The sequence below is a fragment of the Cervus canadensis genome, chromosome 33 (genome assembly GCF_019320065.1).
Source record: "Cervus canadensis isolate Bull #8, Minnesota chromosome 33, ASM1932006v1, whole genome shotgun sequence".
In the NCBI taxonomy this organism is placed as follows: domain Eukaryota; kingdom Metazoa; phylum Chordata; class Mammalia; order Artiodactyla; family Cervidae; genus Cervus; species Cervus canadensis.
The window spans coordinates 17,962,639-18,106,817 of NC_057418.1; the positions used below are offsets into that span (position 1 = coordinate 17,962,639).

General features: G+C 39.7%; 1 protein-coding gene and 1 pseudogene across 1 annotated transcript; both read right to left on the reverse strand.

Moving 5' to 3' along the window:
• Positions 1-5,437: 5,437 nt before the first annotated feature.
• Positions 5,438-112,029, reverse strand: EPM2A (EPM2A glucan phosphatase, laforin). Its single transcript, XM_043457325.1, has 4 exons — positions 111,627-112,029; positions 58,891-59,065; positions 16,635-16,876; positions 5,438-7,838 (listed from the first exon to the last, which is right to left on the reverse strand). The coding sequence occupies exons 1-4, from the start codon at positions 111,925-111,927 to the stop codon at positions 7,561-7,563; spliced, it is 996 nt and encodes a 331-aa protein (XP_043313260.1). The 5' UTR covers positions 111,928-112,029; the 3' UTR covers positions 5,438-7,560.
• On the reverse strand, positions 97,237-105,125 carry LOC122434111 (annotated as a pseudogene).
• Positions 112,030-144,179: the final 32,150 nt, after the last annotated feature.

Sequence of the window (144,179 nt, forward strand, 5' to 3'; positions counted from 1 at the left end):
CAGTAGGAAAATAAGTCAGAATGTTTTAATAATCATATCAGAGAAGACAGTTGGAAGTGGAAACACTTAAGAGATATTTAGGAAGTTGAAAGAAATAATTGAAAGAACTTGTTGAATCATTAGAGGGTTGGTGAATGGGAGGAAAGTGGCAAAAATGACATTGAGTTTCTGACTTGAGCAACTACGAGAAAGATGTGGCCACTGTCTGCCCAAAGGAGAGAATATGGGACACTCAGTAAAAGAAAGAAAACTTCATTTTGTGGCACGTTGAATTTGAAAGCTATCCTGGGAGATGTCCAAATAAAAATGTTCAGAAAAAATTTTTGATATATGGGCCTGGGACTCAAGAAAGAGCTTTAGGATTGAGGTTTGGGTGTCACTGGTATAGACGATGATTGAGAAAATTCTGATTTAACATGGCAAACCTGCTATCCCTCCTGACATCTGAATGGAAATTACAACATAAAATTTGAGGATAGAAATCCACCTGCAGCAATGAATAGAAAAGTAAGAAGGATTACCAGCAGATAAGATCGTTCAGCACTTGTTTCTGGAAGTGCATTGATGGATGATCTAAAGGAATGAAATTGTGGTTCAGAACACCTAACAAGGAGATGTGATACTGCAGGGAGATGGGCAGTAATGTGCTCACTGGACCCTTGAAACTCACTGGGCTTAAAATTCTTAAATATAATGGAAGTTGGGAGAGATAAGAAGAAAATCAGATAGGGTAGTAACTGTTAAGTCTGGCAATGAAGAGTATGTCCTCATCATTTGCTTTGCCCTCCCTAACAACTGAAAAACAGAAATATGAAAAGGAAAAAAAGAAAGTAAAACAATTCATTATTATAACTGTGATAATGTCAATAGGAAGGAGGGATAAAAACCAATGGCTATAGGTCAATGTTAGTGTTCTTTCCTTTAAAGAACAGGAAATAAAGTCAGAACTAAAAGCAAGAAAGGAGAAAATAAGGCATAGAAAAAGCAGAAAATTATTGGGAAATAAAAACGAAACCATAGAAACAAGTCCAAATATATCAGTAATCATAATAAACAGAAATGGCTTAAGCCCCTGAAACATGTAAGATGCTGGGCAGACAAAAGTTTTGTTTGAACATCATTATGTAAGAAATGGGGTATGCTTATCTTGTTCGCCCACAATGGGTACAGAATCTTCACTGCAATTGTCTGGACCATGAATCCATCTTTGGGTTTGTCATTTAGCTTTAAGAAAGCAATAGTAGGGATCTCTATTGAATGAAAAGTACATTCTACTGAACTAAATTTTATTCAGTTTGAGTTTTGGGTTTTCTCTCACTAGGAATTGATGAAAGCCTTGATAAGTGTGACAATGACAATTACCTGTTCTCTGCTGTGCCTGGTTCGGCTCTTTATTCTTTCACTGTCCAGTTTGTTCTGAATTTCTTTTTTGTAATCCATACCAGCTCATTCAATACTAATCATTTATAGTTCAGGTTTTAAATGACAACAATCTTACTCACTGAATGCTTAGTATTTCCTTTAGTAATGTTGCTATAATGTCTGATATGACTACAGTACAGGAATTCATCCTGCCTGTTACTTGAGTGGCCCCACATTTTCTGTCTGCCTCCAAATATTCCTTCAGCTGTCTCTGGATTTTGTTCTGTGGTTTCTGTCCTTGGAGGCAAATGATAACTTCCCAACTGTATTTGAGTTTAAAGCTTTTCCCCATTGGACAGATTCTTAGGTACTCAATCATATCTTCTAGTTATAGGAGCCTAACTGTTTAACAATTCTATGCCTACTATAATGTAAACTAACCACATGTTTTATGTTGACACTAAATTAATGCTAAGAAATCAAAGGAAAAAAAAAGCAAGAAAAACTAACAAGACATCTTTAGAAGATGATAAGAGTTGATATGGTTTTTTTAGTAGTCACGTATGGATGTGAGAATTGGACCATAAAGAAGGCTGAGCACCGAAGGATTGATGATTTTTAACAGTGGTGTTGGAAAAGACTTGAGAGTTTTGGACTGCAAGAAGATCAAACCAGTCAATTCTAAAGAAAATCAATCCTGAATATTCACTGGAAGCACTGATGCTAAAGCTGAAGCTCCAATACTTCGGCCATCTGATGCGAAGAACTGACTCATTAGAAAAGACCCTGGTGCTGGAAAAGACTGTAGGCAGAAGGAGAAGGGGATGACAGAGGACGAGATGGTTGGATGGCCTCACAGACTCAATGGACATGAGTTTGGACAAACTCCAGGAAATGGTGAAGGACCGGGAAGCCTGGCATGCTGCAGTCCATGCGGTCACAGAGTCGGACATGACCGAGCAACAAGAGTTGCTCAGTAGAAGACTAATGATATGAAGTACACAAACACATTTTTACCAAACCATGAATAATCTTACATAATTAAAAACAGCTAAGTGTTCAACCAAAGAAAGTTCTGAATGTGTTTTGTGTTAGGGTTTTGAATAAAATACAAAATGTTTTTGGTGTTAAAAAAAAAAAAAAAAAAAACTTGGTCCAAGGGTCTTCCCTGATGGCTCAGAGTAAAGAATCCTCCTGCCAATGAAGGAGACCCAGGTTCAATTGCTGGGCCAGGAAGATCCCCTGGAAAAGGAAATGGCAACCCACTCCAGTATTCTTGCCTGGGAAATCCCATGGACCGACGAGCCTAGAGGGCTACAGTCCACGGGATTGCAAAGAGTCAGACACGACTTAACAACTGAGCCGGGACACCACCAAACAGGAGTGAAACTGTCCTGCTTGCCTTAGAATAAGTCCACATTTTCTCTGTGACTCTAGATTTCTTATCTGTAAAATGGGGCTAGTAATAATATTTACCTCATAGGATTTGCTGGGAAGATGAAACATGCTCATATATGTAAAGCACTTAGAGACAAATACACGGACCACATATGCTTTTTTTTTTTTTTAATTGTGATGTGCTTTAATTTTTTTTAAAAACAATCTTTTCTTTCCTTTTTTTTTTTATTAGTTGGAGGCTAATTACTTCACAACATTTCAGTGGGTTTTGTCATACATTGATATGAATCAGCCATAGATAGTTACTAGCTACTCTCGGCCTTAACTCATCAAACCACACCAAGCTCCATTACAGGCACTGCAAGTACATCAACAAACAAAACGAATCCAAATTTGGGACTTTATGGTTTTTGCATTTGTAGTAAGAGGATGCAGACAATAAAACAGATAAGCAAATGATGTGATATACCAGCCAGTAGTAAGTTCCATGAAGAAAAATGAAGCAGAGAATGAGGAGGGGGAGGGCTGGGATTGGATGTGGTGATTTTAGCAGGGTGGTGCAGAAAAGCATTGCTGGAGGAGGGATGGGAGTGAGCTCTGTGCATACAAGGAAAAAGACCACTCCGGGCAGAGAGAAGAGTAAGTGCAAGCACCCCGAAGTAGGAGTCTACACGGAATAATCAAGGAGCAAGACGGCCAATGTGGGTAGAGCAGAGTAAGGCAGAAAGCAGTAGGAGGCTAGGTCAGAGACATAACAGGGGACCAGCTTGTGGAGGTCCTTTTATTCTGCGTGACATGGCAAGACACTGGAGGTTGTGAGCACGGTAGTGTTATGATCTGACATACATTTTATAGGATCGCCCTGGCCACGGAGAGGCAAGGTGAGACACGGGGATGGAGATCAGGTAGGAGGCTGTTTCTGAAGTCCAGTCTACAGATCATGATGGCTCTACCTAGGGTTGTTTGAGGGAGAAGGTAAAACATAGTCAGGCTATATAGATATTTCCACAGGAGAGGTGACAGGTTATCCTGATGGATTAAATGTGAGGTTTGAAAGGAAGAATGGGGTGAAAAATGACAATATCACCAAGGTTTCTCAGCAATCAGATCAATAAAAATGGAAACCTGGAATAGGAAAAAAAAAAGAAAACAAAAAACAAGAATGACTTAATTCAACTGAGGTCTGAACCTGAGACTCTGCAAGCTGATTTATATTAACCGGATTAGGGAAGACTTGAGTAATGGTTTGGGGAATGAAGGAACAAAGTTGTCACTGTTGGTTTTCCTCTTCCCTTTATTATTATTGCCATTATTTTTGTTGTAATGAGAGGTAGTTTCACCAGCCCTTCTCTTTTTATTCTTAATCCATCTCCTATCAGATTTTCTCTTTTTTCCCAGCAGGTAATAAGCCACTGTGCATCCCACCCCTCTATTTGGTCAACACACTACAGCAAGCTGATCCTTTTTTTTTTTTCAGGGCTGAGTCTGAAGTTTATTTTTGCATGGCTCCTTTATACCCTTAACAACATCTTTGGGGGAAGTGCATATTGCTTACACACAGGGCATCTCAAAACATTACAGCAACTTTTCCTATGGTCATCTAGTCTCATAGAGAAGTAGATGGATACTTAGCATGACTCTCTATCCAGGGAATATAACCTTGACCCTAGCCACACACACCCCCCCATTTCTACATTCACATCTTCCTTCTCAATCTCCCCAGTACTGTTGTTATAAAAGGAAACACCTGCTTTTTCTTCTTTTGGACATTTTGCTGTTCTTTGCTTTTTCTCATTTTAGCCATTTCTCTTCCACTTACTCCAGGTTCCATTTATCCTCCCACCAATTCTTCCCCACTAATAACAATGTCTGCTTTCACTCCCATGAACTCTCCTACAACCCATCAACACGGCAATAAATCTCCTGACCTATCTCCCTAGCTCATCCCTTTCCACCGGTCCTCAATTAATATTTTTTGCTGCAGGAAGAGTCATTTGAGGTCTCTGAATTCGATCCTCTGTAAAATAAAGGAATTAAACTAGATTATCTCCAAAGATATTTTCAGTTCTAACTTCTGATCAAACTGACTCTGTTTATTCAGTATTTTTTCATGTGTGGCAATTTCTCATTTCCTAGTGAGCTCATCCTCAATTTTTCCCCCTTCATTACTTCCTATAGTTTTCAAAATCCTAACCACATTTTTCTTAAAATGGTCAAACCAAATGGTTTTCACCCATACCTTAATGTTAATCAAAAGAATGTGTTTCTTTTTTTTAATTTTTCCTAACATTAGCACACAAAATAATTAAAGGAAAATGTTTTGAAAATAAACTTATTTGGATATTTCTTTACCCTGGGTGAGATGTTATGATTTTCTTTGAAAAATGTGTGACTGAAAAGTGTTGTTAATGCCAGTGACAAGCAGCTAATGGCACAACATCACTTTGATTTTCTGACACACCCCTGAGCTCTCCATCTTCACATCTTTGTGGTGTCCTCACCTTTGACTTTCTTTTGTCCTGTAACTGCCCATTTTGATCAGCTAATGAGAAAGTGAAAGTGATAAGAAGAAAACAATTTAGCTCAGCCAACTGCCTCTTTTTCAAATAAGGAAACAGTTTGTTCTTCAAGATTTCAGACTAAGTTAGAAACATTTTAAAAATCCTGTACACAGAGGTCATTTTTAATGCTTTTATTTAGCAAAAGTTCCAGGTGATTTTAAAATACATTGGACATCCCATTCATTGAGGAAGGAAAGTTGTTCCAAAACATTTTTTAATAGTCCTAAGCTGATTTTGTCTATCAAAGCAAAAAAGGGAAAAATCTACCCCAAAAAATGTCTTTCTATAGTGGAAGTTACATAGCTGGACTTCCTAGACATTAAAGAAATTCACACACACGCACACACACACACACATTTATATAATTAGAAATATTCCATTTTTAAGATTAAATTTTACCAAACACATTGTGACTATAAATGGGTTACTTGAACACAGTAGTTATTTCTACTTGTTTTTAGCTGGTCTTCACATTATATAATCCTAGCTTATAAATTTTACTCTGAAAATCATAGGATACATTTTTCCTGCTGAGCCTTCTCTGCTCAAATGAAACCATTTCCTCTGAGTCCCAGTTACAGGACACCTCTCCCTCCTCTGAATTCCACTGGAACTCACCTTTCGTCCTTCTTGCCCCCATACTTCCTAAATCAGACTCTCTCACAACTATCAATAAATATTTATAGAAGAAAAGAAGGAGCAGAAAAATAAATAAGCATTGTAGGTTAACAGAAAAAAGTACGGCTCTGAGTCAAACAAACCTTATCATATTTCATCTATTTATTCACCACATGACTGAAGACAGTTGATTTCATCTCTGTGAGTCTTAGTTTCCTCATCTCTATAAAGGATAATAAAAACCTTCCACATGGGGTACCATGAAGATCACATTACATAAGATTGTAAAGCATCCCACACATAAGAGGCACCCAATAAAAGTTATTTCCCCTTTCCCATATCAGCCAATCATTACTAGTTCAACCCTGTAGGGCACCTGATTGAACACAGGGATGCTTCTAGGCTGTGAGCTTTTTGAAGGCAAAATCTTATTAATCTTTGAATTTCTTATAGAGTCCCAGATAGTGAATTGTACTGTTGGGAGGCACAGTAACTGTTTTGCATTAAACTGAGGGTAAACCAGGATCCCCCCTAATCTGTGAAACAATTAACTATGGACTTTGGCACTTGGGGCTCTTCTGGGAACACAGCTCCTCTTGTGAGCAACCTATGGCTCGGGCCACACCCACCTGGAGATGGCCCACTGTGGTTTAAACGAGGATAACTAACTTTCCTGAATTCTATGGTGACTGTTAGAACACTGCTCCATTTCCCACTCTAGAAACTGCTGCGGACAAACTGACCTTCCCCTGGGAGAGGCTGAACTCACCAAAGTGTGCCGGCAACACCACAGGTCAAATAAACCTGGGTGATAAACTCCAGCTCATCCCTGACCAGCCTTGAGACCCGGGCACCTGCTCACAGAGCCTCAGCGAAAACACATAAAGATAGTAACGTTACTGAGGTCATCACACTGCATACAGAAGGAAGGTGAGGCTTTGGAACATGTTTTAACAACTCCGAAGTAGGATGCAACCACAAAGACTAGAAAGTCATTGCTTTGGATCATATGGGGCTCTCCCTTATGGGAGATGCGAGTCCAGGCTCTCATCCACTCTATTCTCTTCTTTGGCCAACTGACCAATTCTTCCTTTATAATCCACTTCAGTTCAGCAGAAAAGCTCTGTGTGTGTGTGTGTGTGTGTGTGTGTGTGTGTGTGTGTGTGTGTGTGTGTGATCACACAGTGACGACATCTAGGTTAACTCCCGAACTCTTCTTCTACCTGCCAAGTCACAAGCCAGAGCAGCGGTGCGTTCACAGGCCAGCAACGCACTGACCGTGCATTAGGGGCCATCTGCCCGCCGGCGCAGACCTGGGCCCGTCCCCTTTCCGTCTGATGCTGGAACCGCACTGCACAGCCCAACGGCTCGTGGATTTTTCTGGGCGTCAGTCACGGCACCCTTTGCAAAATATTTCAAAGAAGATCCAGTTCAACCAAAGCAGAGCCGAAAGTCAGCCCCAGACTAAAGAAGGCGGGTCGGGCTTGGGGGTTGGGGGGAGTGGGGCGGGCAGGACCCGGGTTTCCAGCCGAGGAAGAATCTTGGCTTCTAGGTCAGTAACTAGCATCAGGCCAGGCTTCCTAAGGAAACCCGGAGGGAGGGAGGCGGATCCATCATCACCCTAGACACCGCACACGGAAGACCGAATCTTCCCGAACTTCTGATAAAAGTCCTCCTCTGCGCGGGCCAGGGCTTCTTCGTCGATGTACACCGCCGGCCTCTTGGCCACGAGGAAATACTGCACCTTCCTGCGGCTCCAGCCCAGCACGTACTGAAGCCAGCCGCACACGGCGGCGGTGGAGCGCCCCACGCCGGCGTTGCAGTGCACGTACACCGTGTGTCCCTTCTCGAGCAGCGCGTGCAGGAGACACACCGCCTGCGGCAGCATCTGGACGCGGCCTGCGGGAGAGAGAGCATAGCGCAGCCGGGTGAGACGGGAGCCACCCGGGGCCGCCCCGAACAGTCACTCCTGCGGCGGGAGAGGCGGGCGCGGCGGAGCTAGCCTCCCTCCTTTGTGTAGAAGGAAAAGGTGAGCCGATCGCAGAACCTGCTCATCACCAAGTGGAAAGAGCAGCCGGGAGGCAGTAGGTCAGATCTGAATTGTCCCTGGGTTTTGCTGTTCTTTTGAGTGAGCCTGCATCCCTGCAAACCTCCCTTCAAAGGGAATTTCACTAGCGCCCAGCCTCAGAAGCATGGGTCCTTTCATCTATCAGAGGGGTCTGGGCAGAGGTTTAAAGGATTTCAAAGAGAAGTTCACAGATCCCATCACCTGAATTTCCTTTAATCCAATAGGCTCTTCCAGGTAAACGCAAAACAGAATTAGTCTGTACTGGTTAAAGGAGTCCATCTGCCTCATCTTGGACATAAGCTAATTTTGATTTGTCCAAGGGAATGGCTAACTTGTTAATTGATACAGGTGGGATAGCCACTCATTCATGTATTCCCTCCTGATAACTGTGTGTATTGGGGCTTCCCTGGTAGCTCAGCAGTCAAGAATCCGCCTGCAACACAGGAGACCTGGCTTGGATCCCTGGGTCAGGAAGATCCCTGGGAGAAGGAAATGACAACCCACTCCAGTATTCTTGCCTGAGAATTCCCATGAACAGAGGAGCCTGGTGGGCTACGGTCCATGGGGTTTGGAAGAGTCGGACACGACTTGGTGACTAAAGCACCACCACCATCACAGTCTGTACTAAAACTGACTCAGTTTCCCTTTACTGGGCAATTATGATTACAGGTGTTGCTGCCCTGGGGCTCCTGTCCTGATGATTAGATGTCCAGTGTCTTCCCCTCAGCACACTGAGACAGGATATATAATGCTCTGCTGAGGCCCATTGGACCCATGCCCTCTCTATCATCCCAGGGACAGAGAGCCCCCCTGAAGCCAGCAAACTCTTAGATGCCTGGAGTTTCTTCTGCTCTCAGATTCTCAGAGCAAAATGAATCTGGTGGATTTTTTTTTTTTTTTTGGAAGGTGGAGGATGGTCATTGTAAATTACTTCGAGAATGGGTGGAAGAGGGAAACTATACAGAGACCTGGGTGAAAACTGTGTGCTCTGACCTCACATCCCCCAGCTGCTCTATGTCCTCAACCACACGGAGACACCACAGCCCTGGGGGGGCGGGGGGGCTGGGGAGAGGGGCGTCTTTCGAGGGTCACAGAGAAGGCCTGTCCAGCCTTCACACTGCCATCCCATTGGATGACTGCAGAGGTGGGAAATGCCCCCCTGCAAATAACCTCACACCAGATCTTCACTGAGGCCTGCAATTCTCCCATGAGAGCTGCTCAGGTAAGTTTAAACTTTCCTTAGATGCCCTTTTTTTTTAAATGCAAGTGCCTTGAAGGGGCCAACACAACAGATTGCAGTCAGGCCTCAGCACCTTAGAAGGAGAGAGTTACCAACCCCCCCCCTCCCTGTGGCCTGAAGACCCTCCCAGTGACCACTCTACTGTGTCAGGAGGGGGCTTAGCTTCAGGCCCACCCCGCTATGATATCTATCAGAGCCGGAGATCTCTATGAAGCCAAAAAGGATTTTAGTAGCTCCCGGTGTTCTGTTACTCCCTCTGACTAAGGAATTTAAAGGCCCCACATGGCAGTTGAGAGGTGGTTTTAACAGGAATGATTTAAGCAGAGCACTCTTCACAGTTCTCTCCCCAGTGCCTGTTGCCACACTTTCATGTCCCCTGCCTGGTCCCTGAGGGCATCTGAATTAAAGTCACACCAGCCCCTAGGCCTTGCTAGACTTCTGAGTCCAAACTGTGCCATAAACTTTAACTGATCTATGCCTCTGTGCTTGGTTGCAGGGTGCTCTGAGGACAGAGCTTGGGGGGCCTGCCATACAGTCACTCTCCTAGAGGCAGTGAAGTAACACCTGAGATGTAACAAGGTATAAGACACCATATGTATCAGACAGTGGTCTCGCTGGATGTCTCACGGAGAGAACTGTGTCTTTGGTCCACTATTTAAGTTCAGAAATCAGATGAGGCAAAACCTCCAAGGTCTGTACGAGTGACCATGCTGATAACCGTGAGGCCTGTTCGAATGCAGACTTCTCTTGCTTAGAGGGGGGTATTAGAAGTTTAAGGACTGTTGGCCAGGAAAGGAACTCGCGACGACGGATCCAGGAAGCTTGGGCTCGTCCTGCTCCTGGCTCAGCTGGCATCACTTCTCAAGTTCCCCAGTTTCCATGTTCATTGCCAGGGAATTAACAGAAACATTTTTAATGGGCGTTTTCAGCAAATGCCCAATACACAAGTAGACCACAGCAGCCACTGGCAGGAGGAGCTGCTTGGAGTCAGAGACCCAGAGTTAATGCTCAGCTTCTGTGGCATCAGGACCAGCCTGCCCTGGCCAGGTCTACATGGACCCATCAGAATCCCCTCCCTTTTCCTTCTCTCTGGCCAGAAGTACCCCCAGGGAAGGATCTGCACCAAACAGCCAAAATGATCTAATATTTCCCTCTTTCCTTTTTATCTGTAAAAGATTCTTCAACAGGTATTTTGGAAGTTGAGAAAGGATTTGTGTTAGTTTAAGGTTCAGTGAGCTCAGACACGTAATCCTGGAATGTAAATGTCAGCTGCCACTCGGAAACTCCGGAAGGCTCCCAGTTTAAACACAGGTCTCACCCACCAGAGGTCCTCTCCTAGAATCACTCAGCCATCCCACTTCAGAACTGCTGAACACTTCTTTAAATAACATGAAGAAAGAATAAAAAGGGGCACCAGCCTATCTAGGATGCCATCCATCTCAGCCTGGCCTCAGCTGGAGCCCTCCTTTATTTTGACTCTGCTTTGATCGGTGGCTCAGACGATAAACAATCAGCCTGCAATGCGGGAGACTCAAGCCCAATTCCTGGATTGGGACGATCCCCTGGAGAAGGGAAGGGCTACCCACTCCAGTATTCTTGCCTGGAGAATTTCATGGGCAAAGGAACCTGGTGGGCTACAGTCCATGGGGTCACAAAGAGTTGGACACGACTGAATGACTTTCATTTCACTTCACTTTGATGGACGACAGGGAACATGTACTGGGCTGTTTCCGTCTGCTGACGCTGTTCTAAGCTCTGCATGCGACAGCCTTTGCAGCCACCTCTCAACAAATATGGGGCTGGCACTATTATCACCCTCAATTGCATCAGAAGTTTGTGCAAGGTTATTCCTTAATGGCCACTCCAACCCAGCCGTCCAAATTCTGAAGTCTCTGGCTTTAACCTCTGTACTACCACCTTCCCTAACCTACCTGGTCCATGGTTGGCTTGCTGGCCCCCATGCAGTCAATGCGAAGCCCCAGTGAGTCCCTGCCCCCCACTTCCCGAGTCATGCAGCAGCTGTCACCGCAGTGGGACAGGGGCATCCTCCCTGGGGCTCAGCATCTCTGTCCCTACCCAGACGGCTGTCTGTGTCCTACAAGTGCATGTCTTCTTGCTTGAAAACCCATTCTAGGGAGCCAGAGCAAATGCGTGTCATCTTGAAAAAATCACCACAACCTAAAAGTTGGCAGTTATGTTTTATTTGGTGGGAATTTTTAGGACTTCAAGCCCGGGAGACAGAAACTCAAGTCACCCTGAGAGAACTGCTCCAAGGAGGTGAGCGGATGAGCCAGGGAGGTCAGGGAGTCTGAACATCAAAAGATTATTGTTAAGTAAAGGAAACCAGATGTCCCCAGTTAAGGAATGTATCTTTTCTATGTAGGGGAAGATGCAAGAGTCTGAGCTCACTGGAACCATTCCTTTCATATGCATCTGAGCTTTCATCTGAGCTATCCTGGGGCCAGTATCCTGTGGTCATCACATCCTGAGCTCCCGTGGGCTCACCCATAGGGAGTGACTGCAGTCTGAGGGTTGTGGATTATGGGTATTCTTCTTCCTCAGTGCCCTTTGACCTCACCAGCTCACATCAGAGGGGTGGAATCACTGATGACTTGACATCCTTGTTTACTGATATGGCAGGAAATATTCCACTTCTCATACATAACCCACCAAGGAATCACACAAGGGTCCCCAGGATCAGGGCTCACCCAATAAAGCCAGTGTCAACCAGAGCCCCTAAGGTGAATGTTTCATATGTTTAGCCTCCAGATGGAATTTAATTCAATAAAATGCTAGCATTTTTAAAAACAATAATACCCCCAAGGCAAGAGAGAACCACTGATTTTTTTTTTTAATGTAAAACATTCCAAATTTTAAATGTTGGCAAGTAAGTTGAAAATTTTAAAGCCAGTGCAGGTCCAACAAAACACTCCACCATCTGTGATTTTTACTTTGGAATCTAAAACAGGGCTTGACTCCCCATAGATGCTCAATAAACATTCACTGAATACATGAATTAAAACAAAACCATTAATACTGATTTGATCTGAGACAGTCCAAGACCCTTCTTATCTAATTTCTGGTCCACATCTCCTCCAAGTTAATCCAACTCTGGAATGGCTTTTGGGGGTCCCTGAAGATATCTGAGGTTGACGTAAGGCTGACCCTGAAAGAAATTGTTCCTGGCACAAGTTTCAGCCTTTCCAACACACACACACAGGTCTTTCCTTTCTTAATCCAGAGGCAGATTAATGCTGAATATATTACAATTTTATTTGACCACATCTTCTTTTCTTTAATTTAGATAAGGTCCCTGTTATCTATAACACCCTTTAATAGAAACGGAAGAACTTGGCACTGATAATATGGCCCCAACTTTGGAATTTTCAAAGCTCTTCCATATCAATTATCTTATTCTACTGTTATAATCCTGTAAGGCAGATATTATTACTCCTCGTTTTCCAAGTCTGCCCGTAGCACACAGCTGCTCCACTGTGATGAGGCTCACGCCCAGGTGCCGTGGCTCCAAGGTCAGTGTCTGTGCCTCGTGGCAACACTGCCTTTAGTGTGTTGAGTCAGAGAAAAGACTCAGACCGTGACAACAAAGGGGTGGGCAAGGACTCTGAAGAGCATATGAACCCATTTGGGAGGCAAGGTTAGACCGTCTGTTATAAACGGCGCTGTGCTGACAGAGGTCAAAACACAGTCTGCGTACTTCCTGTGGGAAGGATAACTTATTTTCTAATGAACATTTTTTTATGTGTTCAGGTGAGTGCTACATTTGGGAGCTTTTTGTTTCTCAGGTGAAAGACAAACAAAACAAAACAAAAAAATCTTTTTCTTTTTTTTTTAAAGAAAAGAAAAAAAAAACCTAAACAATCCCAACCCTTCTGCATGACAAAAAGTACAAGAGTGAGAATCGATGGCACAATTGATTATAACAGGTCTGTGACGACCAGTGGTGACAGTCAGGCCTAACAAACTCTCTTCCTTCTCAGACTTTATCTGACAGCATTATGCTGCGGCTCAAAACACTTCCAGATGGATTTTTCTCTGGAGTTCTAAAAATATTCAGCTGAATTAATCTCTGTGTTCATTGTGCTAATGTTGTGAGCCATGGAGATTGATCTATTGGTCAAAAATTCCTCTGCAATTCAGGAGGGGTTGTTAACCCTTTGATTACTCCCCCAGGTTTTGCTGAACCACAGAAACTCTTTACTCTTGGGTTTTGGCTTTTTTCAAGTGGGAGCCTTAATTTTGCTGCCATTTCTCTGGTTTCCAAACTGCTTCAGTGTGAAAGACGGTCCATTGTATGCTCGGGTCCTGGTGATTCCAGGACCCTCACAAGATTTTAATACAATTACAGTGGCTCCTTGAGGATAGCATTTTCCCTCAGGCTTCTGCATATTCCCAAACTATCAAGCAAATTGCCTACCAGTTAGCAGGGTTTTGGGGTAATCAGTGCATGGGGGTAGGGCAGGCCATATTTATCTCAGCTTCTCTGAGCCTAGTCTCACATCCTATTCTGATGGGATAATGAAGCTAGAAGATCACAACCAGACTGAGAATCAAACCCTCCCTGGAAGCTATGGGCACGCGATCCTCACAACCTCCTCAGTTTTGAAGCCAGAGAAGCAAACTGGACGGGGCAAATATGACCCAGGTTCACTGGGCTTTTCTGTGCAAATCATGTTTTGTTTTGTTTTCTAATTCCTTGAAAAAAGACAGAGCTCTCAAAGCTAAATCAAGCTTCTTTGGATCAACATTCATTACCAAGAAGAGTAACCAACCAACCAAACCTTCAGAAAGAAAAATAATACCTCATCCCCAGCGATAGTTCAGTTCAGACGGACCCACTGAGGGGCCCAGCCTGGCCAGCAGGACCATAAATATTCATCAAGAGTCAAGATGGCCAAGGCCCTAAGACCGTCAGAGTCCCCCATCCCCACCTATATCTTGGAGTACTGACTGGGGAGACAAGCTATCTCCCTAAAAACTCATGAAGTGCAAGTGAAGATCGCTCGGTCATGTCCGACTATTTGTGACCCCGTGGACTATAGCCTGCCAGGATCCTCAGTCCATGGAATTCTCCGGGCCAGAATACTGAAGTGGGTAGCTGTTCCCTTCTCCAGGAGATCTTCCCAACCAAAGAATCGAACCCAGGTCTCCCGCATTGGAGGCAGATTCATTACCCTTTGAGCCACCAAGAAAGACCAAGAAACTCATGTCTTTGTCTAAATCCAGCTGATGATGAACATGGCAGGTTGAAAGTGTGGGTGGTGGTCTGTATAAAGTGCATGAAGAGTCCGTATGAGCGTGTAGAGAAGCTTCATTGCACGGTGGCAGGCGCAGTGTTCTGAGTCTGACTGCATGTGTTGAAATCCAGGCTGTGTCTCTGCTATATGACACCAGCCAGGTCACTTAACTTCTGTGTCCCTCATTCTCTTTCTCAGCAAAATGGAGATAACAACACCTGCCTGGACTCTTGTCGGGAGAATTAAATGAGTTAACGTTCAAAAGTGTTCAAAACAGAGTTTGATACATAATGTATTTGGGGGGGAAGACGACTGATGATAGAAACATTTCTTTGCTGGACATCACTATCTTCCTTCTTTCCTCCAGAATAGCAGTTCACCAAATGCCTTCAGAAGGACTGATGCTGAAGCTGAAACTTCAATACTTTGGCCACCTGATACGAAGAACTGACTCATTGGAAAAGACCCTGATGCTGGGAAAGGTTGAAGGCAGGAGGAGAAGGGGACAACAGAGGATGAGATAGTTGGATGGTATCACTGACTCGATGGACATGCATTTGAGCAAGCTCCCGGAGTTGGTGATGGACAGGGAAGCCTGGCCTGCTGCAGTCCATGGGGTCGCAGAGTCGGACAGGACTGAGCCACTGAACAGAACTGAAACGCCCTGATTCTGCGCCAGTCCATAGCTCTCTGCTGCCCTCTGCTGGCATCTGATTGATATTATTCGAGTAGCTTGTTTTCTTGGATTCAGAGATCTCCACTCCTTTCCTTCAAGAACCCTATTCCCCAACCAGGCTGAAATACAGATTATTCCTCTAAAATCCCACGCCTCTGTGCCTTGGTTGTTTCTCCCACCGCCATGCCCTTTCTCCCTCTATGTTGACCTGCCACGCCCACCTCAAATCCCAGGACACTTACATCGCCTCCCCGTCCTTCTCTGCAGAAATTCTCCTCCCACACCATTACCCTCCTAGCGCGCTGACTCATCCTTCTCATCACCTTCTTCTTCGCACTTTAATTAGCTTTGAACTTGCCTTACTGCCTCTTACCGTGAGATCAAACTGTTCATTATTTGTCTCCGATCCTTGGCAGCACCCGTGTCACACCCTAATTCCCTCTTCACGAAGACAGGTTCCGCCAGTGTTTGTGCGGTAAAGGGAAGCATCACAATTGCCGCCCTGCCCCGAGCTGCAGTTCTCTCTCCTTACCTCTCACCTTAGCTGCTGCAGTAACTTCCTAACTGGCCTCCCCAGACCCGCTGTGGGCCCATCCCCGTGTTCTCCACCCTGCAATCAAAGGATGCTTTTGGGGGGTGGCGGGGAGAAAGGTTATCTTGGCATCTCTCAGCCTCCCTCCCTTTCAACTGCTTCTCACTGCATAAGCATAGAGTCTCAAGTTTTCTTTGTGTCCCAAGTCCTGCAGGACTTCGTTCCCTTCTTCCCAGACCTGCAGCCACACTGACCGTCTTTCAGTTCCTACAATACCTGTGCTCTCCTGCAAGGAGGACTCTTTCCACGCTACTCTGTCTGTCTGGAAGCCTCCTGCCCACCTCACTTGTGCCCAACTCCCGCTTCCGATCTCAGTTCAAGCACACCCAAGAAAACCTTCCCTGGCCCTTTTTCCTAGGTCTCATTTGCCTGTGCGTGCTCTCGTTGCAGGATCCGTGTGACTTTCTAATCGGAAAACTGACCAGAGCTTTACATTTCTATTTGCAGTCATTTGATTAATGCTTATCTTCCCTATTGGACTATAGCTTCATGAGGACGGGAGTTGTGCCTGCTTTTCTTCACCTTTGAATTCCCAGCCACCAGCCTAGGGCCCCACACACATAGTAGATACACAATAAGTATGTTTGATGAATAAATAAATTAAAAGAACTAATGTGAAACAGAATCTTAGCCAAGGTGTCAAAAGATATATATATCTTATATATACCATATATGTATATATACATATATATATATATGTATGTATAATATATTACCCCCAAAATCTTATATTTCTTCCATATCTATCATTCGCATACAGGTTTTCAGTTATAGGTAGGTAGGTAGATAGGCAGACAGACAGACAGGCAGAAACCACCCAGGGCTTCTCTGAACCACATTCCACAAGCCCCCTCAGACGCTTACCTTCCGTGCTCATGTCTGGGGTGGGCATCCAGATGTAGGCCAAGCCTTCCTCCTTGTACAGCTTAATCATGGTGTCTGGGGTCATGGGTTCTGGGTAGCGGTTACAGCCTGAGGAATTCTGTACAATATCCCATTCCGTCTGGAAATTCATTACAGCTGTGACCCCGAGTTCATGCTTCAGTTTGATGGTTACGTGTTCCACTTGGCGAGGGCAGCTACCCAGCCAGATATTTGGTAGGATCCTAAGAAGGACACATGGAGTCAACCATAACTATTGGTGTTATAGCAGCTGCATAAAACATGCAGTATTAAAATGCAATTAACCTTTAACACTGGCACAGGAAAAGCTGTATTAAGAACATGACAACCAATATTATTATTAAAAGACAAAAATACTGGCGGTGGTGTTTTGAGGGAAACAAATAATTCAATTAACTAGAAGGTCAGGGTATAAGCATTAGGAAACCAAATCTAGCAATATATTAAAATAAGTCCACCATGTTACACTTATTCCATGAATATTAGGAAATCCATCAACATATTTCAAAATACTAACAAATTAAGGGCAAAATTCCTATGATTATATCATAAATTCTGGAAAATATGTGCTAGAATTCAGCAATCATTCCTGTTTAAAGCTCTGTATAAAAATTTCAAATAGTATGAGATTAAGAGAAACTAATAACAACCTTCTTTTAAATAAAATCAAAGTAAAGATTATTTACATTAGTATTCAACATTATTCTATATGCTTCATCTAAAGCTATAATGTAGAAGAAGAAATCTCTATCAAAAAAAGATTCAACTACAAGAGCTATGAACAATATTAAAAGTATTAAGATTAAATTATCTGGATGAAGGAAAATACACAAAAATCAAATAACCATTTTCTGTACTACTAATAGCCAGGTAGAAATAGATTGGGAGGAGGAGGGGAAGTCTTATTCAAAAATAATGACAAAATTATAAAATATCTAGGAACGTCTTTAACCCAGAAAAAACTATAAAATTTTATTAGAGGACATTATAAAAACAATAACAACAAATAAGTAGACATACTGTGATGCTGTGATTTATTATAAGAAACACATATTTGTTCTTCATCCCCATATCTGACACAGAGTTCCTAAATCCATTGAAATTTCCTAAGTGATGACAGCCATAAAGGTGTCTTTTCTTAATGAGGTAATTTTTAAAATGCAGCTAAGGGTGGGGCTGGTTGCCAGGGTTTCCAACCCTGTGATTAGAGGGTTGGAATTTTCATCCCACCCCCTCATCTCCTGGGAGGGGAGAGGGACTAGAGGTTGAATCAGTCACCTTTGACCAGTAATTCCATTGACCAGGCCTATGAAATGAAGCTCCATAAAAAAACAACAAGGTTTGGGAAGACTCCAGGTTGGTGAATACAGGATAATGGGACAGAGGGTGTGGAAGCTCTGCTCCTTTCCCATGCCTTCCCCTAGGCATCTCTGATATCTGACTGTCCCTGAGTTACGTCCTTTTATAATAAACTGCTGATCTAGTAAGTAAAGTGTTTCTTTGAGTTCTGTGACCTCCTCTAGAAAATTAATCAAATGCAAGTGTAAGGAGGGGCATGGGGAACCCCCAGTGTGTAGCCAGTCAGTCAGAAACACAAGTAACAACCTGGGCTTTCACTGACCTCTGAGGGCAGGTTGGGGGGATGGGGGGTGTCTTATAGGACTGAACCATTAGCCTGTGGAATCTGATGCCATCTGGGGGTAGGAATTTCCTTGTGGATATTGAAGATTATTATGGAAAAAATAAAAGGATAAAATTTTAAACAAAGAGAAACGCTGGAAACCCAGAAAAGACTTACGGTGCCCTGAAGAGGGGAAAAGTGAAAGTGTTAAGTTGCTCAGTCACGTCGAACTCTTTGCAACCCAATGGAGGCCCACTAGCCTCCTCTGTCCATGGAATTCTCCAGGCATTCCTGGAGTGGGTAGCCATTCCCTTCTCCAGTTCAGTTCAGTTCAGTTCAGTTCAGTCACTCAGTCGTGTCTGACTCTTTGCAACCCCATGAATTGCAGCACGCCAGGCCTCCCTGTCCATCACCAACTCCCGGAGTTTACCCAAATTCATGTCCATTGAGTCGGTGATGCCCTCCAGCCATCTCATCCTCTGTTGTCCCTGTCTCCTCCTGTCTTCAATCTTTCCCAACATCAGGTTCTTTTCCAGTGAGTCAGTTCTTGGCATCAGGTGGCCAAAGTATTGGAGTTTCAGCTTCAGCATCAGTCCTTCCAATGAACACCCAGGACTGATCTCCTTTAGGATGGACTGGTTGGATGTCCTTCCAGTCCAAGGGACTCTCAAGAGTCTTCTCCAACACCACAGTTCAAAAGCATCAATTCTTCAGTGCTCAGCTTTCTTTATGGTCCAACTCTCACATCCATACATGACCACTGGAAAAACCGTATCTTTGACTCGACACACCTTTGTCGGCAAAGTAATGTCTCTGTTTTTTAATATGCTGTCTATGTTGGTCATAACTTTCCTTCCAAGGAGTAAGCATCTTTTAATTTCATGGCTGCAATCACCATCTGCAATGATTTTGGAGCCCAAAAAAATAAAGTCAGCCACTGTTTCCACTATTTACCCATCTATTTGCCATGAAGTGATGGGATCAGATGCCATGATCTTAGTTTTCTGAATGTTGAGCTTTAAGCCAACTTTTTCACTCTCCTCTTTCACTTTCATCAAGAGGCTCTTTAGTTCTTCTTCCCTTTCTGCCATAAGGGTGGTGTAATCTGCATATCTGAGGTTATTGATATTTCTCCCGGCAATCTTGATTCCAGTTTGTGCTTCATCCAGCCCAGCCTTTCTCATGATGTACTCTGCATATAAGTTAGATAAGCAGGGTGACAATATACAACCTTGACGTACTCCTTTTCCCATTTGGGACCAGTCTGTTGTTCCACGTCCAGTTCTAACTGTCACTTCCTGACCTGCATACAGGTTTCTCAAGAGGCAGGTCAGGTAGTCTGATATTCCCATCTCTTTCAGAATTTTCCACCGTTTATTGTGATCCACACACTCAAAGGGTTTGGCATAGCCAATAAAGCAGAAATAGATGTTTTTCTAGAACTCTCTTGCTTTTTCGATGATCCAGCGGATGTTGGCAATTTGATCTCTCGTTCCTCTGCCTTTTCTAAAACCAGTTTGAACATCTGAAGTTCACAGTTCACGTATTGCTGAAGCCTGGCTTGGAGAATTTTAAGCATTATTTTACCAGCGTGTGAGATGAGTGCAATTGTGCAATAGTTTAAGCATTCCTTGGCATTGCCTTTCTTACGGACTGGAATAAAAACTGAACTTTTCCAGTCCTGTGACCACTGCTGAGTTTTCCAAATTTGCTGACATATTGAGTGCAGCACTTTCACAGCATCATCTTTCAGGATTTGAAATAGCTCATCTGGAATTCCATCACCTCCACTAGCTTTGTTCGTAGTGATGCTTCCTAAGGCCCACTTGACTTCACATTCCAGGATGTCTGGCTCTAGATAAGTGATCACCATCATGATTATCTGGGTCATGAAGATCTTTTTTGTACAGTTCTTCTGTGTATTCTTTCCACCTCTTCTTAATATGTTCTGCTTCTGTTAGGTCCATACCATTTCTGCCCTTTATTGAGCCCATCTTTGCATGAAATGTTCCCTTGGTATCTCTAATTTTCTTGAAGAGATCTCTAGTCTTTCCCATTCTGTTGTTTTCCTCTATTTCTTTGCATTGATCACTGAGGAAGGCTTTCTTATCTTTCCTTGCTGTTCTTTGGAACTCTGCATTCAAATGGGCATATCTTTCCTTTTCTCCTTTGCTTTTCGCTTCTCTTCTTTTCACAGCTATTTGAAAGGCCTCCTCAGACAGCCATTTTGTTTTTTTGCATTTCTTTTTCTTGGGAATGGTCTTGACTCCTGTCTCCTGAACAATGTCACGAACCTCCGTCCATAGTTCATCAGGCACTCTGGCTATCAGATCTAGTCCCTTAAATCTATTGCTCACTTCCATTGTATAATCATAAGGGATTTGATTTAGGTAATACCTGAGTGGTCTAGTGGTTTTCCCTACTTTCTTCAATTTCAGTCTGAATTTGGCAATAAGGAGTTCATGATCTGAGCCACAGTCAGTTCCAGGTCTTGTTTTTGCTGACTGTATACAGCTTCTCCATCTTTGGCTACAAAGAATATAATCAATCTGATTTCAGTGTTGACCATCTGGTGATGTCCATGTGTAGAGTCTTTTCTTGTGTTGTTAGAAGAAGGTGTTTGCTCTGACCAGTGCATTCTCTTGGCAAAATTATATTAGCCTTTGCCCTGGGGCTTCATTCTGTACTCCAAGGCCAAATTTGCTTGTTACTCCAGGTATTTCTTGACTTCCTACTTTTGTATTCAAGTTCCCTATAATGAAAAGGACATCATTTTTGGGTGTTAGTTCTAAAAGGTCTTGTAGGTCTTCATAGAACCATTCAACTGCAGTTTCTTCAGCGTTACTGGTCAGGGCATAGACTTGGATTACTGTGATATTGAATGGTTTGCCTTGGAAATGAACAGAGATCATTCTGTCATTTTTGAGATTGCACCCAACTACTGCATTTCAGACTCTTTTGTTGACTATGATGGCTACTCCATTTCTTCTAAGGGATTCATGACCACAGCAGTAGATATAATGGTCATCTGAATAAAATTCACCCATTCCAGTCCATCTTAGTTCGCTGATTCCTAGAATGTTGACGTTCACTCTTGCCATCACCTGTTTGACAACTGCCAATTTGCCTTGATTCATGAACCTAACATTCCAGGTTCCTATGCAATATTTCTCTTTGCAGCACTGGACCTTGCTTCTATCACCCTTCTCCAGAGGAACTTCCAATCCCAGGGATTGAACCCAGGACTCCTGCATTGCAGGCAGATTCCTTATAGTCTGAGCCACCAGAGAACCCCATGTGAAGAGGGACATAGGATCCTGAGGTTTTTTACTTTATTACTGACTCCAAAGAATTCTCAGACACTCCACTGGGCCTAATGGGCTGAGAGAAAGGCCACCAGCAGGGACACATTTAAAGCACCCTAGAGCTATGCTTGACCGGGACTCTGTGAGTTGAGTAGTCAAGTCTTTGCCGGAGTAGAAACGTCACACCCATGGGTAAGTGCCTCTTCTCTCTGGCTGTTGTAATGAGAACAGGAACCTTCCTCTATCTGGACATTCCCTCCTTTCTTTCAAGCTACCCCATAAAGACTCCTCCTGCAGCAACCTGCTGGGTGCCAAGCAGGTAAGAGTGTTGGGCCGCCATACCTATACTTTGGAGTTTAACTGAGCATACTTAAGTACACTCAACTGGAAAAGAGGCAAGAGGACTGCTCAGTTATACAGCCTTCTGAACAATCATGTACTTTTACTGGCAAAATCTTGAAGTGAACTGGTTACATATTAAAATGAATATTCAGGACAGCCAAGCTAAATTCCAAATGTTACCTGGAGGTCTCTTAAATACTGTACTCTTTGAGTAGGAGTGTTTAGTATTTGCTAGTAAATAAATGCCAAAATAAAGTGACTAGCATGTGACAATTGCATAAATACCAAAGAGTTCATAAGTGAAAAGGTGAAGTCGCTCAGTCGTGTCCGACTCTTAGCGACCCCATGGACTGCAGCCTACCAGGCTCCTCCATCCATGGGATTTTCCAGACGAGAGTACTGGAGTGGGGTGCCATTGCCTTCTCCATATACAAAGGGTAAATCAGGACATTTGAGCCTATGAAATAAGAAATCAGAGTCCCAAACCAGACTCAATATATAGATCATACTGAGTTGCTTAAAAAGAGAATTATTTTATCATTTCATTCAGTCCTGGTCTTCCAATGTATTTAAACTAACCAGTAACCTTAAGAAACTCAGAATAAATCAAAGATAAAGAGGCCCAAAGTTGGTACCTTCATGTACATATTTCCCACATCAAGTTTCTAATGGAAATTAGCCCTTGAAATACACACTGACAGATACACATGAATCACACCAGCTTCTATATCAGATATTTACAGCTTTCACATAGCATAATTAATTTGTCCTCTAAAAACGCTAGGAATCAGAGTACAGATTTAAGAAATTAATATAAAATAATTCCTGATTTTTTAAAGTAAGATGTCCTGAACCTAGGAGGTGCGTAACTAAAGATAAATTCTGAAAACAAGTAGCGTATTGAAGGAGAGAAAATTGAAGTTGTAAAGTAAATTATATGGAACCATTCTGTGGGATATGGAGACAAAATACTGGGCTTGTTGGAAACACATGGATCCACAGATTATGCTTAATCAGACAGCTAATGTGCCCTTGATAGTCATCTTATTTCAGCTTGTTGTCTCTAATTGTAGGTGATACATCTCTAGTCACATGTGTCCTTTCTAAATAGTAATTAAACTTTTACTTCTCCACTCAAAAGAGAATGATTTGACACCATTAAAAATCAATTTTTACTCATCTCAGTTTTAATCTCCTTTTGGTGTCAATGATACTTTAGATAATAAAATCAGGATTTCTTTTTAAAGGTGAGAAACAATTTGTTGAAATATGGGATTTAGGGAATAAAAAATCTTCTGTAAGGTAGTTTTAACGGCAAGACATACCAGACTTCAAAGACTCAATAACAGAATAAAAATCATAGCTTGCAATTATATTGTAAATCACATCATAAAACTTCCAGAGAACTATTTTATGAATAACTCACTATCAATCATGAATTACATCAGAGATTTCTGGCATCTTCACTGTAGATTATTTGGAAAGGTCAAAGAGAAAGCACTGTGCCAAATGGATATTGACAGTCAACCCAGATTAGAAGTTCCCAGATGTGGCTTTGCATTCAAGTCACATGTGGTGCTTTTATAAAAACTGTCAACAGGATCTATCCCAGAGATACTCACAAAGTGGCTCTAAAGTGAGGTCTCAGATTCTGTGAATTGATTTTTATTTTATTTTTTTAGAAATTAACCATATTATGTGTATAATATATGCAGCTAGATTCCAGAACCATTAGCTAGAAGATCCCAATAAATGTGCAGGAGGAGCTGAGTATATAAATCTCAACACCTTTTGGTAGCAATGAAGATTATGGAGAACCAGAGGACGTGGACTTGCTTAGCTCTACACATGGACTGGTAAAGTGAAGCTCTTACTTTCTCCAACACTAGTTTCAAGACCACAAATGATTCCTAGACAGATGGTGAGGAATTGGGAACTCTCACTTGTGAGAGAGTATGTGGAACGCAGGATCTTTAGTTGCAGCATGTGGAATCTATTTTTTTGTTGTTGGGGCATGCAGGATTTTTAGCTGTGACATGCAAACCTTAGTTGAGGCATGTGGGATCTAGTTCCCTGACCAGGGATTGGACCCAGGCCCCTGGCATTGGGAGGACAGTCTAAGCACCTGGACCACCAAGGGAGTTCCAAGAATGTACCATTATTTAAAAAAAACTACTCACTTCAGTTTTGACTATTGCCACCATGATTCAACAAAGTTGAATTTAAATAAAATCCACCCTAGTAATATCACAACTAGGTTAAAGACCAAGGGAAAGACATGGATGGCTGACATTCTGGAACCTTACTTTCTTGGATTGCAAATCAAAAGCAATTGCATTCATTTGAGTGAATCTGGATTTGTGGTTCCAGGTAATTACATCACAATACTACACCATGCGCTTCACTTGTCAGGCTGGGACCTGTGGTACAACAGCTACTGAAGCTTATGAATCAGAATTCACTTGCCATCTCAGCTGTCAATCAAAGGAGCCCTCACTGGCAATAATGAGTACAATAGGCAAAATGAGCGCCCAAGCACTTTGCACAAAACATCACAGGGTATTGACAGAAGGGGAGGGGGAGTGTGGAAAAGACAAGAGAGATATCAAGAAAGGAGACAGTTGTATAGGCTCCACATCGCAAATTCCATCCTTAATGGCCATAAGAAATGGCAGAATAACCTTTTCCTGAAGGTGAAAATTAGCATTATTTTTTGTCCACGGGAAAGAAAAACTTAGGAAAACTACAGGGATGATGGCACCAATGTAGGAACATAAGCTTTTGTTTATTTCTTATCATACTAAGAGATACAGCTCTTGAATTGTGGCACCCTATTCTTAGCCATACAGACACAGAACCATTTCAAAGACAGAGAAAACAGACTTTGCTGAGGTTCTTCACAAAATCCAGCTTAAGAATTTAGGAGCAAAAAGAAAAATGAACACATTTCCTAAGATGGATAATTGTGATACATTTACCTTATTTAATATTTTGTGGGCAATCTGATGTGAAATTAAAATGTGATCTGGCTTTTAAATAATGGGTGAAGAAAAATGTCTATCAGTCCTATAATTTAGATCTCATTAGTGAGAAAGCAAGAGAAACATTAAAATCAACCTCCAGTAAGCTCCAAGCTTCATTAGCATGTATAGCACCTTCCACTGAAAATTTGTTCTCTGGTGTCAGGTGTTAAGTTATTAATGCCAAATTTCTACCCCAAAAGGGTGCTTGTAACAGATTTCAGTCAAGGCTGAATAACTGCTCAAAGACAAATTCTAATTTAGTGAGTGATGCTAATTAACTTCTTCAATAAAAAATAATTTTATTATTGCCTATGGGTCATAGACTACAGAGTATAGAGAGCATATGTGAATTTCGTGCAGTTAGTCTCTTAGACTTTTTGGATGTGCAGTGTAGTTTTTAGTCACATGAAGCAAATATTTTGACATATGTTCTTTTATCTTCTATATTATAAAAATGCCATATAAGTTAATTAATTGTGAAGGTCTGTTATGGGTTGAATCACATTTCTTCCACATTCCTGTGTTGAAGTCCTTAACCCCCGTGCACCTTAAAGTGTAGTGATATTTGGAGATATGTTATCTACAAGAGGTAATCAAGTGAAAGTGAAGCCACGAGGGAAGGCTAATTCAATAGGAATGTTGACATAAGAAGGGAAAATTTGGTCACAGACATGTATGGAGAGAAGATGATGTGAAGATAAAGAGAATGAGATTTCGATCTTACAGCCCTCCAGAACAAATCAATCTTATAGACACATTGATCCCATACTTTTAGTCTCCAGAACTGTGAGACAATATATGTTTGCTATTTAAGTCCTTTAGTTGGTGGCACTTTGTCATTGGCAGCCACAGGAAATGAATACAAGGTCTAAAATTCAAAGGTAAAATATATACAATTAACCAGACTCTTCAAATATCCATATATCAGGTGCACATAAAGTTAAGCATTTTAATAGATATTCTTCAACTTTCATCCTGATGTTCAGAATTCTACAAATACAACTAATGCTTTACTATGGTGCCAAATTATTCTCTCACACACAACACTGCCCACCCTCCCTCCTTTCTTCGGGCCCTTCAGTCCATCACTTGAGCACCTACAACATGGCAGAAGAGCTCATCAGGCCCCTGACTGTGCTTTTGTCTTTTTTCTTGATATAATGACTCAGTTCTAAAGTCCTGAGGTATTTAGTTTTGATAAATACAGAAGAATCTTGGGACCCTCTGCCTGGCTTTCAGAGAATGAATGACAGTGGGGAATTACCTGAAATGTATCAGAGCACAGTCTTTCAGATTCATAACTTCTTCAGACTCTTAGATCCCAGGGAGTTTGGCCTTCTTATTTTTGCATAGGTGTTGCCCTGGAATGTGGGTTTATATGCCATATTGACAGATCATAGTGGTAAAGAAGACAACTAGCACACTTCACTTTCTTAAAGTCAATCACAAGGTACCACAAACTGAGACAAATAACTAGGCTAGCAGCCTCAATTGGTTACCTTGATACAAATTTCAACCAATGTTCTATTAAACTATCCTCCTGGCATATGTTAATTTTGTTTCCAGTGCTGAGCATTCCTTGAAAGAGTAAAACGTCATGTTTAATATTTCTTCACATAATGAACTTGAGAGGATTTGTTAAAAATTAATCACTTGCATAATGAATTAGGTAACACAGAAGATCAAGGAAGTAATAAAAAAATTAAGCATGTGGATTTTGTATTTATTTTAAAATAATCTTGTCTATTCAACAAAAATGTAATGATGTCTGCTTTTTGCCAGGTACTCAACCATCAGTGGTGAGCAGTCAAGGTATGCCCTTATTTGAGCCTACATTCTTTGAGGAAAACAGGCAATAACCAAATAAATATTCAAAATGTATAAAAATTATAAATTATAAATTTTATAAATTAATTTGGATTGTGCTATTGATGAGTTTTATATTTCTCCCAGCAATCTTGATTCCAGCCTGTGCTTCATCCAGCCTGGTATTTTTCATGATGTACTCTGCATATAGGTTAAATAAGCAGGCTGACAAAATATAACATTGACATACTCATTTCCCAATTTGTAACCAGTCATTGTTCCATGTCTAGTTCTAACTATTGCTTCTTGACCTGCATACAGATTTCTCAGGAGGCAGGTCAGGTGGTCTGGCATTCCCATCTCTTGAAGAATTTTCCACAGTTTATTGTGATCCACACACTCAAAAGCTTTGGCATAGTCAACAAAGCAGAAGTAGATGTTTTTCTGGAATTCTCTTGCTTTTTCAATGATCCAACAGATGTTGGCAATTTGATCTCTGGTTCCTCTGCCTTTTCTAAATCCAGCTTGAACATCTGCAAATTTATGGTTCACGTACTGTTGAAGCCTGCCTTGGAGAATTTTGAGCATTACTTTGCTAGTGTGTGAAATGAGTGCAATTGTGTGAAAGTTTGAACATTCTTTGGCACTGCTTTTCTTTGGGATTGGAATGAAAACTGACCCTTTCTATTCCTGTGGCCAATGCTGAGTTTTCCAAATTTGCTAGCATATTGAGTGCAACACTTTAAGAGTATCATAGACTTGAAATAGCTCAGCTGGTATTCCATCACCTCCACTAGCTTGTTCATAGTGATGCTTCCTAAGGCTCACTTGACTCCAGACTCCAGGATGTCTGGCTTTAGGTGAGTGATCACACTCACACCACACAACCTCACATCACACACCATCACACCACACAACCTCAGATATGCAGATGACATCACCCTTATGGAAGAAAGCAAAAAGGAACTAAAGAGCCTCTTGTTGAAAGCGAAACAGGAGAGTGAAAAAGTTGGCTCAAAACTCAACATTCAAAAAACTAAGATCATGGCATCCAGTCCCATCACTTCATGGCAAATAGATGGGGAAACAAAGCAAACAGTGTCAGACTTTATTTTTCTGGGCTCCAAAATCACTGCAGATGGTGACTGCAGCCATGAAATTAAAAGACACTTGCTCCTTGGAAGAAAAGCGATGACAAACCTAGACAGCATATTAAAAAGCAGAGACATTACTTTGCCAACAAAGGTCCATGTAGTCAAAGCTGTGGGTTTACCAGTAGTCATGTATGGATGTAAGAGTTGGACCATAAAGAAAGCTGAACAATGAAGAACTGATGCTTTTGAACTGTGGTGTTGGAGAAGACTCTTGGATCAAACCATTCAATTCTAAAAGAAATCAGTCCTGAATATTCACTGGAAGGACTGATGCTGAAGCTGAAGCTCCAATACTTTGGCCACCTGATGTGAAGAACTGACTCACTGGAAAACACCTTGATGTTGGGAAAGACTAAAGGCAGGAGGAGAAGGGGACAACTGAGGATGAGATGGTTGGATGGCATCACCGACTCGGCGGACATGAGTTTGAGCAAGCTCCAGGAGTTGGTGATGGACAGGGAAGCCTGGTGATGGACAGGGAAGCCTGTGTGACCATGGGGTCACTAACAGTCAGACATGACTGAGTGACTGAACAGAACTGTGCTATAGAGGACATAAAAAGGGAGCTAAAATAGAGAACCACAGAGGTTCTTAGAATTTACATAAGACAATCAGGAAGGTTATTCCTGAAAAGGTGACATTATTTATTTTTTTTAATTGAAGTATAGTTGATTCACAATATTGTGTAAATTTTTGCTGCACAGTTTGTAACTGTGATTCAGTTATAACATATACATACATTCTTTTTCATATCCTTTTCTGTTATGGTTTATCATAGAATGTCAAGTATAGTTTCCTGTGCTGTACAGTAGGACCTTGTTATTTATCCATTCTAGATATACTAGTTTGCATCTGCTACCTCCAAACTCACTCTCCATCCCTCTGCTACTCCCCTGCCCTCTTGGCAACCACAAGTCTATTCTCTATACCTGTGTCTGTTTCTATTTCATAGATAGGTTCGTTTGTGTCATATTTTAGATTCCACATATAAGTAATATCACATGGTATTTGTCTTTCTCCTTCCGACTTACTTCACTTAGTACGATAACTCTACACGCCCATGATCATGCTCAGTCATTTCAGTCCAATCCTATGGACTATAGCCCTCCAGGCTCTGTCCATGGGATTTCTCAGGCAAGAATAAAGGAGTGAGTTGCTGCTTCCTTCTCCAGGGGATCTTCTCGAAGCAGGGATCAAACCCACAGCTCCTGCACTGCAGGCGAATTCTTTACCTGTGAGCCACGGGGAGCAGCCCATTAACTGGTCCGTCCATACTGCTGCAAATGGCATTATTTCATTCCTTGTTATAGCTGAGTATATTCCAGTGTGTATATGTGCCACATCTGCTTTGTCCATTCATTTGTCAGTGGACATTTACACTGCTTCCATGTCTTGGCTATTGTGAATATGCTGCTATGAACATAGAGGTTCATATATCTTTTTGACTTATGCTTTCGTCTGGATGCATATGGCTCAGTGAGTAAAGAATCCAACTGCAGTGTAGGAGATGCAGGAGACGTGAGTTCAATCTCTGGGTCAGGAAGATCCTCTGAAGGAAAAAATGGCAACCCACTCCAGCCAGTATTCTTACCTGAAAAATCCCATGGACAGAGGAGCCTGGAGGGCTAAGTCCAGAGGGTTGCGAAGAGTCAGACACAACTGAGTGACTAAGTGCACACAAATACATGCCTAGGAGTAGGTTCCTGGATCGTCTGGCAACTATATTTTTAGATTTTTAGGAACCTACATACAGTTTTCCATAGAGGCTATACCAATTTACATTCCTATCAACAATGTACAAGGGTTCCCGTGAGAAGATGACATTAAAACTGAGACATGAAGTAGAAAAACGAGCGAGAGAAACATGCTGTATGGTGAGAAAGAAGGTTTATACTTTCAGTTCAGTTCAGTCGCTCAGTCGTGTCCGACTCTTTGCGACCCCATGAACCACAGCACACCAGGCCTCCCTGTCTATCACCAACTCACGGAGTTTACTCAAACTAATGTCCATCAAGTCGGTGATGCCATCCAGCCATCTCATCCTCTGTCGTCCCCTTCTCCTCCTGCCCCCAATCCCTCCCAGCATCAGGGTCTTTTCCAATGAGTCAACTCTTCCCGTGAAGAGTTGTGGCTATTTCTTGTGGCTAAAGTACTGGAGTTTCAGCTTCAACATCAGTCCTTCCAATGAACACCCAGGACTGATCTCCTTTAGGATGGACTGGTTGGATGTCCTTCCAGTCCAAGGGACTCTCAAAAGTCTTCTCCAACACCACAGTTCAAAAGCATCAATTCTTCAGTGCTCAGCTTTCTTCACAGTCCAACTCTCACATCCATACATGACCACTGGAAAAATCATAGCCTTGACTAGATGGACCTTTGTTGGCAAAGTAATGTCTCTGCTTTTTAATATGCTATCTAGGTTGGTCATAACTTTCCTTCCAAGGAGTAAGCATCTTTTAATTTTATGGTTGCAATCACCATCTGCAATGATTTTGGAGCCCAAAAAAATAAAGTCAGCCACTGTTTCCACTGTTTCCCCATTTATTTGCCATGACGTGATGGGACCAGATGCCATGATCTTAGTTTTCTGAATGTTGAGCTTTAAGCCAACTTTTTCACTCTCCTCTTTCACTTTCATCAGGAGGCTTTTTAGTTCCTATTCACTTTTCACCATAAGGGTGGTGTCATCTGCATATCTGAGGTTATTGATATTTCTCCCGGCAATCTTGATTCCAGCTTGTGCTTCTTCCAGCCCAGCGTTTCTCATGATGTACTCTGCATAGAAGTTAAATAAGCAGGGTGACAATATACAGCCTTGATGTACTCCTTTTCCTATTTGGAACCAGTCTGTTGTTCCATGTCCAGTTCTAACTGTTGCTCCCTGACCTGCATATAGGTTTCTCAAGAGGCAGGTCAGATGGTCTGGTATTCCCATCTCTTTCAGAATTTTCCACAGTTTATTGTGATGCACACAGTCAAAGTCTTTGGCATAGTCAATAAAGTAGAAATAGATGTTTTTCTGGAACTCTCTTGCTTTTTCTATGACCCAGCGGATGTTGGCAATTTGATCTCTGGTTCCTCTGCCTTTTCTAAAACCAGCTTGAACATCTGGAAGTTCATGGTTCATGTATTGCTGAAGCCTGGCTTGGAGAATTTTGAGCATTACTTTAGTAGCATGTGAGATGACTGCAATTGTGTGGTAGTTTGAGCATTCCTTGGCATTGCCTTTCTTTGGACTGGAATGAAAACTGTATATACATATAAAGTATGAAAGTATATATTTTAGGAACCGATAATGGAGTGAAAGGAATAAGGAAGAAGTGTGGCATGAGATAGATGGAAAAGACCATGCCTGGCCTCACTGATCCATTAAAGAATTTGTACAAGAATATAAAAGCAGTGAAACTTCAATGAATGATTTTTAAGTCTAGGAGTTACATGGACTTGTTTTCTAGTTTTTAAAAGGTGACTGTGGCTGCTATGAGAAAGAGGGAAGACCTTTTGAATAATGATGGCTTGGAATAGTTAGCCGCGCAGATAGAGAAGTGGATTAATTCAAGATGTACTTTAGCAGTGGAACCAACAGAACTTGCACATTAATTGGATGAAAGGACTGAGGAAAGGGAGAGATTCTAAAATGCCTCTAAGCTTCCGTGTGTGCATACGTGCTAAGTCACTTCAGTCGTGTCCAGCTCTTTGTGACCCTATGGACTGCAGCCCACCAGGCTCCTCAGTTTAGGGGATTTTCCAGGCAAGAATACTGGAGTGGGTTGCCATTCCCTTCTCCAGGGGATCTTCCAGACCTAAAGATTGAACTCAAGTCTCCTGCATTGCAGGCAGATTCTTTACCATCTGAGCCACCAAGGAAGCCACTGCAGACAAAGTGGTACACAATGAAACTGATTTGATTTATTTAATCAGTTCTCTAAGGAGTTACTTTTCAAAAATTTATTCTTTGCACCTGTAGGTCTTTATTTCGGCTAGAATACAAAATGGCTGGAAAATGAAAAAAAAAAAATCACGATTGTTTTTCTTTCTGATGTTAATTCCTCATGAGTGCCATTAATCATTTGATTGAAATACAAGGAAGTTCTATTGTGAAAAGGATTCTATTAGGTACTTTGAGCCATAGCAGGTGGTTTCTTTATCATTTTCTTCATTCAGGGTATTTGTATGGTTATTATTCATCTAGACCAGCGTTTCTTAAATATTAATGTACAGAGGAATCATCTGGGATCGTGAGATGATGCAGATAGTGATTCGGTAAATCTAGGTTAGAGCCTGAGATTCTGCATTTTCACGAGCTCCCTTCTAATAGCATCAATGCTGCTGACCCTTGCAACACACTTGAGTAGCGAGAAGACCTGAGTCTCCTGCTTTGGCAGGTGGATTCTTTACCGAGACACTCAGGTAGCCCCATACATCACAATTGATCAATACAATTCATAATGTGCAGGAGAAGGGAACAAAATAAGGTCCTCTTGCAAGTAGAAAGGGCTTCCCTGGTGGCTCAGAGGTTAAAGCGTCTGCCAGTAGAAACAGAAAGACAAGCCTTTTATCTCTGTTGTTGATACTAATACTACAGACCTAATCCGTGAGCAGAGAGGCTTGCTATGTTAAAAAATTCTATTAATTACAGAAAAAAAAATTAAATCTCTTTAGCCCTTTCTTGATTTCTCACTGAAGAATCTGTAGAAAGCCAAATGGTTATATTTACATAATAACCTCCCCTGGTTCTAAAACATTCCTATTTTCTTCTTATTTACAATGCTTATTGGCCTCTAGATAGAATGAAAAATTCCCCTTTGTGTTATCTTTTTAAAATGAAACTTCAGTTTTTTTACATGTGGATGCTGAAAACTGGGAATGATACACACAAGACTTGAAATTCGTGGAACACCAGGGAATTTAAATGGTTGAGAGTTCTGATACAATTACCAGTGTTACTGTCAGGGGTGGGCTTCCCTAATAGCTCAGTTAGTAAAGAATCCGCCTGCAATGCAGGAGACCCCAGTTCAATCCCTGGGTCAGGAAGATCCACTGGACAAGGAATAGGCTAGTCACTCCAGTATTCTTGGGCTTCCCTCTGGCTCAGCTGGTAAAGAATCCAGCTACAATACAGGAGACGTGGGTTTGATTCCTGGGTTGGGAAGATCCCCTGGAGAAGGAAAGGCTACCCACTCCAGAATTCTGGCCTAGAGAATTCCAAGGGGGTTGAAAAGAGTCTGACTTTCACTTTTACAGTCAGGGGTATCAGAAGTTAGATAAGGTTGCAGAAATATAAACATTAAATACCTCCTCTCCCACTTGAGATGTAAGTAGTTTGGATGGCAAGTACAGAAGAGAGAAATTTGTAGCTATCAGTTCAGTTCAGTTCATTTCAGTTGCTCAGTCATGTCTAATTCTTTGCGACCCCATGGACTGCAGCACAAGGGACTCTCAAGAGTCTTCTCCAATACCAAATCAACCTTTGAGTTGATTCAAAAGCATCAATTCTTCCACGCTCAGCTTTCTTTATAGTCCAGCTCTCACATCCATACATGACTACTGGAAAAACCATAGCTTTGACTAGACGGACATTTGTTAGCAAAGTAATGTCTCTGCTTTATAGCTATAAATATTGTAATACTGGGACCTAGAAAATCCCTATGAATTTCGCTTCTTTCATTCTGTCTGCATTTGGGGCAAGTATATTTCATGATGTCCAAAACACAGTCATGACAGTCAATTAACCTGCTTAAGGAGGTTGAATCAAAAAGCCTTCTGTTTTCTTTAAAGTTACCCACACATTCTGAGAATCCATAAATATGGGGGGAAAATACACAGATATGCCATGTGGTCCTAAATAAGCAGTCAGACATGTATCCTAATACAATTCACAAAGAGAATTAAATACAAATAATACCCAAACTAAAACTGTCACATTTAAATTGGTGAAATTTCAAACAGCCCTAGTCATCACGAGATTGCATTCAGTTATGTGGTGCTCTTATATGCAGTTAATTCATTCTGGCAAGACCATCTCAATACAGTTTTATTTCAGGTCATCCATTCCACTGAGCATATTTAACTTCCATTCATTTAAGTGCTTCTTTGGGAAAAACTGGCCTTACATTGTTTAAGCTAAAATTGCCTCTTCCATGTTTCACGGCCAAGGACATCAACACCCCCAACTTATTCTGTATTTGCAACTGGGCTTAAGTGTGTGGAGGAATGTTCAGATTTCAAACTTTTGAAACATAACTGGTATCTAAATCTCTGCCTCTTAAATAATACAAATCATCCACAGGCTCCTACTAACAGAAATCAGTCCAGCAACCAGAGACCCAACACCTGTCAAGTCCCATCTGGCACAGTTGACATTTCACAGTTTAATGAACACTTTCTATCTCTGTCCCAAATTACCTCCCTATTACACCTAGCAAATTATCAAATTACATCCTGATTACATTATCCCAAGTTACACATATCCTATTGATCACTTCCATTTTACCACAAATGCCTATAATTCTTGCTTAGGCTCCTGCTTCCTTCATAAACTGTGTCCTCTAGAAGCCTTTTAAGTGCATTTCTCAGCATTTCAGACTCTGGTCTCTCTTTGATTTATATACTCTTATCTCACTAACATATGTTTCCATCTATAACTGCCATCTACATGCTGGTAAATTTCAAATATATTGCCTGCAGCTCTGACCTCAATGCTCTATTGGAATTCTCAACTCATAGTCCCATAAGTATCACCTGAAGTCATCTCCACCATCTTCTACTCTTTGCTCCTGATCCACAAACCTGATCGCCCCAATTGCTTTAGAGACCCATGAATTGTGTCATAAGTCACCCAGCCCCCTAAGCCAGGGAACTTTTCTTCCTTCTTTCCACTTCCACTCCCGACAGCCACTATCTCAGTCATATAAGTCAAGCTCCTGAAGTTGTAGAATCGGTCCTCTGTTCTCCATTCCCATTGCTTTCCTTCAGATCCTCAACACTCTAGAAGTGAATTACACTAAGAGACTCTAAAATAACCTCCCAGTCTGTCTCCTTTCCACACTGTAGCTAAAGTGATCTTTCTAAAACACAAATCTGATCACGTGACTCTACTGCCTAAAATACTAAGGTGACTACCCATCACTTTCATATGAAGTCTCAAGTCTTCAGCCTGACCCTTGGGAATCTGACCCCTGCACATGTCTCTCATCCTGATTGCCCATATGAATGAACCCCACCCTCCAGTTAGGGGAGATACAAGTAATCCTCCTGAGGCACAACACACGCTCCCTTCTCTGCCACTTATCCTGCTGCTCTTCCTCTTGGGGTTCATTTCCACTGCTCATCCATCTGATTAAACCTAGTCAATCTTCCCTGGTCCCTCACAGTCTCACCTAGGTCCTCCTTCTTTGTGTTCCCATAACACACACACGGGCTTTCCCTGGTAGCTCAGCTGGTAACGAATCCACCTGAAATACAGGAGATCCCAGTTCAATTCCTGGGTCAGGAAGATCCCCTGGAGAAGGGATAGGCTACCCACGCCAGTAACCTTGGGCTTCCCTGGTGGCTCAGACGGAAAAGGATCTGTATGCACTGCGGGAGACCTGGGTGGGGAAGACACCCTGGAGGAGGGCATGGCAACCCACACCTGTATGCGGACAGAGGAGCCCGGCAGGCTACAGCCCATGGGGTCGCAAAGAGTCGGACACAACCGAGATAAGCACAGCACAGCACAACATACACACGCCTTTATTCCAGGCTCTGACCTCTCCCACTCAAAATTTTGGTTTCTCTGAGCACTTTCCCCAGTGTACTGTGAGCCGCTTGAGAACAAGAATGACATTCTTATTGATCACTGTATTTCCAGAACTTCACATTGTATCCATCATAATGTTAGCAATTAAAAGCAAACAGGCGATTGAATAAATGAATGAGTGAATGAATGACTGAACAAGTGTCTTTACTTGGCTCATTTGACTGCATGATGGTTCTTACAGCTATCAACAATTGAACAGCGTTTCTATGACTTGGGAGACTGTAGTGAAGATATTTTTTACTTGCGTTATCCCAAGGATAGAGGTGTTAAATTACTGCTTGAAATTAGTTTAAAAATAACATTTTTCTCTGCAGACAAATGCGGAAGTTGTTTTTAGCCATAATATAAAGCTATTTCACCCAACACATTTCCTTTTTTTTGCATTAACTACCAGAAAAGTTAAAGACAAACTTAGTGTTCAATAGTAGTAATTAGACCATCTCAATTTGCTAATAATTTCTATCCCATTTCCACTCATAGATTGTCAATTTCTACCTAAATTATTTTGCTACACATAATTTATTCTCTAAATTCTTCTATTATAAATTATTTTAATATCTGTAAGTAGATAGAGAATGGTGGCAAAACCTAATCCTTTAAAATATGTTTCTTCCACCTAAGTCCCAGGTATTAAAGAGTCACATCAAATTAAAGAGAGGAGGGACAAATTAGGAGGATGGGATTAACAGAAAGCAAATAGGCAATAAGAATTTACTGTATAGCACAGGGTATTATATTTAGAAACATGTAATAACCTAAAATGGAAAATAACAGAAAAAAATAACTGAATCACTTTGTTGTACACCTGAAACTACCACAGTATTGTAAATCAACTATACTTCATTTTTTTTAAAAAGGTCAAGATCAGCCTCTGTTTGAGCCACACAGACTCCTGGCAACCTACCAGAATCCCTGAGTTTCTTGGCTAGTCTGGTTCTGCAGCTATGCATGTCAATCCAAAAGTCCTACTCACATAAAACTGATTGAATATTATAGCCACCGGTACAATTTATCTGCAATAATAAAGTTCCACTCATGCTTGGAATGTGGTCACATTTTTATTAATTATAACCCATGGACCATAGCCATAAGTTTCACTTCATGCCATGTAGTATTTTAAATGTAAACTCTTAATGCAACTGGATAAATTTAGCAGACAATAACAAATGTGATTCACAACCCGGCTCCACATGAAAATCTCCTGGGGATAGCTTTTGAAATACACCATATCCTCAGTTAAAACGTAGTTTCTGAAGCTGTAAGGTGGGACCCAGCATCGTTTTGTCCAAGTACCCCGAGTAATTCTACCATATATTGAGGCTTGAAAATCAAGGACTCAGAGCCAGGAAAGTGGTCAGAGTTAGAGATAAATATTCATCATCTTTCTCTTGAGTGGAGATTGCCTATCAGAATTTTTAAAGTGAAAATAATTCTATTTTGTAAAAACCAAACTCTTCATTTACCCCCATTGAAATGAAGCTCATTATAAAAATCTGAGTTAAAAAGGGGAAATTAGAGATGATTATTCATTTTTAAAAGGATTCCTGTCTTTATAAAGGATTAATTTAAGCATTTCTTCAAGTACCAGTTACTGACTGAATTGACTTGTAGACTGGTCTCAGTCATTAATTATACTTGTGGCCTTTGCAAAGTAACCTGAATCTCTCTAGATGTTGCTTTTCCAATGTGTTAACGGAGAGAACTGGAAGAAAGATGTGCTTTCTCAGCTCACACTATTTCCCAGAGATGTCAAGGCATTACACAGAGGTGGAAGGGTGGCTGAGGGCACAGACCATGGAGCCAGGCCGCCTAAATTTGAGTCGGGACACCATTGATTATGCTACCTTGGGCAGATTAAGCAAACTTTCAATGCCTCAGCTTCATCAAATATAAACAGGCGTCAACAATACTATGTTGTTAGTATTCCCTGGTGGTCCAGTGGCTAAAACTCTAATCTCCCAATGCAGGGGACCTGGGTTTGATCCCCAGTCAGGGAACTATATACCACATGCTGCAACTGAGAGTTCCTGTGCCACAACTAAAACAAAATAAGAAGATCCAGTGCAGTCAAATAAGCAAGTAGTTAAAAAAAAACTACATAACTTCATAGGGTTTTGAGATTAAATGAAATAATATATGTAAAAGCATTTACAATAGTTCTGGCCATGTAGTAACCACTGTTAAAGCATTAGTTACCATTTCTGCTACTAATATTACACCCCCCAAAAAAGTCAGGGTCCTGACTATTGCTAGTGCATTGATGAACCTTTAAGAAGGGGCTTCATCATGCAGCATTTCAAAATATATTTGACCAGTTAACCTTTGGTTGCAGGGGGACAGCTTTCTACAGATCACACTTTGGAGAAAGCTGGACTACCTGACTGTCATGTCCCTTTAAACACGAGTATCCTGTGATTCATCTCCATGTCTTAGAGACCCAGAAAACTATGGCCCGTGGGCTAAATCCAGCCGACCATCTGTTTTTGTAAATAAAGTTTTCAGGGAACACTGCCGTTCTCATTTGTTTACATACTCCTGTATCTACTTTCACACTACAACAAAAGAGTTGAATAGCTGCAACAGAAACCATATGGCCCACATAGCCTAAAATATATATGTCCGACCCTTTGCCAATGTCTATCTTAGATGTGTAATGTACCGCAAAGCCTACAGCTCTTCTCTATAGTAACTTAACCAAGACAAATTTTATTCTATGAATAGGCATGTCTATTCCATTGACTCAGTTGGCTGGAGAGAGAGGAAAAAAGAGTCATCAATGTGGGAGGCAAAGAGAGACTGGATATGGAGGTTCTCAATTACATGGTCTGGAAAAGATAAACAGCAAAGATCACAGAAGAAGAACTGCTGATGAGGAAAAAATGGAAAGCAATTGGAAAAACAGAAGGTGACTCGAAGTCCTTGACCCTCTTTAAAGGTGCTACGTAGGATGAACATGTTTTCCCATCACTTTCCCAAAAGTCTACTCATCCTCCCCAAAATATTAGATTCCCTTTGTAATTATTAGGATTAATCAAGAACAATCCTAGAAAAATGCTTTCCTAGAAAAATGCTTTTGTTATGCTATTTGTTTCTTTACATATATATGTATGATTATCCTAATGTTATAGAGGAATAAACAGCAAAGTTTATGCAACTTTCCCATAGCTGATCAAAGGTTGAGCTCTTAGTCAAAACTCGTTTTATTGGTCTCAGATTTCCTACGCCTCCACTGAAGTTATCTGGCTTTAGGAATTCTCTTAAATGCAAGTAAGTGCTAGGTAAAATTCTGATGACCAGAATTTCTTATGTACTGTGCTAAATAATTGTTTGTCACTGGGCAAAGCTTTACTATTTCTACCCATATGAATAATCTATTGCTCTCCATTAGTTGACCTTTTGAGTGGGGGGGTAAGGGAGGAGGGGAATGGCGAGCCAGGTGATATAAGGAATTTGACTGCATCCTGCACAGATAGCAACCCTGTTGAAATGTATCTCACCAAGAAAGATAAAGAAAGGAATTCATTCAGTATGAATAGAAACACAGGAAGCTATTGAAGAATAGACAAAAATGCACTGTTTGAAATTGCAGCTGCAAACCTTATCACTTATATTCCCTTGCTACAAAGACTAGTCAGCTTTTCTTAGCCAAATGTGAATTAGAAGAAATATAATTTAGTGTTTAGAAAATATGCCTAATTTACCACCCAAGCCATACAATTTTGTCTTGAAGTAAGGAATTCTACATCAGCTTTTTAAAATGATGGTGATTAAGTAGACTACAATATACTTCCAGTGCTCTGTTCTTTTCATTATTCGTGGCACCCTGATGAAAAGTAATTATGCTTTGGTGAATTTTCCTCTTAGATGTAATTTGGACCACTTATCTGAGATTCTCAGAAGGGAGCTGACTTGACAACTAAATGAGAACACCTGTTTCTATCAATGTAAAGGAAGCTTTCCTGAGAGGCTTTTCCTCTGCTTAGCAATGCATAGCATTTCTGCAACCAGAAATATCGAGTGATGTATTAATGAATTGCCTTCTCTATTCAGCAAACAGAATCAGGAATTGAATGGTATATTTTTATATTTACATAAGGGAAGAAGGACTAATGGTCATGAATATAAAATAACCAAAAGAGGAGAGGGAGTGTGGCAGTGATTGGAAGGACTGAGCTAGGCTATCGGCCCTAGTGACTTGCCTACCTGCATTGAGACCTCTCAGTTACTCAAGTGCATAAAAAAACTCATAACCTGGGATTCTGTTACTTTATTGAATAGGCCAACGGAGATCTGCAGAAAAGGTTGGGGTATGTTTTATTGTTTCCAACACACATTACGTGTGTGAAAATTCCATCCATCCTCTTTTCATTGATATTAAAAGCAGGTGGCTGGCATGATACTAACCATTCATAAAAAGAGTATGGTCCCTCCATTTTATTGAAACACTAAATAATTCCATTTTCTGACTAGGACCAGTGATGCTTCAAATATAAGAGGCTTTATTTGTTCCTTTTATGATCAATAAAAAGGCTATACTCTTATTACTTTAGCTTTTCCATCCTGTTTTAATGAACATCAAAAAGCACTTTTACAAATATAATCTTTTGGCCTCACTGCATTTTTGAGATGAACATCAACAAGTAAAATAAGGACAGTACCAATGATATAAAACACAATTCAGGTGGATCTACTGAATATCAGTTAATGGTATTTAAGGAAATTTGTCTTTCTTTGCCTGTACTTTACCATTCCTTTGTGTTTGCTTCTAATGGGAATTTCATTTCCTTCCCTTCCCTTACTGAAAGGAAATGTTGCAACAAGTTGTTTTGGTTGTTTATATTTGTAACACATTAGGAGTTTGCACCCTATCAAGTTTTTTCTAAGTATCTGCAATACTCAGTACATGAACTTTAAAAAACTTTCCACCAAAATGTAATATACACTAAAAATACACATAAGTGTACTGCTCAATGATTTTTTTAAATAAATAATATATTCATATAGCCAGGACCCAAAATCAGAAACAGAATTTCTACCAGGCCCTAGAAGACTCTCCTCACACTCCTTTCTAGTCATTATAAAGATAACCACCATTTGAACTTCTTCTGACCCTAAAGATATCAGTTCAATAGGGTATAAGGTAGGTACATTAAATCTTAGAAACAGGAATTTCCTGGAGGTCTAGTGGTTAGGACTCCATACGCTCATTGCCACAGGCTCAGGTTCAATCCCCAGCCAGAGAACTATGATCCTACAAGCTGTGCGGCATGACCATAAATAAATAAACAAAATTAATCTTACCAATCCTCATTGATCCCCCAAATATAAGCCTGGCCTCAAAATTCTCCATAGTGATAATCAAGTCAGAAGACTAAAAACAACATCTAAATATATTTGAAAGTAATTAAAAACTCTATATCTAACCAAGTTGCCATCTATGTATAAAGATAATATGAAGGCATATTTAAATATGTAAAAGATTTAAGAAATAAACTCCCATGAATCCTTCTTGAAAAACTACCCTGTAATTTAATTTAACTAGCTTGGGGATGACTTTAAAAAGACTCAGAGCAGATAATGCCCATATGTGAAAGACCTGATCATCAAGCAATTAATTTAAATATGTAATTAAATCTAAAGAGTTGATTATAATGACAAAACAATGTGCTATCACTTAAAAAATAAAGCCATACAATATTAAAAATAAAAATAAATAAAGGACAGGGGAAAAATATCAATAATACTAAGAACTGAGATTGTAGCCGAGAGAGTGGGTTCTTTATCCATCTATGTAATGACATCTACAGTCATTCAAGAGGAAGTCTTGTTGGGTGCTTTCAATTGATTAAATTGAATTTGAAGTAACAGTATGTTCACATTCAAAACATAACCTAAAGGAAGACAAGAAACATTCTGTATATCTTCTAATTATCAGAAAGAAGATCATATAGAAAAGAAAGAATAGCAGGGAATATTTAGAAAGCATTAAAAACAGGAAACTTAAAATAAGATGGTATAATTAAAACTGAGCATCTTATAACACTAAATATTAACACGCTATATTTACCTATTAATGGAAAACTACTTTTCCACTGACACAAAATATATATCTAACTACATGTTAAATATAAAAGGCAAAGTAAAAACACCATAATTTGGAAATGAGTAAAATAAGTGGATAGACAAAAATGTATCTGTTCACTATTAATTTATCATTAGATTCTAATTTGCAAAAATTAATCAAGGAACAAGATTTTAATAGCAGGCAAGATTGAATTCAAGGCAAGAATATTAAAAGATTTCATTTTATATTAAACTGAAAGATTTGACTTTTTCAAAGGAGACAACCTTTTGAATAGAAAATTAAGATTGTATTTTATGATTCAAATAAATATAGAGTTTTTATTGTCTATAAGTGACCAAGGAAATTATTGATCTGCCCAAACTTTTATCCAGGGAGAATTTTCCTACTAAATTCTGGAAGACAAAATAAAGTTGTTGCTTGTTCACAGTGCCAGTTGCGAAAATAACTAAGCGTGCATTAGGCACTTACTAAGTGTGTTAATGTTTTAACTCTTTAATCCTGGTAACAGCCTATTAAGGTTTGAGCTTATTCTTATCTTACAGATGATGCACAGCCGTTAAGTAACAAAGCTCTACTGCTTAGGAAGTGGTAAAACTGGAATTTAATACCGGCAGTTCAACTCAGAGCGCATGCTTTTCATGAACACATTAAATATGATGGGAAAAAGGCCACTCACACAGATTAAGCATGCATGTACCTTGAATTCACACCAGGATGACCAGATACCAGTCCAAGACTAAAAGGCTACCTGCACCTCTGCTGACTGGAGGTGATGGGCCTTCTGAGACCCTGCAATCCTGGCCAGGACTGGCTAAACACATTACCTAGGCTGAATACCAAAAAGTGAGTATGTCAGGGCTCCTCAAGATCACCCCAGGTTTGGTGATTTACTGGGTGATCTCACAGGACTCAGCATATAGTTGTACTTGTGCTGAGATTTTATTACAGTAAAAAGATACAAAGAAAAATCAGCCAAAGGTACTTAGAAATCTGGATGAAACTAGGTGCAAGTTTCCAAGAGTCCCCAGAAAAACACACAGCATAATTGCATGGGCATGCTCAATTCCTCCAGCAACAAGTTGTTAAAATAAATAGGAAGAAATTTCTGCCAGGGAAGCTCATTAGAGATACCATCAGTGGTTTTTACTGGAGGCTGAGATGTTGGTATCCTCTGCCTGTGTGCAAGCTAAGTCACTTCAGTTGTGTCCAACTCTTAGCAACCCTATGAATTGTAGCCCGCCAGGCTCCTCTGTCCATGGAATTTTCCAAGCAAGAATACTGGAGTGGGTTGCCATGTCCTTCTCCAGGGGATCTTCCCCAGCCAGGAATCAAACCCACATCTCTTATGTTTCCTGCATTGGCAGGCAGGTTCTTTACCACTAGTGCCACCTAGGAAGCCCTGCCTAATATGTACCAAAATTCTAGATTCCCAAAAGGAAGGCTGGTGTTAAATATAAACACATCTTTTTGCAGTTTGGGCATAGTGAGCCACCATTATTTTTTAGGAAAAGTTTTTTTTTTTTTAAACAGTCTGGTGGAGGGTGGGGAGAGGGGGGTTGTTTATTAGTTAGATTCCCAGAGACCAGCAACTTGCAAGCAGGTTTTTCAAAGAATAAGCTATTTCAGACCTGCTCTGTTCCTTTTCTGCACAGTGAACATGAAGCATTCAACTACCTTGATCTAAAAATTCCCCTCTATGCTTTGTGATCAATTGACCCTCTAATATATGATTGATCCTCTACACCTACAACCATCAGTTATGTGCAAGGCATTGTTTTAAAAGCAGTGAACAGTGACGCTGAATTCAGGAATATATCCTTCACTGAAGGAGTATATAGTCTTCTTGTAGGATTTATCGTTAATTAGCTTTTACATGGGTTACCACATGGAGACACCACAACTGGGAATGCAACAGTGAATGAAATAGACAGAGTCTTTACACTCATTGCCAGAAAAGGGGTAGGTGGCATCAGAGAAGGGGCCTGATCTATATCCACATACGTCAACGTGACGACACAGCGTCATCATCATGGAAAACAGTTGACACAGGTACAGTCCTGCTGCCAAAGGAGTCATACAAAGCTGGATGGGATAATTTCCTGATCCAGTGTGACTATGTTCTATCTGCAGGATGCCATGCACAGTATTTAAAACCTCAAAATATCCTTGTTCTCCAAGGCTCTATAACACTCCTTTGATAGGGCGGCAACATGAAATTTGCCCAACCTTATAGATAAAAATGGGAGCAACTGAATGTTGTACTTCTACAGGTAAAATAATCTGAATCTTACACTGATTAGTCAGTTTTTTTAGGAAATGCTAGAATTTTTTTTTTCAGTGTTCTGTGCTTTTTTTCGTTTACACTCTTTATTTCTTTTCTTCCATTAGCTCCTTCTCCTTCTGTGCTAGCTTCTCTTAACCACCTGATCCATAATCAGAAGCCTAGCTTTCAATTTAAGCAGTATTTTTGTAACAATCTGTATGGTCAGTTGGGACCTGAAGCTGCTACAGGCAAGGTTTTAATTAGAATTTTAGAAACACGAAGCAGCCTTTTGTGAAGATTTTCAAGTTCATTTTAAGGACCAATTTCATGCTCTCATCAAATGACGGACATTTCGCTCTTAAAACAGCAAAAGATTTACAATCTTGTTCCCAGAGTCTGCTGAACTCAGACATAAGATCACTTAGGTGATGCATCTCTGAGGACTGCTTTTTAACCTTGTCCTAAACTGTTACTATCAAATTCCCTTCATCTTAGTATATCATAAGTCTATGTTTGGTCTTTCAACTTCTGGGATAAAACTTTGTTTCCTTAATTTGTCTTAGCATGCTAGCTACCTTTATGTGCATGCTACAAATGCTATTAATATTTCAATTGTCCCAGAATATCTATTTGCATTAGCAAGAGAGCAGCCTGAGACAAACATCTTTAAATACACTGAAGAAATTGGTCAAGTCAACAAGAAAAAAATATTTTAAGCCAAAATTGGATAGCAAATACTGCCTGCATCTGTCCAAGCATGCAGTCATGCTTCACCTTCTCTTTATTTTGTGTTTTATTTATAGATGTGCTCCACTAAATGACCTGTGCTGAACTACTCTATAGCATTTTTTTAAATGCATGGGCTTCTTATTTGTAATGAAGATCTGTAGTTTGGATTCACCATTTACAACACAATAGATGGGTTTTGCTCCTAGACTCATTACTTCTTCTCTTTGCAATAATTAGACCTCTGAGCCAGCTTCAGTCAGAGTTCGTTGTTCCTTACTTTTATTTCTAAAGGCTTCCCTGATAGTTCAGTTGGTAAAGAATCTGCCTGCAATGCAGGAGACTCGGGTGCAATTCCTGGGTCAGGAAGATCCGGTGGAGGAGGGATAGGCTACCCACTCCAGTATTCTTGGGTTTCCCTTGTGGCTTAGCTGGTAAAGAATCTGCCTGCAATGCAGGAGACCTGGGTTCGATCCCTGGGTTGGGAAGATCCCTTTAAGAAGGGAAAGGTTACACACTCCAGTATTCTGGCCTGGAGAATCCATGGACTGTATAGGAGATCTGGGTTCAATCCCTGGGTTGGGAAGACACCTGGAGAAGGGAAAGGATACTCACTCCAGTATTCTGGCCTGGAGGATTCCATGGACTACAGTCCATGGGGTCACAAAGAGTTGGACACGACTGAGCGACTTTCACTTTCATTTTCACTTTATGTCTAATCCTAGAAGATGCCTTTCCTATTCTTTTCATTTAAAATTCAACTTATTCTGTAACGGCATAGTTCACTGAATTCCAGATGGAAGTTACGTTGTTTTCATTAAAATTCATTTCATAATTAAGCAATAAAAGATCAACTATGGGATGACATGGCTTATAAGGCTATTTCTATTTTGAAAAGCCAGATACTAGGAAAATCTACTTTGCCTTTTCTAAGTTAAAGTAATAAAAAGCCATAACAGTCTTCTAAGTTCAAAATCCAAAAGTGGTTTGATTTTCAATTAAATTAATGTCAAGTGTTAATCTTGCCAGTGTATTAGGGGCTTTCATACAATTTTTGAATCTCCATTTTCCTACAGTGTTTAGAAATATTTGTTTCTAGGTTTAGAGACTTTTCCCTATGCAAATTCCTGGAAGATTTTTCAAACTCTTGTAGAGGAGGAATAAATTTCTTTCCTACTGTCTGTCATTCTATGAGTTTCCCAGGTGGTGCAGTGGTAAAGAACCCGCCTGCCAATTCAGGAGACGAAAGAGAAGTGTGTTCGATGTGTGTTCGATCCCAGGGAAAGATACCCTGGAGGAGGAAATGGCACCCCACTCCATTATTCTGGTCTGGAAAATTCCATGGGTAGAGGAGCCTGGCAGGCTACAGTCCATGGGCTGCAAAGAGTCGGGCACAACTGAGCAGTAAAGCATTAGTACGGTTTTACTTGCCCAGTAGAATCCTCTGTACACTCTCCAAAATCTACTCCCCGCTTTCATTAGCCTAAATCTGAGAGTAAGGCCCCAGCAGTCCTGTTAAACACTTCCTGTAGCCTGTGGGCAGAAAACAATCCTTTCATTATAAAATGAGAGCCTGCACAAGTAGGTGTTATTAGGGTCTCTGTGTGTGTGTGTTGCTACATCCAGTGTTTTTTTCAGAGTATTTATCAACTACTTGGTGAAACACTTAGTATTTACATATGCTAATCAACTAAATTAATATTTAATCACTATTGATTTATTTATCAGGAACAATAAGTCTACAGGACCTTCAAAGCAAAAAAATTAAAGAACTTTAGAAAGAAGGACAAGAAAGGCAATTTACAACTTATCAAAGCATGAAAATAAAGATCTTGCTTTTCAAAAAAAATCTTTGAATGTACAAGTCATAATAGGGCTTTTATGATGTAGAAATATTCAACAGCAAGACTGATTATCTTATTTAGTATGTAACATACGCATTTTCAATATTCTTTCTTCATTGATCCCTTCTCCACGGGTTTCATAATTTTGCATTCTGTTCAGCCAAAGATGAGACTATGATCTAAGAAACTAGTCATTTTCAATCTATTTAAATGATCACAATCAATGACCGGCAAAGTAATATACATATAACAACCCTCTGAAAACAGGAAAGAGCATTCCCCAGTGTGTTCACTGACTCCAATATAAGTAGGACCACTGTTCTTCTGGAAGTGGACATTCCATAATGGTCAGCATAATAATTTAGACTACTTTCTGATCTGGGTAGAGTCACACAGAAAACTTTCAAAAATATTCTGTCTTCTGTACTCATTTAAAATGAGGGAATAACTTCTTTGCTTGTCATAGCCACTATAATATCGGAATTGGGCGAGTCTTGTAAAAATTAAAATTCATGAGTCAGTACATTTACATTCCATTAGTTACCCAGCTCGTGAGTGTATGCCTGCTCAGTCGTGTCCAACTCTTTGCAACCCCATGGACTGTAGCCTGTAGCCAGCCAGGCTTCTCTGTCCATGGAGTTTTCAGGCAAGAATACTGAAGTGGGTTGCCATTTCCTCCTCCTCCAGATCTTCCCAACCTAGTGATCCAACTCGCAACTTCTGCGTCTCCTGCATTGGCAGGGGCATTCTTTACCAGTGCACCACCTGGGAAGCGCTTATACTGCTCACTCAAACCGAAAAGTCCTGTCTCTTCTCACTCTCATCTGATGACCTTGGTTCCTATCTCATGGAGAAAAGAGAAGCAATCCACACGCCCTCACTACTTCACTGACCTACCTACACACATACCCATTATCTGCTTCCCCCAAGACCACGGATGAACTCTTTGCTCTCATGTATTCAGATCACTCTTGTTTACAAAAAATATTTTGCCCCATGCTTCTTCCATTTCTTCTCTAAATCATTAATTTTTTCCACTTTATGGGGTCATTATCTTTAACACCAAGCATTCTGTAATAGCACCCATTTTATAAATTACCCTCTCCTACCCTATATTTCCTTGATTCTCTGTTGTGTTTTATAGCAAAATTGTCATATTTTCCCCACATAATGACTTAGAAATCCAAATTGCTTAACTTATATTATAGAATAGTCCCTTTTTCTTACTACCATTCCTATAGACACACCCTGGGATCTGAAAATCAGCTTCTCTCTTTTAATCAAGTTTCTCTCTCAGTCTCCTGAACAAGACATTTCAATCATAATTTAAATAACAATGTTGCTGACAATTAAAAAGGCAGCACAGAATCCAGCTGCTTCCTTTTATACTTGTACTTAAGCCACAACAGCACTATCAGCAGAAACTGACTTCTCCATAAACTTTAGCAGACACGTTTTCAATGACTTCTAAGAAAAAAGAATTAAGGGGAAGTTTTACAATTAGTTCATCTTACCATTAGGGTGCAAATATTTATCACTTATGTTTTTATATGATACTGAAAATAAATCATCCCAATATAATAATCTATATAACATGAGATACATAATCTATTTTAATATATTTGAAAATTTTTATAAATAAAAATATGTGTTTTAATCTTTAGAAAAACAGGACATCCATCAATTTGACCTTATAAAAATATAAACAGCATTATTTATATAGGGAAAAGGAACTCTTTAAAGAAATCTCACACACTCAAGTAAATTGTTGCTGTTATTGTTGTTCAGTCACTAAGTTGTGTCCAACTCTTTGCGACCCCATGGACTGTAGTGTGCTAGGCTTCCCTGTCCTTCACTACCTACCTGACTTTGTTCAAATTCAGGCCTATTGAGCCAGTGATGCTATGTAACCATCTCATCCTCTGCCGCCCTCTTTTCCTCTTGCCTTCAATCTTTCCCAGCATCGGGTCTTTTCCAATGAGCTGGAAGTTTGCATCAGGTGGACAAAGAACTGGAGCTTCAGCATCAGTTCTTCCAATGAATATTCAGAGTTGATTTCCTTTTAGGATTGACTGGTTTGATCTCCTTGCAGTACAAGGGACTCTCAAGATCTTCTCTAGCACCACAGTTCGAAGGCAACAATTCTTTGATGCTCAGCCTTCTTTATGATCCAACTCTCACATCTGTATATGATTATTGGAAAAACCATAGCTTTGACTACACAGACCTTTGTAGGCAAATTAATGGATTCATTGCCCAATCAGAAGAATTCAATAAGAAGGAAGCTTATGTTGCTTTTCCATCCTAGTATGATGAACAATTACAATTTTGGCTTTTATGTTTAGAAAAATTTCAAATCACTCAATCGGATACAAATATCTATTAAATTACATTCTTCCTTTGACCAGAAATGTGTTGATTGTGAACTACAGAAGCAGCACAATGTAATTAAATTCTGTAGCACATAGAATTTGGTGAGCTATTCTCCATTTACTCCAAGAGAGATTTCTTGTCAAAATTTGATTACAAATATGAGCAATGTAAAAATATCATTATGACTGGATGAAGCACAAGCTGGAATCAAGATTGCCAGGAAACATATCAACAATCTCAGATATGCAGATGACACCACCTTTATGGCAGAAAATGAAGAACTAAAGGGCCTATTAATGAAAGTGAAAGAAGAGAGTGAAAAAGCTGGCTTAAAACTCAACATTCAAAAAACAAAGATCATGGTATATGGTCCCATCACTTCATGGCAAATAGATGGGGAAACAATGGAAACAGTGACAGACTTTATTTTCTTGGGCTCCAAAATCACTACAGATGATGACTGCAGCAATGAAATTAAAAGACGCTTCCTCCTTGAAAGAAAAGCTATGACCAACCTAGACAGCATATTAAAAAGCAGAGACATTACTTTGCCAACAAAGGTCCATCTAGTCAAAGCTATGGTTTTTCTAGTGAGAAAAACCATATGTGAGATGTGAGAGTTAGACCATAAAGAACCTGAGTGCCGAAGAATTGATGCTTTTGAACTATGATGTTGGAGAAGACTCTTGAGAGTCCCTTGGACTGCAAGGAGATCCAACCAGTCCATCCTAAAGGAAGTCAGTCCTGAATATTCATTGGAAGGACTGATGCTGAAGCTAAAAATCCAATACTTTGGCCACCTGATGCAAAGAATTAGAAAAGACCCTGATGCTGGGAAAGATTGAAGGCAGGAGAAGGGGATGACAGAGGATGAGATGGTTGGATGGCATCACCAACTCGATGGACATGAGTTTGAGCAAGCTCAGGATGCTGGTGACGGACAGGGAAGCCTGGGGTGCTACAGTCCATGGGTTTGCAAAGAGTCACACGCAACTGAGCAACTGAACTGAACTGAATAAGAATTTACAAACTTATTAAGAATTAATTGTACACTGACTATAAAGTTGTATATTTCCAAATGTCTCTGTAGAGTGGGAATGAACATGGGTCCTGGGCTTATAAAACTGAGGGAAAGTGCCCCTTGAAGCAGCATGAAATTACAGGCATTTGGTGGCTCCATCTGAAACCAAAGAAGCTGGTAGGGAGTACAGTCACTGTTAGGTCAATACACTATATCAGCAAAATGCTGCATAATGCTATTGTCTTTAACTGTAATCCTTGATTATTTCCAGAACTGCCTTTAGCATTTATCAAGTTCAACTAGCTCACATTGCAAATCAGGAGACTGAAATTCAGAACTGTTACAGGATTGTCCCAAGGTTGCCCTGCAATAAATGAGAGAGCTAGGCTGGCATCAAATTCCTCACTCTTTCTCCAAAGTAATTAATGCCATTCATTTGGAAAGTGTGCTAGATAGAACAGTATCCAAAATGTGTGAAATTATTATTCTACAGTGTATAAAATAATTTTGAGTTTTGAAAATTACCCAATATCTTTTCTTTATAAACCAAAGAGGCTACAAAATATGTGTGCTTTTATAAGACATTTTCTAAACTATAACATTTTTATAAGAGTTTAAAGTATGACTCATAAAGTCTAATTTGTGGCTTTTGAAATGTGTTTAATTGGCAATAAGCCTTTTCAAGATACAGACAGCACAGTCCCTTCCCACTAAAGTCTCATTAGGTTAGTTATCTGTGTCTTTAATGCAAACATTCATTCTTTTGCATAAAAAAATCTATTGACGAGAGAGATGTAGTTTGGTACCAAATATATGAATATGGAAGTGCATACCGATTTCTAAAATCTCATTCTGGCATGGTAGAATCTTACTTAGGTTGGAGGACAAAATACAAACTAAATGTTAGAAATGAAGAATGTACTTAATATTTATTGAGCTACTCTTTACCAAGTTTCTGTCACACATTTTCAATACTTTATTTAACTTTAATTTTGTTGCAGAAAAATTGATTTCACACATCTAACTTGACTTTCACCAAATCCCTTTACAACAAGAATAAAGAGATTCTGTGGGAAATTAAACACATAAAGCCCCAAGAAAGAGATAACATGAGGAAAGACAGCAACAGGATTGTGGAAACTGAAAAGCAATTGATTGATTACTGAATAATTTAACAGACTGAGGAAAAATAAATTCTAAGGCCAACAGTGATGAAAGCTGAGAACCGACTGGAATTGAACTACAGAATCCCCAACAGGCTCAGAAACCGGATTTCCAGGTACTTCCAGGTGTAAGTGAAAAGCACAGAACTGGCAAGTCAGTTTAGGACACAGCCAGACCCTCCGCTGGAACACTTTCCCTCCATGCTCCTGATCAAGAGTGGAAACGTGTTCTCTGTGGAAGGTTAGACAAGTCTCTGAACTGGGCAACACAGATAATTATATGAAGAGCTTCTGGAAAACAAAAAGATGATAGCAGAAATAAAAAACTAAATAGTAGTGATGGATGATTAACTAAGTTAAGAAAATCTGTTAGAACAGGAAAAAAAATACCCAAAGATAAGCAAAATATAAAAGACTCAGACTAGGATTCCAGCATCTGAATAATAGAAGTTCAGAAAGGGAAATAAATCATCAAAGAAATAATTCAAGTAGTTTACCTAAAAAGAATTTGGAATTTCAGAATTTACATAATTAGGAAATCTATTCACTGAGAACTTAGCAAAATGCATAAAACAGTGGCCACATCAAGACATTCCATCATTAAATTTCACAATACTGAAAATGAAGATTCTGACAACATCTCCAGAGGGGAAAACACACAGTTCAAACCTAAAGGATCAAGAGCCATGATGGTTTCCATACTCAAGAGCAAACCTAGAAGGAATACATTCTTCATAGAAGACTTAGATATGTGTGAACAGTTAGGGGTATTAAATTGCATTTACACAGGCATACGAATAAACGTGGATACTGATCTCATTAGGATGATGGTATAACTGTACTGGGAGGATTAAAAAAGAGAAGGATGTCACTGAGGTTTGTGGGGGAACAGGAAGAAAAAAGAGTGACAGTTTCATTTTTCGTGGTGTGAAAGCAATAGATAATACCAAAAACTAAAATCAAGAAGTAGTAATATAGTCATATTTTTTATCATTTGTTTGTGTGTGTGCTCACTTGGTCATGTCCGACTCTTTGCGATCCCATGGACTATAGCCCACCAGGCTCCTCTGTCCATGGAATTTTCCAGGCAAGAATACTGCATTGGGGTGCCATGTCCTCCTCCAGGAAATCTTCCCAACCCAGGGTTCGAATCCACATTTCTTGTGTCTCCTGCATTGGCAGGGGGATTCTTTACCACTGCACCACCTGGGAAGCACTATTTATCATTTCTCTGAAGGTAATTAGCAAATAATCAGCTTAAAGATGTGAAGGCAGTTGCCTACAGACACACCAAATGAGTGGTGATGTGGAGTTTGGGGAGTGGCAGACTTCTCTTCATAATAAAGCCTATTGATCTACTAGATTTGTGAAACATGTGCATGTACACCTTGGTTAACATTTAAAACTACATGGTACACACAAACCTCCTAACCATTGTCACACCATAGAGTGTGAATTTCTATAAAGGACATCCACAGTTCCTCTATTGGAGGTTATCTCTCTGGATCTGATTATGGGGACATACCAGAATCCTCTCTTCTACATGACTTGTTCCCTAGGTTGCCCTATGTTCTGGTGTTCTCAGAACAGTCCTAGTTTATACCTGTATGCAGGCTAATTATCAAAAGTACCTATTTTTGCTCTCAAAATTATCCTGATTGGGTCAACTTAATATTGCTCTCACAGTTCCATACCTTTGCACTTGCTGTTGTCTTTACCTTGACTTCCCTCCCCCAAATGTCCTCCTGGAAAAGAAAAATCCTCCCCATTTCTGTTCAAGTTCTATTCATTAAGATTTCCTTGCACTAAAGATTTCTATTCCAGTCCCTCATTCCACTGCAAATACAATTTCACTTCAGCAATTATCTTACAATATTAGAGCTGTTTATGTGTTTGTCATCCACAAGAAGATGAGTTCCTGAGAGCAGGGATCATTGTTGCTGCATCTTTGATGGTCCAGCACTGAGCCCAGAGGCTCCGCAGAGTAATCCATACAATTCTTACCAGTAGATGAAACTGTCACACTATACAACATTCCTCTTGATGAAAGTGAAAGAGGAGAATGAAAAGGCTGGCTTAAAATTCAACATTCAAAAAACGAAGATCATGGCATCCGGTCCCATCACTTCATGGCAAATAGATGGGGAAACAATGGAAACAGTGACAGACTTTATTTTCTTGGGCTCCAAAATCACTACAGATGGTGACTGCAGTCATGAAATTAAAAGACGCTTGCTCCTTGGAAGAAAAGCTATGACAAACCTAGATAGCATATTAAAAAGCAGAGAAATTATTTTGCCAGCAAAGGTCCATCTAGTCAAAGCTATGGTTTTTCCAGTAGTCATATATGGATGTTGGACTATATATGGACCATATACGGGAGTTGGACTATAAAGAAAGCTGAGCACCGAAGAACAGATGCTTTTGAACTATGGTGTTGGAGAAGACTTTTGAAAGTCCTTTGGACTGCAAGGAGATCAACCATTCAATTCTAAAGGAAATCAGTCCTGAATATTCATTGGAAGAACTGACGCTGAAGCTGAAGCTCCAGTACTTTGGCCACATGATGCGGAGAACTGACTTATTGGAAAAGACTCTGCTCTGATGCTGGGAAAGATTGAAGACAAGAGGAGAGGGGACGACAGAGGATGCAATGGTTGGATAGTATCACCGATTCGATGGACATTCATTTGAGCAAGCTCTGGGAGTTGGTGATGGACAGGGAAGCCTGGTGTGCTGCAGTCCATGGGGTCACAAAGAGTCATACATTACTGAGCAACTGAACTGAACTAAACTGAATGTAACATTTAATTATTAGATATTTTTAAAAATCTTCAGATCTTGACAATCTTATCATTATGAAGGGTACTGACCTCACAATTTTTTTACTCCAACCATAAAAATAAAACTAGGCAAAATTCCATTCCCATATCCAAACTAAAGGCTGATAATTTGTGATTATAAATTATTAGGTGAGTTTGACTATCTCTATTATTACATATACTCAAACATATAACCTATGATGGATGCATCTCTTTCAGCAACAAAAACAAATCCACAAATTATTTTAGCACTGTACGTCAAATGAGTACAGTAAGTAGATAGCTATTGCTGCTGCTGCTGCTAAGTTGCTTCAGTCATGTCCGATTAGATGTTTTCAACTTAACAATGAAATATATTATTGTCTTTTCAACTCATAAAGTGAATTCACATTTTTATCTTGTCCAGTTTCAAGTGAGGATGAATTGTAGCTAAAATTTATACGGGGAACTAGACTGAAATAACTGATAGCACATAAAAGTCTCCCTTTTAAATTCTAAATTAGTCTTTATTCAACTAATCACAGAAGTTCTCAAATTTTTATGCCTCAAAGAATCATATGAAGAGGTTGGAAAAGAGATTCCAGGAATTGATGGGGCTCATCAATCTACATTTTTTAAAAAAACAAAACACCCAATTGATTTTTATTTTTAAAAATCATACCACCAAATTGGTTTTCAAGTAGGTAATTTTGAGACTGAACTGTGAGAAACACTGGAGGTTAATGGAGCTTCTTAAAAATCAGAGAGATGCCAACAGATCCACTATGAAAAATTGTTATTTATTTAAAAGTTCCCAGTTATCTCTATTATAGAAATAAATAAATAGAAGAAATACTGTTAGGTCCAAAATTCTGAGTATGAGATTTTTTCTCATTTATGTATGTATATAGGTATTGTATCTGTGTATTATATACTACATATATATATATTATACCCCATGTGTAAATATATATATTCTATATACTATACATATTATGCATCTATCAGCTATTTTATGTACATATATTATTATATAATTTTATATATTATGTATTTTTTCTTTTTATACCTGAGGAGGATAACAGGCTGAATTACCTGAAAATTCAGTAGGACAGAGACTTAGTGAAACTAAACTGCTTTGAAGAAAATTTTTAATGCAACCTTTCTTGCATAAACAATGAATACATGAACTATGTTTCATATTCAATCCATATACAGCCATGATACCATATGTGAAAGTGAAGAAATACCTTCTTTAAAAACTGAAACATTTACTTGGAGAGGGAAAGTTCTCAGAGTAGGAGGTGTGCCCCACACAGATATTCCCACCTCTTCATTCTGGGAGGGGAGGTAGGAGGGCCCAGGCTGACTGTCCGCTTCTCTTCCACTCACTGAGATGTGATCTGCCCAAATGCACAACAGCCTGGGTGAACACACTCACAGGTATAGAAGCTAGTAATGGTAGATGAAACTCAATAAACAACCTACTCTTTCAAACAATAACTATGAAAAATTAAGGGTTAGCAGTTACTTTTTAAATAAACAATGAAAGAGAAGGATCAAAAGTGAACAGAGAACAACTGATTCAGGAGGAAATAAGATCACTCCAGGAACAGAAGATAACTTTAAAATAATTCTCCACAGTACTTTAAGCAAGTGCTCATTCATAAACAAGAACAAACAAATATGCAAAAAGAGAATAAAAGACTAAGGAAGAGCCCATGAAAATTAAGAAGCAAAATTAAGAGGAAAAAAAAAAAGAGGTAAGCTGGAAAAACAATGAAGTCTTCCAAAATGTAAAGCAATAAAACCAGAAGCTGAAAAATATTTTTAAAGAGTTAAAAATAGAGTATAAATCCAAGAGGTCTAACATCCATCTAAAGAGTGTCTTCAATGACAGAACAAAGACAAGGAAGGAGGAGAAATAATCCAATAGCAGAAGAAAATCCCTAGAGCCCAAGACATGACTCAACACATGAAAGGGTTCAGAAAATGCGGCTCAGCAAAAATGAAAAATAATCCATTAACACATCTTCATTAAGTGTCAGAACATCTCAATGGATGTTCCTTCTCATTCTTTTCTTTTGATCTTCTTTTTCTCCTGCATTCCTAAATTGTGTGAACCTGAGGACTCTTTCCTTTGTAACTTCTTTATTTATATTACGTCATCTATTCACTCAACGGTGTCCGACTCTTTGTGACTCTATGGGCCACCAGGCTCCTATGTCCATGGGATTCTCCAGGCAAGTGAACTGGAGTCGATTGCCAGTTCCTTCTCTTTATTTTACTTATTTGCTGCTGCTGCCAAGTCGCTTCAGTCATGTCCGACTCTGTGAGACCCCATCGACGGCAGCCACTTAGGCTCTGCCTGATTCTCCACCTGCCTAGGATTCTGCAGGCAAGAACACTGGAGTGGGTTGCCATTTCCTTCTCCAATGCATGAAGGTGAAAAGTGAAAGTGAAGTCTCTCAGTCATGTCCGACTCTTCGAGACCCCATGGACTGCAGCCCACCAGGCTCCTCCGTCCATAGAATTTTCCAGGCAAGAGTGGGTTATTTGCTACATGGTCTCAACTAGACTGATCACTTTGAATGTCACCTGTATATTGATAACCCCAAGTTTATATCTCCATTTCCAACCTATCCCTGAAACTCCAAAACTAATAAACAACCTACTCTTTCAAATAATAACTATGAAAAATTAAGTGTTAGCAGTTACTTTTTAAACAAACAACAAAAGAGAGAAGGATCAAATGCCACAGAACACATGGATTTCTTTTCTGCAATCTAGCCTACATTTCAAAGGCAATATGTCTAAAATAAGATTTTCATCTCAGTCCCTACTCCAAGTTGTTCTTCTCCTAAATCTTCCCCATCTTATTTATCCAGTTGCTCAGACCATAAAAACACAAGTCATACGGAACTCCTCTTTCCTCCTGCTGTGCATCCAATCCATCAGTAGAGCCAACATCTAACATGAATTTATAAGAAAAGTGTGTCCAAGAAGAATATTCATTTCCTAACACTATGATGAAGTTATTTTCTCCCTCTCTCCTACCCCTTACAACCCTGTTTGTATTAGTTATATCTCTCATTCAAAGCAATACAATTTTTAAGAACATGAGACTGCATCTTTGTCTATGGTAAAAACACTGTGTGTCCTACAGTAAATAACATATACAGAGAATTTTATATGTTGAATATTGGTTTTAAATTTTAAATCATCAAACTACGAAAGATTCATTTATATTTGCTAAATTAAATCCAACTTCTATAACCCTTGAAAATGTAAAAATAATGAAAAACAGAAGTGAATGGGTGGAAGTAGATGTGGCAGAGAAGGCACTGGCAACCCACTCCAATACTCTTGCCTAGAAAATCCCATGGACAGCCTGGTAGGCTGTGGTCCAAGGGGTCGTGAAGAGTCGGATGCGACTGAGCGACTTCACTTTCGCTTTTCACTTTCATGCATTGGAGAAGGAAATGGCAACCCACTCCAGTGTTCTTGCCTGGAGAATCCCAGGGACGGAGGAGCCTGGTGGGCTGCTGTCTATGGGGTCGCACAGAGTCAGACACGACTGAAGCGACTTAGCAGCAGCAGCAGCAGTAGATGTGGAGGAAAATATAGGGACAATAAGTCTCTGATCTCACACATTAAAAAATCAAGGGGCACTGTCAAAAAATTATGGGTTAAGAAATATAATTTTTATGATGTTAAATAACAAAAGAATTTTTTTAATGAGCCTGGTAGGGGTTGGAAGAGGGGAGAAAAAATAAGTGAGCTAAATTTGCTTCATGTCATAGAGGGGAGTCAAAAGCTTTTTTTTTTTTTTCTCTTTTTCTGAAATATTTTAATTTTTTTAACTTTTTATTTTGCATTGGAGTATAGTCAATTAACAAACAATGTTGTGATAGTTTCAGGTGAAGAACAAAGGGACTAAGGCATACATATACATGTATCCATTCTCCCCCAAACTCCCCTCTCATCCAGCCTGCCACATGACATTAAGCAGAGTTCCGTGTGCTATACAAAGGTCCCTGTTGGTTATCCATTTTTAAATATGGCAGTGTGTACATGTCCATGTCAAATTCCCCATATCCTTCCCCCTGGCAACCATAAGTTTGTTCTCTAAGTCAGCGAGTCTCTTTCTGTTTTGTAAGTAAGTTCATCAGTATCATTTCTTTCAAAAGCTATTTTTAAATTGACATATTAATAAATAAAATATATGCATATTATTTAAGACGTGGATTTAAGTTTCAGAAAAACTAACAATAAAATAGTTTAAAATAATTATTTCTGGTGAGTGGGAATGAAAGGAAAGTGTATGGAACCTTACTTTCCATTTAGCATCCTCTTCAGTGTTGAATTTGTATTATGACACATACTGTTAGTATAATAATTAAATAGACAAATAAATAAAAATAAATCTGTTAAAAAATAGCAAAGCAAATGACCACATCCAATCTAGTCTTATGTCTAGATATTCACACATATTTATTTGAATCACATTTGATAAAGAGACATCAATTTTTCTTTCACTGCTGGTCAGTAGCATAAAAGATACAAAAGCTGATTTAGGATATTTTTAGTCTAGTTTTTATTTTTAACCCACTACATAAGTACAAAAATTGGTTAACTGGTGTCTGGTCAAAATATGTTGATGCCAGAATTTGTATTTAGTAAAAAAAAATTCTATAAAGAGGATCCTTCATGTCTAGAACCAGAAAAGCTCATACAGTAATTCACTGTAATTTACCTCCTCAAAGTACCACAGGCCTATATAACCCTCCAGAGGGAGAGGCTGCAGTTTTGAACACAGTGACCACTTCCATTGTCCTAATGCTACCCTTGTCCTACTTCTACGCTTATAAACATGGCACTATTTTTACCTTGAATAATGCATGGCTTGGTGGCCCGCAATATTAAAATAGAAGTCCGTTGTGTGCTTCATCTCATTGGTGTGCCCAGTGGCCTCAATCCAGTGTCCTATTGGGAGACAATAAACACCATCCACCAAGTTGTTTTCATTGTAAGTACAGCAACGGTCATGGTGAGGCCCGTTGCCTGGAACAAGAAGAGATGACAAAGAAAGCAATTACATCAATGCTTTGCTTCAATGGTCATAGAGGTGCTGATGCAAAATTAATAGCAAGACAAAAATAAATACAAAGCTGCATAATCTACACATCTCAGTATAAACAAAAATAGACTAAGTTGGTGATGGACAGGGAGGTCTGGTGTGCTGCAGTCCATGGGGTCGCAAAGAGTCAGACACCACTGAGCGACGGAACTCAAGAGGGAACACAGTAAAAATATCTAAAGAATTACTTGTTAGCTTCAGAGTACTATGCTCCCGATGAATACATAGATAATTACAAAAGCATATTAACTCAGAATTTCATGGGACCACTCAGGGCCTTAAGAGCCCATTGTGAATCACTCTGCAGCCTGATAAGCTGCTGAAAGGGGCTTCCCAGATAGCTCAGATGGTAAAGAATCTGCCTGCAATGCAGGAGACCTGGGTTCAGTCCCTGGATCAGGAAAGTCTCCTGGAGAAGGAAATGGAAAACCACTCCAGTATTCTTGTCTGGAGAATTCCATGGACAGAGGAGCCTGGTGGGCTACAGTCCATGGGGTCACAAAGAGTTGGACACGACTGAGCGACTAACACTTTTACTTTTCACTTTTCAAGTTGTTGATAAGGGCTCTTAAGGCCATTAATGACCCTGTGCTGCATACTTTTACCTCCCTGGAATGCACATTTATGACTAACATCACTAATAAATTGTTTCAGTATCAGCTCAAACAACAGATAAATTTTTTTTCAATAAATACATTTATAAATAATAAAATAATGGGACCATATCCAATCCAGGTTGCATGTAAATCAGTGGTTAGTATTATGTTCAGATGGAAAAACTAAGCACCACAGAGATTAACCAGCTTGCCCAGGATCACAGAACAAAGAACAAAGCGATCAGTAACCTGGTATCCCTTGTCCCCCACCTTTTTCAGGCACTTGATACCTTCATGCTGTTTTCTACTGCTTACTTTACAAAAGACAGACCCTCTGCCCCCCAGGGAGTGGAGCAAAAGAGGCAGAGACAGGACAACATGCCTCTGATAACATTATTTGCTTACATCACTATTCTGCCCAGCATCAACTACACGAGTAAACAGACCCTCAATTCCTACGAAAATTATTTCTACATTATTTTTATAATCTATTCTTATGTGACCACCCCCACTTCAAATCAACCCTTTCCTTAAACTACCTAATTTTCATATAGTGTCAGTAATAAGAAAAACATATAAAGTGTTAGTCACTCACTCATGTCCACTTCTGTGCAACCCAATGGACTATAGCCCATCAGCCTCCTCTGTCCATGGAATTCTCCAGGCAAGAATACTGGAGTGGTTTGCCATTCCCTTCTCCAGGGGATCTCCTGACCCACAGATTGAACGCAGGTCTCCTGCATTGCAGGTGGATTCTTTACCATCTGAGCCACCAGGGAAGCCCAAGAAAAACATAGAATCAAAATAAAATAGGAATAAGTCACAATTATTATGAATATGAAAATTCGATTCATTCATCCCTTGCTCTGTCTTCCGAACTATTTTATCTAAGGTTATTTAGCATACAATCTATTTTTTTAAATGCTTAAGTCACTGGGCAGTTCTTTAGAACATAATTCCCCTCATCAGACAGAGGGTACAGGATGGTCCCTTTAATAAATCATCATTGATCTTCCTAGCTTAGATTCTTCTTTTTCTCTTGATGGCTACAAGGTACTACACCAATTGCCTTATTAACCTTGATATTCAATAGACAAAACCAAACTATACTAGCAATCTCACTTCTAGAAACATATCCAACAGAAATATAACAAAGGTAAAGAAAGATACATGGATACATGCATGTGTGTAACAATTCTATTTTAATAGCAAATACTACAAACTATGTCAATTCATCTTTTCATTCTCCCCAAAATACTTATTGAATGTTGATTATATGACAGGCATTATACTAAATCTTGTTAAGGATTTAGGTCTTTCCCATAAAAGCAATTTTTAAAAATGAATTATTTTAAGCAGGCAGTTGACATGACCAAATTTTTGTTGTGAAAATATCTCTCTGGTTACAGAGTAAAAAATTAACTCAAACACAATGAGATTAGAAGCAGAAAGTCCACTTAGGAAACTTCTGCGTTAGCCCAGGTAAGAGGTGATAAAAGCCTGAAGATAGAAATCAAAAGGGATGGGACAATTCAGGAGGGAAAAGCCACAGGACTTAATGATTAACTGGATATGGGAGGTGAAGATGAAAAGAGAATCAGAAATGATTCTTAGGCTTCTGGCAAATACAACTCAATATATGGTGATGCCATTTACTGAGATGTGAAAACAGGCAGAGTTGGAAGAAGACGGTCAGTCTGGTTTAGGCATTTGGGACTTGGAATGCTATTTAGATACAAAAGGAGCTGTTAGGTAGAGAGCTGAAGTTATTGATTTGACACTCAGACCAGAGATCTGAACTAGAAAAATAAGTTCATGAGTCATCTAAGTATAAATGGTAACTGAGACAGGATATAGATGACTTACAAAGAAAAACAATGTTGATTGAGGAGAAAAGGCTTCTAGAACCAAGTTTGAAAGCATCTCAACATTTTACAGCTGGACAGAGAAGGATAAGATTAGAAAGAAGGAATAGAGAGAGAATCTGTAGAGGAAAACTGGGAGTGAGTAAGTGAGGTGGGCGAGTATAATTGAAACCATAGACTAAAAACAGGGTGGATGCCTGTTTAACTAGCAACAGTAGTTATATCTGGAGAACGTAACTGGGAAGGAAGGACTATTTTACTCTAAATTATTTTGAATCCATTGGATTTGCTATAAAAAGAAGACATTACTTTTTAGCAAAGAAGAATTATATCTATGGCTCCTGCTGATCAGTATGAGACTTACAACAATCTACATGTTATAACTTAAACATAATTATTGAGGAACTCAAATATACATAAATTGTACTGTTCAATAAAAATTATGTATGTAACATAAACTTCCTAAGAATTCTTCACTCCTAGAATTGAGGTTTTAAATTACTCATTTTTACAAAGACATCTTTTAGAAGTAACAAGACACATCTATCTCTCTCAGTCAGAAAGGTACTGTATCAGTGAAGGTGTAGTGGAGAGTGGGAGCTCCCACCACATTCAGTAGCAACAAGGAGTCTGATCCTTCAGTTGTCAATGCAAACTGGATGGGGAACATGGGTGATGAGGTGGTACCTCTCCCCTCTCGCTGGAGCAGTCAGAGAACCAGAAGGTGAACCCAGATGCAGAGTCTTATCATAAAATACTCAAAATGCTGCAATTTCAATAGAAAGTCACCCATTATATGAAGAATCACCAAGATCTCAAACTGAATGAGGAAAAAATGTTCAAAAGATGCTCAACTCAAGATGACAGACACGTTAGAACTATCTGACAAAGACTTTAAGCTTCAACAATCCATTGAACACACTTGAAATGAAAAATCACAAAGTCTTAGCAAGGAAATAGAAGATGTAAATAAGAACTAAATGGCAGTTTTAGAACTGAAAAATATAACAGTTGAAATAATAACCTCAGGGGATGGGCACAAGGGCAGAATGGAGGTCAGAAAGAAAAGAAATAGCAAGCTATAAGATAGAACAGAAATTATTCAACAGAGAAAACACAGATGGAAAAAAAAATAGAGCCTTAGGGACTTGTGGGACTATAACGAAAGATGTAACATTCCTGTAAATGGAGTCTGAAGAAGAAATGAGAAAGGGGATGTAGCGGGAAAATATTTGAGAAAAAATGATATCTAAATATGTCTAAATATTTTCTAAATTTGCCAATAAACATACAGGTTCAAGAACTTGCACAAACTCCAAAAAGGATAAACAAAAAGAAATCCATGCCACAACATATCATAATTAAATTTTTGAAAACTAAACACAAAGAAAAAGTCTTGAAAGTAGCCAAAGAAAAATAACAATTTAGGAAAATAATCACTCTTATGTCAGTAGTTTTTTCCAAAAAAAAAAAGGTGGGGGGGTGCTAAACAGAAGATCTCCATAAATAGAAAGGAAGTTGTTTAACATCAGAAAGGAAGAACATGATAAGCAAATGGGTAAATACAGTAGATTTTCTTTCTTCTCTTGAGTTTCTAACAAATATTACAGTGCTCTCTGATGTCCTACATGTATGTAGTGGAAATATGTAAGGCAATTATATGGAGAAGGGCAAAGAAATAAGATTCCTCCAATTCATTTAATATGGCAAAATGATGAAACCAGTCATCTATGATAAGTTATGTTTGTATAATGTAGGTAAATCAAAATGGAATTTTAAAAAAATGTTTAAGTATGAACCATATTTGCATAAGAATGCAGAGAAAGGAAACAGAAAAAAACAAAACAGAGAAAATGACCATAAACAAATGAAAACGAAATAGCAAACTTAAGTCCTAATATACCAATAATCTCATTAAACATAAACTGTCTAAAAACACATTAAAATACAGAGATTTTCAGAGTAGTCTTTTTGGTTTTTGTTTTTTTTTTTTTTTAGTGAACCAGCTATTTGCTGTCTAGGAAAAACTCACTTCAGATTAAACAGGCAAGTGGAAAGTAAAAGTATAGAAAAAGATACACCATGTAAGCATTAATGTTCATCACAGCACTGTTTATAATAGCCAGGACATGGAAGCAACCTAGATGCCCATCAGCAGACGAATGGATAAGGAAGCTGTGGGACATATACACCATGGAATATTACTCCGCCATTAAAAAGAATTCATTTGAATCAGTTCTAATGAGATGGATGAAACTGGAGCCCATTATACAGAGTGAAGTAAGCCAGAAAGATAAAGACCATTACAGCATACTAACACATATATATGGAATTTAGAAAGATGGTAACGATAACCCTATATGCAAAACAGAAAAAGAAACACAGATGTACAGAACAGACTTTTGGACTCTGTGGGAGAAGGCGAGGGTGGGATGTTTCGAGAGAACAGCATGTATATTATCTATAGTGAAACAGATCACCAGCCCAGGTGGGATGCATGAGACAAGTGCTCAGGCCTGGTGCACTGGGAAGACCCAGAGGGATCGGGTGGAGAGGGAGGTGGGAGGGGGGATCGGGATGGGGAATACATGTAACTCCATGGCTGATTCATGTCAATGTATGACGAAACCCACTTCAATGTTGTGAAGTAATTAGCCTCCAACTAATAAAAATAAATGGAAAGAAAAAAAGAAAGTAGAAGTGGTTACATTATTATCATATAAACTAGAACCTGAAAACAAAGAAAATCACTAGAGATAAGGGAGAGAAATTATATGGTGGTCAAAGTATCAATCCAATCTGGATTGACCAGAAAGGATTATGGAAAGAGACAGACAGATACTAAATGATCTCACTTACATGTGCAATCTACAAAACAAAAATCAAAACACACAAAAAAGCAATAAAAATGTGTTTCAATGAGTGAATAACAAATGGTATGTCCACACCATGATTTGGTCAAAAAAAAAAAAAAAAGGAATGACCTGTTGATAATATAATAATCTGGGTGAATCTCAAAAACATTATGCTGAGTGAAAAAAATGCCAGTCCCACATATTGTATCAGTTCAGTTCAGTCACTCAGTCATCTCCAACTCTTTGCTATCCCATGAACTGCAGCACGCCAAGCCTCCCTGTCCATCACCAACCCCAGGAGTCCACCCAAACCCATCGAGTTGGTGATACCATCCAACCGTCTCATCCTCTGTCGTCCCCTTCTCCTCCTGCCCTTAATTTTTCCCAGCATCAGGGTCTTTTCAAATGAGTCAGCTCTTTGTATCAGGTGGCCAAAGGATTGGAGTTTCAGCTTCAGTATCAGTCCTTCCAATGAACACCCAGAACTGATCTCCTTTAGGATGGACTGGTTGGATCTCCTTGCAGTCCAAGGGACTCTCAAGAGTCTTCTCCAACACCACAGTTCAAAAGAATAAATTCTTCGGGGATCAGCTTTCTTTATGGTCCAACTCTCACATCCATACATGACCACTGGAAAAACAATAGCCTTGACTAGACAGACCTTTGTTGGCAAAGTAATGTCTCTGCTTTTTAATATGCAGTCTAGGTTGGTCATAACTTTCCTTCCAAGGAGTAAGCATCTTTTAATTTCATGGCTGCAATCACCATCTGCAGTGATTTTGGAGCCCAGAAAAATAAAGTCAGCCACTGTTTCGTTTCCCCATCTATTCGCCATGAAGTGATGGGACCAGATGCCATCATCTTAGTTTTCTGAATGTTGAGCTCTAAGCCAACTTTTTCACTCTCCTCTTTCACTTTCATCAAGAGGCTCTTTAGTTCTTCACTTTCTGCCATAAGGGTGGTGTCATCTGCATATCTGAGGTTATTGATATTTCTCCCAGCATCTTCATTCCAGCTTGTGCTTCCTCCAGCCCAGTGTTTCTCATGATGTACTCTGCATAGAAGTTAAATAAGCAGGGTGACAATATACAGCCTTGATGTACTCCTTTTCCTATTTGGAACCAGTCTGTTGTTCCCTGTCTAGTTCTAACTGTTGCTTCCTGACCTGCATACAGGTTTCTCAAGAGGCATACTATATAATACCATTTTTATAACATTCTTGAAAAAAAAATTATAGAGATGGAAAACAGTTTAGTGGTTGCCAGGGGTTGGAGGGTAGAGGAGGCAGAAATCAGGTGAGGCTGTAAAGAGTACAAGAGAGATCCTGGTGGTGAATATGTTGCCAATGATAGAAATGGCAAAAGTTACTCAGAATCCTTCTATATTATTTCTTACAACTGTGTGCAAATAAGCAATTACTTCAAAATAAAAAGTTTCATTTAAAAATAAATAAATCTTGGTTTGCCTGTTTTTTCCAAATAGGCTAGAGAATTTTTAGGTTTCCAATTCACTTTTTGTTCCATAGGACCGGCTTAAGAGTACAATGTGTAGTTGTTCAGTCGCCCAGTTGTGTCAGACTCTCTGCGACCCCATGTACTGCAGCACACCAGGCCTCCCTGTCTTTCAACACCTGGACTTGGCCCAATTTCATGTCCATCGCACTGGTGGTGCCATCCAACCATGTCATGCTATTGTTTACTAGCACTGTGATCATTTATGCCTCGAGATTTAGCTAACTTTTCCAGGTCTCTTCTACCTCATGAAGGTGTCACTTGGCTATGCTGTATCAAGGTTAAAAGGTAACTTTGTGGCTTCTTTGAAGGTTGGGGTAGGATGAGAAGGAAGCCTGCAGGAGTGAATTATCTGTTCCATTGGAGCTGCCCACTGTCATTCACTTATTAGCATTAATTTTGAATAAATAAATATACAAACAATGCACTAAGTCAGGATAAACTAACCTGTGTTATTGGCAGAAAAGTAGAAAAGGATTCATTTAATAAACAATAAATGCCTATTCCCTTAGAGCAGACTTGGCCATAATGTTATTTGTTTATTGAGGCAAATCACGTAAATTAAAATAAAGTGAATGAATGTAAAGGAGTAAGAGGACTGCTTTCTGGCATTCCAATTAAAGCCAGAGAAGTAAGAAATCTCAAAAAATCTAAAACTCTGGACTAACACATTCTTTTAAATAGTTCTGTAAGTTTGAAAGTTCAAGTTAAAATGACTTTATTTTTTATAAAGTCAGAACGTTTGAAATATGGGACAAGAAAAATGTATTGGATAGCACTCTACTTAAAATTCTAATTATTTTGCATATGTTGTTTTATTTGAATCTATCCTCTTTGGAGTTTAATTACCTTGCAGTTTTTATTTCTAGCACATGAACATCAATTTGAACCTAACACATTAATCTCTAATTTCAGCTAGTAATTCACCCAAATCAGATCGTTCTCATGCCCATCTGTTACTTACTACTCCAGAAGTTATTGGTGCATAAAGTTGTATAAACATGGTATAATCATTACCAGCTCTGGCATTTTGATATTCTATTCCAATGGCAAAAGCAAAACAAAATAAAATGCAAAAAAAAAAAATTTGTTCAACCAACTGCCTCTTTGAGAGAGTGGATCTTGTTCCAATTGAGCACTTTGATAAATTGCAGCAGGCAATGGTTGAAAATAGCTGAGTTTAGGAGTAGTGGTGGGAAACAGCTGAACTGCATCACAGGAGAGAGGACATGGGTGCAATCAAAGAAGGAAAGGATGGGAAAAGAAACGTGAAGACTGAGAAAGAGAAGGAGAGGCGAGCCGGAGAAAGAGAAGAGAGATGGGGAGATGCAGCTAGCAGACTATGTAACGTGAAGTCGATAATCAAAACACACTGGTCATGAGACCACCAGACAGCAGGTAAAGGCAAGTGTTTTAATACCTAATTTGAAGCTGTTTGTCCTTCTATAATATTCCTCTTTACCCACCAACCCCCCACCCCAACCTTCAATATAACCTACTACATTCACACACAAATTTCTTGCATGGAGAGAGAGAGAGGATAGTTCATTAGTGAAAATTCATTTTAAAACTTAATTTCTTGCCAATGTTGACTTGATGTATAACAGGGCAATATAAGCAGGGCAACAAGAAGCTATATCTGCTAAGCAGGGCAGAAGCAGGGAAGCAGATGTAAGGAAGACCCAGAGGATTTAAATCTTCCCTTCTCCACAGTTATCTTAGAGAGCGTTCCATACTCCCCGATCTACAAGAACAGGGATACACACACGTATCATGAGGAGGAAGATCACAGTTAATATCTAACCTATGCAGTTATATAGTCGCTTTCAGAATCTGCGTACACACCACAAAATAAAATTTTAAGAGAGAAAACAAGAAAAGTTAATAGGAAAATAATAAATAATACAAAATTATGAAAGAATATTATTATTTACAGGATTTTTATCTCATTTGATTATAGAATGCAAAAATCTTAAATGCAAAGTGTTAAGTAGACAACACTTCATGCTAATGGCAAAAAAAATGAAATCTGGCTAATGAAAATTAGGAAATCAAAGACTATCTATGGGCAGGAAGAAAGTTCTATACCAATTCAGGTAGGTATGTAGATGAAAGTTCACTTCCTGTATAACAATATTGCATTAAAATAATAGGAGGTTTATATACTCAAGAGTGATATGCCACAAGTTAAAGCTAAAATAACTCCAAGGAAAAATCCAATACAAAACAATTCCACAAATTCAGGAAAGAGCTCCAAGAGTTTGGTTTAAAATTATAGTAATGACTACAAAGACACTTCACAATGTTGAAAATAGGAACTAGATTTAGAGACAATAAGGCTTTTCTACATTAGACATGAGAATATTATTGTTAAGGAGGCTAGAATTTGGAGGCACAGAAAGGAAAACACTAAATGTGACAGGATTGTGATAATGAATCAAACATCTGACTCCTTTGTATGTGTGTATGTGTGTGTGTGTGCGCACGCACATGAATGCAAATGTGTATATGTGTGTGTGACTGTCTTTCAAGTTAAAGACAACTGATTATTATTGGTGATTGATATTTTTATGGCAAATGGTAAGCTGAAATGCAATATCTAAGCATCGTCCTTTCTGTAAATCTGTACAGGTAAATTTGTCTAACCCTTCAAAATAAGCTACTCAGCTTAAGATGGTTACTTGACAGAACCACAAGTTAGGGGGCTCCTACCTTTGTATGTAATAGGTCTGGCTTCACTTGTTCTCGCTAATAATCAGACTTAAGACTATTCACTTATGTTTCAAATTCTATGAGACAATCAACAAAAGTCTTTAGACAGTTGTTTATTAGGCAGGTGTAATGTGTTGGTCCTCTTAAAGCTGAGCTTAAGGTATGCAAAAAACGGGAACAGCAGGAGTGATTAATAAAGCTTAGCCTTGGATTCACTCTCTGCCAGGCCTCCAGAGGGGATCTTTTAGGTAAAACTCCCCAAAGAGCCTTGATCAGTTCCAGCTAAGAATTTTAAAGAAAAACTTAATTAACACCTGCCAAACCATGCAGAGCAGAATATTAGGAGGGAAATTTTCCATGATTAAATCGAGGTTTAGATCAAGCTAGGTTGAAGAAATATAATTAAAAAATGGTTATGGGCAAAGCAAAATTCAATAGTTCTTTTCCTAAAAGATCTGCTAATAATTTAATATCTCTTCATTGCGAACAAAATTAGGTATCCCCAAAATTTAAATGTTGAAACTCTAACCCCCAAAGTGACTTTCTCTGGATACAGGGCTGTTAGGGAATTGAGGTTAAATGAGAACATAAGGGTGGAGTCCTAAACCAACAGGACTGGTGCCCTTCTAAGAAGGGAAAGAGAAACCAGAATCTCTCTCCACGCAGGCATTGAGGAAAGGCTGTGTGAGGACATCCCAAGAAGCCAGCCATCTGCAAAACAGGAAAAGAGTTCTCTCCAGAAACCAAATCTGCTGGCCCTCTGATTTGGGACTTCTTTCAGAACAGTGAGAAAATAAATTTCTGTCATTTAATCCACCCAGTCAATGGTATATTGTTATAGCAGCTCAAGCAGATGAATGCACTCACATATATGAAATATTCTAGAGTTTAATTCAGTTAATGGACTATCCAAGTATTATTGAGAGATAGTTGTATATCTAGTCCTGGGGTAAACTGAAGTAGACAAATGAAATTTACAACATGATTCTCACAATGAATAGATTATTGTTGATTAGACAACAGTTACACAAAGCAATTTGTGAATGAAACAAAACTAACCTAAATGATGAAAATAATTTTAAAACTACCTAAGACACTGATACATAAGCAGACTATTCAAGGACTGCAAATAAGCTTAATCCTCAGGAACATTTTCCATTCATTATGACTGGAATGCAATGTGGGGATGTATTCTAAAGAGCAATTGGCTCACTAGGAAAGGAAACTATGATAGATTTATGATGTGTACATGGGTTTCCCTGGTGGCTCAGATGGTAAAGAATCCACCTGCAATGTGGGAGACCTGGGTTCAATCCCTGGGTTGGGAAGATCCCCTGGAGAAGGGAAAGGCTACACACTCAGTATTCTGGCCTAGAGAATTCCAAGGACTCTATAGTCCATGGGGTCACAAACAGTTAGACATGACTGAGAGACTTTCACTTTCACTTTTCACATGGATACAGAAGACTGAAAATGGAGTATCCGTGTGAGCTACATCTAGTGAGAAAGGTTTTGTGATAAAGAGGATGGATCACAAACTGTAATGACAATATCAGATGCTTTAGATACATAACAAAGATGACAATACTGGATGCTTTAGATACTTAACTAGCCACAACAATGTATCAATGAGTATGATTTAAAGCAGGAAATAGATAACAAGAACAAATGTCTATTTTAGTGGGTAGAGTGAGAACAAAATATGGACTTGTAGGGGGTTCATAATACTTTCCAAATTCTAAACCAAGCAGTATAAAACAACCAGATTTCATGACTTGGAAAAGCAGAAAAGAGAATTACCAGTTTTCTAACCATTATTTAGGAAGCCAGACTTCCTTTTTTATTACAGATGATTTCTATGAATTAGTGATTCATAAGGATGCGCACATCTTAAAATGAAAAGCATCACAAAGATTGAAGATTCTCTTTAAAAACATCCCCAAAATGGCATTACTAGGCAATTATGCTTCCATTTAAAATTAAATACAACAACAAAGCTCTTCATTTTATATAATTTTTGGAGAAAATCTGAAACTTAGATTGTTCTTAATAGGCTTGACTCAAGCACCAAGACTGAATATTAATAATTCATTTAATGTGATGGTAATCTAGAGAGAAGCCAAAAGATTTGACCACCTGATTTGAAGTGATCAGATCTTGTGGTAGCTAATTATGCCATGACTCAAGGGATTAAACAAGAAGATCCAAATATTAAAATGCTCCATCTCTGCATAATTGGACATATTTCTACATACTGCATTTACTTTCTATGTCACATGCAGTGATGTTTATTCATGTATTTAATATATTTTTATGTGATTGCTCTAATAATTTTTAATGTTGATTTTCCCACTGCCATTGAAACAATTTTTATAGAAGTGTCTAGACGTTTGTTGTTGTTAAATTGTCAGGTCAATTTTTCTTTCCATAGCACTCAGACTTGACTAGAAATTTCATTGCCTTTCATTGTCTGAACACAAATCCAAGTTACACTATAAAAATAAAGCATTTACATTAATATTAGACTCAATATATGAAGCAAATGCTTTCAACCGAATTTCACTACTTCCTTTGACATACCTTGAAGCCCACGACAAAAGCTCTCACATGTCACCTATTTTTTGTGCGTGCGTGCTAAGTCACTTCAGTCGTGTCCGACTCTTTGAGACGCTGTGGAATGTAGCCCGCCAGGCTCCTCTGTCCATGGGATTCTCCAGGCAAGAATACTGGAGCGGGTTGCCATGCCCTCCTCCAGGGGATCTTCCCAACCCAAGGAAGGAACCTGCGTCTCTTATGTCTCCTGCATTGGCAGGTGGGTTCTTTACCACTGGCACTACCTGGGAAGCCCCTATCTTTGTGAACTTTAAGTCAAACAATGCTGAGGCAGAAGGCAATACCTTCCCTAGGAACCATATCTCAAATGTCCCACGTTTAGATACAGAGAACTCAAAATAGTCATCTTCATCCCAGGAACTCTGAAAAACACTGAGGATTGTTTTACGTTCAACTCTGTCCTGACCCAGCTCACGCAGTGCACAGGCATTTCAGTAGTTTCAAAGTAAGTCAATGCTTTGGCATGAAATCTCTCTGCAATTAAGATTTTCTAGAAAGTGGACTAAATGGTTTAATGAGACAGTCCCTTGAACTGATCTAGGTCCGATGTGAAAACCACCTCTGTGGCTTCATGCTTTAGTTTCTTTCATGACAAAAATATTTTTTTTACATGATAGAGATACAGCTAATGTAAACATCACATAAGCACTGCTCTAGTTACTGAGAAGAAATTAGAAATAAACAGCTACTTGAAATAAAGGGTAGAGTGGCCTAATGTTTTTAAACACTAAATTGTTCCTGAAATTGATAAGCCAGATTAAAACCTTTTTAATGAGACATTATAAGTTGTAAAAATAAAAGAGAATAAGTTAGAGAGATTTTCTTAAAATTTACCAAAGCTATAAACTACACATGTATGAAAAACAGATGAAGATTTTTGCTTCTCTGAGTCTTATGTCTGACTGTAAGCAACAGAAAAACTAACAGAGACTTCAATAAATACACATAGATCTCTTATGTAACAAAAGATACAAAGCCTGGCAGTGCAGAACTGGTGAAATACCAAGTACCTTCTAAATGCTTTGCCATCCCTGACACATTGACTTTGCTGTCATGCCTGTCAACTTATGTTCAAAGGGTGACGCTCTACTAGTCATGAAAAAGAGTGAAGAGCCCCTGGTTCCTTTTCATGAGAAAACTGAGCGCTTTCCTGGGAGCCTCACCCAAAAGACCTCTTACATCTCATTAGCTAGAACTAGGCAACATGGACATCCTTAGACCGATTGTTAACCAAGATGAATAAGAGTACCCTACTGATTAGAGTAATAATGACTGATTCCATTGCTACCAAAACAAATAAGGATTTCTGGTATCCTGAGAAAATGGGGAAAAACAAATGCTAATTAGGCTGCTGAGGGTGATGGTAATGGGTTGAAACACATCATCTTTCGCCAGCAAATCACCTCAGAAGATAGACCAAATTTCTTGTGGTATCTCATGTATCTCCTTGATTTAATTCAAAAGTACCTAATGCATTAAATTTTTATTTGTAAATTATTTTTAAATAAGTTGACAATAAAACTAAAAGCATTTTAATATATTTTAAAAACTTGAAAATTGCCCACAACCCACCCTTAAAAAAAATAGAAAGAATATAGGCTCTCTAATTCTTGATTGTGTTTGTCTTGTGCTAACAGAACCTCTTTGCTACAACACAGACTCTCCTTCTTCTATGCCTAGCCTTGTAAGCACGTGCTCTCAGTCGTGTCCGAATCTTTGTGACTCCACGGACTGTGGCCCACCAGACTCCTCTAACCATGGAATTTTCCAGGCAATACTGGAGCAGGTTGCCATTTCCTTCTCCAGGTTATCTTCCCGACGCAGGGTTCCACCCTGCATCTCTCGCATCTCCTGCGTTGGCAGGCAGGTTCTTTACCCCTGAGCTACCAGGGAATCTCCTAGCCTTAAACCTCCCCAAATCCCTCCTCTTCCAGTTTCCCCTTAGTCTCTGCCCCACCATCATCTCTGACAACCTCATTTTCCTTCTAATTGTCCCAGTTCTCAATAAATACCCTCATTTCCCTATTCATTCTTCAGGGGCTACAGTTTGGTATCCGCCTTCAGTGGCCCACTGGGCGGGGCGGAAAAAAACAACTTTAAATGAAGTCATCATATCAGATTCATTTTTTGCTTTTCTTTACCAGCCTCCACCTTGTAACAATAGTGTGCACTCTGTTGTAACTCTCCTCTGTCGGCTCCATATTACTATTCCCCTGGACAGGAGGATATCATAGCAGTAAGATGGTGTATGGACTTTACGTTCAAACTCAGACTGCATTCCAAGTTATACTATCCACTACTTGTAAACAGTAATAAGAAGTCATTTAAGCAATCTGTGCCTCTGTGTTCTCATTTGTGGAAAAGGGAGAGTGGTACTACCTACCTCATAGGATTGTTCTGAGAGAATTCAATTAAGTGATCCATCTGAAGGATTCAGCGCAGTACCTACCATGGCAGCTGTTCAATAACAACTCGGTAGGAACACTTCATTATCACTCTTCTATCTCTTCCACCCTTAGTCTGTTTGCAAAACTGGTCACTGAGATGCAAAACAGGTATACCTCAAAAATAAGCTCAAAATTTTTTAACAACAGCTTTGTTCAGATCTACATGTTGCAAAGATAAGATGAATGATTTTTTTCCAGCACCTCAGCTGGTTTACAAACTCTGACCAATCTCTTATCAAACGATACTAACTTCTTCCTAAAATCAGAACTAATTGGAACTCCCAAATCTTTTCACTTTGAATGGTTCTCAAGACAAATTCTCTAGGCCTCTATTATTTTTACCAAATAATTTATTAATGCACACATAAGGCTTGACTTTTATTAATTTCTTGTTGGTTTATTCCTATTTTGGGGACTTAATATTTTGAATAATGTTTCTCTCAAATGAAATAGCAACACTTTCCCCGTTTTCTCTCTTCAGCAAGTGTGACAAGCATGCTTCCTAAATTACTAATAAAGAGATTTAGCAGGAAAGGACCTAGAATAAAGTGACTTGTGAAATGCCAGTTGCACTTACTCTCATGGTCCTACTGGCTTATCAATCAGAGTACTTTAGGTCAGTCGTACAACTTGCAATGAATCCATTTAACTAATCTGTTAGCCATTCAGTCACTTTCTAATCTGTGAAAATGTTAATATCTCAGTCATGTCTGACTCTTTGTGACTCCATGGACTGTAGCCCACCAGGTTCCTCTGACAATGGAATTCTCCAGGCAAGAATACCAGAGTGGGTTGCCATTTCCTTCTCTAGGGGATTTTCCTGACCCAGGAATTGAACCCAGGTCTCCCACATTTCAGGCAGATTCTTTACCATCTGAGCTACAAAATCCTTAACTAAGATACACCGTTCCTCCATTTTTTCCATTTGTATAAATGAGAATTGATATTTTATGAAGCAAAAATTCTAAAAAAATTTTAAACCTACTTTAAAATATGTAATGATGATGAAATGCCAGAGTTTTTTTTTTAAATTTTTGGAGTCATAAATTCTTTTGAGAATCAATAAAAAAGCTATGGATTATCTTCCACAAAAAAAGAAAAAATTGTGTGTGTTCATGCACACAGTGCAAATAGCTTATCACTATTCTGTATATAAGAGAGGAAATATGATTCATAATTATGACCATAAGAGAAGGAAATGAAATTCCTTTTAGCAAATCAATTCATGTTTAAACATCTATCTTTCTATCATTGCTTTTTTCCTCATTGAAAAGAGCAAAAATTTATTTGACATAAAGCAATTAAAATTTTAATTTTCTATCAAATGTCAGCCATTTAAAAATAGATTTCCCTATTTACACCATTTTACAAGCAACTTTTAAACAGCTTTTACTTTCTCTTATATAGAATGCAGTGATTAAGGCAGTTTAGAAATTGCATTGATGGTCTCCTTCCAAGTGGAAACTAGCAATCCATTATGTTGCTAAAGAATCTTGATTTTTTTCATGCTACATGGATAGACAACTCAAGAAGACCTAGACCATCACTTTGTTGTTGTTGTTTAGGTGCTAAGTCGTATCTGACTCCTTTGTGACTCCATGGACTGTAACCCGCAGGGCTCTTCTGTCCATGGAATTTCCCAGGTAATAATACTGGAGTGGGTAGCCATTCCCGTCCCCAGGGGACCTCCCGGCCCAGGGATGGAACCTGTGACTCCTGCATTGCAGGCAGATTCTTTATCACTGAGCCCCCTGGGGAGCCAACCATCCCTTATATGGAAGCCTTAACATCAAAAGAAGTCAGCCAGGAATAACTTATCAAGCATTACAAGTGCACTTTTCCTATTGAACTGATCTTGTAGAATTAATTTTCTAAGAAATTCTGACACAAGGTAAACTGATTCAGAACGCTGACAGTGTGTTTCACAAACACATCATAGACATCAAAGGATTCAGCATAACAACTTTATTATCTTAGGGTACATAGGATAAAACTAGCATCAGTGGTATTATCAGTCAAAAATGTCTATATGAGTTTATTTAAAAAAATAATTGTTAAAGCACTCACAAAAGAAGCCAACAGCAAGATATTTGTAGGTGATTTTTAACTGATTTTAATTACCTACGTCAAAGTAATTTAACTACATCTGAGCTAAGTTAAGCTATCTAAGGCTTCTTCCCAAAAGAAGCAAAGTGTTAGTCCTTCAGACATGTCCAACTCTTTTCAACCCCATGGACCATAGCTCGCCAGGCTCCTCTGTCCATGAGATTCTCCAGGACAGAATCCTGGAGTGGGTAGCCATTCCCTTCTCCAGGGGATCTTCTCAACCCAGGGATCAAACCAGGGTTCCAAAAGCTCTGGATAAATTGCTAAGTTTTAGTGACTGTCCTCACATTTATGTCATTCAATCACTTTTAAACAAATGGTAACAGATTCTCAGAATTATTTTGGAAGGGAGTGCATGGGATGGGAAAGGGTGGAAATAAGGTTGAGAGAAAATGAAATGGTGATTCAATTCTTTTCTATGAGATTACATAAAAACTATAAAATTATAGTAGCGTGCAAGTGAAATACTGCCACCCAGTGGAATTAAGATAGAAATAAAATCTTCGAATTTGAAAAGAAAGCAAGAATTTCATACCACTTTTTAACTGGAACAATAGAGCTTAACAATTTTAAAAGTACTTTCAAAGATATTATTTCTCAAAAAAAAAAAAAAAACCTAGTGGGATAGACAAACATGCGAGTGCCTCTCTTCCTGAGTCTGAGGTTCCAGCAGATTACGTGACTTGACAGAGTCCGATATTTATCCAGCAGCCAAGCAAACACCAGAGCTCGGGGCTGCTGGTCCTCAGTCCTCTGGTGCTGACACCACGCAGTTCCTTCTGAAAAGAGCCTCTATCTCCACCCTTGACCAACACCTGCCCTTCATAGATGAGAAAAGTGAGGCTCAGAGATTATCTGGTCTTCTCAAACATTTCCAAGGGATTTCAGGAATATAGATTAAAGTAGAACCCTACTGGGGTTTCCCTGGTGGCTCAGGGCTAAAGAATCCGCCTGCAATGCAGGAGCCGCAGGAGATGCAGGTTCAATCCCTGGGTCGGGAAGATCCCCAGGAGGAGGGCATGGCAACCCACCCCAGTATTCTTGCCTGGAGAATCCCATGGACAGAGGAGCCTCGTGGGCTACAGTCCATGGGGTTGCAACAGTCACACATGACTGAAGGGACAGCATGCACACACACACACACACACACACACACACACACACACGTTCACACACTGTGATAACGGGCAACTCCAAGTTTTCAGTGGCATAGAAAAGCAAAGGTCTGCCTCTCTCCTGTGCTAGAGCTCATTATAGATTGGCTAAGCAAGGACTCTCCTTCATGTTGTCGTCATCTCTGCGCTGGGACCTTCAGAAAGAGGAACCATTTTTTGGAATATCAATAGTAATCTCTTGTCAGACAGAAAAAAGTAAGGCAAAGCAACAGGAAGTGACCTACATCATTTCTTCTTACACTTCATTGCCCAAAGCAAGCCACATAACAAAGGTATACATCTTCAACAGGGCAAAGAAGAACAATCTCCCACATGGAAAGGATGTAGATATCGGTAAACAATAATCATCTACCATACCCCCAACTGTTTCAAATAAGCTGAGAAAAAGTGGTTCTCGGTTACACAGAGGAAAGAGGTCAGATCCCTCAGTATGTGGGATGGGGATTCAAGCAACTTTACTTAAATATCAAAAAGAAAGGTTAGGCACTTCCCAGGTAGTCCTGTGGCTAAGACGCTCCCAGTGCAGGGGACCTGGGTTTGATCCCTGGTCAGAGAACTAAATCCCATGTGCCACAACTAAGAGTTTGCATGACCCAACTAAGACCCAGCACAGCTAAATAAATAAAAGGAAAATCTATCAGAGAAGGCTAGAGGGCTTGAAATATGTATGTTTCATAAATGGGAAATAAAAATGAGTATGTATTAAACAAGTAGACCAAGAAAAGATATTTAGAATGTTTGTAAGTATGAGTGATGACTCCAAGTCCTACTTCTGGATACAGCACTTTATCAGTAGAAACTCATAGAGGCTGCCTGTGTTCAGGGAAGGATACCATATCTCATAAGATATGGCAGGGTTACTCTCATCACATGGCAGGGTTACTTAATCTACATATACACAAAACTATAACTATGTGGGTGGGGCTACCAGAGCTAGATAAATGCAAATTATATCCATTATCAATCATCATTGCTGCCTTACTTACACATATGTTAAACCTACAACAAGTTGAGTGGGGGTAACAGAACCAGCATATGCACTAATTGCATATATGATGAACATGTTGTAGTTCAGCTGCTAAGTCACATCAACTCTTTGCGACCCCAAGGACTACAGCATGCCAGGCTTCCCTGTCCTGCACAAGCTCATGGAGTTTGCTCAAACTCATGTCCATTGAGTAAGTGATGCCATCCAGCCATCTCGTCCTCTGTCGTCCTCTTCTCTTTTTGCCCTCAATCTTTCCCAGCATCAGGGACTTTTCCAGTGAGTCAACTCTTTGCATCAGGTGGCCAAAGTGTTGGGGTTTCAGTTTCAGCATCAGACCTTCCAATGAATATTCAGGATTGATTTCCTTTAGAATTGACCTGTTTGATCTCCTTGCAGCCCAAGGGACTCTCAAGAGTCTTCTCCAGCACCTCAGTTCAAAAGCATTGATTCTTCAGTGCTCAGCCTTCTTTATGCTCCAACTCTCATATCCTTATATGACTACTGAAAAAATTACAGCTTTGACTATACAGACCATTGTCAACAAAGTGACATATATATTTTTTTTAAATATGCTCTCTAGTTTTGCCATAGCTTTCCTTCAAGGAACAAGCATCTTTTAATTTCATGGCTTCAGTCACCATCTGCAGTGATTCTGGAGCCCAAGAAAATAAAATCTGCCACTCTTTCCACTTTTCCCCCATCTATTTGCCATGAAGTGATGGGATTAGATGCCATGATCTTTATTTTTTGAATGTTGAGTTTTAAGGCAGCTTTTTCACTCTCCTTTTCACCCTCATCAAGAGGCTCTTCACTTTCTGCCATTAAAGTAGTATCATCTGCATATTTGAGGTTGTTATTTTTCCTGAAAATCTTGATTCAAGCTTGTGATTTATCCAGCCTGGCATTTTACATGATGTACTCTGCATAGAGGTTAAATAAGTAGGTGACCAAGATATATGAGTTCACTAAACCATGCTATTTTCATAGCTCAGTAACACTTGCTCTAGCAGGAGAGATGTGTATGGTTTGTTCCCTCTGCCTATGCTAATGTTAAGTCTCTGATCAGAAGCTCTAAAATGAAAACCTTTCTACTGAATCTAATCAACACTGATGACCTAGCCAGTTGCCAGAGAAAAAGAAAGCAAGCTCACCTAGAAATGCCATCAATGGACCATGACAGACACCCCTTAGCGAGTAAGATAATAATCCCCTATGTTCCTAACTCAAAGAAGTATGTATATGCAGGTGTGTGTGTTATGCATGAATCAGAAGGTTTTTTTAGATAGATTCAACAATTTTATATTATATAGTCATTTGTTGTGCTAATAGTTTTATAATAAATATAAATTATTGAAAGAAGTTAAGTAATCTAAATTTATATCTCTTGCCATCTCCTGTTTGACCACTTCCAATTTACCTTGATTCATGGACCTAAAATTCCCAGTTCCTATACAATATTGTTCTTTACAGCATCAGACTTTACTTTCACCACCAGACACATCCACAACTGGGTGTTGTTTCTGCTTTGTCTCAGCCTCTTCATTCCTTCTGGAGCTATTTTTCTGCTCTTCAGTAGCATATTGGGCACCTACTGACCTGAGGAGTTCATCTTTCAGTGTCACATCATTTTGCCTTTTCATACTGTTCCTGGGATTCTCAAGGCAAGAATACTGAAGTGGTTTGCCATTCCCTTTTCCTTAAAGAAGTTACCTCTAACTGGTTTTCATATTATTTCCCCAAAGCCAATGGAATATTGCAGCATGGTTTGTTACAGATCTGAGACTGCTATGGTTTAAACAGAAATTAAAAAAAAAAAAAACGGATACAGCACTAACAAAGAGGTGCATAAAATATTGGGAGAAAATGAGCATCTAGGTGGACTGAAACTTAGATTGTTTTTAGGAAATAGCAGGAAAGTACAGGCAAAGTAAATTTTTTAAAGTAAATAATTGCCAGATTTTGAGGAAACTGAAAGGTCATACTAGAAGTTTAGACTCATTTTATAGGAAATAAGAAATTGTCAAAGAATATTCAGTCACATATGGGACATTATCGAATCTGTGCTTTAGGAAGACAGCAGCGTGGAGGAAAGAATGAATCGAGAAGGGATGCAGTGGAGTTAGACCTGTAGAAGCCACCGAAATGCCAAGGAACCAAACTGACTGCAGAGGCAGAAAGATGAACATAAAACGGGATGCAGGTACAGTTTGAAATATGTCACCTGCAGAATCTCTTACAGTGGTCTTCCAAGTCAGCTGCTTATCAAAAGCACTTGTGGGGGGAAGGAGCCAAGATGGCGGAGGAATAGGACCAGGAGACCACTTTCTCTCCTACAAATTCATCAAAAGAATAATTGAACGCAGAGCAAACTTCACAAAATAACTTCTGATCGCTAGCTGAGGTCATCAGGCGCCCAGAAAAGCAACCCATTGTCTTCGAAAGGAGGTAGGACAAAATATAACAGATAAAAAGAGAGACAAAAGAGCTAAGGATGGAGATCCGTCCCGGGAAGGGAGTCTTAATAGAGGAAGTTTCCAAACACCAGGAAACCCTCGCACTGGCGGGTCTGGGGGAAGTCTTTGAATCTCAGAGGGCAACCTGACTGGGAGGGGAAGAATAAATAAAACCCGCAGATTACGTGCCTAAAAGCAACTCCCAGCAGAAAAGTACCCCAGACGCCCACATCCGCCACCAGCAAGTGGGGGCGGAACGGAGAGGAGCGGGCGGCATTGCTGAGGGTAAGGACCAGGCCTGAGTGCCCTGAGGGCAATCGGAGGGAGCTTTTGTGAGTTACCAACTTAAACTGTGGGATAGCAAGAGAGAGAGAGATAATTAACCGCCCGAACACACTGCCGGCCGTTCGCAGAACAAAGGGACCGAGCAAGTCCAGAGAAGAGCTCGCAGGCTGCGGACCGGCCCAGCCCCGCCGGAGGCAGGAGGCAGGAGGCAGGGGGGAGGTGAAAGGGGCAGGCTCGGCCCCAAGGACTGCATCCCCTACCGCACTGCAAACAGGCCTCCAATTTCTAATCAAAGACCTCCTGAGATTCCACCGGGAGGGTCGCGGGGAGACAGGGCGCAGGCACCCGACCGGCGCGGGAGGGGACTGGGGCTGCGGACGCGGAGGCAGAAGGTGCACGCACCCGACTGGCGCCTGCAGAAACTGAGGCTGGGACCGTGGAGGGGAGAAGGCGTGTCGCACCCGGGGAGAGTGCGCCCATCAAGCCCCTGGCTGCCTGAGCTGCTCAGACGGGGAAGGCACAAAGAGCAGGCGCAGCTTTTTGTCCCGCGCTTTTGTGGAACACCGGAGGGCTGGAACCGGGTACAGCGCGGGGCGTGCTCCATATAGAGCAGCCGGGAGCCTGAGCAGTGTAGACGGAGAAAGCAGCGCCAGCCCCTCCCCGCGCGACGGAACTAGCAACCTGAGTAAGAGGCCACCTCCACCTGCCTGAGTCAGGGAGGAAATTAGGCACTGAAGAGACCGGCAAACAGAAGCCAAATAAACAAAGGGAACCGCTTCAGAAGGGACCGGTGCAACAGATTAAAACCCCTGTAGATAACACCAACTACACCAGAAGGGGCCTGTAGATATTGAGAAGTGTAAGCTGGAACGAGGAGCTATCTGAAACTGAGCCGAACCCACACTGACCGCAACAGTTCCAAAGAATTTCCTAGATATATTTTTACTTTTTTTTTTTAAGTAAAAAAAAAAAAATTTTTTTTATTTTTTCTTTTTTATTTTTTCTCTTTTATTTTCTTTTAAAATTCCCTAATACTCCCCCATTACTCCTTAACTTTAATTTTCATAGATTTTTACAATTTTTTTAATTAGGAAAATTTTTTTTCTTGTTTTTTTTCTTTTTCTCTTCTATTTTCTATTTTTCTTTTTCTCTTATTTCCTTTTAAAGTCCTCTAGTACTCCTCTACTACTCCTTAATTTTCATTTTCATTACACTATAACCTTACAAAAAAAAAAGAGAAGCCCTATTTTTAAACTGAACTTCATACATATTTCTAAAATTTTTTTGTGTGTTTCGGTTTTTGTTTTTAATATTGTATTTTTAAGAGTCTAACCTCTACTCTAGATTTTTAATCTTTGTTTTTCAGTATATGATATAAATTGTGGACATTTAAGAATCCAATATTCAGTTCCCATTTTTATTCAGGAGTGTGTTGATTATTCTCTCCCAATCTTGACTCTGTTTTCTACCTCAGAACACCTCTATTTCCTCCTTTCCCCTTCTCTTCCCAACCCAATTCTGTGAATCTATGTGGGTGTCTGGGCTACGGAGAACACTTTGGGAACAGACAACTGTGTAGATCTGTCTCTCTCCTCTTGAGTCCCCCTTTTTCTCCTCCTGCTCATCTCTATCTCCCTCCTCCTTCTCCTCCTCTTCATGTAACTCTGTGAACCTCTCTGGGTGTCCCTCATGGGGGAGAATCTTTTCGCCATTAACCTAGTTTTATTATCAGTGCTGTATAGTTGGAGAAGTCTTGAGACTACCAGAAGAATAAAACTGAAATCCAGAGGCAGGAGACTTAAGCCCAAAACCTGAGAACACCAGAAAACTCCTGACTACATGGAACTTTAAGTAATAAGCGACTGTCCAAAAGCCTCCATACCTACACTGAAACCAACCACCACCCAAGAGCCAATAAGTTTTAGAGCAAGACATACCACACAAATTCTCCAGCAACGCAGGAACATAGCCCTGAACGTCAACATACAGGCTGCCCAAGGTCACACCTAACACACAGACCCATCTCAAAACTCATTCCTGGGCACTCCATTGCACTCCAGAGAGAAGAAATCTAGTTCCACGCACCAGAACACCGACGCAAGCTTCCCTAACCAGGAAACCTTGACAAGCCAATCGTCTAACCCCACCCACTGGGTAAATCCTCCACAATAAAAAGGAACCACAGACCTCCAGAATACAGAGCCCACTCCAGACACAGCAATCTAAACAAGATGAAAAGGCAAAGAAATACCCAACAGGTAAAGGAACATGAAAAATGCCCACCAAGTCAAACAAAAGAGGAGGAGATAGGGAATCTACCTGAAAAAGAATTTAGAATAATGATAATAAAAATGATCCAAAATCTTGAAAACAAAATGGAGTTACAGATAATTGGCCTGGAGACAAAGATTGAGAAGATGCAAGAAATGTTTAATAAAGACCTAGAAGAAATAAAAGAGTCAATTAAAAATGAATAATGCAATAAATGATATCAAAAACACTCTGGAGGGAACCAAGAGTAGAATAAGAGAGACAGAAGATAGGATAAGTGAGGTAGAAGATAAAATGGTGGAAATAAATGAAGCAGAGAGAAAAAAAGAAAAAAGAATCAAAAGAAATGAGGACAACCTCAGGGACCTCTGGGACAATGTGAAACGCCCCAACATTCAAATCATAGGAGTCCCAGAAGAAGAAGACAAAAGAAAGGCCATGAGAAAATACTCGAGGATGTAATAGCTGAAAACTTCCCTAAAATGGGGAAGGAAATAGACACCCAAGTCCAAGAAACCCAGAGAGTCCCAAACAGGATAAACCCAAGGTGAAACACCCCAAGACATATTAATCAAATTAACAAAGATCAAACACAAAGAACAAATATTAAAAGCAGCAAGGGAGAAACAACAAATAACACACAAAGGGATTCCCATAAGGATAACAGCTGATCTATCAATAGAAACCCTCCAGACCAGAAGGGAATGGCAGGACATACTTAAAGTAATGAAAGAGAATAACCTACAACCTAGATTACTGTACCCAGCAAGGATCTCATTCAGATATGAAGGAGAATTCAAAAGCTTTACAGACAAGCAAAAGCTGAGAGAATTCAGAACCACCAAACCAGCTCTTCAACAAATGTTAAAGGATCTTCTCTAGACAGGAAATGCAGAAAGGTTGTATAAACATGAACCCAAAACAACAAAGTAAATGGCAACGGGACCACACCTATCAATAATTACCTTACATGTAAATGGGTTGAATGCCCCAACAAAAAGACAAAGATTGGCTGAATGGATACAAAAACAAGACCCCTGTATATGCTTCTACAAGAGACCCACCTCAAAACAAGAGACACATACAGACTAAAAGTGAAGGGCTGGAAAAAAATATTTCATGCAAACAGAGACCAAAAGAAAGCAGGAGTCGCAATACTCATATCAGATAAAATAGACTTTCAAATAAAGGCTGTGAAAAGAGACAAAGAAGGACACTACATAATGATCAAAGGATCAATCCAAGAAGAAGATATAACAATTATAAATATATATGCACCCAACATAGGAGCACTGCAATATGTACGGCAAATGCTAACAAGTATGAAAGAGGAAATTAATAGTAACACAATAATAGTGGGAGACTTTAATACCCCACTCACAACTATGGATAGATCAACTAAACAGAAAATTAACAAGGAAACACAAACCTTAAATGACACAATGGACCAGCTAGACCTAATTGATATCTATAGGACATTTCACCCCAAAACAATCAACTTCATCTTTTTCTCAAGTGCACACGGAACCTTCTCCAGAATAGATCACATCCTGGGCCATAAACCTGGTCTTGGAAAATTCAAAAAAATTGAAATCATTCCAGTCATCTTTTCTGACCACAGTGCAGTAAGATTAGATCTCAATTACAGGAAAAAAATTGTTAAAAATTCAAACATATGGAGGCTAAATAACACGCTTCTGAATAACCAACAAATCATAGAAGAAATCAAAAAAGAAATCAAAATATGCATAGAAATGAATGAAAATGAAAACACAACAACCCACAACCTATGGGACACTGTAAAAGCAGTGCTAAGGGGAAGCATTACAGCATTACAGGCTTACTTCAAGAAACAAGAAAAAAACCAAATAAATAACCTAACTCTACACCTAAAGCAACTAGAGAAGGAAGAAATGAAGAACCCCAGGGTTAGTAGAAGGAAAGAAATCTTAAAAATTAGGGCAGAAATAAATGCAAAAGAAACTAAAGAGGCCATAGCAAAAATCAAAAAGGTAAAAGCTGGTTTTTTGAAAAAATAAACAAAATTGACAATCCATTAGCAAGACTCATTAAGAAACAAAGAGAGAAGAACCAAATTAACAAAATTAGAAATGAAAATGGAGAGATCGCAACAGACAGCACTGAAATACAAAGGATCATTGGAGACTACTACCAGCAGCTCTATGCCAATAAAATGGACAACTTGGATGAAATGGACAAATTCTTAGAAAAGTATAACTTTCCAAAACTGAACCAGGAAGAAATAGAAGATCTTAACAGACCCATCACAAGCAAGGAAATCAAAACTGTAATCAGAAATCTTCCAGGAAACAAAAGCCCAGGACCAGATGTCTTCACAGCTGAATTCTACCAAAAATTTAGAGAAGAGCTAACACCTATTTTACTCAAACTCTTCCAGAAAATTGCAGAAGAAGGTAAACTTCCAAACTAATTCTATGAGGCCACCATCACCCTAATTCCAAAACCAGACAAAGATGTCACAAAAAAAGAAAACTACAGGCCAATATCACTGATGAACATAGATGCAAAAATCCTTAACAAAATTCTAGCAAACAGAATCCAACAACATATTAAAAAATCATACACCATGACCAAGTGGGCTTTATCCCAGGAATGCAAGGATTCTTTAATATCCGCAAATCAATCAATGTAATACACCACATTAACAAATTGAAAGATAAAAACCATATGATTATCTCAATAGATGCAGAAAAAGCCTTTGACAAAATTCAACATCCATTTATGATGAAAACTCTCCAGAAAGCAGGCATAGAAGGAACATACCTCAACATAATAAAAGCTATATATGACAAACCCACAGCAAGCATTACCCTCAATGGTGAAAAATTGAAAGCATTTCCCTTAAATCAGGAACAAGACAAGGGTGCCCACTCTCACCACTACTATTCAACATAGTTTTGGAAGTTTTGGCCACAGCAATCAGAGCAGAAAAAAAAATAAAAGGAATCCAGATAGGAAAAGAAGAAGTGAAACTCTCACTGTTTGCAGATGACATGATCCTCTACATAGAAAACCCTAAAGACTCTACCAGAAAATTACTAGAGCTAATCAATGAATATAGTAAAGTGGCAGGATATAAAATTAACACACAGAAATCCCTTGCATTCCTATATACTAACAATGAAAAAACAGAAAGAGAAATTAAGGAAACAATACCATTCACCATTGCAACAAAAAGAATAAAATACTTAGGAGTATATCTACCTAAAGAAACAAAGGACCTATACATAGAAAACTATAAAACACTGATGAAAGAAATCAAAGAGGACACAAACAGATGGAGAAACATACCGTGTTCATGGATTGGAAGAATCAATATTGTCAAAATGGCTATTCTACCCAAAGCAATCTATAGATTCAATGCAATCCCTATCAAGCTACCAACGGTATTTTTCACAGAACTAGACCAAAGAATTTCACAATTTGTATGGAAATACAAAAAACCTCGAATAGCCAAAGTAATCTTGAGAAAGAAGAATGGAACTGGAGGAATCAACCTGCCTGACTTCAGACTCTACTACAAAGCCACAGTCATCAAGACAGTATGGTACTGGCACAAAGACAGAAATATAGATCAATGGAACAGAATAGAAAGCCCAGAGATAAATCCACGAACCTATGGACACCTTATCTTCGACAAAGGAGGCAAGGATACACAATGGAAAAAAGACAACCTCTTTAACAAGTGGTGCTGGGAAAACTGGTCAACCACTTGTAAAAGAATGAAACTAGAACACTTTCTAACACCATACACAAAAATAAACTCAAAATGGATTAAAGATCTAAATGTAAGACCAGAAACTATAAAACTCCTAGAGGAGAACATAGGCAAAACACTCTCTGACATACATCACAGCAGGATCCTCTATGACCCACCTCCCAGAATATTGGAAATAAAAGCAAAAATAAACAAATGGGACCTAATGAAACTTAAATGCTTTTGCACAACAAAGGAAACTATAAGCAAGGTGAAAAGACAGCCCTCATATTGGGAAAAAATAATAGCAAATGAAGCAACAGACAAAGGATTAATCTCAAAAATATACAAGCAACTCCTGAAGCTCAATTCCAGAAAAATAAATGACCCAATCAAAAAATGGGCCAAAGAACTAAACAGACATTTCTCCAAAGAAGACATACAGATGGCTAACAAACACATGAAAAGATGCTCAACCTCACTCATTATCAGAGAAATACAAATCAAAACCACAATGAGGTACCATTACACGCCAGTCAGGATGGCTGCTATCCAAAAGTCTACAAGCAATAAATGCTGGAGAGGGTGTGGAGAAAAGGGAACCCTCTTACACTGTTGGTGGGAAGGCAAACTAGTACAGCCACTATGGAGAACAGTGTGGAGATTTCTTAAAAAACTGGAAATAGAACTGCCATATGACCCAGCAATCCCACTTCTGGGCATACACACTGAGGAAACCAGATCTGAAAGAGACACGTGCACCCCAATGTTCATCGCAGCACTGTTTATAATAGCCAGGACATGGAAGCAACCTAGATGCCCATCAGCAGATGAATGGATAAGGAAGCTGTGGTACATATACACCATGGAATATTACTCAGCCATTAAAAAGAATTCATTTGAATCAGTTCTAATGAGATGGATGAAACTGGAGCCCATTATACAGAGTGAAGTAAGCCAGAAAGATAAAGACCATTACAGCATACTAACACATATATATGGAATTTAGAAAGATGGTAATGATAACCCTATATGCAAAACAGAAAAAGAGACACAGATGTACAGAACAGACTTTTGGACTCTGTGGGAGAAGGCGAGGGTGGGATGTTTCGAGAGAACAGCATGTATATTATCTATAGTGAAACAGATCACCAGCCCAGGTGGGATGCATGAGACAAGTGCTCGGGCCTGGGGCCCTGGGAAGTCCCAGAGGAATCGGGTGGAGAGGGAGGTGGGAGGGGGGATCAGGATGGGGAATACATGTAACTCCATGGCTGATTCATGTCAATGTATGACAAAAACCACTGCAATGTTGTGAAGTAATTAGCCTCCAACAAATAAAAATAAATGAAAAAAAAAAAAGATGGGAAAAAAAAGCACTTATAAAATTCTTACTCTCTGGACAATCTCAGAATTATTAAATCAAAATCTTGGCCTAGGAAATGCCCTAGAGACTCATGATGCAGGCATTCCAGTCTAAGAAGTACGAACGTTCTATACACTTGAGTGACTAAGCTATCGTGTCTTCAAACCAGGACAACAGAAAAAGAAGATTTGCAAAGGCTGATTATAAGTTGAGATTTGAATATCCTGAGTTTAAAGTACTTGCAGGACATCCAGATGAAAAAGTCTCATAGACAATGGAATAAATAAACCTGAAACCCAGGAGAGGGATTAGAGCTAGAGCTATCAGTTCGGTTCAGTCGCTCAGTTGTGTCCGAGTCTTTGCGACCCCATGAACCGCAGCACGCCAGGCCTCCCTGTCCATCACCAACTCCCAGAGTCCACCCAAACCCATGTCCATTGAGTCAGTGATGCCATCCAACCATCTCATCCTCTGTCGTCCCCTTTTCCTCCTGCCCTCAATCTTTCCCAGCATCAGGGTCTTTTCAAATGAGTCAGCTCTTCGCATCAGGTGGCCAAAGTATTGGAGTTTCAGCTTCAACATCAGTCCTTCCAATGAACACCCAGGACTGATCTGCTTTAGGATGGACTAGTTGGATCTCCTTACAGTCCAAGGGACTCTTAGTCTTCTCCAACACCACAGTTCAAAAGCATCAATTCTTCGGCACTCAGCTTTCTTTATAGTCCAACTCTCACATCCATACATGACCACTGGAAAAACCATAGCCTTGACTAGATGGACCTTCATCATGGAATTGGAGGAGGTCCTCCTAAGAAAGAAGGTAACTTAATACAAGAGGTGATCTGAGGGAAGAAGCTCAAAGAGCACTTAACACCTAACAGTAGTGAACAGAAAGATGAACATGGTAATGTTAGGGTTAGCCAAGAAAGGATAAATGTATTTAACAGATAATTCCAATAAATCAGCATTAAACCAAATTGCTCCACTTCTTTACAACAAAGTGAAACACTATACAAAGCCAATTCATGCAGTTCATGCTTTAATATGCCCACTGCCTACTCTATAGTTTTTATTATCCATCCAAGTATCTGCATCAAGGTCACCCAAGATGGTTTTTTTTTTTTTTAAAGAATGCTCAATGATTGAACATCTGAAAGACAAATAGCCCAATGAAAAATGAGTGAAAAGATGTGAATAGACATTTCTCCAAGAATATACAACACACGTGTATCTTCTGATTGACACGTGGCCCAATAAGCATACGAAAAGATGCTCAACGTCATCAGCCATTAGGGAAATGCAAATCAAAATCACAATGAAACATCACTTCACACCCCCGGGATGACTAAAATAAAAAAATACAGAAAATAACAAGCATTGTCAACCCAGTGAGAAACGGAAGCTCTGAAACATTGTTGGTGGGAATTTAAAATGCTGCAGTCACTTTGGAAAACAGTTTGGCAGTTCCTCAAAAGTTAAACAATGGAGTTACCATATGATTCAGCAGCTAACTTCTGGGTATATACCCAGAAGAAGTAAAAACATCAGTCCACCCAAAATTGTACACGAATGTTTATAGCAGCATTATTCAAAAACTTAGAATAACCCATATGTCCATCTGGGTTGAGCAATGAATACACAAATTGTGGTGCATTCATATAATGCAATAAGATTGTCATAAAAGCAAGATGAACTGAGACATGCTACAGGATTCATGAACATTTGAAAACATCATGCTTAGTGAAAGTCGGTTACACAGGGCTACATACTATACGGTCCCATTTACGCGAAATACCCAGAACAGGCAAATCCACAGAGACAGAAATTACATTAGTGTTTGCCAGAGGAGGTGAGTATGGGGAGGAAGGGAGACTGATCAGTAGTGAGTACAGGGTTTCTTTTTGGAGTGGTGAAAACACTGGAGAATGGGTGTTGGTGGTTACACAATATTGTGAATATGCTGAAAACCCCTGAATTATACAACTTAATAGGGTGAATTTTATGATATGTGAATTATATCTCAAAACTGTTAAAAAATATGGATTTACAAGCATCATTTCTGGAGATTCTGTTAAGTCTGTGATTGACCCCAAATCTGTATTTTAAACAGCTCCCCTGGTGATCCCAATGCTCCAAAAGGTTGGGGAGGGCAGGAGGGGGGGTCACTGATGTATCTAGAAACTTCACCAATGAGTTACTTGAGTTACATTTGAAGAAAAAGATGCCAACAGAGAAGGTTGAAAATGAGCAATGCGGCAAGAAAGGCTACCTCTGTACAAGTCCCAAGAAAGAAGACCATCCTCACCAGCCCACAGCAGATGCCCCCAGGTCCCCTGCAGACACCATTCCCACCCTCCTCACCAGCTGCCCCTACAGCACCTCCTTTACCAAAACCCTACATTCCTACAGCTCACCCCGCCTGACCCCAGGACATGCAGGGAGCCCCTCCACAAAGGGCTGAATGGCTTACGTGCCTCTGAGCCCTCAGATTTGGGCTTTGTCCCCCTCACTTCAGTAAAACCAGGACTCTCACTTGTGGAGGATAAAGGCAGGACACCAATTTCCTGTTGAATACACATCAGGCAGATTTTTTTTTTTTAATAATCTAGTTTTTATTTCTATAGTTACAGAAAAAAGAGGGGAGGGAAGAACTTATTATTCTTTAAATACCAAGTTCAAAATACTACCCCTTCTTATGTATAGGCTTTCCCAACTCCTTCTTGAATTCCCACCTGGATGAACTTCCTCCATAACACCATATATAGATTCTTAGATTTCTGTTACAGTCCTTACTTGATGAAAAGTCTTTTTCTCTCAACTAGAATATGTCTCTCAAATGCAAGGGCTGTGAATTTTTCATCTATGTTTCCCAGCACCTACTGCAATTCCAGGTGGATAACTGAGCCTCAAAATTGTTAAATGAACTGAATAAACAAATCAATACAGATTCTAATTTCTTAGTTTTTGCCTAATTGAGGGAGGGAAAGTAACAAAGATTTTTTTCTCAAAGGCTAAAACCAAAGTAAGGTTTTAAATAATAATAAAATTGGTGGTTTAATGACACTGATACATTTTTATTTTCACGACACTTTCCCCTTTGTAACAGCAGACCACCTGGAAGAGTTTCTTTTTGAAGTTTGATTTGGATTATGGATCTCTACATTCACACCTAATTAGATTGATCCACTAATGAATTCTAAGTACATCTCTCTGAGAAATAATAAAACCTCTTCAGCCACCATCAAAAACAGCATTATCAAGTGAAAATTTCAGATTCAGATTTCCAAACAGATTAAGTAAAGACAAAAGTCTGTGCAGAAAAAGCATACACAGCTCAGGGGTAAAGTACTTTTAATAAATTTATATGGGATACTCTTTCATTGCAAATAATATTGGAAATGTAACCAAAAAATAATAAAGATAAATAGGCCAATAACAAAATCTTAATATTTTTAATACAAAATATTTATCATTTTAATTTACAAAGAATGCTCCTCTATATTAACTCAATTCTTCCTCATAATTATTCTGAATTAGTAAGTGTTAAAGCAACACTTTAAACCAATGTGTTCTGCACAACACTCAGAATCTGCACAAACTCAGAATTCAATAGGTGATATATTGTATAGTTCTGAGGGCTTCCCTGATGGCTCGTTGGTAAAGAGCCCGCCTGCAATGCAGGAGACCTGGGTTCCATCCCTGGGTGGGGAAGATCCCCTGGAGGAGGGCATGGCAGCCCACTCCAGTGTTCTTGCCTGGAGAACCCCATGGACGGAGGAGCCTGGGGGCTGCAGTCCACGGGGTCGCACAGAGTCGGCACGACTGAAGTGACCAAGCAGCAGCAGCAGTGTAGTTCTGACTCTAGGCCATGGAAAGAGCAGTATAACTCCCCAATATAATTTCCTGTGTATGGGACTCTGAATTATTCTTTTTCTGGACAGTGACTCTCACGCTCATCAAATAGATTTTTAGCGACTGTGGTCAGTAAAGACAGTAGTATATGACATAAATGTAGTAAAGACATAAATGTAAATGCTATATTAACTTTTTCCAAAGGTACACATCTACAAACATAACATCTAGAACAAGCCACAATATGCATGAACCTTTGAAAACATTATGCTAATTGAAAGTCGATTGCACTACAACAGAAATTTTGTCAATAACAGGTCAAATGGTGATCTATTATTTTCTCATAGAATAGAGCCTTTTACGAGTAAGCTGGGAAAAGGAAATGATTTCTAAGTAACCATTCCTCTGATTCTCTTTAATTAGCTAAAATTTGGGATAAAGCTCTTTGTTAATGTGACATTATGATTTGGCATTTAAAAAAATGAAGGTCATGAAACTGAAAATGTTAAGTATCTCACTCCACTGTATACTGGCTGTATACTACAGACCTCAGCCAGCTACACATGGCCCATGATCCCACCATCAGACCAGAAAACAGAAAATAAAGAAACTCAAACTGATGGTCGTCTTGGAATAATGAAACATTTTCATCAGCTTACTGGTATGGAAACATTGGCACCAATATTGGTAACCAAGACTGAGCTATCTCTCGTGCCTAGCGGAGACCCACCCAGCTGGTCAGACCTGACCTATCAGCCAAGTCAGTTTCTTTCACAGAAAGTTGAAAGCTCCTCGGGCTTCTTTCATCTCATTAAGCTATCCATGCTCTGACTTTCTACAAATCACAATTCATAAACCTTCTTCTCTTTCACTCTCATGTCCCAGACACTCCTGAGCTTTACCTTTACACGAAGAAACATGTCGATTGAAGCATAAAATCTCCACCATCTACATTTCACTTCCCTAAATTCCCCACCATGAAATATGTTATACTGGTTTAAACTAATATTTTGTCCAGCTTATTTTGTCTCCACAGGAGCACCAAGGGACACTTTTCAGATTTTAGTTGTTCTGCCACCTTTCAGGGGGGAAAAAAACTTTTCAGAGCATTTCTCCCTCCTCACTGGGTGAGGATGCAATGATATTTTCTTTAATTTTCACTAAAATTAGAACCCCATTCTGCTTCTAGAGGACATGAGTATGTCCTCTAAAAGCAGCAAGCATTTTCATTTCAGTTCTCTGGCAAATTATGGAGGGTCAGGTACTGGGGGAGATGGAATGAGAAACAGTATGTCCAACTCTTTGCAACCCCAGAGACCATACGGGCCATGGAATTCTCCAGGCCAGGATACTGGAGTGGGTGGCCTTTCCCTTCTCCGGGAGATCTTCCCAACCCAGGGATTGAACCCAGGTCTCACACATTGCAGGCGGATTCTTTACCAGCTGAGCCACAAAGGAAGCCCAAGAATACTGGAGTGGGTAGCCTATCCCTTCTCCAGCAGATCTTCCCGACCCAGGAATCAAACCGGAGTCTCCTGCATTGCAGGCAGATTCTTTACCAACTGAGCTATCAGGGAAGCATAGTAAAATCTATTCCTGGATTATTTTAGTCTGGCACGATTTATTTTGGATATGTGGATATGTGGTAGATCATGGTTTGGTCCAAGAGCAAGGAAAAAAAAATGCTGTTTATTCTGATTTCAATATCATTCCTATTGTTCTCAAAACTTTGGGTCATTTTAGCTGAAACAACACATTTAAAAAAATATTTTGAAGGAAAAGAAGGTGGGAGGAAGATTAAGAGAGTGTCGAAAGAAAGAACCATTTGGAATAAATCGAGTCTCAACTCACTTCTCCATTATTTCTCCATCAAATCCCTTCTCAGTGACCATAGCCTAGGTATTACACAGCCACCATGACCTCCTGTTCACCTATGAAGTCCCAGAGCTCAGAGCTTATGTACAAGATATTAAAATTCACTCACCAAACCTATCTGCAGGGCAGGAATAGAGACGGAGACGTAGAGAACAGACTTGTGGACATAGTGGGGGAGGGAGAGAGCGGGACGAATTGGGAGAGTAGCATTGACATATATAACTACCACGTGTAAAACAGAGGTTAGCTCAGGGCTCTGTGATGATCTAGAGGGGTGGGGCGGGGCGCTGGGAGCGAGGCTCAAGAGAGAGGGCATACACGTATACTTAAATACCTGATTCACCTTGTACAGCAGAAACTAACACAAAATTGTAAAGCAACTATACTCCAATTTTAAAAATGTAAACATAATAAAATAAAATTCACTCATCAAATCTCCATGCCCTGCCTGGCAGAGGTGATACTGTCTGGAAGGAAAAGTGCTAAGCCACGACACTTGTGTTCTAGCCTAGTGTTTCTCACAGGCTAGCAGGGTGTGAGCTTAGGTCAGCCACTTAAACTTTATGGGTCCCACTTTATCCATCAAAAAATGAGGAGAGTTAACTTGGTGATGCTATGGTTCAACATAAATTCAGGTTTCCTAGGATGGTTTCTGGAGAAGGCAACGGCACCCCACTCCAGTACTCTTGCCTGGAAAATCCCATGGACGGAGGAGCCTGGTAGGCTGCAGTCCATGGGGTCGCGAAGAGTCGGACATGACTGAGCGACTTCACTTTGACTTTTCACTTTTATGCGTTGGAGAAGGAAATGGCAACCTACTCCAGTGTTCTTGCCTGGAGAATCCCAGAGATGGGGTCGCACACAGTCGGACACGACTGAAGTGACTTAGCAGTAGCAGGATGGTTTCAGATGATTAAGAAAGAGTAAAATTAAGTTTATTGTAATTTATAGTGAGTAGAATTTTTTCATTCAACAGTAATAAACTATTGTTGAAATGAATATTTCTTTCTTAGCATTTCATGAGTCACTCTTCAAAGTTCTATTTATACTTGTTTTTCATAAGTATCTCATTAAGCTATCTCATGTAATGCTCTGCCAGGTACCTCAATTTATGTTCCCTTTTTAATGATTTATTTGATAGTTTGAGTGCAGTAAGCATAGTCATGCTCTTGAAAGACCCTCGTCTCCTAATGGGTGAAACAAAGGACCAAAGTTATATTTAGGAGAACTTTCTTCTACTCAAAGTTTATCCAATTAAGACTGAGTGCACTGTATTCACAAAATTGGACTGGAATGTGGATAATATCTCTTATGCAGTATGTATCCATCTGTCCTCCACTCAAACCCAGTCCTCACCAAGGCATAGTACAGTAAGAGTGAAAGCATGGTAGAAATGGGTGGTGCAAGTAATTTTTATTTATTTATTTTTTCAGTTATTTTTATTGGTTGGAGGCTAATTACTTTACAGTATTGTAGTGGTTTTTGCCATACATTGACATGAATCAGCCATGGATTTACATGTGTTCCCCATCCCGATCCCCCCTCCCACCTCCCTCTCCACCGGATCCCTCTGGGTCTTCCCAGGGCACCAGCCCTGAGCACTTGTCTCATGCATCCAACCTGGGCTGGTGGTCTGTTTCACCCTTGATAATATACATGTTTCGATGCTGATCTCTCAAAACATCCCATCCTCGCCTTCTCCCACAGAGTCCAAAAGTTATTTTTAAGAGGCTGCAGCATGGTCTACAATACACTGGCAACACAGGTATAGTTTGGGATCAGTGTATGGAGTAGTCCAATATTACTTAAAACTGGTGCCTCAATAAACACAAAACTGTCTTTAAGATCATCAGGAAATTTCATCTTAGTAAAAATGGAAAGGCACAGGTAATTCAGTTGCTAGAAACTGCTGACTATCTTAAAGCTACTATGTTTTTCTAGTTACTTTATAGGGGTGTGTTAACTACCCCTTTGTAGAAGGGAAGAAATGAACTCCTGGCATTAGGTAATTCATGTAAGGTAATACAATCATTCTGGCAGAATCTGCAGTCCAACCTGGGTTTATCTTATTGCTAATATTTGTTCTTCCTACTATACTATTATTTCCCTTCCCATTGCCTTCCAAATAGGTGCTTTCACCTAGAATATCGATAACAGTGAAGTAACTATAGAGAAGGATTTTTTTCTACCCAAAGATAAATGATAACCTGCTTTAATAATACAGAATATAGAGAACAGTTTGATAAATGAAATAAATGTTGGAAAAGATTTACTACTGGTTATAGGTTAAATTGTGCCTCCTAAAATTTGTATTGCTGAAGCCTTACTCAATGCCCATTTCTTCAGAGTAAACTTATTTGGGGAGTCTTTGCAGTGGTAATGAAGTTAGAATGAGGACATTGGGGTGGACTTTATTCCAGTATGACTGGTATCTGCATAAAAAGAGTAAATTTGGACAGAGAGACACATAGGAGGTGATGTGAAGACACGGGGAGGAGACAACCATCTGTAAGTCAACAGGTGAGGCCTAGAACACAGCCCTTCCTCATGGGTCTCAGAAGAAACAAACCTGCCCACATTTGAATTTTGGACTTCCAGTCTCCAGAACTGTGAGAGAATAAATTTCTGTTGTTTATGCCATCCAGTCAAAAGGAGTTTATTATGACAGCCTTAGCAAAAAAGTGCATTATCTTAAAAACACAAAGTTGCATGTTTATTTGCATAATCTTCCTAAATTATAATAATCAATTATTTAAGGATTAAAACTTTTAACATGTCAATACTACTCTAAACAAATCACCGTTGTGGTAAAAAAGGTAATATGAAATGAAGACAAATTAGCTTTTGCAGAGGAATAAAAGTGGAGTAAGAAATAGAGATAATTTGAATGTTGAATTTATGATCATTAAAATCTAAGATTAGGATGCCTAATCCAGAGCATAATTGAGTAGAAACAAAATTTAATGCCAGTTTATAATTAAAGAGTTAGCAATTTTCAGCATGAAAGAAAATACTACCAAATAAAATAGCCTAATTTTAACAAGAAAGACATAGGTTAGATTCTAATGTGTGTGTGTGTGTGTGTGTACACACACACACACATATATACATGCATACACAAATATATTAAAAATAAATTAAACAACAAAAGGAATTGTCATTTAAAAAATTTTTTAATAATATGCTGTAAAAATATTTAACAGCAAACTTTTAAAAATGGAATGAGATTTGTGAGAGGGTAACAGGCAAGAAGGCAGGGGTCTCCAATCGGAGGAAATAGGCTGCAAGTGTCAGATATTTTTCTCTCCCTTAACCAGCAGGAGGAAACAAACTACAAGTGTCAGATTTTTTTCCTTCTCCATACAGAATTAAAATGTTTATCTCTCTTTTTTTTTTTTTTAGAGTGAACTGTACTTTAATTTACTGGCATTGTCAATCTTTGAACAAGACACATGTTATTTTGTTTTTTTTCCATGAAAGGAGATGGTTTCCAACCTGCTATAATAAGTGCCCACAGCTTCACCTTGAACATGCAGCATTCAGGCTGTACTCAGGGTAGATTATTCCTTTTTCACTTTCACAGTTTTTATGCTGCTGTCAGAAGTTTTCATGGTGTTTGTGTTGAGTTCGGTCTTCAGTGCATCTCTGACTGCTTTTGCACAGATCTGGGAGTATCGGATCTAACTGAGTCCAGCCTGTCGCCAGGACGCCACCCCCGTCACGAGAGGCGGCACGTCTGGCCGGATCGCGAAAACCTGTCAACGTTGGCTCCGAGGTTTCTCTTAAAATTCTGTGTTGCCTGAAATACAAAGGATCATAAGAGACTACTACCAGCAGCTCTATGCCAATAAAATGGACAACTTGGATGAAATGGACAAATTCTTAGAAAAGTATAACTTTCCAAAACTGAACCAGGAAGAAATAGAAGATCTTAACAGACCCATCACAAGCAAGGAAATCGGCAAAGGAAATCGAAACTGTAATCAAAAATCTTCCAGCAAACAAAAGCCCAGGACCAGATGGCTTCACAGCTGAATTCTACCAAAAATTTAGAGAAGAGCTAACACCTACCTTACTCAAACTCTTCCAGAAAATTGCAGAGGAAGGTAAGCTTCCAAACTCATTCTATGAGGCCACCATCACCCTAATTCCAAAACCAGACAAAGATGCCACAAAAAAAGAAAACTACAGGCCAATATCACTGATGAACATAGATGCAAAAATCCTTAACAAAATTCTAGCAAACAGAATCCAACAACATATTAAAAAAATCATACACCATGACCAAGTGGGCTTTATCCCAGGAATGCAAGGATTCTTTAATATCCGCAAATCAATCAATGTAATACACCACATTAACAAATTGAAAGATAAAAACCATATGATTATCTCAATAGATGCAGAGAAAGCCTTTGACAAAATTCAACACTCATTTATGATTAAAACTCTCCAGAAAGCAGGCATAGAAGGAACATACCTCAACATAATAAAAGCTATATATGACAAAACCCACAGCAAGCATCACCCTCAATGGTGAAAAATTGAAAGCATTTCCCCTGAAATCAGGAACAAGACAAGGGTGCCCACTCTCACCACTACTGTTCAACATAGTGTTGGAAGTTTTGGCCACAGCAATTCAGAAGCAGAAAAAGAAGTAAAAGGAATCCAGATAGGAAAAGAAGAAGTGAAACTCTCACTGTTTGCAGATGACATGATCCTCTACATAGAAAACCCTAAAGACTCTACCAGAAAATTACTAGAACTAATCAATGAATATAGTAAAGTTGCAGGATATAAAATTAACACACAGAAATCCCTTGCATTCCTATACACTAACAATGAAAAAAACAGAAAGAGAAATTAAGGAAACAATACCATTCACCATTGCAACAAAAAGAATAAAATACTTAGGAGTATATCTACCTAAAGAAACAAAAGACCTATACATAGAAAACTATAAAACACTGATGAAAGAAATCAAAGAGGACACAAACAGATGGAGAAACATACCGTGTTCATGGATTGGAAGAATCAATATTGTCAAAATGGCTATTCTACCCAAAGCAATCTATAGATTCAATGCAATCCCTATCAAGCTACCAACGGTATTTTTCACAGAACTAGACCAAAGAATTTCACAATTTGTATGGAAATACAAAAAACCTCGAATAGCCAAAGTAATCTTGAAGAAAGAAGAATGGAACTGGAGGAATCAACCTGCCTGACTTCAGACTCTACTACAAAAGCCACAGTCATCAAGACAGTGTGGTACTGGCAAAAAGACAGAAATATAGATCAATGGAACAGAATAGAAAGCCCAGAGATAAATCCACGAACCTATGGACACCTTATCTTTGACAAAGGAGGCAAGGATATACAATGGAAAAAAGACAACCTCTTTAACAAGTGGTGCTGGGAAAACTGGTCAACCACTTGTAAAAGAATGAAACTAGAACACTTTCTAACACCATACACAAAAATAAACTCAAAATGGATTAAAGATCTAAATGTAAGACCAGAAACTATAAAACTCCTAGAGGAGAACATAGGCAAAACACTCTCCGACATAAATCACAGCAAGATCCTCTATGACCCACCTCCCAGAATATTGGAAATAAAAGCAAAACTAAACAAATGGGACCTAATGAAACTTAAAAGCTTTTGCACTACAAAGGAAACTATAAGTAAGGTGAAAAGACAGCCCTCAGATTGGGAGAAAATAATAGCAAATGAAGAAACAGACAAAGGATTAATCTCAAAAATATACAAGCAACTCCTGCAGCTCAATTCCAGAAAAATAAATGACCCAATCAAAAAATGGGCCAAAGAACTAAACAGACATTTCTCCAAAGAAGACATACAGATGGCTAACAAACACATGAAAAGGTGCTCAACATCACTCATTATTAGAGAAATGCAAATCAAAACCACAATGAGGTACCATTACACACCAGTCAGGATGGCTGCTATCCAAAAGTCTACAAGCAATAAATGCTGGAGAGGGTGTGGAGAAAAGGGAACCCTCTTACACTGTTGGTGGGAATGCAAACTAGTACAGCCACTATGGAAAACAGTGTGGAGATTCCTTAAAAAACTGGAAATAGAACTGCCATATGACCCAGCAATCCCACTTCTGGGCATACACACTGAGGAAACCAGATCTGAAAGAGACACGTGCACCCCAATGTTCATCGCAGCACTGTTTATAATAGCCAGGACATGGAAGCAACCTAGATGCCCGTCAGCAGATGAATGGATAAGGAAGCTGTGGCTACATATTACACCATGGAATTTTACTCAGCCGTCAAAAAGAATTCATTTTGAACCCAGTCCAATGAGATGGGGTGAAACTGGAGCCCCTTATACAGAGTGAAGTTTAAAAGCCAGAAAGATAAAGAACATTACAGCATACTAACACATATATATGGAATTTAGAAAGATGGTAACGATAACCCTATATGCAAAAAAAAAAAGAGACACAGAAATACAGAACAGACTTTTGAACTCTGTGGGAGAATGTGAGGGGATATTTCAAAAGAACAGCATGTATACTATCTATGGTGAAACAGATCACCAGCCCAGGTGGGATGCATGAGACAAGTGCTCCGGCCTGGTGCACTGGGAAGACCCAGAGGAATCGGGTGGAGAGGGAGATGGGAGGGGGGATTGGGATGGGGAATAAGTGTAAATCTATGGCTGATTCATATCAATGTATGACAAAACCCACTGAAATGTTGTGAAGTAATTAGCCTCCAACCAATAAAAAAATTAAAAAAAAAAAAAAAAAAAATTCTGTGTTGCCATGATGATACCTGGTTCCACCTGAACTTAACTTTCCTAACCTTGAGCTAACCAATGCGTTTTTCTTATGGAAATGTTTTTTTTTTTAAGCAATGTTAATGAAACTATGTATTTGCTTTGGAATTTGTCTTTCTTCAAAATGGTTACACCTAAGACTAACATTTTTCTTTTCTCAAACCTTGGGCTGATAATAATAGCTCAACAAACCAGTATTCATATCAATTGTTTCATGGCTGGGGGATGACACACCTGTGCCATCCTATCTCAAAAAATGTGTATTGTGGGAGAGGGGCCTGGTGAAACTCCATCAGCCTTGAGGTGTCTCTTATCTGATTAACAGCTTTCTAACAAACATAAAACATCCGGCTAAAGACTAGCGGGTGGGTGGGGGGGGTGGGTGTTGGCACTCTTTCTGCTCCCTTCTGATGTCTGTGTCAGAAGCTTTGTCTATCTCTTTTATACTTTAATAAAACTTTATTACACAGAAGCTCTGAGCGATCAAGCCTCATCACTGGCCCTGGATTGAATTCCTCTCCTCTGGAGGCCAAGAATCCCAGCATCTTTCATAGCTCAGCAACAAACTTCGACTTGTTACAGGCAAGTTACAGAGACTTCTGCCTGTAAAAGCAACAACTTAAAAAATGGCAAAATACATGAACAACGTTTTTTGGATGTTGAACAAAAGGCAGTACAGAACAGATATCTCTGAGAAAAGAAAAAAAGACAAAGGGAACAATATGAATGCCATGGATTTCCGCCTGTAGAGAATTTCTGAACCGTGACACAGGGATGGAATTCCAAATAGCATCCAACGGTGTCTCTGATTGAGAAACTAGAAATACAAATATAGGGGGAATAAACTGACTAGAATTTGTAGGGCCTAATTCTAGAGAGGAGAAAGTTATATGGAGAGGTCCATAAATCTTCATAAAGGTCTCTTAGATGCTTTGGTTTCATGCCTATCTGTGGATGTATAAATTGGAATTTGACAGAGCCATATCACAAACAAATGACAAGAAAAGAGAAATTTCTAAAAATTGTAAGCCAAAGAATTAGCACAGCTCACAGAGAGCTGGGAAACATTTGAGTTTCCACAAAATAGAATGAGAAGATCTTATTTAATACATGAAGCAACCAGGAGAAAATGTAGAGGGATCATTGCTCAGTCGTGGGGCTAACCTAGCTCTACAGTAAAAGCTACTGTGGCATGCTCTTATAAACCTTCAAGATAAACCTCAAAAGGGACAAGCTAACCAATAAAGAGCTGCTACAAAGAAAAATCCCAAACTTTCTTGAAAACAATGTAAATACAATGTCTACCATCCAAACAAAAATCAATAGATACAAAAGTCAATTTTTTCTATATACTATCAATGAACAATTGAAACTTACAATTGAAAAGTTTTTAAATACACCATCCAAAATATCACCCCCCATTAAAAAAAAAAACTTATGTATAAATCTAATGAAATGTATAAGATCTGTATTTGGAAACTACAAAACATTGGTAAAAGAAATTAAAGACCTAATTACATTTTAAAAATCTATTTGGCTACACTGGGCCTTAGTTGTAGCACTTGGGATCTTTGTTGCCACATGCAGGATCTAGTTCCCTGACCAGGGATCAAAACCATGCCCCCTGCATTGGGACCATGGAGTTTTAACCACTGAACCACCAGGAAAGTCTGCACAAAGACCTAATTAAATGGAAATGTATTCCATGTTCACAGACGGAAAGACTTAATAGTGTTGATATGTCAATTCTCCTGAACTTGATCTACAGATTCCATGCAATCCTAATCAAAATTACAGCAAGCCATTCTGTAGATTCAATAAATTGATTCTAAAATACATATGAAAGGGCAAAAGACCAAGAAAAGCCAACACAATACTGAAGAAGAACAAACTCGGGGGACTCACGCTACACTATCTCAAGATTAGTATAAAGCTATAGCGATCAACACAGTGTGATACCGTACAACAACAGACACAGATTAGTGGACCTAAATAAAGAGCCCAGAAGTAGATCTGTGCAAATACAGTCAACCTATTTTTGATTAAGGCAATTCAAAGAAGACAGGATAGTATTTTCAACAAATGGTGCTGGGAAAACTGGACACTCATATGCAGTCCATGGGGTTGCAAAGAGTCGGACATGACTGAGCACCTTCACTGTCACTTTCAAATGCAGAAGGAAAAACAAAAACCTAGATACAGACCTTATACCAGACAAAAATTAACACAAAATGGATTATAGACCTGAAAATAAAGTGCAAAATTATAAAACTTCTAGAAGATAACATATGAGAAAATCTAGATCATCTTGGATTTGGGGAAGAGTTTTTAAATTAAAAAACCATAAGCACAACCCAGGAAAGGAAAAAGTGGTAAACTGGGTTGAATTAAAATTAAAAGTTTTTCATGGTAAAAGACACTACTAAGAGAATAAAAAGACAAATCATAGACGGGGAGGAAATGTTTGCAGATAATATATCTCTTAAGAATTTGTATATGAAATACACAAAGAATTCTTAAAAATCAGTAACAAGGAAATAACCAACTAAAAATAGAGAAAAGAACTGAGCAGACATGCAATTAAAGATGTTATACAGATGGCAAATAAGTATTTACAGAAATACTCAACATAATTTATTTTTAGAGCATTGCAAGTTAAAACAGTGAAATACCATGGCACACCTATTAGAATGATTAAAATCCAAAAAAATGGACAAAACCAGAACTGTTGTACTGGGCTACATCTATTGCAGAAGAGATGGAGCTCTTTATTGCAAAATTTAGTCTTAAATTGAAGAAAGTAGGGAACACCACTAGGCCACTCAAGTATGACTTAAATCAAATCCCTTATGATTATACAGTGAAGGTGACAAATAGATTCAAGGGATTACATCTGGTAGACAGAGTGCCACAGTCAGTTTCAGATCTTGTTTTTGTTGACTGCATAGAGCTTTTCTATCTATGGCTGCAAAGAACGTAATCAATCTGATTTCAGTATTGACCATCTGGTGATGTCCATGTGTATAGTCAACTCTTATGTTGTTGAAAAATGGTGTTTGCTATGACCACGTGTTCTCTTGACAAAACTCTGTTAGCCTTTGCCCTGCTTCATTTTGTATTCCAAGGCCAAATTCGCCTGTTATTCTGGATATCCCTTGACTTTCTTCTTTTGCATTCCAATTCCCTATGATGAAAATGACATTTTTTTCTGGTGTTAGTTCTAGAAGGTGCTGTCGGTCTTCACAGAACAGGTCAACTTCAGCTTCTTAAGCATCAGTGCTTGGAGTATAGACTTGGATTATTGTGATATTGAATGGTTTTCCTTGGAAAAAAAACTGAGATCATTCTGTCACTTTTGGAGAGTGCACCCAAGTACTGCATTTCTTGAGCTTCTCAGGTGGCGTTATTGGTAAAGAACCCACCTGCCAAGGCAGGAGACGCAAGAGACACAGGTTCTGATCCTTGGTCAGGAAAGTTCCCTGGAGGAGGAAATGGCAACCAATACCAGGATTCTTGCCTGGAGAATCCCATGGACAGAAAAACCTGGCAAACCACAGACTATAGGATTGCAGAGTTGGACACGACTGAAACTGCACGACACACACTGCATTTCTTACTCTTTTTTTGACTGTGAGGACTACTCCATTTCTTCTGAGGGATTCTTGCCCACAGTAGTAGATGCAATGGTCATCTGAATTAAAATCACCCATTCCCATCCATTTTAGTTCACTGATTCCTAAAATGTTGGTGTTCATTCTTGCCATCTCCTGCTTGACCATATCCAATTTTCCTTGATTTGTGGACCTAACATTCCAGGTTCCTATACAATATTGTTCTTCACAGCATTGGACTTTAGTTTTACCACAAGACACATCTACAGCTGAGCATCATTTTTGCTTTGGCCCAGCCACTTCCATTCTTACTAGAGCTATTAGTAATTGTCCTCTGTTCTTCCCCAATAGCATATTGAACACCTTCTGACCTGAGGGGGCTCTGGTGTCATATCTTTTTGCATATCTACATGGGGTTCTTCAGGCAAGAATACTGGAGTGAGTTGCCATTTCATTCTCCAGTGGCCCCTGTTTTGTCAGAACTCTTCGATATGACCCATCCATCTTGGGGGGCCCTGCATGGCATGGCTCATAGCCCCTTCATGATGAGAAAGCTGTGATCCACGAAGAGGTGGTTTTTAATACCGTTCTACAATAAAACAAACCAGAGCTCTTTGGAGAAATGACTGATTTTTTCATTAGGGCTTTTTCAGTCTCTTCTGCAGTAGATGTAGCCCAGTACAACAGTTCTGTCCAATTATAAATATGAAAAACTATAGGAATACCTTAATGACATTGCCAATTCAGTTCCAGGCTATCAAAATAAAACAAATATCAAAATAAGGCAAATTTAAAAAACAATTTAAATACCTTAAACATACTGTATTGCTAAAAACGCTGACCATCATCTGTACCTTCACCAAGTCATAACTTTTTTGCTGGTGGAGAGTCTTGCCTTGATGCTGATGACTACTGACGTATTAGGATGGTGGCTGGTAAAAGCTGGAGTGGCTGTAGCAATTTCTTAAAAAAAAAAGACAACAGTGAAATTTTCCACGTCAACTGACTCTTTCCTGAACAACATTTCTGAAGCATGCAATGCTATTTGATAGCCTTTGACCCACGACAGGGCTTCTTTCAAAACTGGAGCCAATCTTCTCAAGCCCTGTTGCTGCTTTATCAATTAAGTTTATGTAATATTCTAAATATCCTCTTGTCATTTCAGCAATCTTCATGACATCTTGCCAGGAGTAGATTCTATTTCAAGAAACCACCTTCTTTGTTTATCCATAAGAAACAGCTCCTCATCGGGAAAGTCTTACCAAGAGATTGAAGCAACTGAGTCACATCTTCAGGCTCCACTTCTCATTTGAGTTCTCTTGCTATTTCCACCATATCTGCTGATACTTCTTCCACTGAAGACTTGAACCCCTCAAAGTCATCCATGAAGGCTGGAATCAGCTTCTCCCAAACTTTTGTTAATATTGATATTTTGACCTATTTCCATGAATCACAAATGTTCTTAATGGCATCCAAGATAGTGACTCTTTCCCAGAAGGATAAAAAATATAATAATAATGAAAAAGTTTGAAGTATTGCAAGAAGTATCAAAATGTGACACAGAGACATGAAGTGAGCAAACACTTTATAAATGGCACCAACAGATGTGTTTAACACAAAGTTGCCACAAATCCTCAACGTAAGAAAAAAAAAAAAAAAGTAACATCTGCAAAGCTCAACAAAGTGAAGTGCAATAAAGCAAGGTATACCCGTATGTGTGTTGAAGGTTAGGGAGAATGCCAGCAAAGTTAATGCTTTCTAGATTAAAGGGGATGCCTACAGCTGACATTTCCACTCTTCCCTCTCCTCCCTTATTCTACTGAATGCAGATGTGATGATTAGAACAGCAGCTGTAGCCTTGAGGGAAAAGCTAAGAAAATACAATGGCACCTTAACTGATATACACAAGCTTTGAACCATTACCCCTATCACCTACCTTTGAACTTTTTGTAGTACAAAAACTAACCCTTATTTGTTTAAGCAATTGCTTGCTATGTTTTCTGTTAACTTGCAGCCTGTTGCCATGTCCTCCTCCAGGGGATCTTCCCAACCCAGGGATCGAACCCAGGTCTCCTGCATTGCAGGAGGATTCTTTACCAGTTGAGCTACCAGGGAAGCTCAACCTGCAGTCTAGGCATTCCAAACTGCTTCTCAAACAGTCCACATTTTTTGGAGGGGTGAGATCCTCCTTCCTACTGTTCATACTGTTTCTATTACTTAACGATCAGAGTCCAAGTCACTATAACTAATGCAATTTTAAACTATTAAAGAGATATAAGGAAAGGAACAGGTGCCAAGAGAAAGAATTAAAAAGTAGTTAAGAAAGACATGTGGGACTTCCCTGGTGGTTCAGTGGTTAAGACTCCTCAATCCCCACTGCAGGGGCATGGGTTTGATCCTTGGTCGGGGACCTAAGATCTACATGCCATGGGGAATGGCATCAATAAATAAATCAATATTTTTTAAAAAGAAGAAGAAATACTTGTAAGAAGAGACTTAACAAATAGATGCCAACCTGAAAAAGGGTTGAAGGAATGCTCTCCCACCTGCCTCCTGCCACCCTATCTCATCCCTAACATGAAATAACTATGCTGTAAATATAGGAGGGAACGGTTTTCCTGCAAAGGACCTGAGAAAAGGTGTAGGGTCTAGAGATCTGGACAGAACAGATCTTGAGAGAACTATGTACCCACCAACTGACTTGGAGGTAAAAGATGGGAGCACCATTCGGGAATAAAATAGACTGAAATATTTCTTCCTATAGTCAAGTTTTTGTTTGCTTTGCTTTGTTTTGCTTTTTTAATGATAAGAACCAGGAGTCCTCTGGATCCTCACCCTTTAACCCTAAGTGAAGAAACTTACCCCTCCACAAAATCTGCCATATTACACAATATCCCATGAGTGTCCTTCCATTTAGAGGAGATTTTGGATAAATATAAGCAACTTCAGCAGGGATCCAGCACAGTTGCCTCTACAAATCAACATAAGCTTTATTCATAAAAATAGTCACCTAAAGATTACCAGACACTTGAGGAAAACTTTTAGCATTAAAAAACAGATTGCTACGGGGGAAGGGACAAAAAGTTAATGCAAGACAAAAACAATTTTTAATCAATTCTATTTAATGTCCTCAGAAAGATTTAAATATAAATTATCCATACAGGAAGAAAAACCAGCTCTAGAAAAAAAGAAATCAGAGAATAACAGAAAAATGTGGGAGATTAAAACTGTCAAAAAAAAATTTTTTTTAGTATATGAAGTAAATAATGGAATGGGTAGTATTAAAAACAAAACAGTGATCTGGAAACATAGTCAGGGAAAACTATCCAAACAAAAGGTGGAAAACACAGGAGAAATGCTAAGAGATACTCACATAAAAGCAGAAGGTACATATGAGTAAGATATGTCAGAGGAAAGACCAGAGAAAATAGAGAGGAGGAAATAAAGAAACAATAGTAAGTTTCCATTAGTAAAAAAATAATAATAATTCCTGGAATCCAAAAAGCCAACCAATTGTCAAATCAGGAGAACAGCAACAACAAAAGACTCAGATACAAGCTGGTAAAATAACATAAGGAAAAGTTTTTAAGCTTCAAGGAGGAAAAAAAAAAGTGCCTACAAAGAAATGGGCTTACTTTGACATGAGAATTATCAACGGCAACTGGTGCTAGACGGTACTGAGGCAGTGCCTTCAAAGTGAACATTATTTTCAGACTAGAATACTCTACCAGATGACTAATCAAATGTGAAAGCAAGATGAAGACCTTTTCAGGCATTTAAGAACTCAGGTAGCTTATCTCTCACTTGCTGATCAAATGAAAGGGCTAAGATATTCAAGAAAGCGGAAAATGTGGAATCCTAAACAACGCAACTAACACAGAAGTCCAATTAAAAACAACAAGAATAATATAAATCCCAGATGGCTGTGTTCAGAAAGATATATATCAATATTAGTGAAAATTAGAACAAAACCCCCAAATCTTCAAGGAACAGAATGTTTTCAAAAAGTGAGGAATTTGCGTTCATCAGATAGTTCATTTGAGCTAGGAAATTTTGAGGATCAATGTGCTCTTCCTGTTTTTAAAAAGTAACTAGAAAGTTTAAAACAAGGTGTATAAGAACATTGCCACTCAAATATAAAGTAAAATGAACTCCGATATCATTTTAAACAAAATCTGAGCATGATTTATAGTGTAAAAGAACTTTTCCTCCTGGTACACAGGTTTCATGTCACAGAATTATATTTCTAAACTTTTTAATTAGTGTAATTGCACTACTTGGTTCTGCAATAATTATTTCCCAATCATAATAGTAAAAATAACAACAAGTAAAACTTATTTAACACTTAACATATGTCCTATCCTAAGCTCTTTAGATTTCAACAGTAGCACAGTAAAGTTAAGTGACTTGCCCAAGGTCACGCACTGGTTGGTGAAGTTAGACATTCTGGCTCTAGAATCCCTGCTCTTAAACATTGGCTATGGGGCTTCTCATTATTCTGTCTGTTAACTTACAATTCTTCGAATCAATCTATCAGCCTAAAACAAAATGGCATAGTAACAATTATAAAACAAAATACAAATTATGTAGACCTTAACATAGAAACAATGATTAACCAAAGTAAGGAAAAGGAAAGGAATGTGTAGGTGTTATTTTTCTTAACTTTTTATATATACGTGGGCTCCCCAGGTGGCGCTGGTGGTAAAAACCTGCCTGACAATCCAGAGACATAAGAGACACAAGTTCTGTCCCTGGGTTGGGAAGATCCCCTGGAGGAAGGCACGGCAACCTACCCCAGTATTCCTTCCTGCAGAATCCCATGGACAGAGGAGCCTGGGGAGGGGGCCACAGTTCATAGGGCCGCAAAGCATCAGACACGACTAAAGTGACTTAGCACGCACACATGCAACTTTCTATATAAAAGAAGTATAATACAGAAATTTCTATAAAATAGAAAGTCAACAGTAAACTACATGAGTATAATAGAAAATAATAATATTTATTATTAAATATTATTTAATAATAATATAATGTAATAAATAATAAATATAATTAATATTATATTTAATATAAATTATATAATTAATTAATATTAATAATATAATAAAAATCAGCAGGGAGGAGAGAGAGAATGAACCTGAGCTAAATTTCTCATATTTCACAGTAAGCAAGATAGTTAATTTTATAGGTATACAGCAGTTGTCAGTAGACATTGTCTAATTTTAAAGCGTAACATATAATTCATGTGGCAACTCTCAGAAAACTTAAAAACAGAAAAAGTCAAGTTGATACATTAAGAAATTCAGAAGACTATCTGAATTTGGGAGACTTCAGAAAAACTAAAAATAGAAAAGGAGGGGGACTCGGGAAAGGGAAGAACTTTGTTTTTAACCATCTTAATTTTTATTAAAATTATCAGATAGTACTTTATTATGAAAATGACTATGTAATACTACTAATAATAGAATATCCTATAAAGAAAGGCATAATCGATGAGCGTACCTTTCAATTCTGGCATGGTAACACAAAAGGACAATAAATGGTACCAGACTATAAAACTCAGTTGGTACAAAAAGAGGAACAAGGATGCCATATAAACATATTACAGAACACTCACGCTTTTTGCTGATTCTTTGTTTCCACATCACTATGGACTAAATGGCCCACTTTGTCATATAAACTTCCCCGGGGACCTTTCATCCACTTTAGACAACCACTGAGCCACACACTGTCCCGTCCCCTACTCTGCACATTTCATTAAAGAAAGGGCTGCCTACATTCACACACGGGCCGGAGTCTACACTTGGCATCACTTTTTCAGGGAATAAATTGGCAGCCCTTATTCTCTGGTGGTTTAGATGGTAAAGAATCTGCCTGCAATGCAGGAGACCTGGGTTGGGTTCCTGGGTGGGGAAGATGCCCTGGAGAAGGGAACAGCTGCCCACTCCAGTATTCTTGCCTGAAAAATTCCATGGACAGAGGAGCCTGGCGGGCAACAGTCTATGGGGTTGCAAAGAGTCAGACACAACTGAGCAACTAACACTACTATTACTACTACTGAAATGTAAAACACGGCTACTCTTTGACCTAACGATTTCACTTCTCAGAATCTACCCTGCAAGGACATTCCCAAATGCTCAAAGAGAACATTATACAAGGACTTTCAATTAAGTTATTACTGTTTACAACAGAAGAAGACGGAAAGCAATCTAAATGCACACTGGTGGATACAGAACATTTCCTTACCATTTAGAAAATGAAATACATCTACATGGAGTAACACTAAAAAGTTTTTGCAACATGTTGCAGAGCAAGAAGAGGCAAGAAGTAGAATAATATATTATACAAATTGTGTGTGAGATAAACAGACACGTCATTTATTGGTACACGTGGGCTTAGGGTGAAAGGAGGAAACACGTTTTTACTTTTGTACATGTTTTTGCCTTTTTTTTTTTTTTTCGGGCCAGCATGTATTGTTTTTGTATTTTAAGAAATCGGATCATATCTCAACTGACAAATTATGCTGTGCTTAGTCGCTCAGTCGTGTCCGACTCTTTGTGATCCCGTGGGCTACAGCCCGCCAGGCTCCTCTGTCCACGGGGAGTCTCCAGGCAAGAATACTGGAGTGGGTTGCCATGCCCTCCTCCAGGGGATCTTCCCAACCCAGGGATCGAACCCAGTTCTCCCGCAAGGCAGGCGGATTCTTTACCTTCTGGGACACCAAGGAAGCCACATATTCGGGGCTTTGGGGGGGAAATTCGAAAAGAGAAAACGCTCACCGTCTTGCCATTAGTTCAGTCTCAAATGGAAAAGAAGAAAAACAAAATACACCAAGCAGCATGCTGCCGTTTAGGATTAGCGACAAGGCTAGCTTTACCGGTTGGGTCATTTTTTTAGTGAATCGGGGCAGGGCACAAAAGGAGGGCACAAAACAGTCTCGGGGAAGATGAGGAGCAAAACCCAGGAGCGGCGGGGCCCAGCGAACCCGGGGAGGCCCTCGGAGAGGACGCAGGTGGCCAGGCGGGCGGAGGCCCGAGCGCCTGGGCAGCGGGGGCAAGACACCCGGTCCCGGGTGTGTGGGAAAGCCCCCGGAGGGGCAGAGACCGAACGGACGGGGGGCCGGGGACGCCGCCCCCACCAGGGGAACCTGTCGGGAGCCGCACGCCGGGCTGGTGGCGACAGCTGGGCGCCCAGACCAGGGTCAGCCCGGGGCGCCCGGGCAGTCCGGGCGGCGGGCGAAGCCCGAGATCCGGGCCGAGCGCCCGGGCAGCCGCGGCGGCGACAGCTGGAGCCCGCCCCAGGCCGAGGCCGGGGCCGCGGGGAGCAGGGCGGCACAGCAGCCCGCGTACCTTCCCAGGAGAGCTCTCCTCCCGGCTCCCGCTTCAGGAACTTGTACCAGAACGTGTCCACGCGGCCCGGCTCCGCCCCGTCCTGCGCCGCCTCCTCGGCCGCCAGCTCCACCTCCCCGAGCCACAGGCCCGGCTCCTGCAGCGCCAGCGCGCCCGCGCCCGCCGCCGTGCCCGCCGGCCTCAGACGCACGGCCCCGCGCGGCTCCCAGCGCCCCAGCTCGGGCCGGGACCCCACGACCAGCAGCTCCGGCCCGGCCCCGGCCACGGCGGGCGACACCACCACCCCGAAGCGGAACCGCATGGCGGCGGCGGGCGGCGCGACTCCGGGTCCCCCGTGTCCCTGCGACCGGCGGACGCGGCCCGAGCGCTAGGCGGGCGCGGCGATTGGGTCCCGGGCGCCGGCGGGGACACGTGCGAGGCTGCACCTTTTTTGGGCTGCATCACGCGGCCCAGGAGCCCCGAGCCTGATCCAGGCCGGGGCCTCTGGCCGCGCGCGCCCGGAGAAGGAGGCTGCGCCAGGCCTGCGGCCTCTTCTAGCGGCTCCGCCGGTGGCTGGGCACCGGGAGAAAGCAAAAACAAGGGTTAGGAAAGCAAAGCAAACTCCCCATAAACTCCGAGATTTTCCAGTGACCTTTCCAAAAGACTCGAAATTATTTTTGTGAGTACAGGAATAATGTGGTCTTTTCTATCAGAGAATATAATCTACCTCCTTCCTAGGAAACCCACGCCATTATGTAGTCTTAAATTCCTGTCCTGCATGGCAAATGGAAGGGAAAAGGGTGGAAATAATGACAGGTTTCCTCTCCTTGGGCTCCAAACTCACTGCGGACCGTGACTGAGGCCATGAAATCAGAAGAGGGTTGTTTCTTGGCAGGAAAGCTATGACAAACCTAGACAGTGTGTGGGAAAGCGGAGACATTACTCTGCCCACAAAGGCCATTTTAGCCAAGGCTGTGGTATTCCAGTGGTCACTTCGGTTGAGAGCTGGACCTGGACCATAAGGAAGGCAGAACCCAAAGCCAGAATGCCTTCAAACTGTGGTGCTGGACCAGACTCCTGAAAGTCCCTTGGACAGCAAGAAGATCAAACCAGTCAATCTTAAGGGAGATCAACCCTGAATATTCACGGGAAGGACTGATGCTGAAGCTGATATTTTGGTCATCTGAAGCGAACAGATGACTCATTGGAAAAGTCCCTGGTACTGGGAAAGATTGAGGGCAGAAGGAGAAGAGGGCATCAGAGGATGAGATGGCTGGATGGCATGACCGATGCAACGGACATGACCTTGGACAAATGTCCGGAGATAGTGAGGGACCGAAATGCCTGGCATGCTGCAGTCCATGGGGTCGGAGAGAATCTGACAGGACTGGGTGACTGCGCAACAACAGCAAAAGTTCCTGTAACCAAGCTGCACGTGTTTGTAGGTCTCCCGCAATGCAAGCAGATTCTTTACCGACTGAGCCACCAGGGAAGCCCCTCCCCCAGCTAGCTGCTTCATTTGTTCCCGGCCACCTCACTTGGCAGCTGCTTCACTTGAATTAGCCGATCGCGCTGGGTTGTGTCACCACGCTCCCGTCAATCCGAGTTGTTGTTCACTCCCCCAGTCCTGTGTGAGTCTTCAGGATCCCATGGGCTGCAGCCCGCCAGGACTCCCGGTCTCTCACCACCTCCCAGAGTGAGGTGCAGCATGTCAGGTAGAAACACCCAGGGGAGCGGACTTCCCACTCAGTGTGATTGCCCGTCAGACTGCTGTCACGTGTTTTTCTCATTCTCCCCGGCATGAGCCGGATTATATTTCCAACAATTTGGGGGCTCGTCGGGGATCCACATCACCTGGAGAGGTCAAATGAACTATGCACACCTCCCCCACCCCCCCAACCCAGGGCCCCACCCCCTCCCCAGGAGATGCTCCCACTGTTTCCTTCAGGTAGCTTCAGGGGAGGGGAAATCTGCGCTCCCTTGGACTGACAGTGGGCTTCAGGTCTGAAGTTGATCTGCAACACAGGGGAAGGGCCCAGACAAGCACCCCAGAAACCAGGTAACTTTGTGCAAGGAGCAAGGCAAGAAACGCCGCAAGAGGTGACAAAGTATTTCCTTGGATCAGGTCATCTCAGAAGCTGTCTGTGTGTGCCTGAGATGTGTCCTGAACACGAGGCGAGTGTGGAGTCCTGATCCAAGCTTCCACTAATATCCTTTGGTGACTTCCTATGGCACAAGGCAGTCCTTTTGGACCTATCAGGGGCTTATACTGACCTACCAGTAGCTAAGAAGCACCTCTTCTGGGGATATTTCTCCCAGGAGGGAAACAGCAGGGGACAGAATTGAAGCGACTAACGCAGTGCTAACTTCAGTCGTGTCTGATTTTGCAACTTATGGACTGTAGCCTATCAGGCTCCTCTGATTCTCCAGGTAAGAATACTGGAGTGGGTTGCCATGCCCTCCTCCAAGAATCAGATGATAGGGATGGGTAGTAAGAATTCTTCTTTAGGCAAGAAGGATTCCGAGGGGAGAAAGATTCCCCTAGACAGTCCTCTAGGACGCATGCTCCAACACTGGGGAGATAATCCTAGAACAAAAGGGAAAAAGAAACAACAGATGATAAAGTATTGCTGTTTCGTCTGGACTCAAGAACCTATATTGAAACCATCAGTATTTTGGCCTAAGTTTCAGTTGGATGAAGATTTGATCTGCCAATTGCGTAAAGAATATGTTAATGACATGAGCCCAGTTGCCCAGGAAGAAATAGATTATGCTCTTTGTTGGAGAAAGGGGCCAGTGGTTCTATTCCCCTTAAAGGCAGAACTAGGTAAAGAAAGGAGAAGGAAAATAATAAATGGGATCCTATAACTGTTTGCCTCATCCTTATAACCCAGGAGACCTACAGCCTGAACTGCCCAGGAACAGCCTGAACTGCCTCCGATAGAAGAGGAAATAAGAACAGAAGAGAGGGAACGCGAGCTGGCCGCCATGCCTCAGCACCCTCTCCAGCACTGTTTCCCTCCCTTCCTCCGTTGAGGAAGGATATAGAACAATGTAAAACGGACATTCAGATTTTACCCTTCCCCCCCAAAAGAGAGAAACCTCAGGCCCTCTACCTCCTCTGAGAAGTTCCCCTAGGAGGAGGGGGAACTGGATTTGTGGACATCCTCCCTACCAGCTCCAAGGTTCAAGAATTGAAGAAAGAACTGAAGCCCCTATTAGAGGATCCAACTGGGGTTGCAGACCAGCTAGATCAACTTTTAGGCCCTGAAATTTTCACATGGGCCGAGCTTATGTCTATCTCAGGTGTTGTGTTTTCTGGCTAGGAAAGATCAGTGATTTGGAGAGCAGCGATGGCTGGCCGATTGGAAAAGGGAATACCCAGCTGGCCCAAATGTCTTAGTAGCTGAAGTGAAATTCCCTAAAAATGGGATAACAGTCCTGAACACAGGAACCTAATTATAAAAGGGATCAGAGAGTCAGTTTCCAGATCCCAAAATATTACTAAGGCCTTTGACATCCATCAAGGAAAAGATGAAGGGCTGGTTGAACTTCTGAGTAGGTTAAAAGACCAAATAAGAAAATACTCTGGATTGAATTTAGATGATCCTCTTGGCCAAGATATGTTAAAGTTGCATTTTGTAACTAATAGTTGGCCAGATATTTCTAACAAGTTACAGAAATTAGACAATTGGAAATGTAGAAGTTTAGAAAAATTGAGAGAAGCCAGAAGATATATATGTACGTAGAGATGAAGACAAGCAAATAAATAATTAAACTTCCTTGGGACCAAACTTCCTTGGACCAAGTGCCTCACAATTGCTCTTCTCAGAATCAGAACTGCCCTTCATAAGGATACTGGATTATCCCCATATGAGATGCTGTACAGGTTACCATATTTGAGTCAAATTGCTGACCTGCCAAGCATGGAAACTAAAGACCAATTTCTGAGAAATATATATTTGGCCTCTCCTCTACTCTGCCTTCTCTTAAGTTGCAGGGCCTTTTGGCTCAGGCTCCATCCTTGGATCTCCCATACATCCTCATCAGTCTGGTGATCATGTCCCGAGAAAAACCTGGAAGGAAGACAAACTCAGATTGGCCTGGGAAGGACCTGATAAGCTGCTGCTCATGAAGAAAACAGCTGCCCGCACCGCAAAGTAAGGTTGGACTCATTACAGGAGAATCAAAGGGACTCCATCCCCTAACAAAAAAGAACAATGAACTGTGGTCCAACACTCCAGTCCTACAAAGCTGTCTTTGAAAAGACTCTAATATCCCTCTTGGTGATTCTGTATACCAAGATGCCTTTTGTTGGGGGCAGCCCTTATCAGGTCAACTTAATTATTAATGTGACCATGAGCATGTGACCCTAACTGTGAAATTTGATGCTTTCCAGGTCTTGCCTTATCGTGACCTACACAGCCTAAAACAGCTATCTGAAGACCATAAGTACCTTTGTCCTGAACCATATCAGGCATGAAAGGAAATGATCCATGCCAACTCCCCTGCTGTAGTTGGGCCGAAGTATGGTAGACTACCCAGGGTGGGTTACATGGCTAAACCATATAAAGCAGCTCCCACCCTCAGTTCAGTTCAGTTCAGTTCAGTAGCTCAGTCGTGTCTGACTCTACGACCCCATGAATCGCAGCACGCCAGGCCTCCCTGTCCATCACCAACTCCCAGAGTTTACTCAAACTCATGTCCGTTGAGTCAGTGATGCCATCCAGCCATCTCACCTTCTGTCGTCCCCTTCTCCTCCTGCCCCCAATCCCTCCCAGCATCAGGGTCTTTTTCAATGAGTCAACTCTTCGCATGAGGTGGCCAAAGTACTGGAGTTTCAGCTTCAACATCAGTCCTTCCAATGAACATCCAGGACTGATCTCCTTTAGGATGGACTGGTTGGATCTCCTTTCAGTCCAAGGGACTCTCAAGAGTCTTCTCCAACACCACAGTTCAAAAGCATCAATTCCTCAGCACCCAAGTAATATGGTAGGTGTTGCAAGAGGGCATCAGAGGGCAGACAGACTGAAACCATAATCACAGAAAACTAGCCAATCTGATCACATGGACCACAGTCATGTCTAACTCAATGAAACTAAGCCATGCCGTGTGGGGCCCCCCAAGATGGTCGGGTCATGGTGGAGAGGTCTGACAGAATGTGGTCCACTGGAGAAGGGAATGGCAAACCACTTCAGTATTCTTGCCTTCAGAACCCCCATGAACAGTATGAAAAGGCGTAATGATAGGATACTGAAAGAGGAACTCCCCAGGTCGGTAGGTGCCTAATATGCTACTGGAGATCAGTGGAGAAATAACTCCAGAAAGAATGAAGGGATGGAGCCAAAGCAAAAATAATACCCAGTTGTGGATGTGACTGGGGATAGAAGCAAGGTCCAATGCTGTAAAGAGCAATATTGCACAGGAACCTGGAATGTTAGGTTCATGAATCAAGGCAAATTGGAAGTGGTCAAACAGGAGATGGCAAGAGTGAATGTCACCATTCTAGGAATCAGTGAACTAAAATGGACTGGAATGGGTGAATTTAACTCAGATGGCCATTATATCTACTACTGTGGGCAGGAATCCCTTAGAAGAAATGGATTAGCCATCATGGTCAACAAAAGAGTCCAAAATGCAGTAGTTGGATGCAATCTCAAAAATGACAGAATGATCTCTGTTCGTTTCCAAGGCAAACCATTCAATGTCACGGAAATTCAAGCTCCCACCCTAGTGGAATTAAAAGATTATCCCTTGCAAGGGGGGGTACCCTGAGATGATTATGGGAATCTACAATGTAACCCACTGTTGTTAACAGTCAAACCAGAGATAAGCATCCATCTCTTTAGCACTGGTATGGACTAGGGACAGACATATCTGGGAGATATCCACTGGGAAGGTTAGCTATTAAGCTTGTTAAAAATTTTACCTCCTCATTAGTGACATAGACCCAGAATTCTGAACCAACTTGACCCTCAGTTCCTAATGACCCTACTAAAGTCACCATGGTAGAGGTGAAGGATTTACACCAAACTGTAGAGCAAAGCTAGAAACCAGATAGCAGAGGGATTAGAGCCAGTTTTATTCTGATGGTCTACCATCAAGAAAAATGTGGATTGGATAAACTATATTTATTATAACCAGCAGAGATTTGTCAACTATACTAGAGACACTATCAAGGGACTAGAAAACAGACTCAACCAGTAAGATGATCTGGGAGATTGACTGGCCTTAGACATGATCCTGGCAGAAAAGTAGGGAGTATGTGTTATGCATGTGTGCATGCTCAATCGCTTCCATCATGTCTGACTCTTTGTGACCCTATATAGACTGTAACCTGCCGGGATCCTCTGTCCATGGGATTCTCCAGGCAAGAATACTGGAATGGGTTGCCATTTTGTTCTCCAGAGGATCTTCCTGACCCAGGGATCAAACCAGCGTCTCATGGGTCTTATGCCTTGCAGGCAGATTCTTTACCACTGAGCCACCAAGGAAGCCCATATGTGTCATGATAGGAGGTCAATGTTGTACTTTCATACCCAACAGTGCTGCCCCTTATGGCACAACAAGAGCTCTGCAGGGTCTTACCACCTTGGCTAATGCGTTGGCTGAGAACTCAGGGATAGACAATCCTTTCTCCATCCTGATAGTGGTTCGGCAAATGGAAAGGTATAATGACCTCTGTCCTGACCTCCCAATTATTGTATTTGGAGGAATGGCCCTAGTAGGATGTTGTATAATTCCTTGTATTAGAGGTCTTGTGTTAAGAGTAATAGAAACTGCCCTTACTGCAGAAGACCATCAGAACAACTCTTACTATTAGACACCATGGAACATGAACTCCAGACCTTCCATAGGTCATTTACTCTCTGGGCCTCAGGTTCTGACCTGTGAATTGAGGAAATAAAATAATGACCTGTAAAGGCCCTGCCAGCTCTAAAAGTTCTCTGGTTAATGCAAGAGGCACCACTCAGAGCCACGATCTCATGCAAAAACATTTCATACTTTTCCCTTGTTTAGACCAATGTGATGCCTGAAATGACACACGATCACTTTCTTTGTTTTGGAAGAATGTTATAATACTTTTAGTATGTGTAAAATTGGTTTACAGTAAACATTTTCAAGCTTTCCCAAGGTAAAACCAACCAAAAAAAAAAAAAAAAAGGTAATTCTATGACTATAAATTTATGGCTTTAATTATTTTAAAATGGCATAAAATAAAACCTTTTGCTTTAAATTTGCTTTCAGTAAAAGTCAGCAATATTTTTTTCAACTTAAAACATCATTTTGGGCCCAGAAACACAGGCTGTTTGGTCAAAAGAAAACTACTGGGGATGGGGTACAGAGGACAGGGGCTTTAATTTTGGTCACTGCCTTAAGAAAACCAGTTGTCCTGTTTACATATTTGTGACTTTTTGATTCTTTATTAAAATTTTCCTCATGGTCTTAACATGTCTGTTTTCACCAGCACTTAAGATAGCAATCTTCTGTGAGCTAAGGACACTAAAGGACACCTTTTTCCAGTATTGAAAAGCTTGTGGGTTACAGTCCATAGAGTTGCAAAGAGTCAGACACTACTGAACACGCACTCACTTGGTTAAAGCTTGCGAATAGTCAGGGAGAAAGTCAACATTTCATGCCTTCAGAATATCGTAAGTAAAACAAAGAAGGACAGATATGTAAGCTACAAACGCAGTCTCTCAGTGGAACAATTAGTAAGCTATTAATACATTTCATTTTAAATATTGATATTCCAGTCAGTGTTTGGTTAGTTGCTAAGCATAAGGATAAACACAAAGAAAATTGTGAAGGCAGAAGAGCTGGCCAAATACGGCTAATTCGGTAGCAAAGTAGACATTAAATCACAGTGGAAGTGAGTCAGTTTATTCAAATTGCTGTTACACAATATTCTCAGGGTAATTTCAGGAAAATGAGAGTCATTTGGGCATGCAAAGACCCTGGAAGCTGACAGTTTAGAACTTTCTTGAGTTCTGCATGCTGCCCATGCTGTGCACGGTCCAAATGGCATTATTCCCACCGGCTCTTCCAAAGGGAATACTACCCATTCTGGAGATGAAAGAGTAGCAAAAAACGAAAACAATATATTTGTTCAATAGACGTTATTTCCTTTTCTCCTCTCTCCTCGTAAAGTTGAGTAACAGTTGGAAGCTCCGTTTTTAAGGCCCTAAACAAAATTTGTGACGGTTCATTTTTGGCATGAATTTAAATATAGTATAAATGTGCTAGCTACATTGTACCCTTGGTAAAATGCAATTGGGAAGAGAGACAGATATGGATTAAAGGACATATTTTAAAGTCTCATTCATACTTTGTCAATCATTTGAACTTTTCAACACTGATAATTAGAATAGCTATGGAGCCCTTTTTATGTGCCAGACACAGGGTTTTCATATTCATATTATCTCATTTAATTCTCTCACCACTCCTATGAGATGACTGCGGTTGTTATCTCATTTTTATATGTGAGGAACCAGGCTAGAGAGGACTAGTAAACACAGCAAGGAAGGGGCAGAACCACATGCTAAAAGACATCCATTGAGCTCATACTTAAAGATAATTTAATACAATATTTGTTTTCTAATAATGAAATCATTTACAGAATTTAAAATCCCAGCATATTTAAATAGGTTATTCCCCATTAGTTCTTTAAAAATGAACTTTATGTAATCATTTCCTGTAATGAAATTCATGCTTAGGAATAATTGGAACAGATGAATCATAAGTGGCAGTCTCAACTGATCAATGAGTCTGTAAAAAACATAAATATCTTGGTATTTAATGTGAATTTGCCCTCAGGTGCTAGAAAAATGGTAACTTTTAATGACTTAATATGCCTATCTTGTTGGCAGTGGAAACACAGATTTAACAGGGCTGTATGAAAAAATTTACCAATCATTAAGCTGTGTTATTTCCAGTTCCTTTTCCTTGTTGTCTATGTGAGATTTCTTTTTACATTTCAATAACTGAGGATACAGAGATTATTTATGAAACCCATTTGGGGTCAGATTCTTGATGCTATAACAACCAGCTGAATTAGAGCAAGAATTAGAACAAGAATTAGCTCAGCAGAATAACATAATTCTGATAATAATTTTTAAAAGACCAAAGTAATTTGTTGTCATTTAACTTCATTTCTGTAGTGCTACCTCATATATGACTTCCCTGGTGGCTCAGACGGTAAAGTGTCTGCCTACAACGCGGGAGACCTGGGTTCGATCCCTGGGTGGGGAAGATCTCCTGGAGAAGGAAATGGCAACCCACTCCAGTACTTTATAACTACAATGTATCTTCACAGATGGGTGATAAGTTCAAATTTAGAGTTTCAGGATCCAATTCAAATGTAAATTCTTTCAAAGCTCCCTCAGGAAAGCTATTACTGGGATCTGGAAATTTCTGTTTTCTAAAGCAATCTTTCACTAGTCAGTGAGTTATCATAAATCTTTCCTTATAATATTGTGTATGTATCCACACACTCACTGATGTAAAACATATTTCAACCAAGTAGTTTAGAAACCATTATAAGGATTAGTTTATTACTTGTCAGAATATACTGAATTAAATGTGTCACATACTACTGCCGATTGTGTAGCTTTAAAAAAAAATAACAAAAGGAAAAACAAACAAAAAACCCTTCCAGAGAGAATTTGAATACAGCTTAAAAACATTTGCATATTGCAGCTTCTCTTCTGGCTTGGAAAACTGTAGGTTAAGCTACTTGAAATCTCTTTGAGGATCTGAAGCAGTAGAAGGATTTGAACTCTACCAAGGCTTTGTTCAAAAAATCCCACAACATTTCTCAACTATTTAAAAAATCCATGTTCCTTTTTGATATATGTAAAAAATCTTCTATCTCCAGGAGATTCCAATAATTCCATTTCCCACCCCCACACAGTCTTAGGGAAGTACTGCATTTTCAATGCATCATCAACAACAGCTAGTTTTGTCATGCTTATTTCTCTGTAATTTATACAATCAAAAAGGTTAATTTTTAAAATGCTCCAAGTATAAGATGACAGTGAAACGCACACCTCTTCCAAAGGCATTAACTTTGCCCCTTCCCTCACACATTCCTTCCCACTCTCCGAGTTGTAAAATCCACATGTCTTCCTGGAACTTCTCAATTGGGAACCTCTGTTCCACAGGTCAGCCAGGATTCTGTTAGACAATGACCTCAGCTGACTTTTTCTATGGAAAGGAGACAGCCAAGCTAAGTGGCTGGGCCTTGAGGTTAGAGACACCAGCTTAGAGTTCCTTCAGTGGTAAAAAGATCCTCCTAAGGCCAGGATAACTTGAATGGCAAGCTAATTAACACTTCTCCAGGAGGTTTGAGAGCCTGATAACGCAACCCTTGGGAATAAAACAGCAGTAGGTAGAAGGGATGATTTAAAACTCCCAAGGGAACTTTCAAAGAGTTTGAGAAAAAGGAAAGAGGTTAGCTGAAAGCAGAGCTGACTCATTTATCCTTAAATGAAGAATGGAGATTGAGGTGGGAGAGGAGGGCAGATGTTGGGTGTAGGGGGAGGCCAGGAGGCAAACCTGGCAGCACTTTTTAAGAATGTGAATGCATTGTAATTTACCCTTGGCATATTTTTCCTAACCATTGTATTATATGTGTTTATATTAAGTATGTGTGTTAGTCGCTCAGTTATGTCTGACTCTTTGCAACCCCATGGACTGTAGCCCACCAGGCTCCTCAATTCATGGAATTCTCCAAGCAGGAAAACTGGAGTGGGTTGTCATTTCCTTCTCTGGAGGATCTTCCCAACCCAGGGATCAAACCCAGGCCTCCTAAATTGCAGGCAGATTCTTTACCATCTGAGCCACCAGGGAAAGTGAAAGTGAAGTTGCTCAGTCCTGTCTGACTCTTTGCCACCCCAGGGACTGTAGCCTACCAGGCTCCTCTGTCCATCTATGGGATTTTCCAGGCAAGAGTACTGGAGTGGGTTGGTATATCCTTCTCCAGGGGGATCTTTCCGACCCAGGCATCAAACCCGGGTCTCCCGCATTGTAGGCAGACGCTTTTACCGTCCGATCCACCAGGGAAGTCCTATTAAGGAAGCCCTATGTTAACTATAAATACTTTAAACATGAAACAGTTTAGGGTGCCTATTTCTGAGGTGGGAAGAGGACGGCAGGCAGAAAGTTGGTGTGACAACATTCGTTTACTTCACCATCAGCTGGACAAAGGCCAGGATCCTAGAGAGAAGGTAGGCATTGGTGGGAACCATAGGGAGAAACCTGAGGGGAACCCCACTAGCCTTCAAGAGGAAAGAAAGGGTAAAGCAGGTTCTGAGTAAATGCTGTGGGCCTTCCCCAAATCTCTAATTCTTTTCAGGGCTCCCTGGAAATGCAGAAATAGGTTAGAAGGAGGGCACCTCTTCATATTTTAATTAATGGAACCAGCCACTTTTTTAAAGAAATATAGTTGTCCAAGCAGGCACTATGGACATTGCCAAAGTATAATTTTCCAGAATGAATCTCCTGCAAATTAATAAGGGAACCAGCAGAATGGTAAAGATTGTTCAAAAACAATTCAAGAAGCAATGTCTATAGACACTAAAAGATTGTTAGATCACTAGATTTGATACAAAATTGATTAATTTCCCACTGAGCAGTAAAACTGTGACCTTTGGGTTTCTCTGTTCCACCACACAGAAATCAATTGCACCTTTAATGGCCAAACATTTACAGAATTTAGTATATAACTTTGGGGGTAGGGTCCTAATCAATGATAAATACTAACATAAATCAAGGCAGGAAGAATAATTCTTGAATGCATCTAATGGACACTGTTCCAATCTGCCCAACATGCAGTCAACCTGCATCTTACTTCTAAGTTTTGAATACTTTTTCCTAACAGTATACAATAATAATAATAATAGCTTCTCATTTATTGAGCTCTGATCTACTATGAGGTAGGCACTGTGCTGGGTATCTGACATACTTCATCTTACTTAACTTTCTCCACAGTTCCATGACATAGTTATGATCTCCATTATACAGAAGGATGAAAGTTTCTGAAACATTAACTGATTTGCCTCAGGCCATACAGCTGATCAATGACAGAGCCAGGAACTGGACTCCGGAACGTCTTCTCCAGCATATGGTTGTGCAGCTCACATATTGCACAGAAGCACTGAACTGGAGGGCTCAGTGGAGCTGAAACGCAGCCCATGCTGCACTTGCAAACCCTTTTCATCCGTGTCCTTTTTTCTTCCCATAAAACACCTGCTCCTTGCTAAGCCTCATACCGCAGAGTGAATCCACAGAAAGCCATGGGGGCTGGGAGTACCAGGGGTGACACATATCACTATTTCCTTCTCCCAGAGGAAAATATTCCCAGTTCTTACAAAGGTATGTATGTAAGCTAAAGCCTGATTCCAAAGTAAGAAAACAAGCCGATTAAAAAATGGGCAGAACTAAATAGGCATTTTCCCAGAGAGGAAACGCAGATCATCAACAGGCACATGAAAAGACGCTCAACATTGCTAATAATCAGGCAACTATAAGCCAAGACCACAACAAGATGTCACCTCACACCTGTCCAAACAGCTGTCATCAAAAACAGCACAAATATCAAATGTTGGTGAGGATGTGGAGAAAGGGGAACCCTCATACACAGTTGGTGTGAATGTAAATTTGTGCAGCCACTGTGGAAAATAGTACAGAGGATTCTCAAAAAACTAAAAATAGAGCTACCATATGACCTAGCAATTCCACTCCTGGGTATCTAGTCGAAAAACACAAAAGTACTAATTTGAGAAGAAACATGCCCTCCAGTTTTCATGGCAGCATTATTTATGATAGCTAAGATATGGAGGCAACCTAAGTATCCATCAACTGATGAATGGATAAAGATGTGGCACATATATACAACGTAATACTACTCAGCCATTAAAATTGTAGCAACATGGATGGACCTAAAGGACATTAGGCTCAGTGAAATAAGTCAGACAGAAATACAAATACCATATGCTATCACCTACATGTAGAATCTAAAGACTACAACAAACTAATGAATATAACAAAAAAGAAGCAAACTCGCAGAGAGAACAAACTAGTAGTCACTGGTGTGGAGAAAGACGAAGTAATATAGGGATAGAGGTTTAAGATGGACAAACTATTAGGTATAAAAGAGGCTACCAAAGAGGATATATTGTAAAACATGGGGAATATAGCCAATCTTTTATAATAACTATAGATGGAGTATAACCTTTAAAAATTGTGAATCACTGTATTATACATCTGTAACACAATATTGTACGTCAATCTTTTAAATGCAAATGAACAAAAACAAAGGCAGCAGTCTGCCACATAACATGTTCATAGACATAGTCCAACAGTGCAAAACTTGTATAAGAAGGAAGGAGGGGAGAGAAGGAACAAGAAAAAGCATTATTTTTTTAAAAGTGAAAAAAAAAAAAGATAACTGTTTAGACACAGTTTGGTAAATATCAATATTTTCACTCATTAGGACAGATCCTTTGCAAAAATTACAGCTCTAAGCAGATTATATATATCAGCCAGAAAAAAAAACAGTTGTATCTAACTAGATATAGAACAATAGTCTAGATGTTATATACATTCTCTGTGATGAAATTATCTACCTTTGGGGCTCTACCAAGTGGAGGAGTCTGCACCCTCTGCTGAGACTTAGAGAACTAGAGACTTCACAGCCATTCTGTAGCTCTAGGATCTCCAAGAGATGAGTGAAGCAGGGAACAAAAATTCTACTGCTTCCTTCCTTAAAAGGAGGCCTGAAGAGGCTGTGATGAGGGAAACAGTTTTCTGAACCCGACTTAGCAGTTTCCACTTCAACTTATCAATATAAATATAAACCAGATGGAGTGAAGTGCTATTCTCTCTATGCCACCACAAAAAAAAAAAAAAAAAAAAGCTTGCAGGATGTACAAAAAAAAAAAAAAAAGCAAGTGAACTATTATATTGCCCCTATAAGTCATGTGAATTGTGAACTCTGCTTTTCAAAGGAAAACACACATCAACTTGGTTTCTAAAAATCTAGAAAAGATTTTATTCCCTTCACCATACACTAAGGTTCTAATTTGTACTTTACAGTGGTAGATAGGAAAAATAACCGTTTCATTTTTTTTCAAATCCCTCTCCAAAAAGCAACTAATTCACATCAGAAAATCAATATACAAATACTGTTGAAGTCGACAGCACTGGATTAGGCAACTTGGACTTCATAAATATGTGATCCTTGCCCTCAAGGGCAAGGTTTTTGGTATAGTCATTGGAGACAAACACACATGAAAAACAAATTACAGCACAGATATTATTTTTAATATAAGGATACTAAATTACTAAGAAAAAGACATGCAAAAAAGCAAAATGACTGTCTGAGGAGACCTTACAAATAGCTGTGAAAAGAAGAGAAGTGAAAAGCAAAGGAAAAAAGGGAAGATTTGCCCATTTGAATGCAGAGTTCCAAAGAATAGCAAGGAGAGATAAAAAAGCCTTCCTCAGTGATCAATACAAAGAAATAGAGGAAAACAATAGAATGGAAAAGACTAGAGATCCCTTCAAGAAAATGAGAGATACCAAGGGAACATTTCATGCAAAAATGGGCTCAATAAAGGACAGAAATGGTATGGACCTAACAGAAGCAGAAGATATTAAGAAGAGGTGGCAAGAATACACAGAAGATCTGCACAAAAAAGATCTCCATGACCCAGATAATCATGATGGTGTGATCACTCACCTAGAGCCAGACATCCTGGAATGTGAAGTCAAGTGGGCCTTAGGAGGAATCACCACGAACAAAGCTAGAGGAGATGATGGAATTCCAGTTGAGCTATTTAAAATCCTGAAAGATGATGCTGTGAAAGGGCTGCACTCAATATGCCAGCAAATTTGGAAAACTCAGCAGTGGCCACAGGACTGGAAAAGGTCAGTTTTCATTCCAATGCCAAAGAAAGGCAATGTCAAAGAATGCTCAAACTACCACACAATTGCACTCATCTCACACACTAGTAAAGTAATGCTTAAAATTCTCCAAGCCAGGCTTTAGCAATACGTGAACTGTGAGCTTCCAGATGTTCAAGCTGGTTTTAGAAAAGTCAGAGGAACCAGAGATCAAATTTCCAACATCCTCTGGATCACTGAAAAACCAAGAGAGTTCCGGAAAAGCATCTATTTCTGCTTTATTGACTATGCCAAAGCCTTTGAGTGTGTGGATCACAATAAACTGTGGAAAATTCTGAAAGTGATGGAACAACCAGACCACCTGATCTGCCTCTTGAGAAATCTGTATGCAGGTCAGGAAGCAACAGTTAGAACTGGACATGGAACAGACTGGTTCCAAGTAGGAAAAGGAGTCCGTCAAGGCTGTATATTGTCACCTGCTTATTTAACTTATATGCAGAGTGCATCATGAGAAACGCTGGGCTGGAGGAAGCACAAGCTGGAATCAAGATTGCCAGGGGAAATATCAATAACCTCAGATATGCAGATGATACCACTATTATGGCAGAAAGTGAAGAAGAACTGAAGAGCCTCTTGATGAAAGTGAAAGAGAAGAGTGAAAAAGGTGGCTTAAAGCTCAACATTCAGAAAACTAAGATCATGGCATCCGGTCCCATCACTTCATGGGAAATAGATGGGGAACCAGTGGAAACAGTGGCTGACTTTATTTTTCTGGGCTTCAAAATCACTGCAGATGGTGATTGCAGCCATGAAATTAAAAGATGTTTACTCCCTGGAAGGAAAGTTATGACCAACCTGGACAGCACATTGAAAAGCAGAGACATTACTTTGTCAACAAAGGTCTGTCTAGTCAAGGCTATGGTTTTCCCAGTAGTCATGTATGGATATGACAGTTGGACTATAAAGAAAGCTGAGCGTCAAAGAATTGATGCTTTTGACTGGTGTTGGAGAAGACTCTTGAGAGTCCCTTGGACTGCAAGGAGATCCAACCAGTCCATCCTAAAGGAAACCAGTCCTGAATATTCATTGGTAGGACTGATGCTGAAGCTGAAACTCCAATACTTGGGCCACCTGATGCAAAGAGCTGACTCATTTGAAAAGACCCTGATGCTGGGAAAGATTGAGGGCAGGAAGTGAAGGGGATGACAGAGGATGAGATGGTTGGATGGCATCACCGACTCAATGGACATGGGTTTGGGTTGACTCCAGCAGTTGGTGATGGACAGGGAGGCCTGGTGCGCTGCGGTTCATTGGTTCATGGGGTAGCAAAGAGTCGGACATGACTGAGCAACTCAACTGAGCTTAACTGAGTTACTTGTCACAGAGCAATGACTGACAACTAGAAAGAGAAATCAAAAAGGTCTGAGCAGGACTGAAGCACCAAGGACCTGGACAGCTGGCTCTGACAGTCAGGTCATCAACAACTTGGAAGCGGAACTTGAGAGAGACAGCAAACAAGAGGTGGACATAAGGGGACACAGATATTCCAAGCCAGGGGACTGTATCCACAAAAGTGGATGCAGAAAACCTCAAAGCATGTTTAAACTAAAGTCATTTTAAAGGAGCAAAGGATAAGGATTCCGGAAGTTGGTTTTCTAAAATAATTATATAACAAACATGTATTTTGCCTTACTCAGTTACATTTTAGAGTGGTCATGCACTTTATTTCATACGTTTCACATACCACAATTTGTTTTTTTTTTTTTCTGTCTTTATCGAATGTGTGACAATATTGCTTCTGTTTTTTATGTTTTGGTTTTTCAGTCACAAGACATGTAGGATCCTAGCTCCCCAACCAAGGATCCAACCTGCACTCCCTGTGCTGAAAGGTGAAGTCTCAACCACTGGACCACCAGGGAAGCCCCCACACATCACAATTGGTAACAAAAAACAATGGATAGAGAGACAAGCATGTTATGGAAATTCTATTGCAAAGAAGTGGAAAATGAAAAAGAAAAGAAAATGTCCTGGGTGTTTAATGTCTCAAGAGAGAGTAAGAAACTTATTGAAATCAAGAGGTGAAGCATTTCACACACCTTAGTTCAATATAAAGGCACGAGTTCACTTACGCTATTTCGTAACAGCAGAAATGAGCACATGGTGAATTGCGATAGTCTATTTGCTCATTACCTTCTGCAGTGAATATGTGAGTGCATTACCTTCAAGCCTATCAGGCAAACAATATTAACAAGCAATAAATGCTGGAGAGGGTGTGGAGAAAAGGGAACCCTCTTACACTGTTGGTGGGAATGCAAACTAGTACAGCCGCTATGGAGAACAGTGTGGAGATTTCTTAAAAAACTGGAAATAGAACTGCCATATGACCCAGCAATCCCACTTCTGGGCATACACACCGAGGAAACCAGATCTGAAAGAGACACGTGCACCCCAATGTTCATCGCAGCACTGTTTATAATAGCCAGGACATGGAAGCAACCTAGATGCCCATCAGCAGATGAATGGATAAGGAAGCTGTGGTACATATACACCATGGAATATTACTCAGCCGTTAAAAAGAATTCATTTGAATCAGTTCTAATGAGATGGATGAAACTGGAGCCCATTATACAGAGTGAAGTAAGCCAGAAAGATAAAGACCATTACAGCATACTAACACATATATATGGAATTTAGAAAGATGGTAATGATAACCCTACATGCAAAACAGAAAAAGAGACACAGATGTACAGAACAGACTTTTGAACTCTGTGGGAGAAGGTGAGGGTGGGATATTTCAAAAGAACAACATGTATATTATCTATGGTGAAACAGATCACCAGCCCAGGTGGGATGCATGAGACAAGTGCTCGGGCCTGGTGCACTGGGAAGACCCAGAGGAATAGGGTGGAGAGGGAGGTGGGAGGGGGGATCGGGATGGGGAATACATGTAAATCTATGGCTGATTCATATCAATGTATGACAAAACTCACTGAAATGTTGTTAAGTAATTAGCCTCCAACTAATAAAAAAAAAAAAAAGTCATGGAAAGGCTAATATACATTTAATAATTTCTTTAGGTATCAAACTTTTTGAAGTATTAAGTTAGCTACTGATAGTGCATTCTTAAGTAAATCTCTTTGGGATGCAGTAACACTCTTTTTAGAAAGTGTGATTTATTATCACTTTGAGGTAAGGATTGATTTTCCAGAGTCTTTTAATTTTCAATAAATGTCCAGGTCTGACATAGTCACTGCAAGGCCACTAAATTCACTAGGAAAAAAAAAAAGTATCTGTGGTTTAACTACATCTGTATGTTCCAGGTGGAGTAGCAATTGATCCTATAATTCAATTTAGAAATTCCTCCATAGAATAAAAGAAAACATCATTTGTTTCACCAGATTAATGCCTTTAATATTTAATTAGTTTAATATAGTTAGTTTACCATATTGCCCTGAATTTAAAAATTCAAGCTACTGTATTTGGAGCTGCAGATTTTCAAGATCCTCCTGGTCCTGTGTATTCCAGCTCTTTGTGTGACACATGAGCAAACTGAGGCGCTTATAAAACCATTTTTAAGGTTTCCATTCGTTTCCGCCTGTACATCTAGGTTCCTAAAACTTGAAGGGTTATTAAAGACACACTTCCTCTTATTTCCATCCTCCTTATTCTCACTCACTTTCCTGAAAGGCTGACTATTTGGTAACCTCATGTCACCGATACATTCACCGGAACATTCCCAATCCATGATGAATAATAGTGTTTTCACTGTGTTGTGCAATTATCACCAAAATCTTAATTCCAGAACTTTTTATCAATCCAAAAAAGATCCTATACATATTCATGTGTGTGTGCACATGTATGCTCAGTCATGTCCACCTCTTTGCAACCTTATGGACTGTAGCCCGCAAGTCTCCTCTGTCCATGGGATTCTCCAGGCAAGAATACCGGAGTGGGTTGCCATTTCCTTCTCAAGGAGATTTTCCCGACCCAGGGATTGAACCTGCATGTCTTGCATCTTCTGCATTGGCAGGTGGGTTCTTTACATATTCTTCAACAGTCTCAGTTTTCCTCTTCCTCCATTTTCTGGTAATCCCCATTCAACTCTCCATTGCTATGGATTTGCCTATTCTGGAGATTTCATGCAAATGGAATTGCCTTAAAGTCTCTACTAGTGTCTCTGAGATGTCTTTACAAGCCACTGATAATCGAATCTACAAGCTTTGATATTGGTACTTTCCTTTTTTACTAAACTTATAGTTGCATTGTTTCCTATCAAAAGAATCACATGCCACCTTTTGTTTAAAGCAGTAGTTTCTGAAATTTGAAGTTTGATACCTTGGTGACAGTTGTTCACATCAGCCTATCACAGTTTTAAATACTGGGCAATTATACTCAGGGGTATGGCACCTCTCTTGCCTTTAGTTGCATCACTTGGCATGTGATAAACAAGACTTTCGCATGTATCTTAGTAACAAAACAACTCTGCTTCATCTACTTGTGGCAATCTCTGTCAGGTCCCATAAAGCACTTTTGGATATTGCTTTGCACGAAAATAGGAAAAAGCTTAACATTACAATCTTCTTATAGACATCTAGAATTTTGACCCAGATATGAATAAAACAGTTTTAGAAGCTTTTAGTGGGTTTCCCAGGTGACTCAGTCAGTAAAGAATCCACCTGCAGTGCAGGAGACATAGGAGAAGGGGGTTCGATCCCTGGGTCTGGAAGATCCCCTGGAGGAGGAAATGGTAACCCACTCCAATATTCTTGCCTGGAGAATCCCATGGACAGAGGAGCCTGGCGGGCTACAGTCTCTGGGGTCTCAAAGAGTCGGACACAATTGAGGCAGCTGAGCACAAAGGGAATTGTCATCTTTTACTAATGATAAATTCTTTCTTCAATAGTATAAAATTTATAATTTGCTGATTCCTTGCCTTTCTTGTATACAAGAAGTTTTCAGATTCTAGACTGGATCATACTGTAACCTTTTTGAAGATACTTTGGAGGGCAAACCAGTCACAAGTAGTCACAACCAGGCACATGGTTGAAATGAAGTGACAACAGTATAAAGAACCATGATCAAGCTGCCACAGTGATTGCCTCAAGGCAGAGGTCAGCAAACTTTTTCAGCAAAGGGCCAGATAGTAAATATTTTAGGCTTTGTGGACCACCTGGTTTCTGTCCCAACAACTCAACCTGTGACACAAATACACCATGGGCAATGTGTAAGATAATGAGTGTGGTTGGATTCCAATAAAGCTTTATTACAAAACTAGGTGCAGGATACAGTTTATTGACCCTTGTCGAAGGAATGGCACGTGATCTAAGCTGGTCCATTAAGATTTCTTCCCCAACTGGAGAAGGAAAACTCTTTGAATATTAGATTCTAAGACTAAAGCTGAGAGCTACCTGCATCAAAGGTTCTAGCCTCAAGGGGACAGTCTGAGAAGGGAGCTGACACAGTAAGAGGAGCAAATACAAAAGACAGATCATCTCATTATTCAAGGCTATGAATCCCTTTTTTTCAGGTCAGCACTTTTCCTGCCCTTCTGTGCTTAGGTTTTATGTACCTGGTTACTCTTTTTTTGGTGTCAGCTGATTCAACTCGTGTTTCTTGCGGTCATTATCCCTGACTATGTAATCTTGTTTAAGTTCTCAAACTCTGTCTCACTTTCTTCACTTGTAAAATGAGAAGAAAAATGAACCTGCTTCACTGGGTTGATGAAGAAATCAAATGAGATATCGTATATGGGAAAGTGCTTAGAACAACTCTTGGCAGATAACAAACACTATGCAAATATTATTGTCATCATTCTCATCATCACTACTGTTAAGAATTTGGTTGCTTGCAAGAACATAATATATATCTGGAATGTTACATTTTCATTAAAAGAAAGGACAGTTAGTTCACACAGGCAAACCTCCTGGGCAAAAATAGCTCATTAATTTTTCCCTTTGTAATAAGGGTTATGAAGGTAATGGAAGGAAAGAACTGTCAACAATATGGATTTTAAGACTGATATTTTCAGAATTCAGGAATATGTGCTAAATTAAACAATCATGACCTTAAGAATAAGCAGTGAAGTCTATGTTTACAATGCAAGGGCTTAAAAGTCATTTTGCTTTATTTCTTAGCTAGGTTACACGGATCACCTAGCTGGCACATGTTCATTAGTAAATTGGTTATTCAGTAATGTGTCTCCATTAATCTTTAATAATACTAATACTTCAGCAGTTTGAGATGCCAAAGTAAAAACTACCTATGCAAATCCAGACCATTCTTCAGTCAGTTCAGTTCAGTCGCTCAGTCGTGTCCGACTCTTTGCGATCCCATGAATTGCTGCACTCCAGGCCTCCCTGTCCATCACTAACTCCCAGAGTCCTCCCAAACTCATGTCCATCGAGTCGGTGATGCCATCCAGCCATCTCATCCTCTGTTGTCCCCTTCTCCTCCTGCCCCCAATCCCTCCCAGCATCAGGGTCTTTTCCAATGAGTCAACTCTTCACATGAGGTGGCCAAAGTACTGGAGTTTCAGCTTCAGCATCAGTCCTTCCAATGAACACCCAGGACTGATCTCCTTTAGGATGGACTGCTTGGATCTCCTTGCAGTCCAAGGGACTCTCAAGAGTCTTCTCCAACACCACAGTTTAAAAGCATCAATTTTTCGGCACTCAGCTTTCTTCACAGTCCAACTCTCACATCCATACATGACCACTGGAAAAACCATAGCCTTGACCAGATGGACCTTTGTTGGCAAAGTAATGTCTTTGCTTTTTAATGTGCTATCTAGGTTGGTCATAACTTTCCTTCCAAGGAGTAAGCGTCTTTTAATTTTATGGCTGCAATCACCATCTGCAGTGATTTTGGAGCCCCAAAAAATAAAGTCTGACACTGTTTCCACTGTTTCCCCATCTATTTGCCATGAAGTGATGGGACCGGATGCCATGATCTTAGTTTTCTGAATGTTGAGCTTTAAGTCAACTTTTTCACTCTCCTCTTTCACTTTCATCAAGAGGCTTTTTAGTTCCTCTTCACCCCTAAAATAAGTTTATTCTGGCTCCGCTGGGTTCCCTGATAGGGCTAAGCTCTAGTCATCCACAGTAGTAGCTGGTCTGAAAAGTACCATATGTTGTCGGCTTCCACTTCTTGTCTATTTCCCCACTGCTACTAATATTTTTCTTTCCTTCCCAAAATAAACTATTGGATTGAATCATATTTGTCATTTTTGCAAGTCATAAATTATTAGATATCAGTAGTTTCATAAGTTTCAAATTAACTTTTGAGCTGAATCCTTGATTTAGCGTTCTGGAGATATACACGCTAAAAAATTGTTTCACCTATTTTTTGAATTTTGTGTAAATGAAACCACACCACATGTTTTCTTTTATAACTTAAGCTTTTTGTTCAGCATTATGTTTTTGAGATACATTCATACTGGCTCATAGAAATGCAATTTTTGTCTATGTAAAGTATATTTTATTGCTTGAATATTTCATATTTCATAAATTCTGTTGTCAATAGATAGACAAATTATATGGTCCTATTATAAACAGTGGAGATGTTAACAGCCTGGTACCTACATCCTAATGTACATGCACAAGTTTCTCTTGTAACTTGTAACTAAAGGTAGAATTGCTAAACCATAAAGTATGTTCATATTCTTTTTGTTCTTTAAAGAATATCCAAAATAGGAAAAAGTAACCTTCACTAGGATTCAACTCAGTGTGTGTGCGGCATCTTCCTAACCTCTGCTTTCTACATGGCATATCTCCAGTGAGAGAACGTTAATTCTATGCAGACCTGGGTGGGAAGGAAGACACAGATTTCTGATTCTTCTTAGAGTAACTGCTTCTGTGTTTTCTCCTTGAAGAGTGTAATATCCTTGCTTTCTCTTTTCTTCAACAAATAAATAAACCCAATTCCTTTAGCTATTTCTTCATAGAATTTATTTCCTATGCCTCTGATTATTTTCATGACTTTCTTCTGGGCCACCCCCCGATTTTTCAAATCTAGGGTGACTATGAAATTTATTGTCCAAAGCAAGTCAATTGTGAGGATGGAAAGAAGTATTAAAATAATGAACTGTGCTAACTGACTTAGAACAGATCTAAACAAGATCCATCTTAGGCAAACCAGAATGTACTTTATTCATATCACACTTTATGCGGAGTGTTCTCAAACCAAATAAGGAATGCTTCTGGAGGACTGGCTCGTATTAAGTATTAAAGAGGAGGGGTTGGCTCCATGACACATTCCCATTTACAACCCCAGTCTCAGGGATGTTATTATGAAGTTATTATGCCTAAGTAACAGCACATAATGGTATTCCTAAACAGAAAGAGCAGAACATCAGTCTCTTAGAGGCAACGAGAACATACTAACTAGGTTTCAACTGTGTCCTTTAGGGAAATTGTGACTGCATATTTGATCTTCCTTTTGGCAACAGACACAAATCTCATGGTAATTTAATATTCAAAGGAGATTTTTCAAAAGTATTAGCTGGTTGCTAAGTAACGATAGGAAAGAAGGTGAAATGGGGGGAATTTTGCTAACTTCCCTTGTATTTACTGGCTTCAGAAAACAGTTCTTTCATGGATAGGACCCATTTGACAGTTTCTACTTGAAAAATTGAAAGTGTGACATTTTTCTGCAAGAAGAAATATGCAAAACAAAACTATTTTAGGCACAAAGAAATTTCACAGGGTTAGTATTTGTTTATATAGAAGAGTCTATAAGGCATCTCATTGTTTAGATAAGTGAAATATCCGAATAAAGAAGTAAAATGTTTGGGAAAAAGTCAAATTGCTTCAGAAATACTTGGATTTTCTCAAATAATTTGGTAATAATAATAGAAGTGGCCATTTAATAAGAGCTGCCTTGTCGTAGTCACTGGGCTGCAAACTGAGTTATATCACAAAATAAAATCTCCTTAATTTTCTTAACTAGAAATTATGATTCCATTTTGTTGACTAAGATAGTGAAGCTGAAGTAGTTAAGTAAATTATTATTCTGTTACAAGTTAGACAGGGTTGACCCATTATTCGAACCCAAAACTGTTTGACTCCAAAGGCCTCTTTAATAAGATATTTATACGGTTTTTCTTTTATTTGCTACTACATAAATGCTGCAGTTCAAATGACACTAAGTTAATAGAGACATCAAACATATTACTGAGACTTAAGGTTACCAAAACAATTCAAAATGATTTAAGTAGAAATTTGGGGGCCTACTTTAAAAAACAATCTACACTTTCCTTGAAAACATGTTCCTAAACTAAAAAAAAAAAAAAATCAATTATTTAATACTTATACATTAAAGAGGCTGATGTAATCAAGGAAATAGAAAAGAATTCTATTTTAAAATAAATACTGAATTTCATATTCTTGGGAAGTCAAATAATGTCATTTAGGAAAAATAGGTGTTAATTAGCAGAATAATGTAAATAATCAAGTAGGAGGGAATTAATACCCAAATTAACAGAGGTAACATATGTTTTCTGGTTACCTCTCAAGTCTATCCAATTTTTGTTAAGACAAAAATTCACTTTGGTGGATAAATGTTTAGCTCATCTTGTATTTTTGTATTTTAATTTACTTTAAAGCTAAGATAAATAAGAGAAGTTAGGCCAGAGGGTAAGAAGATTAGAAAAAAGTGGTGATTAACTTATGGAAATTAGATGGAAAGGATAAAATAAAAAAGAAAAAAATTATTATGCCTGATGGGCAATAACATCAAAGTTTGATATTATTCTGAAGCAGAAAACTTGAAATCATTGCAATAATGCCCCTGTATAACCTTTTTCAAGATTAATTGAAATAGAAGCTTTGAAAATTATATTTTTTCATTGTTCTTCTCCTCATTGTCTATCATGCATAAAATTTTTTTCTCTCCCATTTTATTCTTTCCATCTAATTTCCACTTAATTTCCATGAGTTAATCACTGTTTTTCTCTAATCTTATTGCCCTCTGACTCACGTTCTTTTATTTTATTGAGATTACTTTGTAACTTATAGCAACTTCTTTTGAAATGTCTGAACTACATTCTCTTTCTTTCTTCACAGTAAAGTGATCCTTTATTAGAAAAAAAGGTCATAAAGAACCATGTTTATTTTAAACTTTGGCCTTATTGAGGATAAATACAAAATAAATTATTATGGTTTAAGGGGAAAAGTTTTCAATAGTAAACTTACATATAAGTTCCCAAATGTAATACATGCCACATCTTCAGTAGAAAATATTAAAAATGTCAAGATACCTTTTCTGTGAGCTCTCTAGATATATTTCTTTTATTGCTAGCTAAGCTAAAGATAACACATGAAGCTAACTCTGGACTATATTACTAACTTAGTGTCTCAAAATCAAGAATGATAGATTTCTGAGAAACTCATATGATTTTTAAAAGTGATGTTAGGTAATATTTTTCTCAATTTCTGCAAACTGTAAAGAAAGAAAATAAATTTAATTGATTTTGCAAGAGGAATATCACTTAAATCCCTGACCAGTGAAGATTTGATTTTGAATAAAAGATTTTGTTAAATTATAATACCACAAGGTTTGGGATTTACAAATCCCAAAGAGAATTTGTGAGTCTTTTTTAATAAAATGGTGAAAACACAATCCTAAAATCCTAAACACTAATCCTAAGAGATTTAGGATGTAAGTGTGTGTGTGTTTATGTGTGTGTGCTGGTTAACAAGAGTAGAAGAAAAGGAAACCAATATAAGAATAGTGAGGTAGAAAAATAATGACCTTTCAGTGTAGTTTGGCTCTGTGTGTGTGGGCGGGGGGGGGGGGGGGGGGCAGGGTATGTATTTAAGAGCACTAATAGGCCTGGGGATGGAGAATAATAATCGTCCTAGTTGTGGTAGAGACATGAACAGCTCCAAATCACAAGGGCGTGGATAAGAACAGTAGCTACAGGACTTCCCTGATGGTCCAGTGGCTAAGACTCTGCACGCCCAATGCAAGCGGCCCAGGTTCAATCCCTGGTCCGGGAATTAGATCCTACATGCGACAACGAACAGTTCACAAGACACAAAAAGAGATCCGCATGCCATAACTAAGACCTGGTGTAGCTAAATAAATAAAATAAAATGAAGTATAATATTAAAAAAAGAACAGTGGGCTACTGGGAGTTCACCTCAGGGGAAAAAATAACAAGAGGATATTTAATCTACAAATTATGACCAAATTAACTTTTTACTTAAACATGTAAGTGGTAAAATTTTTAGAGTTATTAGTGTTAAACAAGTGGTTATTTATAATAAGTATCTGAGGCAACTGTAGACAAGCAGATGGGCTGATGACATGTAGATGAATATACTCAAAAGATGAAATTACATAGCAAATATCAATTGTCTGGAGCTAGTGATGTGATTAGAATAAGCATTACATTTGTGCTTGATAAGGTCAAAATTTTTAATGCTCAATATCTATCTGTATCTCTAGATAAATAGAAAAATATTTTAAAAGATACTTACTTTTACATTTTATTATATATGTGGCAAAATGGAATTTTTTCTTTTCTCAATTTTTTTCACTTAATGGTGTACACACACATTCACACATGTGTACACACACACACACACTTTTCCCAATGATCTCTTCAGACTCTGATCCATCCCCAAACAGAATAATCCAAAATGAAGTTTTAGACTTTGGCAATGCATAGAAAAGATTTAGAGACCCATATGAAAGTCCAAGTTGCTCAGTTATGTCCAACTGTTTGCGAGTCCATGGGCTATCCAGTCCATGGAATTCTCCAGGCCAGAATACTGGAGTGGGTAGTCTTTCCCTTCTCCAGTGGATCTTCCCAACCCAGGGATTGAACCCAGGTCTCCCATATTGCTGGCAGGTTCTTTACCAGCTGAGCCACAGGGGAAGCCCAAGACCCATATAGGTTATGCTATAAAAGCAGTCTATTGGTAGGTAAGAAAACTGTCTGTCTCACGAATATTTCTTTTTGAAAACTGAAGGAATCAAAGCACTCCCCACTCAGAAATTAGCTAATTGATAACAGAAGTAGTCTGCTCCCAGCATCTATGCTGTTAACGACTGATCGATACTCATGTGGACATTTGTTGTTCAGTTGCTTAGGCGCATCTGACTCTTTAAGACCCCATGGGCTGCAGCACACCAGGCTTCCCTGTCCTTCACTATTTCCTGAAGCTTGCTCACATAGATATAAAGAAGTGATCTTGAAAGGAAGGAAGAGGAAAGCTTTGTCCATGTTGAACTATGGTACTTGCAGGCCATTTAGGAGATGTTACCTGAAAGACAAATAGGTCAAAACTATAGAGTTTAAAGGAGGTTTAGATTTTGCTGCTGTTCAGTCCCTTTCAGTCGTGTCTGTTTGGAAGTATCAAATCTGGAGTGCCAGAAGGTGAAAAGCGAAGGTAATTACCCAGTTAACTGGCTACAATGAGTGGATAAAGAGCCAAGGGTGAAGTTCTGGTGTGCCCCAGTGTTAGAGAAGAGCCATGACACAGAGAAGGCGCACTTACTCTTCATTTGACAATTGCTTGTGTGTCCACTCTACCTGGCAGGAGCTTGGTAACGGAAAGACGAAGAAGACATAGTCCATGCCCTGTAGAAGACCAGTTATGAGCAGCCAAAATAAATTAAAGGAAAAATAGGAGGAAGTAGTTAAGAGAAGACATGGGAAGCAAGAGTTTCAAGTGTCACAGTGTTTAAATAAGATAAAGACAGAAAAATACTCTCATGGAATTGGCAATTAAAAAGTCTTGACTAAAAATGGTTTCTTTGCCATTGCTGCAGGGGAAAGCAAATTGCTTAAGGTGGCTCGTGAATGAGACATGAACTAATAAATACACAGTGAGGGTAAACTACTCTTTCAAGAGGCTTGATATGAAGAACCACGAGATATGATGGGATGGAGGAAAGGGAGGAGGGCAGTGAAACACATATGGAGGTTTCTGTTTAAGATGAAGAACGCAGTCATATTTACAAACTGAGAGAATATTTAATATGGAGCTAGAATTTGAATGTACAGGGCAATCAATGCTAATGGATGGAGCATATTTCCCTGGATGGAGACAAAGATGAAATCCAGAGCACTGATATAAGAGATTAGTTAACCTTGTAAACCACTTAGGATGAGTATTTTAAGGAAAAAAGGTTGGTGGGGGGAGAGAAAGATAAGTACACATGCAAAAGAAAAAAATTAGAATAAGTATGGGGAGGAACATGCTGGGCTGTCTGATTGAGTCTTCTGTTTCCTGTTATGTTACAAGCAAGTTTCCCCACTGAGAGTGAAAGAATGGAGATGTTCCAGACACTGAGGGAATGCAGAGTGGCTGGGTAGCTCTGCATGCCTTTTGGTGTTTTATTTAGAAAATACTTTCTTGACATTGACCCTCAATGAGAACAGTGAACTAAAAGTTTCCACACACCCTTTGATATCAGGATTTTCTAGGGTTCACAGTATACCTCCTTAAGAAAGTATTGATCAAAGTTGAAAAAGGAGCTGAATAATGGTAGAGAGCAGCAATGTGAATGCAGTAATACGATAAAGAGTTAACTATTTTTAGGAGGTTATTTTAAGAGGTAAGTAGTTCAGTAACCTAGGGTTTGCACTGACCTCAAGTTCTCAACTCCAGCGTCTCATAATACCTTGCTCTTAGTATCAAAGATCCAAAGTTTGACAATGGTGCACTGTTTAAAGTTCATCACTATGTAAAACATCATTTCCACTCTTTGGCTTTCCAGAAGTGTTTGGTTGAGTAGCAATAAAAAGGAGAGGATGTCAGGGTCAACACGAAGAGAACGGTAAATAACCAAAGTCTCTTTCTGAGCTGCACTCAATGGGTGACTATCACTGTTGAACCTTTTACTGTTGCTGGATTATCAAGTATTCAAAGTGCCTATCAGTTGTGATGTTGGAATCAGTTTTCTGTATTTTTAATTTTACACATGGATAAATTTTTAATGCAGAAGGAAGCAAAGATAAATGAGGAAATTATGAGTGTTAGGTCTACTTTGCAGCACACAAATGAGGTTAACGCTCTGAACATTTCTGTTTGTAACAACAATTTTGATGATCAAATTAAGAGCAGACAAAACAAAGCACAGATGAAAACGGCAATGCCCTTTGTAGGTTAGTGATAATAAATACTGTGTGTGAATATTTTAAATTGGGATAGAGCTTATGCCACAAAATTACCCTTTTCAGGTGCAAATTCACTGCTCTTTAGTACATGTGCATTCTCAACCATGTCCACCTCTTTGCAACCCCATGGACTGCAGGCCGCCAGGTTCCTCTTGTCCATGGAATTTTTCCAGACAAGGACACTGGAGTGGGCTGCCATTTCCTCCTCCAGAGGATCTTCCTGACCCAGGGATCGAACCTGCATCTCCTGTATCACCTGCCAGGCAGATTCTTTATCACTGAGCCACCTGGGAAGCCTCAAGTATATTTTTACAAAATATTTTCACTACCTGAAGAAGAATCCACATACTTATAAGGAGTAACTCTATATATCGCTTTTCTCTCAGTCCTGGGAAACCGGTAATCAACCACCCTTCTCTATGAGTTGGCCTATTCTGGACATGTCATATAAATGGAATGATACAATGTCTTCTCATTCATCTCTCGTTCTGGTGACTTAAGTCCTCTTTCTTTTTTGCTTGGTCAGTCTGGGGAAAGGTTTGTCAATTTTATTGATCTTTCTGAAAAACTAACTGATGGTTTGGTGGATGCTTGCTATTCTCCATTTCCTTTATTTCTCCTATAGAGTTTATTATTTTCTCTCTCTGTTTTGTTGGAGTTTAGTTTGTTCTTTTTTTTCCTAGGTTCTTAAGGTGAATGATTAGCTAATTGATTGAGATATTTGAGATGTTTCTTTTTTTGATGTAGATATTTATAAAGGTGTTTGTAGCACTGCTTTAGCTTCATCCTATTTCAGTATTTTGTGTTTTTATTTTCATTCATCTCAAATTATTTTCTAATTTTCCTTGTGATTTCTTATTTGATCCATTGGTTATTCAGGAGTGTGATGCTTAGTTTCCACATATTTGTGATTTTCCCAAATTTCCTTCTATTATTGACGTCCAATTTTATTCCTTATGGTCAGAGATTATGTGTGATTTTAATTCTTTTAAATATATTGTTTCATGTCTAAAATATGATCTGCATTGGATTATTCTCCATGTGCACTTGAGAAGAATAGGTATTCTGCCATTGTTAGATGGAATGTTTCATAGGTGTCTGTTAGGTCTAACTGATTAATAGTGTTTACTCAAGTTTTCAATATCCTTGATGATTTTCTGGGATGCTTGTTGTATCCATTATTGAATGTGAATTATTGAAGGTTTAACTATTATTGGTCAATGTCTAGTTTGCCTTATAATTCTGACAGGTTTTGCTTTATATCTTATGTTTCCCTTATTAGATGCACATATGTTTATAGTTGTCATATCTTCTTGATGGGTTGCTCATTTTATCATTATAAAATCTTTCTTCGTATCTAGTAACACATTTCTATTAAAGTCTATTTTGTCTGATTTGAGTAGAGTCACTCAACTCGCTTCTGGTTATTGCTTGCAGGATATATCTTTTGCATTATTTTTTAATTTTTTTATTTAAAAATTTTATTGGAGTATAGTTGATTTATAATGTTGCATTAGATTCAGGTATATAGCAAGAGAATCAGTTATACATATACATATTTACACTCTTTTTCCCATGAAGGCCATTACAAGGTATTGAGTCGAGTTCCCCTTGCTATACAGTAGGTCCCTATTAGTTATCTATTTTATATGTAGTAGTGCTTATGTCAATCCCAGTCTCCCAATTTATCCCTCCTCCTCCCACCTCTTATTCCCTGGTAACCATAAGTTTGTTTTCTATTATCGGTGACTCTCATTCTGTCTTGTAAATAAGCTCTTTTCTAAGATTTCGTGTGATGTCATGTTTGTCTTTCTCTGGTTCACTCAGTATGACCATCTCTAGGCCCATCCATATTGCTGCAAATGGCATTGTCTTGTTCTTTTTCATGACTGAATAGTATCATCTTTATCCATTCCTCTATTGATCAGCATTTAGATTGCTTCCATGCCCCGCCTACTGTGAACAGTGCTGCAATGAACATTAGGCTGCATGTATCTCCTGAATTGTGGTTTTCTCCAGGTATAGGCCTAGGAGTGGGATTGCTGGGTCATACAGACCAATGCAACAGGATAAAAAGTTCAGAGATAAAGCCCTATCAAAAGTGGTTACGAAAAACAAAAAAGAACTTACAAGTTACTAATATTAGCAATGAGAGATAAGTGATGACTACAGTTCCTGTAAACATTTAAAGTATAAAAAGGAGTCCCTTTTCCACCACAATGTTCCCCTCCTGCTGCTGCTTCACTGACCTGGGCAGCGCCCCCCACCCCTGCCCTTAGAAATCATGATGTTCTCCTCCATTGTGGAACTGGCTCTTAATTTTTGAAGAGTGTGTAATATTTAGGGGATTTTGCTAGAAAAATCTAGAGGAAAGGCAGGACTACCAAATTGGAAATTTCCTGGGCATTTGTGGTAGATTTAAACGGCCAGATTCTCCCCATTCCTATACACACACTCATTTGCAACATGCCTTTGCTTCTTCTCCCACCCAGACGCAGAATCTATTTCTCCATCCCTTACATGTGGGCTTAGCCATGTAGCTGCTTTGGGAAATGGGGCATTCACAGAAGTGACAAGCTGCAGCTTGCACACTGGGGCTTACTCTCTTGTGTTCTTGCTGCTGCCACATAAATAAGCCTGGGCTAGCCTGAAGGATGATGAGAGACATGTGGCCTAATGATCCCCACCACTCCAGCCAACAACCTGGCAACTGCCAGATATGTCTGTACGCTGTCTTAGATCACCTAACCTCTAGCTGACCCATCAGCTGACCATGGATGCATAAGCCAATCAGACAGAGATCAGCCAAGTCAGGCCAGACCAAACCCAGTCAACCAATCATGAGTTAATTAAACTAGTTTCAAGCCATGAAGTTTTGGGGTGGCATGTTATGCAGCAAAAGCTAACTGCAGGTGCTCAGTCGTGTCTGACACTTTTGTGGCCTCATGAACCCTGCCAGGCTCCTCTGTCCATGGGATTTTCCAGGCAAGAATCCTGGAGTAGGGTGCCATTTCCTTCTCCAGGGGATCATCCCAAAGCAGGGATTGAATCTGTGTCTCTTGAGTCTCCTGCATTGGAAGGCAGATCCTTTACCACTAACAGCTAACTGAAATAGCATTAAAAAATATTCAATTGTTTTTCCTGATTATTTCAGGAGACAACTACTGAACGCCTTGTGTGTGTAAGGCCTGCTAGGCACAGCGATTCAAAGCTAATTAAGACATGATTTCTGCCTAGAGGGTACAGACATCAGCAAATGACAGTGCAGTGTGATGAATATTGAAAAAAAGGTATGATTTTTTAAAAAGTGGATGAAGACATAGATGAGGACGACTCATTGGCTTGGGATGGTCTAGGGAAAAACAGGTGATATCAGAACTGGATCCTCACCAAGCATCTGAAGTTTACCAAAGAATTTGGAGGCCATCCTAGGCAAGACTTCCTTGGTGTCTCAGACAGTAAAGAAATCTGTCTGCAGTGCAGGAGACCTGAGTTCAGTCCCTAGGTTAGGAAGAGCCCCTGGAGAAGGGAATGGAGAA

What these genes read in the sequence shown, in the direction of transcription:
- EPM2A (XM_043457325.1), bottom strand. Translation starts at nt 111,927, where the DNA reads ATGCGGTTCCGCTTCGGGGTGGTGGTGTCGCCCGCCGTGGCCGGGGCC. An exon ending in AGGAGAGCTCTCCTGGGAAG is followed by an intron (nt 59,066 to 111,626) that starts GTACGCGGGCTG and finishes TTCTTGTTCCAG; the next exon opens with GCAACGGGCCTCACCATGAC. An exon ending in CCCAGACATGAGCACGGAAG is followed by an intron (nt 7,839 to 16,634) that starts GTAAGCGTCTGA and finishes TCTCTCCCGCAG; the next exon opens with GCCGCGTCCAGATGCTGCCG.